General features: G+C 43.7%; 2 protein-coding genes across 8 annotated transcripts; one reads left to right on the top strand and one right to left on the bottom strand.

Moving 5' to 3' along the window:
- Nucleotides 1–19,846: 19,846 nt before the first annotated feature.
- On the top strand, nucleotides 19,847–45,543 carry Sdcbp (syndecan binding protein). Of its 3 annotated transcripts, none has more exons than XM_050164193.1 (9): nucleotides 19,847–19,988; nucleotides 30,300–30,367; nucleotides 31,868–31,946; nucleotides 33,510–33,619; nucleotides 37,123–37,281; nucleotides 39,144–39,319; nucleotides 41,311–41,482; nucleotides 43,677–43,768; nucleotides 44,415–45,543. In XM_050164193.1, exons 2-9 carry the CDS (start codon nucleotides 30,317–30,319, stop codon nucleotides 44,467–44,469), a joined length of 894 nt encoding a protein of 297 aa, XP_050020150.1. In that variant the 5' UTR covers nucleotides 19,847–19,988; nucleotides 30,300–30,316; the 3' UTR covers nucleotides 44,470–45,543. The 3 variants fall into 3 exon arrangements, with proteins under 3 accessions (XP_050020150.1, XP_050020146.1, XP_050020161.1); XM_050164189.1 differs by having other exon boundaries at nucleotides 37,120–37,281; XM_050164204.1 differs by lacking the exon at nucleotides 19,847–19,988 and adding an exon at nucleotides 20,000–20,142 and having other exon boundaries at nucleotides 37,120–37,281.
- A 144-nt stretch (nucleotides 45,544–45,687) lies between these two features.
- Nucleotides 45,688–99,741, bottom strand: Nsmaf (neutral sphingomyelinase activation associated factor). 5 transcript variants are annotated; one of them, XR_007595705.1, is made up of 32 exons: nucleotides 99,261–99,715; nucleotides 86,686–86,775; nucleotides 84,216–84,294; nucleotides 84,064–84,131; nucleotides 83,938–83,974; nucleotides 81,939–81,989; nucleotides 80,202–80,273; nucleotides 79,827–79,874; nucleotides 79,679–79,731; nucleotides 74,725–74,854; nucleotides 72,825–72,896; nucleotides 71,341–71,449; nucleotides 69,157–69,333; nucleotides 67,379–67,458; nucleotides 66,837–66,927; nucleotides 66,687–66,750; nucleotides 65,322–65,373; nucleotides 65,114–65,234; nucleotides 64,584–64,715; nucleotides 63,982–64,024; nucleotides 63,209–63,372; nucleotides 61,798–61,906; nucleotides 59,760–59,818; nucleotides 56,323–56,390; nucleotides 55,532–55,599; nucleotides 55,011–55,134; nucleotides 53,201–53,284; nucleotides 48,826–48,976; nucleotides 47,805–47,907; nucleotides 47,581–47,690; nucleotides 46,274–46,806; nucleotides 45,688–46,174 (listed from the first exon to the last, which is right to left on the bottom strand). XR_007595705.1 is itself a non-coding variant. In XM_050164151.1 (31 exons), the coding sequence occupies exons 1-31, from the start codon at nucleotides 99,320–99,322 to the stop codon at nucleotides 46,712–46,714; spliced, it is 2,766 nt and encodes a 921-aa protein (XP_050020108.1). In that variant the 5' UTR covers nucleotides 99,323–99,715; the 3' UTR covers nucleotides 46,202–46,711. The 5 variants fall into 5 exon arrangements, 3 of the variants coding, with proteins under 3 accessions (XP_050020108.1, XP_050020136.1, XP_050020127.1); XR_007595706.1 differs by having other exon boundaries at nucleotides 46,279–46,806; XM_050164151.1 differs by lacking the exon at nucleotides 45,688–46,174 and having other exon boundaries at nucleotides 46,202–46,806.
- Nucleotides 99,742–124,639: the final 24,898 nt, after the last annotated feature.

The raw sequence follows: 124,639 nt of genomic DNA, 5'->3' as shown, positions 1-124,639 counted from the left end.
TCTCTCTCTCTCTCTCTCTCTCTCTCTCTCTCTCTCTCTCTCTCTCTGTCACACACACACACACACAGTGTTCTTTCAAGGGAAGTAATACAATACCTTTTATCTACCCAGAAGGCTGAGTGAGGGTTGCTGTCATGGGTAGCAATAATGTTACCTATATAAAAGTGGACAATATCCATTCACAGCCTTCAGGGCAAGCAAACAGATGTTTTATCTCCTTCATTGAAAATAGCCCAGTTTGTGCTTAACATTTCTGGTTCCCTAGTGCTTTGTGGGCCAAATACCCCCAACACTCTGTTTTTCTAGGAGATTTCTGTAAGCTTGCCTGCGAATGCAGTATTGAGTTAATTATCACCAGAACAGTTTTTAACAAATTGTGCTGTGCTTAAATATGCCTAAAATAAACCGTTCAGAGTTAGTCTACCGATATTTGAAGCAGTACTGCTACTGAGCTGTACTGAACCAATCTCTCTCTCTCTCTCTCTCTCTCTCTCTCTCTCTCTCTCTCCCTCCCTCCCTCCCTCCCCCCCTCCCTCCCTCTCTCTCTCTCTCTCTCTCTCTCTCTCTCTCTCTCTCTCTCACACACACACACACACCGTGGCTCCTCTCTCTTCTTTCTGTGAAGGTCACAGAGACCCACACACTCCTGGTTTCTAATATTTTGCTTTTAAGGCTCCATTTTCTTTTGAATCTCATTTAGCCCTGATTTTGACTTATTTTTGGCTGAAGATTGGGGATTAGTTTCATAATAAACAAATCAATTATTTTCATAATGCAATGAGATTCAGAACGCTAAAATGCAGGCAGAAAGAATTCTTCAAGTTACTTCCTTTCACGTTTCTACTTTAAGCTAGGGTAAGTCGTGAGCTATTTCTGCTCTGATGTCTCAACCAGCTTGTGTTTAGACATCACATAGTGTCGGAACGCCAAAGCTCTGGAAAATGGAGGTGCCTTTGTGGTTTATGCTTTTCTTCTTTCCTCAAATGAAACTTTACAATGTGGCGAGTTGGCGAGAAGCTTCAGCTTGGAAGACACGCTGTCTATAAACTTCTACACATACTCCAGGTTTTCACGTGTTTTAGCCACATCCCACGACTCTGCACTTGTGGACTAGGGCATGACACATCTCTTGTATTTAGCCATTATTCAGGGCAAAATGACAAAAGAGAAATGTTGTATGTTCCTGCTGAAACATAATATTAATTTGATAATGACATTCAAAGGCAAGGCTGTCACCCCCAATGACTCCAACCAGTTGTCTAGAGAACACCATCGGTGAGTTTTGAATTGTTTCCTAACTTGGGCAATGGGTCCACCCAGTTCTTAGGCTTGTTCAATGACTAGCTCTAAACAACAATAAGTTCCCTCCTCATCCCTTTTTTCTTTTGAGACAGTCTCCCTATGTCGCCCAGGCAGGCCTCAAACTTTCAAGTGCTATGATTAAAACAAATGCCCAACATCCATGGCTTCTTTAGTGCCTATCAGTCTTTTATAGAGTGAGATCATACTGTTTTATTTTGACTTTAAACTGCTATAGATTTTCTGACATTTAATATTATTCACCCGATGATGTTATTCTAGCAGTCATGAGTTTTGATCCGAACATCAAATGCACCTTCTCAGCCCCTCCTTTATTGTTTAGTCTGTGATGACGTCATCCCAGTACGCACAACGACAGTCTTTAGTTTCATGATCTGATAGTCAAGTGGGGGGGAACGCTATAGAACCTTCAGCAGCTGTGGGGCTATGGTTGCTGTTGCCGGCTGGGCGTCAAGGAAAGATGTGTTTTCCAGAAGCTGTAGAGACTGATTGCTAGTGTTTTCCCAGTGAACCGTAAGGTCCTGTAGAACTATGGGCACAGGAAGGGAGGATATGGATCATCTAAAGAAGTTAAAAATTGAAAATTGGGAGAGAAATGGAAAATGGATACTTGAGCAGAGGTGGAAACTACCTGGACAGATGCCATGTCTTAGATACCACAGCTCTTGATAGCCCCCGCCAGAACTGAGGCATGCTTTTTGGTCTCTCGTCAAATATTCTGCACTTGCTGGTGCCGTTTCTTTTGTGACATATGTATTTAGCATACCATCCCTTGTTACAAATACCACTTTTCAATAGTGTGAAGACATCTCAGCATTCCACTGCTTGCCTCTGCTTAATTTGTGGTATCAATTGGTTGGACTTAGGTGCTAGTGTGAGAAGCTGAACCCATAACAGTAGCTAAGAGCTGCTGATGGTCCCAGAGCCCTGCACTGGGGGCAGTGCACAGTGGCAATATGCCCAGAGCTCTCTACTGCCCATTTTCCCTATCCTGAATACATGCCCCAGACATGTCAAAGCATGTATTTTCTAACCTACTTATTTCTTCTCTGAATGTTTCACTGGTCCATAGACGTTTTTAAAAATAACTTTCTTTTATTTTTATTTTATATGCATATTTTATATAGATGTTTTGGCTGCAGGTTTGTCTAGTTTCCGTATGCATGCAGTACCCACGGTGGTCAGAAGAGGGTGTCAGGCTCCCCAAAGACAGGTGTTACAGATGTCATCCACCATGTAGGCACTACAAGTTGAACCCCAGCCCCCTGAAAGAGCAGCTAGAGCTTCTAACCACTGGGCCACTTCTCCAGTCCTGGCCACTAAATTTATCATGGTTGTTTGGCCATGATTAAATGCCCCTATATGGTTTTCTTTTCATGAGCACAACTGTAAACTTGAAACGAACTTTGTTAAGGAGTCCATCAATGGAAATTCTGTCACTAAATAATTAGTTTTCCTTGATAGTAGGAATAATTTATACTTGAACATTATTGAATGTTTTCTCAATTCTTTCTCTCTCGGGCCGCACAGCAGCCAGCTAGACATTACTTAAAAGTCTAATGAGTAGATGCCAGTTGTCACGATTGTTTGTTTCATCACGCTGAGTATCCGCATTAAACTATTTCAACAATATATGATCACATCTGTAATGGGGTTTGCTCTTACGTAGTTCAGTTTTTCCTTCATATACTTCCCAGTGTCCCTCTATCATCTATCTATCATTTGTCTATCTCGTGCAGGCATGCCTTTGTGTGTGTGCTGAAATTGAACCCGTTCTTATATATGCTAAGTATGCACCTTACCACTGAGCTACACTCTGGGTGTTGTTTTAATCTAGAGTTTTGAGGTGCTTTCCACCATCTAGGCTAATGTGTAGAGAAGGAATACGCACAGTAAGACTGTCCCAAATGTGAGGATTTATCACACACTTAGCAGAGAAAAGAGAGTATCATTCCAAATCCTATTTTGGAGTTTACAGTTTTTGAAGCATAGATACTGTCCGGTGGAGGAATAAGCATATATAAGAAGCAAAATTCAGTTAAAGGATCAACTCAGTGAGCACAGGATCTTAGACTAGGCCCACCATATGGTCTTCCTCTGGCGTCTGATTACTCTGCATAGAGGGTTCCTGATTTATGCCCTTAAAGTCAGTTTTCTTTCTTTGTTGAGCTGAATCTTTTAGGCACACAGAAAAGCCATGACTTCTGACCCTGGCTTACTCAGTAGACAGTTATCAAAGTGTTCCCCCAACTTGTAAAATAGAAACAAAAGACAAAGTGAACAAATAAGAAGCTTGATTCTAGGGGCTGGAGAGATGGCTCAGTGGTTAAGAGCACTGCCTGCTCTTCCAAAGGTCCTGAGTTCATTTCCCAGCTACCACACGGTGGCTCACAACCATCTGTAATGAGGTCTGGTGCCCTCTTCTGGCCTGCAGACATACACACAGACAGAATATTGTATACATAATAAATAAATAAATAAATACTTGATTCTAACCTAAGTGCTAGAAGATAGAAGTCCAATCCGCCTGTTAGATGGTGCGAATGTCCCTCTATTTGGTATGTTTTGCTTTTATATATTATGTAGTATAGGAATAGCCAGAGCCACACAGTAAGACCTTGTCCTGAAAAACAAAAAAAGAAAAGAAAAAAAAAGTTTTTATTGTCATGCTCTATTGGGTTGTCACGGATGTTCATCCAACTTTTTGGTTTGTTTCCTAATAACTTCTGTGTTTTGTTTCTTCCTGCCTGTGTTGGACTGGGAACCCCTCACTCGTAATTCGTTTTTTATCTGTGACATGGGTGTTGAATTGGGAATGTCTCCCAAAGTCTTGGGGGGCTGACTTGTGATCTCTGTGTAGTGTGGGGAGGTGTAGGCAGAGTTCCCAGGCCGTGCTATTAAGGAAGGAAGGAGACAAATGTCTGCGAGATAATTGGCTTCTCTGCTTTATATTGCTATTCAAAGTATAAATATCCTAGATCATAAAATCTATGAAGTGGTGTTGTGGATATTCCTTTACACTGTGTGAATATGTGTCACTCTAATTGGGTTAGTTAAGAATCTGACTAACCTGTGGCTAGGCAGGATAAGGTCAGGCAGGAGAACCAGACTAAGAGGCTACTGGGAAGAAAGGGAGAGGCATCTCAGAAGTTGAAAGGAGACACAGAGAGAAGCAAGATGAACTTGCTGTGTTTGAAAAAAAAAAAAAAGGTACAGCCACGTGGCAGAACATAGATTAGAATTATGGGTTAATGGGCTGGAGAGATGGCTCAGAGGTTGAGAACACTGACTGCTCTTCCAGAGGTCCTGAGTTCAATTCCCGGCAACCACACAGTGGCTCACAACCATCTGTAATGAGGTCTGGCGCCCTCTTCTGGCCTGCAGGTGTACATGGAGACAGAACACTGTATACATAATAAATAAATTTTAAAAAAAGAAATATGGGTTAATTTAAAATGTAAGAGTTAGCTAGTAACAAGCCTGAGCTACTGGCTGAGCATTTGTAATTAATGATAAGTCTTCGTGTGGTTATTTGGGAGTGGCTGACGGGACACAGAAAAGCTCCGCCTACATGGTGGGAATTCGAACTTGGCTCCTCCCATTATAGACACATACACTGTGATATAAAAGTTCATGGGTGGTACTGGGAGGATAACTTAGTTAGTAAAGGGCTTCCTGAGCTCTATTCCATATCCCACAAATAACCACAGCATGCTGGCCAGTCAGCCTTGCCTACATGAGGAGCAGGTGCGTTTGGGACCTGGGGCCTGGGTTTGGACCTAACTCAGGTTGGAAAATATGGTTCAATTACGAATTATGAGATGGCGGGATGATACCTGGGGCCTGAGAGTGTGTGGGATGACAAAAGCAGAGTTTAGTCTGAAGAAAAGTAAGGGATCATTTTTATTTAAAACAGAAATATATCACTTTTTCCCTTCCCTTTTCTCCCTTCAACCCCTCCTAGGTTCCCCTCTAATTTCTCTTCCCAAGGCCTTCCAAAATTTATAGCCTCTTTTTCTATGTTATCCATATATATGTATATGTATATATATGCATGTTTATATAATGCATGTATATATAACATATTCACAAATATATAAATATAACCCGCTGATTCATTTTTTTTGTTGCTTGTGTATATGTAGTTTTAGGGTTGACCACTTTTATTGAGCAACCAATAAGAGAGTTGATCTCTAGGAGAGGCTAAATCCCCCTCTCCCAACTACCAACCCTCATCAAAGAGACTTTTCTTCACAGCAAATGAAGACCATCCAGCAAACCATGTGTTTAGATCATGTGAATTAGCTCCCAAGAAATTAATCAATGGGGAAACAATTCACTGTAATAATATCAAAGCAGTTTGAGTCATATGCACGGGACGCTCCTGGTGTGCCATCCCCATGCAATCGGTGGCAACCTTTCTCCACGCTTAAAAAACGAACCTCAACGAAACACAAGCCCATATGGAAAACTTTAGAAGGGGTGCCTTCCTTTAGTGGATCAAAGGGAAAGTTAGTAGTTTCGGGAGTTGCTTTGAATTTCTTGACTTTTAAAGGATTTGTAAAGTGTGGTGACCTGGAAGGAAGCCCAAAGACAAAGAAAGATTAGAGGAAGAGAGGAAGAGAAGGAAGGAGGGAGGTAGAAGGAAGAGAAAAGACTGCCTCTTGGTTTCAAAAAATGATGCTGGCCTATTACTCAAACTTTTAATTTTTATAAAGATGGGCTGTTAAAAACTAACAATTTGAAAGAGAGGAGCCAGAAAGAAAGAAAGAAAGAAAGAAAGAAAGAAAGAAAGAAAGAAAGAAAGAAAGAAAGAAAGAAAGAAAGAAAGAAAGAAAGAGAGGAGCAAAGCCATTGCCTTCAGACCAACCAAGAGTTAGCTGCTCACAGCAGGTGGAACAGGGGCTTGCTTTTAAATCTCTGCCTTGCTCTCTGCTTGACTCTCCCCTTTGAATGCTCAGCACTGTGACCTTTCAGCCTGTGTGTTCCATCCACCGTACTGTGACCTTTCAGCCTGTGTGTTCCATCCACCGTACTGTGTACAGTATGTGTCTTCATAGAAAGCTTTATGCGAGGCCTGTGAGGTTTATAAGAAAATGAAAGTAAGAAAACAAGGAACACTAGAGCAGAAACATTGTTCCCTTTTCCCATCTTGCTGGGAACCATGGAGTTGTCCTGGCCTAGGTGCCTTCAAAGACATGTATCATAGGTTTTCCAGGTTAGAGTCTGTGGCTCCTGGGGCACAAGATGCCTTCCTGAGAGACTGATGCCCTCCCTCAGGCAGTGAAGCATTCAGGTCACTTTCGGTTTCTCTCTATGTTCCCTTCCTAGTAAAGGAAGCAGGAAGTTTAGCAGGCAATTGGTCTCCCACAGTAATCTTGTGTACCCTGTATAGCTTGCAAACTTCCTTGTATCCTGGCAAATACAGTCGTATTGATCCTGGCAACTGGCGTTATACTCTGTTTCTGGTAAAGGCATAAGAAGCCAGATTGCTCTTGGTAAAATTGTCACAGCCTCAGTCTCGCTCTGGGCCCTGGTTTCATTTCTCTGGGTCACATCAGGTGAGCACGGCTCAGGAAGTGAGCGTGGGCACTCACAGCATCTCAGCACCATGCAGACAAAGTTGATTTTCTAGCCTGCCTTGCTCCTGCTTCCCTCTATGACTTCATTTACATCTAGAATCGATTCTTGTAGACAGAGGCACACTGGTTTCCAGGCCACACAAAACTATATTCATTATAACACTGTTGGGCCAATTTAGGGCAGCACTAACCTCTCTTTAGACTATGTCTTTTCTATCCATGTAAGCTTTTTTTTTTTTTTAACATGAATTAGTTTATAAAGTAGACATAGTGAGTGTAAGATGCTAACAGTAACTAGCAATAGCATAGAACAATCCCAACAGGCTGGAGGAGCTATTACAGGATCTCTTCTTTTCCCTTTAACTTCTCCCTGTGACAACGGGGATAAGACAATGCCAACAGGTCCATTTGAGGGACAGGGATGGAGGTGTGTGAGAAGCCAGGTGATTGAACATGGTGTGTGCAGCTGTTGGGGAATGTGACATAATTTATACAAGGCTGGGTCATGCGCCCTTGGTCCCACACACATGTATTTCATAGAGAATCACAAATGTGTCTTCTTTCCAGAATGGGTTAACGTACAGAGTTACACACCAGTCACACTCATTGCGTGTTCATGGTTCCACAGACATCCGGTAGCAACTATCTTAACTAAGTCATTCTGGATGTCCACACAGGAGCCATGTCTGTTTGCTTCATTCCGCCTTCCCCAGGCACTTTATTAGAATGGCCCCTGGGACACTTCTTGGGCCCGTGGTCCACAGCACCACTCTAGAGGAGAACTCCGTGTGTCCAATAAGTAGACTCTGTGTGCTCAGGCCAGGGTGGTCCACTTTAGACTAGAGGAGATGCTATCTTAGCATCGCTCCCAGGCCTCTCCAGTTAACCACTGTATTGTCTGGACCTCACTATCTAGTGCCCATAGGACAGGTGCTACATTTATTCGGTCATCTGGAACATCCATACACTGGCATGTGCACTAGGAAAGGGGGACTGATTCAGCTGGCTCCACGGGGCTAACAGCACCTGCTTATCCATTCCTGCTAAAATGAACTCTGTCCACATCTGCGCTCCTGACTTCTTCCTGAAGGGTGACCTAGCCTATGCTTTTTTTCCTTCTTGGGGCACGTGATCGACCACAGTGCTCCACCCCCTTTGCTAGCTTCTATGTTGCGCAGGACTGTGGTTACCTCCTGTATATGCTGGCCCACATAGTACTGCAGCCAAAGACCCAAATGTGCTTCCAAAGCCGTGGCAGCAGTCAAACCCCTCATTCTGGTGGTAAAATACTACATATCAGGGCCACAGAGGCACACCTCAAACATAGCGCCTACTATCTGAATAAAGACAGCATACAATGTCCTTTTAGTCATAGGCCCTGGCAGCTTGCCAGCACCGGCCCATATCAGATAAGTTCCAGCTGCTATCCAGTTCACTATCAAGTGCTCTCCCAGACTCTGTGGCCTCAGGACAAGCAAGCATTTCCTTAAGAGGGGCGAGTAGTGACAGAGGCCAATTTCTCCACCCTCTCTGCAGTCCACTGCCTGCATGTTCACTGCAGAGTTGCAGCCATCAGGCAGGGACTGGCTCCCCTGGACTCTGCCCTGCTTTTCCAGCTGCCGCTCTGTGAGATTACAGGGAATGCAGGGCCTGTGGCTGTGGCTGTTATCTGCCTTGGAGCTGACCACACTGGCCCAGGGGCTGCTCTACCTGTATCTTCTGCTTGATTGTCGGTAGAGCTTGCAACAGAAGGTGGGACATTTTCTCATAGCCTTGGAGAGTGTCCCTAGGGAGCTAGAGCTACTAGAATCACATTCCCAGGACTGCAATTCCTCCACAATTCTCTGCCTCCCTCACTGGTGTCCCACTGCAGGGCTTCTGTGTGACCTTGACCTCACTCACTGGTGTCCCCGTAGGGCATCAGTGTGAACATGACCTCACTCACTGACGATCTCACTGTAGGGCAGGGCATCTGTGTGACCTTGACCACGGCCTTTACGACCAACAGCGTGTCTTTTCTGCTGCCATCTCTTCCTTTCCTGTCAGGGCATCCACCGGGACACCCGAGAGCCTTTCCCCCTGGATGAGGACTCTCTGTGCACCTCCTGCAGTTCTCTACTGGGGGCTCAGTAGGCATGAAAGGACACCCCATTCCTTTGTGCCTCCTTCAGCCATGGTGAAAGATGGTTCATGTATTTCTGGGGTCCCATCCTACACTGCTGCCTATGCCAAGTGATGATGCTAAGTTCAGGTGTCAGGGGTAGAAGGTCATGAAGAGCTGAGAGACTTAAAAAGATGCCTGGATCCATTGTAAGATGTGAGCATGCGCCTTTAGTCCCATTTTATAAAGACATTTTATGAAGAATCACACAAAGGTGGCATCTTGCCAGAGCTGGTTACATAAAGAGTTATATAACAATCACATCTATTGCTTACTCATGTTTGCCTGGATATCCGGCAGCCGCCACCCGGATACCCACACCATCGCCATGTTGTTCATGCTGAGAATATAAGTGAGCAGCGAGGTAGATGCTGTAGGCATTGCCGTCTTGTTGGACTGGAGTGGAAGAGTAACTGAAGCACACACTTTACAGTATCTCACAGTCAGTCAGGTAAGCCACATGGCTACAGAGGATTAGCGGGTAATTGCTGTATTCGGCACAGATACGCTGGAACAGGGGTGACGCCTGTCTTGGATGGGACACAACAGAATGGAGCAGATGGTCTGAGATTTCTTCTCATACGCGAAAGAACAATTTAAAATTTGCTTCTAAAAATTTCAGTTAATATTTTTACTGTTAGTATCAGTAATTGAAATTTAAAAAAAAACATAGCTAGGTGTTGGTGGTGGTGCATGCCATTAATCCCAGTGCTCAGGAGGCAGAGGCAGGCGGATCTCTGTGAGTTCGAGGCCAGCCTGGTTTACAGAGTGAGTGCCAGGACAGACTCCAAAGCTGCACAAAGAGAAACCCTGTCTCAAAAAAACAAAAAGGGGGGGGGGAGAAGGAGGGAGAGAGGGAGGGAGGGAGGGAGGAAGGAAGACTAAAACATCAATAAAGCAGGGCATACTGCGTCCAGGTAGTTTTGAGTCTAAGAAAAGTGACGTCTAACTTTGGGTAGACACTGGGATAATACGTAAGGACCTGAACATCTAGTTCTAGCTTGATTTGCAAAGGAAGACAGTTGAGGGTACTTGCATCTCCTCACTATGTAGAATGGACTATTGTTCCTGGGATTACGCTGGGGATTTAAATCCTAGAATAATGCTTTGTGTATGTATGTGAGGAGGGCATCGGTATGCATGTGCCCATATGCACACATGTCTGTGCAGGCCAGAAGACAGAAGACATTCTTAGGAGCCATCACCTTGTGATTTTGTTGTTGTTTGCTTCTTTTTTTGAACTGGGTTTTTTCACTGGTTGACCTAGAGGCTAAAGTAGCTGATGGGTGAACAGCAGAGGTCCTCCTGTTTTCTACCAGTGCTGGGGGACAAGGAAGGTGGGGGGTCAGCCCTTCACATGTCACAGCCCCTCCACTCCAGCTCCCAGTCTTACACTTAGAACAGGTTTATTTATGCTAAACACATGGAATACAAGCTCAGTTTTATGAAAGCTACCAAGTTCAGAGGGTCTACTGTTCCCAAATATGCTCAGGACCCTATCTCTGCGTTCCCTTGTATCAAGCACTGTGACATCTCTGACTGTGTTTTGTCCATGTTGCTCCTACTGAGAATGATCATGGAGATGTCTGATTTCAATGCCAGCAGGACTCTTCTGTCCCCCAGTTCCCGGAGTCCCACAGAGCTCTTGCTCCCAAGATTCACTTGTTGATGCTCTAGGAGTCTTACATAGATGTCCTGTGTATCAGGCCAATTATGTGCACGGAGACGTAGGCCTCCTTCACAGGGCCAGTTATTGGGGGAAAGTTCAAAACCCTTCAAGAGGAACCAGGTCGTAATAAAAAGTCAGCAGCACAGGGCTCTCTGGCTTCCGTTGGTAGCCTTTGGTGGTCTTGAGTCACCTCGCTACATAATCTTTTGAAAAAGCATCTTTATTGACAAAAGGAATTCCAACTTAAGTTAAAGATTTAACAGATGATGTAACTGCAAATGTTGCAAGGGACGTGAGAGTCACGGGACAACTACAGCTCGTGACTAAACTGGAACAGGCAGACAAAAGTATTTTTTTGCCACACACCATGATCACAGAAACCTGAAGGTCTAAAGTTTTATGATGTAAAGAAATTCTAAAGGCTTTAGAAAAAGGAAAACACAGTTACTGTAGACAGGAAACTATTCAATTCCTCAGACATTGCTCCGGTATCAAAGAAAAACGAAAGCCAAGTCGGCTCGGCTCTCAGGGAGGTGAATGGATGATGAATACTCACGAGACAGCAAGGAAGAAAAACCCACTCCCAGTAAAGTGTAAAACTGTACAGAGGTGATAGCGAGAACAGAAGGCTAAGGGCTAAGACGCAGTGGTTGCTTTAGTGTAGTTGCTCAATTATCCATGCGTGGGAAAATTAATGAATAAAAGAGCTATATAATTTTCTACAGACATATGATCAGAAATCATGCTGCTCCTCCCCTGGATGTGTAAACAGCTGTATGGCTGAGGCTGAGCATCTGGGGAGCTCTGCCCCAAGTAACGTGGAAATGAGCCTTTGGCACCTTCCCTAAGGCGATTGTATTCACAGCTTAGAGTGGAGTCCCAGAGAGAAGTCCGCAGTTGAAAGCAAAAAGGTTAGCACACTGAAGGAGTTCTGGCCACGACCTAGAAAGGGACAGTGTCCACATGGCACACGAGTGGCAAAGGACATACGTGTTCGGGTTTGTTAATGACTTTATTCGGTTGTTTTTAAATAGTCCAGATACCATTAAAATTTAAGCTGACCGTAAGTGGACACACAATATTGTAGTGTTCCTGTGATAATTGCCCTGAACAACTATACAGTATGTCCTCCTCACTAACGTGGCAATATCAAAGCGTCTAGACTACGTCCTTGACCATTTTTGATTATTTCTTTTTATTTTCTGTTATGGGAATCTTCTTTCAAATGGGCCGATACATTTTTAAATTTCTCTCCTTATAAGTATTGGCAGAGGCCAACTCAGGAAGACAGAGTCGGAAACACAATGAGTGCCTGACTCACTAACATCTTTGAAACAATGGAAACTCCCTTTTTTAGAAAAAGCCACAAGTCACTTTAGTACTGTCTTAAACTGCTTTATATATGAAAAAATGTATTTTGTAGACGGGAGGTATTTCAAAACTAAGAAAATTGTATTTTGATTTCTTAGGGAAGAGGAAGCCAGACTAGAGGTATAGCTCAGTGGTAACGTTTTTGCCTAGCATGCCTAGGTACGGGTGGGCAGCTACAGGGGAGGCGACAGAAGCCAATACATTACTTCTGAAAGAGAGTTCAGTGAAAAGGTCTGAAAATCCAAGCACTGTGTAAATTAACTTAGAGTGTACAAATTGTGTTTAACATGTCTCGCATTGATTAACAATGTTTTTCCCACCAACCTATAAAAGGCATGGGTCTTATCATTCTATACCTGTGCTTTACAATGAAAAAAACATGCTATGCTAGAACTGATTTAAAAATAGCCTTGTAACATGTTCAGTTTAGCAGCAGGGACCTTATAACTTACATGGGTATCTTCTCTGCTAAATCCTTGTGTAAATGATACTAAGAAATAATTTTCCTCCTTCATAAATACTTAAGTGTTACACAACGGTTTAGTCTGCTGTTCTTTGCGTTGTTTATTTGTTGAACCCTGGGCTTCTCACATGGTAGGCAGGCACTCTGTCACTGAGCCGCCCTGCCGGTCTTCAGTGTTCATTTTAAATATGGAGCTATCCCTGCGCATTCAGGGCGCCCTTCAATAGACAACTTTCTTCTCCACGAGACTCTCTAGGATATGTAGCAGCTGTGGTTGCTGTGCAAAGGACTTGTACAAGATGTAGTCACAATTCCAGGACGAATGGGGGAGGGGCTCACAAGACCCTAGTTCCTTCTAGCTGAGGGAAACTGAGAGTCAAGTTTTCTTAATAGTGTGACCCTGGTGAGCTGTCCCTGCTCAGGTTGGTGGCCCTAGATCCACGTACTTAAGGGGAGCTCTGATTGGACTCCTTGGGTTCATAAAAAGCAGAAAAGAGGGCATTAAGTTAGGAGGGGGATGGATGGGAGGAGTTAGAGGGAGATATAATCAAAACACATTGTATACGTGTATGGCCTTCTCAGAAAAAGTATGTATTATAGAAAAAACAGCATCTAGAGCTCCCCCACCCCACCCCACCCCCACTGTGGAAAGTGACCAGGGAGTGTTTTTAGGGGGTATTACTGTTTAGCAAAAGGTTCACAATCCTGCTGCAGTAACTAGCGCTCTGCGGGGGCGGGGCGGGGGCGGGGCGTTCTGGAACAAAGGCTGACGTGAGGATTTCGGGAGCTGCTTGTCAGGTGGCTGAGACTCTTTTGAAAGAGGAAGTTACATCACTCAGCAGAGCAAGTGACCAGCCACTGGTCAGCTCTTGTGGGCTCTGTGGTGAAGCAGCAGCGATGCTAAAGTTAGTGGCTCCAGGCGGTTTGCAAACAAGGAAAGGCTCAGTTCTGAAGATTAGGTTTTTATGATAATTACTTCCAGTTTTACTCGGTTCAAATAAATAGCAATTCCCTTTAGGCCCAGCGTGAGGTGGGTGCTGAGGAGGTTTTTATAAGCAGTTGCTCTACCTTTGGTTGGTCATGCCCTACCAGGGTAACTGCTAAGGCATATGCACATTTATGAACTTTGCTTTACAGCGAGCTATTGAAAATACCAAGTAAAAACATCTTCTGGAAAACAAATTAGTATCTGGAGCCAAACTGTGACTGTTCCTGGGTTTTGGGGGATCCCTTTGGGTCAGCAGATGACACCAGGGAAGTCAGTCTCACCTCTTAATTCCATTGGTAAGAGGATTTTCGAAAAAAAAAAAACAGGGGAAAAAAAGAATTTTAAGAGGGAATCAAACAGAAGCTTAAAAGAATTTTATTAGGGTTTAAAAGAAAACTAACACAGGCTAGGAGAACTCTAAACCTCAAGAGCTACTGAGAGGAGGAGCGTGGAGGAGAAAAGGCCACTGCTCTGCGGCTTGAGGGTCAGCTGTCTGGGGCCAGGCAGACACAGGATGGAGATGACGCACTTTAGAGAAAGAAGAAAGTTGAAAGTGCTAGGGAAGCCTGCTTAGAAAAGCGATCGAATGAAGAAAAGAAAGTTATGCTCGTCTGAGTAATTCACAAACGCATGCAGACTTCAGGAGCATGGCTGTGCTCGGTGAGAATCTCTGTTGGGGTCTGAAATGAGAGAGAGAGAGAGAGAGAGAGAGAGAGAGAGAGAGAGAGAGAGAGAGAGAGAGAGAGAGAGAGAGAATATAAAATGAGAGAAGGTGTCACTTTTTGCTGCCATCAGTCAAGCCCTTTCTCCGCCTATGAATTCCACACGCCCAGGGCTTCCTCGGAAAACTGATTCGCACTGTCCACGGCAGGATAGGCAGAGCAGCAGGACAATGTGGCCGTGGTAAAGAGGAGCAGACACCTAAGAATTCTGACCGTTCCCCAGATGTCAGAAACGACCCTGCCGTCCACCCACATTATCCCTGGATATGCTAGGAAGGCTCTGGAGACTGGCTAAGATGTTTGATAAAAGAAAGAGAGGAAGACTTCCTCTAGAAAAGGGGCCATAGCATTTAAGACAATGTGTTAAGACATGGTAATGAAGTAGAAGTAGGTGAAAAGTACCCTCAGTACCAAAATGAGGTTGAAGAGGTTTGGAGAGAGCCAGCAAGTGGTCGAGATGCCACAGGTCGAGGCAAGGAGAGAGCGCTGGTGTGTGGGAAGCCAGTGGGGAGTGCTCACACGCGGGTGTACGCAAGGAAAAGCAACAGGGTGTGACGTCACTGCGAAGGGATCCTCACCACCAGAAAAGGGGTGGATGCACCACTGATGGTGAGCGCAAGGGCTCTGCATCCTGGAGTGTTCTATCTAAAAACCAAGACCTCAGGCGGGCCTGGAAACACAGGTCTGTAATTCCAGCTACTCGGGAGTCTGAAGTCAGAGGACTCAAGGGCCAAGTTTTGACTCAGCTACAGAAGTTCCAAAATTAAAAAAAAAAAAAAGTTGGGGATATATTTAGTATAGGTATATATTAGGAGGTGTGGCTTTGTTGGAGTAGGTGTGACCTTGTTGAAAAAAGTGGTCACTGTGGGGATGGGCTTTGAGGTTCCCTATGCTCAGGATACTGCCCAGTGCTGCAGTTGACTTCCTGTTGGCTAAAAAATGTAGGACTCTCAGTTACTCCTCCAGCTCCAAGTATGCCTGCATGCCGCCAAGCTCCCTGCCATGATGATAATGGACCAAACCTCTGAAACTGAAAGCCACCCCAATTAAGTGTTTTCCTTTTTAAGAATTACTGTGGCCATGGTGTCTCTTCACAGCAATAGAAACCCTAACTAAGACACACAGAGAACGGGTGTTCCTCAGATACCATTCTCCTCCTTTTTTGAGATAGGGTCTCTCACTGTCTGGAGCTCACTGCCTAGGATTAAACTGACTGCCCAGTGATCCACAAGAGTCCACCCGTCTCTGCCTCCCTGGTGTTGAGGATACAAGTGTGCAAGCCTACAGCAGCACTCAGGTCTTTGGGTTTACAAGGCAAACTTTATTGCTGCAGCCATTTCTCTTGCCCAATAGCTCATTGTTTGGAATCTGGCGCTAGGGGCCCTGTTCCAAACCCCGCCCTCAAGGTGCCAAGTGGTGGCCCGCCCTTGCAGTTGCCTCATTCCAGACTCCTCCCTGAGCATCTGAGCGTGGGTGTCTCCACCCTGAGGGCATTTAAAAGTGTGTGTGTGTGTGTGTGTGTGTGTGTGTGTGTGTGTGTGTGTGTGCTCTCCCATGGTTTTGCCCTTGGTGGTTTTTCTCTTCTTCCCCTGGGATCACTTAGGAATGCCTTGCTCCGATTAAACCTGGATTTATTAATTTGGTTAATTGGTTTATTACATCTGCAGTGGCAGATATCCAATAACCAGGGATTCAAAACTTATCATAAGTTTGATGGCTAAAACTCCATTTGTTTCTCTATTCACCTATTGGTGACAAATTTGGTAAACTCTGATATAAACATCCATGCACAGTTGTTTTGTGGACATAACTTTTCAACTAATTTAAGTGGTCAGAAGTATGTCTAATGATACTTATGACAAAATTACAGTTAGATTTGTAAGAAAGTTCTAGATTGCTGTTCAGTGGCTATGTTCCGGAGTTTCTCCATTCTAGTTGGCATTCAGTGTTACCAGTGTTTTGGATTTAAGCATTCTGCTAGAGGTGTGTTGTGATCTCATTTTAAAATTTGCAGTCTCCTAGTGTTATAGGAGTCTGAATTTATTTTTATAAATTGTCTCCATCTATATCTTCTTTGCTGAGCTGTTTGTTTAGAACTTTTGCCAAGTTTCTAATGACTCACCTTTATTTGTTTGTTTGTTTGTTTGTTTGTTTGTTTGTTTAGAGACAGGGTTTCTCTGGGTAGCCCTTGGTTGTCCTGGAACTAACTCTGTAGACCAGGCTGGCCTTAGAACTCAGAGATCTGCCTGCCTCTGCTTCCTCAGTGCTTGGATCAGAGGTGTGTGCCTCTGCCACTGCCAACACCTGGCTTGCTCATTGATTATTTTGGGGGATATTTAAGTGTTATTGGTGTATTGGAAAGATAAGTCCTTTCTCAGATGTGTTTTCTTATCTCCCCTCCTTGGTCTGTACCCCATTTTCTCTGGACTGTCTTTTACAGCTACAGGGCTTTTTCTTTCTACTGAAGGCCAGCTTGGCACATATTCCCTCTACAGAATGTGCCTCTGCTGTTGCATTTAAAAGCTTTTTCCTCAGATTCCTATAGATTTTATCCTATATTATTTTCTAGAAGTTTTAGGGTTTTGCATTTTAAATTTAGGGTCATAATCCATCTCAACGTGGTTTTTATGAAGGTTCTAAAGTCCACGTTAGGTTTACCTGAGGAAACCCACTTGTTAAGGAACCTCCCATCTTCCATCTCCTTCCCACTCTTCCTCCTCTCCAAACAGCCAAGGTAAAATGGCTGCTGTCAGATTCCCCTCTTCTTCATTTTTCTCTTTTATGATACTTTTATGGTATGCTGTGTGAATTCTAAGTAGGTGCTCTACCACTGAGCAGATTTAAAATTTTTCCTCTGAAAGACTTTGCTTCTTTGTCAAAGGTCTTCCGTGTATTTGTTGATTCTGCGTCTATGCCTCATTTGCCTGTCAAATCTGCTCTCTGGATTATTACTACATGAAAGGCAGTTTTGTGTTGAGTACCGCTAGGAACAGGATGTGTGAGCCTCTGACTCCATGTTTCTACACAGAAGCCTGTTCTGCAGTGTGATTCATGAACTCTCTTCCCTTTCTCTTCCCCTCTTCCCCCACTTCTCTCTTCTCTTTCAGATGCAACCAGAAGATGGCTGTCTGCAAATTAGAAAGTGGGTCCTTATTAGACCCAAGATCTTCATCGGGTATCCCCTGTCTCCAGAGTTCAGAGGGAACCAGCAAGATCTTCATCGGGTATCCCCTGTCTCCAGAGTTCAGAGGGGACCAGCTAGCCTTTGATAATTTGTTTTTGTAGCCAAAGGAAAACACTGTCAAGCTACATATTCTGATTTCTTCTGTATCTGAAGGGACCAGGGTCAGCAGAAGACATCCCAAGACCAAGTGCTCAGACCAATTGCTTAGCACAAAGGAGTTTTATTTTCCCCAGATGAACAAAGGGCAGGGACCAGAAGACAAAGACAGTTGATAGAGGATGAGGGAGAAGGGTAAGGGACAGGGAGAAAGGATATTTGTCCTGAAGATGCAAAGGATTGCCTCTGGATAGAGAAGAGACAGCCATGGACCATAGACAAAAGGTCCAAAGGTAAAAGGGGAAACCCTGTGTTAGGATCAGTTGATTAATTGTGACTAGGTACGTTAATTAGGGCAGCCAAAGTGGGGTTTTGGTTGCTAGACTCCAATATTTAATAACTGAACCTTGGCAGGCAGCCCCAGGAGGAGGAAGTGGCCAAATAAGGGAATAGATCAAAAGTGGCTAGCTTTTGGAATGTAATCTAACGGATTTTAGGAAGAGGGAATGGCAGAAGGGCAAGTTCTACCAAAGCTATGTTTGCCATGCTCCGTCTACTAGGGTCTCTTCAGCATCCTTTAAGAGATTTTATTTATTGTTCGTGTGTGCCCATGTGCGTGTGTGAGTGTGTGTGTGTGTGTATCCAGGTGCTCTCGTACCACACAGCACAAGTGTGGCGTCAGAGGCTAGCACTGGGAGCTGACGCTCTCCTTCCAGATGGACAGGGTTCTGCAGCAACAACTCCTATCCCACTGAGCCATCTTGGTCCTTGATTTTTCTGTATGCTGTGGAATCATTTTGCTGGTATGTCTGGCTCGATGCGACTGTGACTGAGATTGTAGGATATCTGTAGATGAAGGTGCAAAGGATTGGATGGCTCAAAAATGACTCTTCCTACTTATAAACATGCCGTCTTTCAATTTACTTAGATCTTTAATTTCTTTTGTGCTCCACTGTCAGCACGAAAACGCGGCTCTCATCTTAAGATGATAAGAGTTATTCTGGAGCCATTTTGAGTGACTGTGGCCTGGAAACACAGATTTAGGTTACTCCAAACACCATGTTCCAACGTGGAAAAGCAGTTCCATGTAGATTTTATGGTTTTACAGAAGAGAGAAAATCATAAATCAAGGCAAGTTTAAAACACATAAGTGGATACATCAGAGAAGCAGGTACACGGAGTCTGGATACATAGGAGGGTAATATCAGAGAGGCCGGTATGTGAAGACTGGGAATAGGAACATCAGAGAGCTGGGCACATGGAGACTGGGAATAGGAACATCAGAGAGGCTGGTACACAGAGACTGGGAAGCTTTGTTATAGGCCAACATGCACTCTGAAGGCATTCTGAGCTTTTGGATTGGTAGAAGCTAGTTGTCTGGTAATTCAATGAATTCTAAAAGGCTTTTCTCTATTGTCACCTGATGCTAGTCTGGACTCAGGGGGGGCAAGGAACGGTTGTTCTGGAGGGCCAGTTCAGCCCGCTTCCTTACTTGCAACTTCCCAACCCCTCCACAGTGTGAAATTCTTTCCAGACTATTGCTATCTACAAGCACAGATTCCTTCGGGAGTTTTCCTTCACACCCGCACCCTTCATAGAGGCAGACGATGAACTAGATTTGCAGCTAGGTATTTTGTTTTGATGTATTTTTAATTTCCAATTCCAATTACTCATTTGGGGCAGATAGGAAGGTAATTGATTTCTGTAATAGTAACCCTTTTATCCCGGCAACCTTGCTGTAACTGCTTATTTTGTTTACTTAGATAACCACGCCATCTGTGAACAGAGCTGTATTTCTTCCTTTATAATTGTGTGTTTTTGCAAGGTTTTGATTCATTAATCCACAAGCTCCCCGAGGATTAAATTCTCGTTCTATTTGTCCTGTGTTTAATACTTATTGTTTTGCTAGTTACAAAAAGAAAATTTCAAGGTACTGTGACGCTAAATAATTTACATAGACAATTGCTTGCCTGCTAACGCATTCCTAGGAAACGCTCAGGTTATGGCTTCTGTCATGGAATGTTGCGCTACTTTCGCAGATTCATGTCGACGAAAAACATAGCTGAGTTCTCGTATCAGCATCATCAACTCTCAGAAATCAGTCTGTGTTTTTAGATTAGGACGTGGCTTTCATTTTTTGTGCGACACCGAGAGTAGCCGTCGGCAGCCAATGAGCATTCGCTCTGGGAACAAAGGGTAGTAAAAGGCGGAGGGGGCTATCCCGGAAACGCGGCGGGAACCGGGGTCTCGGCTCCGGGCGGAGGTGGCCGCGCAAGCTGCGCCGCGTTGTCATGGGGACGGCGCGTGCGCCTGCGCCTGCGCGGCGGAAGGCGGGGGCAGCGATGACGCGCAGGGCGGGCCGGGAGGTTCGCTAGTCGGTGCCGGAGCGAGCTGGCGAGCGAGCGGCCGGAGCAGCGTTGTCCTCGGTGCAGGTGAGCGACCGCGCGAGCCCTGAACCCCGGGCCCCGGCAGGTCCTGGAAGCTGCTCGGGACACCGCCCGGCCTCCCACCTGCCGTCGGCCGTCCTGGGTCGCGTCCTCGGCGGCGTCAGGACGGCCCGGGCGGGACCGACCGGAGGCGACAACGGTTAGCAGCTGAGCCGCGGCTCTCGGAGGGGGCGGGGAGGGACGGGGCTTGGAGCGGGTGTTTGCACAGGAACTGTCCCCTGGAGGTCTGGTGACTCAGCTCTCCTTTGAGGATTTTCTTCTAATTCTGGGCGGAGGGAGGCTGTGGACGTGGAAAGTTTCCAGTTCCCGAAGTGCAGTTATGGAGCCGTGGAGTGTGTGGGATCCTCTGTTGTGTTCGTCCCGTCTTCAGACACGTAGCGGTGTTTTTTTTCCCTTAGGTAAATTACTTAGAAAGTGTAGGGTTTGATTCTTAACATGCACGCATTACACCAAGAACAATGTTTAAAAAACGAAAGTTACTTTAAAATAGCGGTTGGCCTGGTAAATGGCCATGCTTCTGAAATGTAAAGGTCATAAACAGATTTGTGCGTTCATTTTCTCGTTTTAAGGCTGAGGACAGACTGAAAACGTTTCTTTCAATCCTGTTAACAGCTTAGTTCCTTGAACTTCTATGTTTTACGTGGTACTTAGCATTGCTGACCCAATGGTGTCTGCCAGGAAATAAGGAAGTGGAATGACTAAAGGTTTCGGTAAACAATCGCTCCATTATAACTGAAGTTCTTTAACTTTGGAGGCAGGTTTTAGCTGTTTGCTAAACAGCTTTAATGAAACCATTAAAGAGGATTTAAAACTCCTGAACAAGAAGGGACTGATGAACAGTTAAATGCACGTTTTAATTAAGCAGTCCCTTAAAATAGGCCTGACACCATTTTCCTAGTGTTCTTCCCAGATCTGATGATAATTGCTCATTAACTAGGAAGCATGGCCTTGTCTTTTAACCATTGCGAAGATTTCAACTATATCTCTGTTGTAGCACAGCATTGCTTTCGGGTTTTTCTGCTCTTGGCTCACCAAAGCACAGATTCCAGACCTCTATTAGATAGGTTCTGTCAGTACTGTTGGTTAATTTGTTTCCCTGGTCAAATATAGTATCTGTAGTAACTTGAGTGGTTTCAAATGAGTGTGAGAGAGTATCCATTTCTGTTCCTTGCTAAAAGAGAATTTTTTTTGTTTAGGTTTATAAGCACTAATAGAATAATGATTGGAGTGGATTTTGAAAAGTGCCTACATTACTAGTTCCTTCTGGTCACCTTTCTTATGCGTTTGTCCTGGTTGGCCTCTACACAAGATGCACAGTCAATCTGGAATACAGATAAAACTGGGAAGGAAAACTAACACCCCCCTTAGTGTGATGGGGTGGGAGGGCGATCTAACACTGCAAACCAAGTTTCTCCTGTGAAAGAAAACCATAACACCCCTTTAGTGAGATGGGGTGGGGGTGGGGGAAGGCCTAACACTGCAGGACTGAGTCTTTCCTGCCCCGTGGAGAATCTTGTTTCTCCTGCTCAATAGAAATATCATCTACAATGTCACAGCATATATGATCAGGGCTCTCACTCTGAGCCTGGAATACATCAGCCCGGTCTTACATCATCACCTTTCTCCTCTCGTCTCCTCTCTGGAACTGTGGCTGAAAGATGAAAACTCTAGATTTTTATTACACTCAGCAACAACGACAACAGCAAACTAGTTTTCCCAAAATATCACTTCCCTCGTTTGAGTGGGTCAAAGGCCCAAGGAAACAGCACTGTATTGCTCTGGGAGTGTTGAGGGACAGAGAGGAGAGTCTTAGCAATCTAGAACTTACGTCACCACTCACTAATGTTTCTAAATGATGCTGAAAGCAAACAGAAACCCTAAGATGCCTGCAGGAATGGTAGGATTGCTCAGACCAACAGTGCGGTAGTGAAATGGAGCATTACTCTCAGCCCTTCCCAAAGTAACTGACCTTTCTAAAAGGCACCAGACCTACAGCTAACATTATTGTAGTCCTTTTTGCTGTTGTCTTTATGTTTTGAAGAGATTCTGGTGTTACCCAAATCATTAGAGAAAAGTATTCGCAACAGAGGATATTTTCTAAAGCCTCCCTTGCATTAGGTTCAGGACTTTCATAAGACAGTAACTAGTATTCCGGTCTCAGCCAGTTCGGGATAGGCCACACCTGCTTGAGGGGCTGCTTGTTGAAAGCCTTGGTTCCTTGGCTTGGTTCAGCTGCTCTGAAGGCTTCAGTAACTCCGCAGGTGGAGAGGACTTTGGGTGCTGATTGACTCGGGGAGCCTTCAGGAGCCGTCACTCCTGGATGGGAGACCTAGAAGCAGAATTCTGTGGCGTAGTCGGCACATGATGGTTTAATAGGACTTGTAAAGGATTAAAACGAGAGCATGCCACTGCTGTGATCTTTTCAGAATTCTCTTTATTCACAGTGGTCATTGTGAAATTCCAGTCTAGGGTAGCTTAACGGATCTGCAGGAAGAGCTCAATCCTTTGGACACTTGGAATCAGATCAGAGACTCAGCCCCTGTGACTAGGGGTGGAGGAAAGTGTAAGAAACCTGGGAACGGCTTCTGGCAAACTGTTCTGTATCCTGGAATTTGACTGCCAGATTCAGTCTCACTTTAGGGGATATGGTACAGGTCGCATAGGTAGAGTAATAATTGGCCTTGCTGTGGAAATAATTAAATGACTCACTTCTTGCTTGAAAGGGATCAATTTGTTCTTCCAGTTGTGGTATGGAAGATAAATGCCTGATTTCATCCCCAGTAATGAGTAACACTTAGCTTGAGTGATTTGTTTTTTGTTTGTTTGTTTTGTTTTTTTTCGAGACAGGGTTTTTCTGTGGTTTGGGAGCCTGTCCTGGAACTAGCTCTTGTAGACCAGGCTGGTCTTGAACTCACAGACATCCGCCTGCCTCTGCCTCCCGAGTGCTGAGATTAAAGGCGTGCGCCACCACTGCCCGCCTAACTTGAGTGATTTTGTTGGATATTTGGGGGCACTGTTGCTTATGTAAAACTAAAGTGAGGGGACGCAAAGCAGCTGGAGCCAGTCGTGATCCTGCAAAAGGAGGTCGTTGAAGGCCCAGTTCTGCCTTAGCAGCTTCTCCTGCTAGGACTTCTTCCTGTTCGTGTCAGCTGTGGGAGTTTTATGTGGGGCTGCATGGGGAGGCGCATGGGTGGATGTGCAGGAGGGTGGGATCGCTGAGGGAGGTGGAAGGGTTGCGGTGGCTGTCCTATGCTGCCTTCTGCACTGTCCTTGATTCCAGTAAGAAGGGACTTCATTCTGAAGGAGAATTGTGAGAGCAGAAAGTGCTATGCTTGATATCTGTAAACATCTCATTTAGTGTAGCAGGAAAAGGTTGGCTGGCTGTATCAAGGAGAAGCAGGGCGAGAATGCAGAGGGGGCCAGCGGGAGGTAGGGTGGCAAATCAAACCCTAGTCCGAGAAGCCAGCCTCATCTTGGAGGGAGGGGCCAGAAGGGATATCCTTTGGCTCCAGCTCAAAGTAGATTCAAGTTCAGAGGCCTGAAGGAAAGAGAAGTTTAAGCAAAGGTTGTTCACCAAGAAAAAGCTATTGAGTTAATTGTTAATATGGAGAAAAGAAAGAAAACACTGCTGGGGGCAGTGATTGGCCAAGGGCGAGAGAGCATCCCATCATCATGCAGGGGCAGTGAGGGTGGATGGAGACCAGCCAGGCACCGCATCCTGCCCTGCGTGCACTCAGCCATCCATCGGGTGCATCTCTATAATAAACTGCGAAGTTGAGTAGCATTTTCCTGAGGTTTGAAATTACACAACTTGAGAAGGTTACAGGAACACTTGGTGTATAGCCATCATGCTGAAACAGAACTTGTTAATCCCACCAGGTAAGTGGTAGTGTAAGACCACTACCACAATTATTGGGTCAACTTTGAAGCAAGCTTTATTATAAATACTGGCCAGGACAATGGACACTGGCCATGTCCTTACCTGGGATTCCCAGAGAATGACTATAAATCAGTAGTTAGGTGCCTATAAAGGCAAAGCCCACAAACCCACAGGGCTATGGTATACTTCCACCTTCATCCACTGGGGTGAACATCATTCTGCCTGTGCACTTCCCGCCTATGTGTGAACGAGCACAGCCTGTGCACTGGGAAACCGATGTTGTTTACACAGTGAAAACAAGTGGCTTGTTACCTTCCATGTGCAGACGCTGCCAGCATTCCAGGGGGTTATCTGTTTTTGAGCAAGTGAGGCTCACAAGTTAGAAGCATTTTTGTTTTATAGATCTCTAAAGCACAGTAGATTGAACTTATAACTTTAGCCTTCAGAAACTTTCAGAGGCAAGAAGGGACTGAAAGTTTGCTTTAAGAATATGCCTAAAATCCCAAATCTGGGAATAAGAAGTGACTCAAGTCAAGAAACCCTGTACATAGCAAATCAGAAGTGTCAGATGAGCAAGTGAGACTTGTGAGAGCCACAAGAGAAGGACAGCGCATCATGTGCACGGGCCTGGGGGCTGGCGGCAGACTGCCGGGCCAGGGAGAGTGCTGTGCTGGAGTGTGCAAAGTGTTGAGAAGCCTTCTGCACAGCCTTGTAAGCCGCAGAACTACTCTTCATAGACAAAGCAGCCGTAGTGCCCTGGAGAAAACCGTGAAGAGACTTTCCTACCAGGTCTGCCCTTTAACAGGTGCTAAAGGGAGTCCACCAAATGGCCTCTGATAGAGGATGTTCACCATCTGTGAGCGCACGGGGCCTGGGAGGTGACTCAGCTGGCACAGGCTTTTGCCTCACAATCCTGACAACCTGAGTTTGATTCCTGTAACCCATGGTGGAAGGAGAGGTACCAATCCTGGAAATGGTTACCTCCTCACACAGGTGGTCAGCTGTTTAAACCCTTGTGGTAACCACAGAGAGGGTTGTAAAAGGAAATGGAACAGATCAGAAGTGCATAGCTAGACACACACACAAATGAGAGACCGGTGAGAAGAAAGATAGCAAACAGCAAAGTGTGGTCAGGAAGTTACCGGTATGGAAAGACAACTGCTAAACAAACCAAAAAAAAAAAAAAAAAAAAAAAAGACCAAGTGGAAAAAGTCACCTGTCTGTGCTGTACAGGAGATACTATGGAGACATGGGCTGGTCCAGGTGCAATGGTAAACAGAATGAACCATTAACTGGATCATTTTTCTCCTCAATGAATAAAAAATGCACTCACTGATCAACCTCTGCTTAAGCTTCTCTTTCTGCTAGGCCAGTGGTTCTCAGCCTTCCTCATGTGGTGACCCCAACCATAAATTTATTTTCTTGCTACTTCATAACTGTCATTTTGCTACTGTTATGAATTGTGATGTAGATATATGATATGTAGGCTGTCTGATGTGTGACCCCATGAAAGGGTCTTTTGAATCCAAAGAGGTTGCAACCCATAGGTTGAGAACCACTGGTCCAGGTCTTTTGTCTCTCAGAATGAGCCAGGTATGGCCCTTCTTTCTGACCTCTCCCCTCTAAGTTCAGTAATTTGACAGAAGTACTCAAACCTCAGCAAAACACTGCTTGTCCTTCCCAGTTTGCTATAGATACTATTGCTTTTCTTCCTTTGTTTTTTGTTTTTTTTTTTTTTTTTTTTGAGACAGTGTTTCACTGTGTAGCCTTACTGTCAGAGTAGACCAGTTTGAGTAGACCAGGCTGCTCTTAAATTCACAGCCTGAGTTCTGGGATTAGATATTTATTTTTATATGGTGGGTTGAGCATGTTTTGTGTGCTGTGGTAAGCATAGGACCAGTGGCTCTCAGCCTGTAATTTATGACCCCTTTGGAGGTCAAAAGACTCTTCCACAGGCATCATTACGATTCATAACAGTAGGAAAATTAGCTATGAAGTAACAGTGAAAATAATTTTATGATTGGGGTCACCAGACCATGAGGAGCTAGCTAACTATTAAAGGGTTGCAACATTAGGAAGGTTGAGAACCACTGGCATAGGACATTCCAGAAACAAAGGCGTGGTGGTGAATGCAGAAGGCACCCACTCAGGAAGCAGTTGATGCACACACTACCTCAGAGTCTTCAAATACATAAAGCAAATAGGGCCACAGGAGGAACAGATAGCAGTGTAATGGCTCCGCTAGTGAAAAGAACATGCAGATGGAGCATTAGCAAGACAGCAGGGGACTCGGCAATATTGTATTACCAAATGGACCCGAAGGTATCAGCAGGACACTCCATCCATTTCATAGAAGACACTTTCAAGTGCATGTACAGCATACGCCTGAGAAAGATCCTACGAGGTCATCACGTCTTAACAATTTTAAGAATATATTAAGCATCTTTTTGACAGAGAAAGTAGATATCAAAATATACTCTGAAACACCTTTTAGAATAAAAGAAGAAATTGAAGGGGAAGCTAAAGAATAACCCTGACGAGCGAAAATAAAATACAGTGGCTCCAAACTGAAGCAGAAGTTACAGGCGGTTGTAAACCGTCAGCATTGGTGCTGGGAACCAGTTTTCTGCAGAAGTAGCATTGCTCATAGCCACCCAGCTCTCTCCAGCCCCCAGATCTGTCTATATGCTTATAAATGCCAACTCCACATTTAAAACTTGTGTTAAAGGGTGAAGAGTAGCGACAGTAACCAGAATGCACTGTGTGAAGTTATCAGAGATCAAAGTTTAATAAAAAAAAAAGATTCTAAAGTTCATGCTAAATTTAAATGGATTTAGGATAACCAGAAGATTTTTTAATTTTTTTTTAGAAAAAAAGAATAGTATGGGAAAATTTATACTCAAAACAGTGCAAAGGTACAGTAATTAAAGCTGGTATTGGTAAAAAGTAAGCCAGTAGTAAAGAGGCCAGGAAGGATGATATACTTAGCCAATAATTGATTTTGAACTAGACTGCCAAGGCGATTCAATAAGAAAACAATCTATCCTTCTTAAAAGATGGTGCTGGAATCAACTTCTTGATGTCCAGGTAGGAAAGAATTAAATTGCGTCTGTATACAAAAACTATTCAAAATATAACAAAAATCCAAATATAATAGCAAATCTATTAAATTCTTAGATAAAAGCAGTGTTTTAGTGACCACGAGTTAGTTTTTTTTTTTAATGTTGCATTTAATGTACAAATAGCCAGGAAGAAACACATTAACTTTATCAAAACAAAATACTTATGTGCTACAAAGGGCACTCAAAATCAAAGAGACGCTAAAGATTACAAGGAAAGTATTGGAAATCATATCTGACAGGAGTGTGTGATATGTCTGAATGTATCCACTCCTCCCAAATTCGTTGTTTAAACCTCTGAGCCCCAAGATGAAAGTCTTTGGGACTGAGATTTTTGAATGCTCTGCTCTTAGGAGTGGAGCTGCCACCCTTATAGACGAGACTCCATATCTCTGTCTGTGCCTTCTCCATGTGAGGACAACGAAGAGTTGCTGGTGTGGCACAGGACATGATGTTTGGCCTTGTTCTTGAACTTTCCAATGTGCAGAACTTTGAAAAATAAGTTTGTATTTATAAGCCAGCCTGCTCCATTGATTTTGTAACCTGAATGGATTAAGAACCTAATATCTAGACTGTAAGCAGAGCTATTACCATTAAAAAAATAATAATCCAGTAAACAGACAATGGATTTGAATGGGCATTTCCTCTTAAACAGAAGATGTAGATGTTACAAGGTCCGCAAGTGGCCAGGCACATGAAAGGACGCCAGCATCATTAGTTGTCAGGGAAGTGGATTCCAACCACATGAGATGCTGGTTCACTCCTGGAGTGGCTTTCTCAGAACCACAGACTAGCAGTGGAGAAATTAGAATTCTGAGACTATAAAAGTAATGCAATTCTTTTAGAAACCAGTTTGATAGTTTATAAAAAAGTTAAAGGTTCGGTGAGTTACCATATTGATTTAGAAGTTATGTTCTTAGCTATAAATATCGAAAGAATTAAAGGCATATCTTTATGCAGACACACACACACACACACACACACACACACACACACACACACAGCAGTAAGGCAAGAGTGCTAGCATTATTCATTATGGCCCCAAGGTACAGATCTGAATGAGTGAACAGAAAGTGGCATATAAAAGATGTAATGTATTCGGTCATAAAAGGATAAAAGCTCTGATAGATGCTATAACATTGATGAACCATTAAAGTATCATTTGCAATGGAAGAAGGCAGACAAAAGGCTATGCTTATACTATGCTAGGCTTAACTTAAAAGCTTAGTGTTATCGTGCCTTAGAGGTTGTTGTGGGTCATAGATATCATAGCTGGATGGGACTGTTGGTTGCCTTCCTCCTTTGGTATCTTCTGGTACCATGAAGGCTAGTCTTTGGGAGGGAGGCTTTCAGGTAAGTTCCAGTTCAGGAGTTTCTAGGCCCTGTTTCTGGAATGCATGGTATCTTCAGCAATAGGGACATTTTTTCTGTCTATAGATGGGCAGTGGCAATCGGCTGTATGCTTTGGGAGTCTCTTAGACAGTTGCCTTAGTTAGGATTTCTGTTGCTGTGAAGAGACACCGTGACCACATCGGCTCTCAGAAAGGAAAATATTTAATTGGGTTGGCTTACAGTTCAGAGGTTTAGTCTTTGATCAGCATGGTTGGACGTGGCGGCATGCAGGCAGACATGGTGCTGGAGAGCAACGGAGAGCTGTACATCTTGAGGCGCAGGAAACAGGAGTGAATGCTCTCATTGACGTAGCTTGAGCACAGGAGACCCCAAAGCCCACACCCATGGTGACACACTTCCTCTAACAAAGCCTCACCTCCTAATGGTGCCACTCTGTGTGGAAGCCATTTTCTCTCAAACCATCAGAGCAGCCCTGGCCAGTAACTCAAATGAGGGCTTCTCATGTCTGTTTTGGGGGTTTTTGTTTTGAAAAGGAGCTGCTGCTAGGACTGAGCAAGTGCAGCACAGAAGCAGACTGCCTGCTGAGCCTGGTGTTCTGTGCCTGCGGAGGTGCTGTTGTAGACTTGTAGGAAAAGCATTCTCAGAGGGTGCTGGCCCCAGCATGGCTGAGAGGCTCTGTATGCCTCCCTTACTGAGCACACAGCTTCCTGCCTTCTGCCAGCAGGGCAGTACTTAAAAGGTTCAGCTGCAGAGCAGATATAAGGAATAGATTTGGAAGTGGGAGGTTGATGGACTGGCTTAGTAATTTGCCAAAACCTTTTAACAATTAGGATACATTCTGTTTTATTTGGTTAAGTGGAAAGTCTTGATATTTATCTCAGAATATCTGAACAAAATGTAAACTATGTGTCAGTGTAATATTTCAGAGAATTTTATTTAAAATTGTTGCAAAAAGCAGTTTATGGTATCTTAAAAACATTGAACAACATAGAAATGTTAAAAATAAAAGGTAATAATTTCTTTTTTGTATCTGTTTCCTCAAGATAAAGCCATTGCTATTAAACAAAAAACCAAACAGATGGCCTATGTTAGTTTTTCCATCATGTTGACAGTGCATACTCTTTGCTCGTGTTGTTAGAAGGTAATGTATCTTGTGAAAAGTCATTTCCCGACCTGTTTTGCTGGGGGCACTGTTCAGCCAAGCAGAAGCCACGTGCCTTTCTGTGATTGTCACAACTTGGGAAGGAGGCAGCTTTCCCTGTAAATCTAAAATCCTTGATGAAGTAGTTTGGTCGCTATGGGAACAGAGAGAGTTTGGTAGCAACTGTTGAATGCTAACAACTATGATATGCTTTAACTAGCCCGTCGTTTTGGCTTGAACACATATGTTGATGGTGTTATGTCGATTGCGTTGGATGGGTTACTCAGTCTAGGGGTTTGTAACCCACCCTGCAATCAGTTCTTCCAGGGTCTCGGAGGGGCCCTACCTGGAAGGGAATGAGCTAGGACAGAAGAAGGAGGCCAAGCAGATTTGTCAAAGCCTCCGTTTATTAGGATCATGGTTGCTGCTTATATAGCCCCTGAAGGGTAGGGAAACTGGACTCTTGTGGCTTGTTCCAGGTCACGTAGGCCAGGTTATGTTCGGACAGGTAGGCCAAGAAGTCACAAGTTGTCACACCTAGTTCCCTGGATAGCTGGAATGTGAGGCGGGTTCCGCTAACAGATAGCTCTCCATCAACAGCTTAATTGGGTGTGGGGCAGGTTCTCAATAGAACATAATTATGGGTGTGGGGTTCTCTGCAGACTCCCCAGGGTGATGGTTCCTGTAATGATTTTTAGGGGGGAAATGGCTCTTGACAGTGTTACGGTTGTCCATGTTTATGTGCTTAGTGCTGTGCGTGTACTCTGTGCATTTCTATGACAGTTGATTTTTTTTTTCTTTAGAAAAAAACCCTGCAAAAATGTCTCTTTACCCATCTCTTGAAGATTTGAAGGTAGACAAAGTAATTCAGGTATGTGTGCTTTTAATTTTAAATTATTTCATGACGTGTCCACTTGTGAAATGAAGCGGGAAGCGTGTACTTGTTGGTCCCCCCCCCCCCCCCCCCCGCATCTGCATAGGTCTGTTGTAGACCGCAATGTTAGAAGAAGGCTAGAGATTCTTTTTTATTTCTCTATATCTATTAGCCCTGGCATGAACAAAAGTGTGTGTGTGTGCCTGTGTGAGTGTATGTGCACGTGTGCATGTGTGTGCCACAGACATGTGAGTGCAAGCTCTTGTGAGACCAGACGAGGTCTCTGCTGGGGCTGGAGTAACAGTTGGTTGTGAGCTGCCAGGCTCCAGTCCTGGGAACTGAACTTGGGTCTGCTTCAAGAAACTATACTCTTTTCATCTTAACCTCTGAGCCATCTCTCCTGCCAGATAGTAGTTCTTTAAAATTTGTTCTACAATCTTGACAGTGCTTAATTTTCTTAGCACAGCTTCACTTGCATATAACTCATGTAAGTCAGAGGGTATAACGTAAGCAGTAGTGTTGTGTAAAGTTGGTGCTGTTGTCTTGACACCATACTTGGGCGGAAGGAGAATGAACAGAATAATAATAGCAGCTCAGGTGTCCTAGGGACTGACCTAGTGGCACTGGCTGGGGAAATTGCTCTGTGGACAGTTCCTTTTCCAACATCAGTCTAAGAAGGATATTAAAGTGTGGCTTTTAGCACCTGTGTGTGCAGCTGAGCTGCTGAAGAGGGATGCTTCTCAGCTGCAAGTGGCGTGCTCTGTCGTTGTAAATGTCTGTCATTTCTTTCTGTAGTGTTGAGTTTGCCCACTGCTGTGGTCATTCTCACAAAGTTCTCACAAAGCTGTTATCTGAGTTATTCCATCTCTACGTTAAGGACTAGCCACACAGACTACAAAGAATGATCTTTGTCCATATTCTTCTTAATCGCTGTGTCTAGAACTGAACTTAAGTTAACCACAGTTGGCTTTCAGCAGGGGTTGTTCTCTTAGAAAATGCACAAAGCAGGTGATGTTGACAGATGTTCAGTGTTCAGAGCAGAGAGCTAGCGGCAGGGAGATGGCACAGGCCTGGGTAGAGGTCGCATATGGCTTTTCTTTCTGTTCCTTTTAGATTTCAAAACATTCCTAGTCCAGCTTCTTGGGCTACTTGTTCTGCTTTGCATCTAGTGTGGGTGATTCATGTTTGTTTGTTTGTTTTTCATCTTAAAACTTCTTGTCATCTGGCCCTTTGCACTGCAGCCGTGACCTGGCGGTTCACATTTGTGAAGTATTTAGTAGCACATGGTTCTAGAACCCTCCTTTTCAGTTCAGACTTGTTTTTTATTTATTTATAGATTTCCTTTGGAAAATAAATGGTTGCTGAAGTATTTAAAATGAAACTTTGAGTAAGACTTCAATTGTTCATTTCTTTTGGGCAGTTCTAGATGTAGCTCGTAAATCATATATAAGAAAAATAAGAAAATATTTTTGGTTTTAATAGGATTTTCTTTTCCAGGCTCAGAACGCCTACTCTGCTGGCCCTGCCACCCAGGCAGTTCTGGTGGATGTCTCTGCTTCTTTCCCTCCAGATGGAAGTAGGTTCACACTTTGGGCTCCTGGTCTTTGGACAGAAGCACATATAAAGCCCCTCTTTCCCCCTGAAATGAAGAACCTAGGATTTTGACATGCTGTATGAATTTGTGATTAGCGATCTAGTAGCAATAAGGAAGAATAGTTTACTAAAGAACTAACCCGCATTTACTCAAGAGAGTGGTCTTTGAGTATGAAAATGTGTTTTAGGGCATCCTAGAATTTTACCTTAGTTTATCCATAGTCCTTAACATAGTCTGTTCTTTAACGGGAAGCCCTGTTCCCTGGGAGCTATAGCTTTCCTGGCTTGTATAGCTGCTTGCAGACATTCCGAGCTGCTCTGCTCTCAGCTCTGCCAGGAGCGTGGGAAGCTTCCAGCTGTCCCCCTTTGCGTCTTACGTCAGACTTCCATAAGCCACAACCTGCCCCCTTCTGATTCAGGGGCCTCAGGACAGCCTCTGAAAGACATCGAGGTACCTAGTAAACGGTGAATTCTAATTCTGTTGTCTTTTATCTTCTGTGTGACCATTCAATATTATTCTTTGGAGTGAATCTACTCTTAAGTCAAAATAGATTATAGGAAAAGATTTTAAAAATAGCACACTTCCAAAAATGTTAAATATTGTTCATGTTTAAAAATTTTGTTTGCCTGATTCCATTGTGATTCTGAAAGTGGTAGGGAACAGTCAATTTACAGGCTTTGACTTTTCCCCTCTTAGCTGAGAAGTAACCATCACATGCCATAGCTGTTTATGGAGTGAGTTCAGCAGTTGTGACAGAAATACTTCGGTTGTTCTCAACAGAAGAATTCGTGCCATAGTCCCCAGATTTCTAATCCATAGATGATTAACATAATTATATTAAGAAACAGAAAGGGCAAGATCATTTATTTAGAAAAATGATTTTTACCTCTCTGCATCCTCTATTTTTGTCTCTGGATTTTATATCTGTACTGTGAACATACACAATGTTTTCTTATTAGAGAAATGCCACAGCCATTAGCGTTGGGTGGTATTGTGTGTGAGTATCTAGCAGGGGTCAGAAGCAGACAGGAGGATTTGCACAGGTCTGCTGATGGCTCGCAGGCCTTATTCTGTATCTACGTACTTATTTCAACTTTAAAGTCCTGCTCTCTAGCCCTGTCTGGTCCCAGACTTGGGTCAGCCCTGCTTCTGCCACACGGGTGGAGCTCTGGCTTGTAGCCACGCACCCCACAGCCAGCTCTAGACCATGGTAAATGAGGGACTTGGACACCTGTGGGCGTGGTCTGAGGGCATCCTGAAGCCAGTGCCCTCCTGAAGCCAGTGCCCTCCTGAAGCCAGTGCCCCATGGCCACAGAGGGTGACTGCACAGGAAAGCTCAGGCTGTCTCAGGACTTTCATGTGAAAAATTTATGGATTCTTTTCATTCAAATTATGGCAGAGATGGGAAGATGTCGTTCCATATTATGGATCCTTTAAATGTGTCTAAATCTTTGTACCTTAAATGTGTTTTTTTAAATAAAACACAGTCCACAGTTATTATTTTGAATATTCTACCAATGCCTTTTCTTCATTTGTTTATATTAGATCTCTACCCTAAACTGTATCCAGAGCTTTCTCAGTACATGGGACTGACTTTAAATGAAGAAGAAATATGTACAAATATGCCTATGGTTTCTGGAGCACCAACCCAAGGGGTATGTATGTAGAGTATAATTCTGAATTATATAAAATGCTCTTTATGTGTACATGTACGCTCTCATTCACAGCAAACTTATTTATAAATTTAGAGCTGACTTCTCAGATTTTAGCTTTTCTCTCTCTTTTTCCTTTTTTTCCCCCCTCGGGTTTTGAGATATGGTTTCTCTGTGTATCCTCGGCTATCCTGGAACTCACTCTGTAGACCAAACTGGCCTTGCAGAGATCCAGCTGCCTCTGCCTCCCAAATGATGAGATTAAAGGCATGTACCACCATGCCCAGCCTGATTTTAGATTTCTTTATAGATGTATTTCTTAACATTGTCGTCCACTGTTGAATTTATTGGGTCCTTGTCTGTTTTTTGCCTTTTGCATTTTGTCCTTTCCTAAGACATTGTAATTGGGCCTCTGCCATGTTTCCATTAATTTATCCTTTCTAGCTGTGGTTCTGCACTGAATTTTCTACTTCCGACATCGACTGTCCCGTTACTCTCCATGTCTCAGCAAGTCCCTTTCCAAACAGCATTGCATTGCTGATGGATACGTCATCAGAAGTATATATTTGCTGTGTTACTTTGCTCATAGTTTTAATATTTTTCTTACAATTAGAAAGCAAGTTTCTTGCAATTAGACTGAGGTGCTAGGCTTACATATAACATATAGCACTTGATGTGATTGTAGTTACATACTTCATGGCTGAACCCACTTTTGTCTTCCTGCCATAATGTCATTGTTAGTACAGTACCTGACATTTATTTGTTGAAATTTCAATATTTTTTGAAAACCTACTTGTGTTAGTCAGGTTTCAGCTGAAAACATAGTATTTGAACTGTGGTAATTTAAGGAATTAGGTAACTAGATTTCCAGAGGAAAAAGTAGCACCCAGGTGGAACTGCAGAAAGCCAGCTGCCATCCTGGGGTGGAGTGGACGAGATGCTGGAACCTAGAAAAGCTTAGGCTGGCCTTGGGAAGCGTTTCTGGCAGCTGCAGCCCCCGAGGGGGTGGGCCCGTTGGCAAGAGATGGCTCAGTGGCTGCAGGGTTTGCGGAGGAGCTTCAGAGCATGTGAGGACTTCTGGCACATACTCAGAGATACCCGTGTAGACGCATTATATAAAAGTGAATCTTAGAAACAGGTATGGAGAAGCATAAAGGTTAATTGCTATATTTATAGAAGATTTATCTTCTAACAGAAATAAAGCCAATTATAGCTATTACTTTAGTGACTGGCTCCAAGGCTCCAGTTAGTATATCTGACCTTCGCTGTCAGGTCTGCATTCTTTGTTCCTTTAATTTGATCCAGTGTCCCTGCCCTTTGGTCCATTTCTTGCCAATAAGGTGATCTTACTTCCTTTAGAAGTGGCTGTGTTTATACGACGCTTTGGTGTGCTCTTTTCTTTCTCTATCATTTTGCTGTGTTTAATTTGTTCTGGAGCTTTCTGTTAACTCTTCACATAGTGACTCTTTCATTTCACATACCATATAGTTCTTTTTGTGTTCCATCTAGTTCTCTCCCCCAGCTTTATTAAAATTACATACATTGAAGGTGTACAACATATATGTATCAATTTGTGTACATTGTAAAATGTTCCCACAGTCAAGCCAATGACTGTACTGTGTCTGTCCCCTCCTAGATGTGTGTAACACCTTAGTGTGTAGCTGTAACACTAGCAAATTTCAGTTACACAGGTTAACACATGGCTACTGTGCCCTTCATTAGAGCCTGAGACTTGTTTTTATCAAACTTTGTCCATCTCCCCGTTTCACCTCTGCCCACTGCTTACCCCCCAAGTGCCTTCTGGTCTCTGCTTCTGACACTCTATTTCTTGTTTTCATAGCAGGACCAGACTGTACTATCATTGTATCTCTGACATATTTCCTTCAGTGTGATGTCCTTCAGGGTCATCATACTCTCCAGCTGCCCATGTATTCATGGCTTGAGTCATAAGCCATTGTGTATTTACGGACAGACAGCATTTTCTCTAGTCATGTATCTGTTGACAGAGACTTGTTTCTAAGCTTTGGTCACTGAACAATGCTGCAGTGGACATGGGATGCAGGCATCGTTGGGATACACTGATTTTGTTTTCCTTTTGATATTTGTCCAGAAGGGGCTTGTTTGACCTATGGCAAATTTGCTTTCATTTTATGAGGATCCTCCATATGGGTTTTCATAATGGCTATAGTAATATAATATATAATGATATATAGTAGTATATTCAGTGTATGACAATGCACAAAGTTTCCCAACACTTTGGTAGACACACTGATATGTGAAGAGACAATGTAATTTTCTGGCTTTGATTTGCATCTTCTAATGATCAGTGATCCCTTTCCCATACCCATGAGCCATTTGTCCTCTTTGGGAAAATGTCTTATGTAGGCAGGTTGCCCATTTCTAAGTTGAGTTACTTGCTCTTTTGCTGTTGGGTTTTGAGTTCTTTCTACATCTGTATGCTTGCTCCTTAGTACATGACTTGCTGATAGTGTCTCCATTTCCATGGCTTGCTCACTGTTCCGTGAATGCCTCTTTAGCTGTGAACTTTCTTGTTTGTTTTGAGGCAGGGTCTCTCTATGTAGACCATGCTGGTCTTGAACTTACAGAGATCCACCCACCTCTGTTGACACCATGCCTTGCCCCAGCTGTGAAGAACCTTTTTAAATTTGATATAGTTCTAGTTAACCTATTTTTGCTTATAGTTCTGGTTTGAAAATTAAAAAAAAATACATTGTGAAGATAAGTATCAAAGAAATTTGTGTTTTCTCCTAGCCTTATGTTTTCAGCACACCTTAACACGGTTTTTTAATCCATTTGGAGCTGGTTTGTATGTTTGGTAGATCAGCCCCAGTTCCTTTGCACCGCTCTTGATGCTTCAGTTTGTCCAATCCCGTTGTAGACACATGACCACTTTGTTAAGAGTAGCTTAATATAAAGTTCTCATGTCATCCATTCCATTCCTGACTTAAGTCCTTGTTCTTACTAAGCTTATTTTAATTTGATAATTTTATGATTGTACCACAGAAATTCTCTGGAAAATGCTTGTTGCCAAAATCCTGTGTGATCTCTTAGTTGTAGGAAAGTACGTTGGAAATGAAGGCAAACAAGCATAGTTGTTGGTGAGGAATATCTTCTGAGAAATGATCATGTATGCTTTCAGTGCTGTGCCAACTTAGTATGTACTTACAGTCTGCGATCGTATGACCTCACTGGACAATGCAGCCTTTAGAGACCGCTGCTACTTATGTGTTCTCTGGTTGAGGCGGTCGGCAGCAGATGGCATTCATGTGCAGAGCACCAGTTGAGCTAAAGTAACAAGCTGGAGCAAAGCCAGCGTCTTATCAGTCAAGAATAATGGAGTCAATTACTAGAGGAAAGAAGAAATGAAAACCCACGGTGTCGTTATTGTAGAGAACCTACTTTCCCTGACGGAACTTGTTTGTGGAGTCGTGTTTGTCAACACTAGGGTTTCTAAATACTGACAAATTGGGTATTTTTCCCAGCAGTTGGTAGCAAGACCATCCAGCGTGAACTATATGGTAGCACCTGTGACAGGTAACGATGCTGGGATTCGGAGAGCAGAAATAAAGCAAGGGATTCGTGAAGTCATTTTGTGCAAGGATCAAGATGGAAAAATTGGGCTCAGACTTAAGTCAATAGATAATGTAAGTATATTCCTTAATTTATTGAAATAGGCTATGAAATACTAACATTAAACAATTAGAGATGAAAATAGTTTGGCTAGCTGTAATAACACATCTGCAGTGAAGAATATTGTGAATCTACTGACTTAATTTTCCATTTGGAGACGGCCTGTTGTGAAGAAGCCGTGTTGGAGCTTGTAAACAGGTCACTGGATTTACACAAGCCATATGACAGAGTTTGCGTGATAGAATTCTGGGCTTGACATAGGACAGCATAGTAAAAGTAAGGAAAATTGACGAGTGAGGATTGGGTATGCATTTTTAAACCAGTGTTTTAGGGCTTACTATAGCTGTGAAGAGACACCTTTACAAAGGAAACATTTAACATTTAAACCAGTGTCTTCAGGTTTACTATAGCTGTGAAGAGACACCCTTACCAAGGCAACCTTTGATTCAGTCCGTCCTGGCAGGAAGCATGGTGGCAGCAGGCAGGCATGGTGCTGGGGAAACAGCCAGACGTCCTAGTCAGCTGTCACACTGAGTGCAGCTTGAAGAAAAGACCTCAAAGCCCGCCCCACAGTGACACATTTCCAACAGGAGGTGTGGCCCAGATTAAAGTGTGCCCTCCAGCCTCAATGTCTGGATTAAAGGGGTGTGTTAGCCATCCTCCTCCAACAAGGCCCCACCTCCCAATAGTGGCATAAACCCTAAGGGTTTATGGGGCCAAATACATTCATACTGCCACACTAAGTGACAATTAATTTGTGGGATAGTTTTGCAGTCTTACTGCGCTTTAGTTCAGTGAGTCTAACTTTGCACAGACAAAACACGTGTGGCATGCCCTCTAGCTGACTGAGGCCAGTGGTGGCAGGAAATGGCAGCACCACCTTTGCACTTGAGGGGCTGGGGGCGTGATTGTGTGCAGCCCTCAGCTCATGTTCAGGACACGTCACTGTGCTGTTGTAAAGCCCTGGCCTCACCGAGGTCCTTCCTCCTCCGTGTGTGCAGTCCACTGCAGCAGAGATGCTCAGGGCCTCTGGCACCATCCTTGTCTGCTCAGCAGGTGCCTGTTCATTCCACCTCATGGAAGGATCGTGTCTGCCCTCCTTAGATTGTAGGGAAGATCTGACCGTGCAGATGTGTCCACATGTCCCTAGCCCTGCTCTTTTATGTTTGTATTTGGTTCAACATCTGATTGAATTTCCATAAGTATGATATGAATATGAGACTTAGTTGTTAGAGGTACTTTCCTGAATTTATTCATAAGCGTCCATGTTATAGTTAACATGCTTATCATTTTAGCCTTATTGATACTTTAAGATATAGTAAAATGGTCTTTGAGCTAAAAACATGGAATTATTACCCCAAACTATCATTCATTTTTAAAATTTATTTAATTTTATGTTTTGAGTGTTGGTTGTACGTATGTGTGTACACCACATGTATGCCTGGTACTGAAGTTAGACAGTGACACCAGCTCCCTAGGAACTGGAGCCACACACATGGTTGTGAGCCACCATATTGGTACTAGGAACTGAACCTGAGTTCTCTGTAGCAAGTGCTTTTAACTGCTGAGCCATCTGCCCAGGCCCGACTTTTTCTTTAAGCAGTAAAATAACTCACCAGACATGCGGTGCTTGGTGTGACCAGTTCCTGTATGTAGAGGTTTGCACCGGGTAAGGTCTAGGGAGGGTGATGTGGCCGAGGTTGCTCAGATAGGACTGAGGTCTATTTTTTGTTTTGTTTTTCAGATGTTATTGCTTTAATAAAGTTTTGTTTCTTTTTAAGGAATGACCTGACACACCACACAATACTAGGAATATTTCTGATCAGCTACCTTTCTAGCCATAGCAGTGGTAAAGGATATTTATTTTCTTATCTAGGGTATATTTGTTCAGCTAGTCCAGGCTAATTCTCCAGCCTCCTTGGTTGGACTGAGATTTGGGGACCAGGTATTGCAGATCAACGGCGACAACTGTGCGGGGTGGAGCTCTGATAAGGCTCACAAGGTGCTCAAGCAGGCATTTGGAGAGAAGATTACCATGACCATTCGTGACAGGTGAGCTTTCACCAACAGTGAAAGTGCAGATTCAAGCCTGCACTTTTTAGGGTTCTGTAAGTACAGTTTTCTACTTCTGCTTTTTTTTTTTTTTTAAAGAAAATGTTGATTCGTTACAGTCTTGCAGTTGTGGGCTGCAGATTTTTCTTACATAGTTCGATTCTGGATTTTGCATAGATCCTTTACCACACCTTACCAGTTGGTCTGTCTTTAGGAAGGATGTGGGCTAGGAGTGCTGACACAGTAAAGCAGTGCAGGCTCCCTCTGCAGCCCACTGTTTAACATCCCATGCCAGGGCCCTTTGTTGTGAGGACTGAAATGGTCACAGAATTCCCAAGAACTCAATTTTTGAACCAAATCTGGTCTCTGGCATGTTTGTGCAATTTAAGTAAAAGAGGATGATAGTCTATTTTTATCTTAAAATAAAAATGACATTCGTCTAAAAATTTTTTTACTGAATTCCTAAATATATGAGAAATTTGAAAATGGACGTTTGTAATTTTTTTTAATTTCATAGAGTCGGACCAGGGCTAGCAGGGTCTCTGGTTAAGTTCACATTGTTCTTCCGGAGGAAGGACCCCAGCTGGGAAGGGTCCAGTTGCCGGTAACTCCAGGGGCTCCAACACCTGCTTTCTTTATAGGCACCTGCACTCATGCACAGAGCCACCTGCGTCATTTTTAAAAATGTTAACGTTGTAAATAAAAAAAAAAATCACATGTTGAAATTAGCCAGTCCCAGAGTCTCAGTGAATCTCTATACAGAGTAGCTGCTTGGAACAGAAACTATGGACCTTCTCACTTGATTTTATGTTTTCACTGTGGAATATACTTTTTGAGACCCAGCACCATAAACAAATTCGTGAGAGTAAGAACTAGGAAAAAAAAAAAAAAAAAACCAACCAGTTATTTCTATTTGTGTTTAACTCAGGTTCACTGCCTGAATTCAGTCCTTCCTCGTGCCCTCATATTTACTCTTCTTGTTCTTTTTTACGTGTGTGTTATGTACCTTTGCATATGTGTGTATGTTTATATACACACAATATATGTTTTATTACAATATATAAACACACACATGTATATTATTGGCTAGGTTCTGCTTATAAAGAATGTATTTCCTAAGATTTTGTTACTTTGAATAGTAAACATTCTAAGGCCATTTTTCTTACAAATTTTATACATATGCACGCACACACTTAGAATAAGTAGCAATAAGTATAGATATCTGCAGTAAGGTATGGAGCCTCTGGGTGCCTGCCCAGGGGTGTTCTATTTTTAATTTCTTGAGAAACTTCCATACTTATTTCCACAGTTGCGTCCCTCCCCCCCATTTTTTGATAATAGAACTTTTGAACTTTTTTTTTTTCAAGACAGGGTTTCTCTGTGTAGCCCTGGCTGGAACTCACTCTGTAGACCAGGCTGGCCTCAAATTCACCTGTCTCTGCCTCTCAAGTGCTGGCTGAGACTAAAGGTGTGCACCATCACTGCCTGGCTGAACTTTTTAAAATAGCTACTAGACGTAGTTCTACATTTTTTTAAAAAAATGTTTATTGAGTTCAGTTGTCCATTTGTTGATTGGTGGGTTTATTTCCTTGGTATTTATGTCTGGAGATGTGGCTGGTAGGCGTCATGCTGTGGACAGTCTGCTCTGCAGGACAAAAATACTTCCGTGTCAGCTGGTCCCATCTGTTGGTACTGGGTGGGTAGTTCTTTTGCTAATGGTGTTCTAGTCAGAGTTGTTGACTCCAGTATCTTGAAGAGCATCCCCTGTATTTTCTAGAAGTTGGAACGTTTTAGATTTTTACAGTAAGAGTAAGGTTTAGCACGTCAGTCAAGTGATGAGACTGAAAAAGGCTACTGAGGTGTCCTATGGCATAATAAATTATTAGAAATAGCACTTAATATAACAAAATATCCATGTTGCAGGTTGTGGTATGTCATGCCTATTGAAATGTGAAATAAGTTTCAGTCTAGCCCAACCCTTGTGCTTACAGGCCCTTTGAGCGGACAATCACTATGCATAAGGACAGCAGCGGGCATGTTGGCTTTATCTTTAAAAGTGGAAAGATCACATCCATAGTGAAAGACAGTTCTGCTGCCAGAAATGGCCTCCTCACCGATCATCACATCTGTGAGATCAACGGGCAGAACGTTATTGGCTTGAAGGTAAGGAACGCACTGGACCCTGGTTTCAAAACAAAACATCATTTAGGTGGCATGACTTTTGTGATGATCCTCAAACATTGAAACTTGGTCAGAGTTAAGTGTAGGAGCTGGGGCTCTGGCTAGCCGTGGTCTTGGACCATCACAGAAATAATTCTGAGATGTTACCTGAAATTTTCTTTCCCATACCAAGGTAGCTAAACTGTGACTTGGTATTCCTTCAGGCTAAAATTCTGTGGAGACATGGGCAGAGACATTTTTAGACATTCTGAATGGATGAATGTCCAACTTTTCCACTCTAGGAATAAGTCTTGGTATATATATTAATACTTTGTTTTTATAGTTTTTTTTTCTTAGTTGGGTTTTTATCGCTGTGAAGAGACACCATGCCATGGTAACACTTACAAATTGGGGGTGGGTCGCTTAACAGTTTCAGAGGTCCGGTCCATTGTGATCATGAAGGGGAGTATGGTGACATACAGGCAGATGTGGAGCTGGCTACATCTTGACAAAAAGGCATCAGGAAGTTGACTCACACACTGGGTGATGTCCAGAGACACACTTCCTCCAGCTAGATCACACACTCCCTTCGGGGCCTATTTTCTTCCAAACCAACACATTCTACTCCCTGGCCCCCAAAAGCTTTTATGCAGTCTCTTAACTATAATCCCCTATACAATCAAAAAGCAGATCACATACGTCCAACATAGACACAGGATATACGTCACCATTCCAGAATGTAGGGAAAGGACCACAGTGAAGAAATACTCAAAGCAAGACTGAAAACCAGCTGGGCAGACTCCATGTCTGATGTCAGAAGACTCATCTCCAGTAACCCCATCCAGCTTTGTTGACTGCAGCACCTCTTCCTCTTGGTCTGTTTCCACTCCTGTTAGCAGCTCTCCTCAGCAGGTGTCCCATGACTGATGGTATCTCTGGGCCTCCATACAGGGACAACCCTGACATGTGCCTGGCCTCAGCGGCTTTATTCCAAAACTCCTTTATTTTATCCTTAGCTCTTAAAGCCAGAATCTTGTTCTGAACTGCCAAGTTCTGCTGCTTACTGGGGCTGGAACATGCCCTGTTCCCCTTTCAGTTACATGATCTGCCTGCTTCTGCCTCTCAAGTGCTGGGATTAAAGGTGTGCCCCGCCATACCTGACTCTAAGCTGGAGACTTCGCTGGGTGGGACCTTACCCCGAGGTCACTACTGTCTGGATTCCATTTAATTCATTCAGCTCCTTTCCACTTCCTGGTTCCCTTTTCTCCTCAAAATTTACATTTTGTAATTTATCCTGCTCAGCTTGCACTTTTTCATTATAAGCCTTCATTAGACTTACCACTAAAAACCACACAACAGTGTCTATACTAGGCTGTTTTGACATTTCTTCTGTCATGGGAATTAATCCAAAACTTCACTTTAGTCTCAGGCAGACTCTTCAGAGAAGGATAAAAGGTAGTCACTGTCTTCACCAAAATATCACAAGAGCGATTTCAAGGCAACAGACTAAAATTCTACACTGAAACCTTTTGAGCCAGCTCCCAACATTTCAGATCTCCAGCACCACTGTCTTCCATGCTCCACAGTCCGCCTCATTAAGCAGGGCTTAAAGCATTCCACTGCTCCCAAAGCACCACGGTCCAAATTCTCCAGACACACACAGCGATACCTCAGTCCCTGGGACCAGCTTCTGTGAAGAGACTTAGTTCAGTCCTTTATAGTCACGAAGGGAGCATGGCAGCATGCAGGCAGATGTGAAGCTGGCTCGATCTTGACCAGGAAGTTGACTCTGTTTTGATCTATAAAGTTTTTCTGGGATTTTTTTTTTTTTTTTTTTTTGGAGACAGGGACTCTCTACATAGCCCTGGCTATCCTGCCTCTGCAGTGCTGGCTCAGAGGCATGTGAAAGCATGCTCGGCTTATAAATTCTTGAATTAAGACTCTTATCTTAAGATCTTAAGGTTTTAAGTAAGACCTTAATTCATAAATTCTAGAGTATGGTTGACTGTATGTGGGGCGAGCTCTCCATTCTCGAGTATGGAATTTGTTCAGTACCCTCAACTTTAAAAAACATGGGTGTAAGATTAAATTTAAAATTCAGACTACAGAGATATTAGCAAGACATCAGCAAATACAGTATGATTTTTACCTAACAATTACAGTTTTATCTTTATTAAATTCTGTTATGTTCCATTAGGACTCTCAGATTGCAGACATCCTCTCAACAGCTGGGACTGTAGTTACCATTACAATCATGCCTGCTTTTATCTTTGAACATATTATTAAACGGTAAGTGGACAGCTCTATTTTACACTTGTGGTCACCTGACATAAATGTAAATGCTACTTTCAGTCTGCAGTTCTGCTTACCAGAAATATAGTCATATTATAGTTACATATATTGTATAGTCCCGTGTCTCTCAGGAGGCAGAGAGGTGCATGGTGTCCTCTGGGACTGAGAGTTGTTAAGGGCAAGCAAGGGTGAGTCTGTCCAGAGCTTTCCGACTCTCTGTATAGTTACCACGATGTCTCGGAAACCTTTCATTCAGAGTCCTTATATAGCATGTGAAAGAGATTTGGAAGATATATAAGCATAACCATTGTAATGAAATCTTGATCTATTCGGGAAGAATGCAGCTAGCTACTCTTGAAACAGACTTGTCTTTTTAACTATTGGTAGGTCCCTTCTCCCCCTTTTCTTCTGACTCATCATAGCCTTTTTTGCTATTTTATTTTGATTAAACTGCCAGTCTTAACATAAAGGACTCGCACCTTCTCTAGCATGTCTGCCCTGGTACGGACAGTCTCCGACAACTCAGTTATCAGTTCCTTAGCTCTGAGCTCATTTAAGGACCTTTTCCCTCTCCCCCAGACTCATTGATAACCCATGGCATTCTTGACATAAGTCATGTGTTACATGATTGGCTCTCTTGTAGGATGGCACCAAGCATTATGAAAAGCCTGATGGATCACACCATTCCCGAAGTTTAATAACCCTGTACAACACATCACAGCTGAATGTTTCTAGTTTTCTTCTTCGGCAACTTCTAGATTTTGCATATGAAGCTTTCCTGAAGCCAGGGAGAATATGCTGCATGGGGACCTGTCTATCTTCCATCATGGCTGGGAACCTCACGCTATCTGACGTCTTCTTCAGAGTTAAGATAGGTGTAGCCTTATCCTGGTTTTACAGATGTGAAACTTCCTGACTTTCCTAGAATCGTTTCTTTGCTGGAAACCTGATGTTTTTATAAGCCATCGTGGTTAGGATGACTGGTGTAGACTTAGCTGTGGGAACTGGTCACCTTTGTCCTAGATAAAGCACAGTGCTAGTCGTGTGTTCAGTTCTGTGGCGCACTTGGACTTCAGAACATCAGCATATAGTACATGGAGGATGACTGCCTTTGATCGTTACTTTTTCTTCTCTGTATGAGTGTGTAAAATTCCAGTTAATCAACACTGGTTTCATTCCACAAAAGCATTATACAGTGTGTGCAGTTTGCAGAGACTTTATGATTGTCACTAAATTTTAACTACCTTCACTTAATGCGCTTCAACTGCCGCCTTAACTACAGTAAGCATTTAGAATAAAAGCCAAAATAGAATTCTTGCTGCCTTCTGAGACCTGAGATGTTAGCTCTCTATTAAGCTGGTATCCGCCAGCCCCGAGCAGCTTACGGCAAAGCAGAGCTGCCTAGTTGTGGAAGATTTTTCTAGTCGCTGCATAAAGGAAACGCCTACAAGTTGCCGTATTGCTTTCTGAAAAACAGACCGCTATATATTTCATGTAAAAGTTGTTATATAAACAGAACAAATTTTGGAGTCTCCTTTTCACTTGTGGATTAAGTGGGCAATACTTAGTTTGAATCCTAACATTATGTAACTTAGCTACTTTGGGTAGTCTTAGACTGCTTCCCTAGCCATTTTAATTTGTTCTGTCTTCTGACTCCGTCCTCTAAACAGAAATGGCAATGACACTTTATCTTGATTTTTTTCTTTTTTGCCTATCCTAGTATTTTATCTGATTATTATCCTATTAAATGTATAAATGTATAAAAATGCTAAGTCTGTGTTATTTCTTCAGTCCTCTCACATCCAGTCTGAGAGCAGTCCTAGAGCTAAGTCTGTGTCTGGAAATACACTTGCTCGAGACCCCTAGATGGCCAGGCCTGTGGCCCCCGTTCACCCTGTACCCTAGTTGTGGGTGATGAGGGAACCTGGTGAGGCTTCTGCATCGCCAGTAAAACCAGACCACCAACATGTATTCAGTGATGCTTAAAACTGACTAAGTCTCTAGACTATAACAGTACTCTCAACAGTTTAGAAAGTTTGTGATCATATGTTCGCTGTTCAGAGATGAAATATAAAAAGAAAATCATTGTTATTGCTATATAACTTACCTTGTTGGACATTGACATTCCCCAGTTTATCAACCTTGTGTTCTGGACTCAGTCCTGATGGTAAGCCCAAAAGAAATGAAACAAATTATATTTGTTACTAAGTACAGTTTTGTAGGAGTAATACTTACGACTTATTTGTTTTTTGAGACAGGGTTTCTGTGTGGCTTTGTAGCCTGTCCTGGAACTAGCTCTTGTAGACCAGGCTGGTCTCGAACTCACAGAGAGCCACCTTTCTCTGCCTCCTGAGTGCTGGGATTAAAGGCGTGAGCCACCACCGCTTGGCTGTGATTCTTAAACTGTTTAAATAAGAAAAGGAAGAGTGCTTTCATTACAGAAAAAAATTTAATGTAGAAAAGATGAACATTTAGTAGCGTAATGAAATATAAACCATTTACTATACACAGTATATTCCTCCCCCAGATTCTTAGAATCTGGGCACACAGCACTGCAGAGGGCAGCAATCCATGAAAACACACTGAAGACCCTGGTGACAACTGGGCACTTGGGTCAGAGGCTTCTTCCTCTCGGAGAACTGGGCTGGCCAGTGCTGCCTGCGGTCTCCTCGGTTGGATGGGTAGTTCTTATCCTCTGCCACCGGGTACAGTCTTGTAACCTTCATCACAGGTGACAGTCCTGTCTTCAAAAGAATGTTCTTGCCCCTAACACCGCCATATATTTATCTGCCTTAATGGATGACAACAAGTGGCTTTGAATGAAGTCATCATGATTTAGGAAGCTGAAACCACAAATTCTTCATGTAGTTAAAGTACTGTCTTTGCACATTCGCCAGTTCACATTCAATAGACGTGAACTCAACAGCGAGGAAAAGGCACTTAATACTGCAGTTTCCAGAACATAATCTGCCTGTCTTCCCCTCCCGTGATGATGCTGCTGCACTGCTCGTTCATCCATATGCATGTCACGGCACCTGCAAGACATCAGTGAGGGTGCATGTGGCCCAGGGCAGACACCGTACCTGTCTTTCTATAATAAAAACTATCTATGAGTTTAAAACACGCACTTCTGCAGAGAACTTGAGAGAAATGAAACCATTTCAGTATGAGTCTAAAAGCAGAATGACTGCTGCCAACACACGCCCTGCAAATGCTGTAAGAACAGTCAAGAGACCTCTGGGAAGGGAAATGGCAGCCAATCTGCAGACTTATGCCTATTCCACTGAAAACATAGCTACATAAGATACATATCAGCATATGAAATGAGAAGAAAAGAGAGTGAAGGTAGGCAGGTCCATCTCACAGAGGGAATGTAATGGTGAAAACAGCCCTGCAAATGTAAGCAGCCTACACTGAGTCTCCCAGAGTCTGCAGCTGAAAAGGGAGAGAGCAGAGAGCTCTACATGATTGTGTGTGTTGTGCAATTCTCTCCACATAATCAATGAGCATGCCCGTGCCTGGTGAACATCCCCCGAGACTGGAAGGTAGGAATTGTAGCCTGACAGCAGGAGGCAAGAAGATGCCTCAGTTTCCACGGCAGTTTATTTTTCCATTGTCTTGGTATCAGTTGTAGAGCTTTGCCATGGTTTTTATTCTCTAAATGGTAGTAAAGATTTTTTTCAGAGGCTAAAATAAATATAAATCTTAAGGAACCTGAAAGGCAACCACTGGCCAGTCAGAACGTACAAGGGGATGTTCTCCCAGAGCGCACATGGGGTCTGCCTGAGTCAGACAGTCGAGCTCCTCACCTGTGTGGCCCTGTATCCGCTCACTGATTTTTGCTCCAAGGAGGTCCCAGACAAGCAGCTCACCAGACCGACTTCCAGATAAGACAGAATTTCCATCCCAGACGAAGCACCTGCAAGCATGATCAGGAGACAGTCCACCATAAAGCAAGCACGTGACCCTGGTCAGACATGACCAGATGGATGATCACGAACATACTGCAAATGCCAGCGCTCAACAGCTGTACCTCTGTGGCTCCTCCGAGGCCATGGACGAGATGAGCATGCCCGTCTGCACATCAATCACGTTTAGACAGCCGTCTACTCCCGTGCTGAGGATGTGGCGACTATCTGTCAAAGACACAAGGAGCTGCTTCAGAAAGCAGGTCTGATCACTCAGGCTTGGCTTCTGAATCTGCTGCCTACTTCATTTCCTTGAAGTCTGTCTTTGTCTATACAGTTTCAATGGTTTATATGAATAGTTTCAGTCTTTCTTTCTTCCTAAGTTTCTAAAAATGGTTACAATAATTATGTTTGTTCCTTCTTTCCCCTTCTGTCTCCCAACTCTCCCACTGGAAGCCATTGCCTTTTTGATGTGTATCTCTACTCTCAGAAGCATAACAGTTTTGCAAGCTACAGAGGTACTTTTCTGCCTAGGCACACCTACAGGTAGAATAGTGTGCCCAGCTGGCAGCGTATGCGGTTACAGGGTCATGCAAAGCTAGACAGTTTTGTCTCTTGTGACTAGTGTTTACACATGGTAGGGTCTGGGTTCTCACCAGCTCACCAGCTGAACACTACCCCATTTCTGGGGCTAGACCAGGCATTCCATTTATCCCATAGGCAACAGAACTTGGAAACTTACTCTTAATAGTTGGCTCTGTTTATCCCTCGTCCTTAGAAATGAGGTAAGTGTGAGTTCTGCTTCATTCCTTGTCTTAGACTCTTCCCATTAACTAATGTATCATCTATTTAGTAACATTTCTCAAAGACTTTTGTGGTTAAAACCATTCTTTCCACTAAGCACAACAGTTATGCAAATACTGTTAAGCTTCAGGACTCCTTCGGCGCAGCTGTATGGTGGCATGGTGAACACCAGGAGAGCAGGTAGCAGACATGCTTCCGGTGTCATGCCTGGAATTACGCAGGGCCCTGTCCACAGGTCTTTGACAGACTCTCTTGTTAGTAAGGAATGTTTTACTTGTGAAGTTTTAATTTCAGCGTGCTAGCTGAGCTGATGTGTTGTGTACTGAAAAGGATACCACTTACCTGGGCTAAAAGCAGCATCACACACTGTCCCTGAATGGCATGAAATCTGGTGTAACAAGGTGGCCGTAGTGAGGTCCCAAATATTCACCACACCTTCTTTGGTGCCAGAAACTAACAGTGTGCTTGCAGTATTTAAATTGATGGTATTGACCTAAGAAGAAACAGTGATAAATAGGTGGCTCAGATTCCTCATTAACTGCCTTTTCCAGGCTTCTTAAAATATGCACTACAAGTATTAAAAATTAAACTACCGTGCAGTGAATAGTTGTGCTGGCACAACTACTATGATTGTATTATATTCTAGTAGTGTCTCATCAAATGACCTTTTATTTTAAAGTGAAGTAAAATTCTAAGTATGCTAGGAAAACACAAGTATATGAAATAATATAGGGAGTCGTAGTAAGGCTGTTTTCAAATGGTCTAAGTCTACTGAAAGACTACTGTATCCAGCAAGGGTCTGCCGCAGTTGAAAGAAAAATACTTTCCATGGTTCAAACAGCCTGAAAAAAAAATCCAAAAAGAAACAAAACAAAAAGTACGCTAAACAGATTACTGGGAGCAATACTCTATCTGAGGAGAGGAATAAATGCAGCCAAGTGACTAGAAAGAAAATCAATGAATCCTAATTTAATGATAACTGAGAACACAAACTAGAAAAACAAAATCAAACTGACTATAGTCTACACATCCAAATATTAATGGATTAAAAAAACATTGTTTATTGTCTACAAAAACCCAGTTTGAAAGATAGGCACCATTTCCTTAAAATGAAAGGATGGAAAAAGTTTCAAGTGATGGGATAAAGAAGCACATGGCTTGCCATCCTTAATCTGTGACAAAATAGATTTCACATTAAAACTAGTCACGAGACAATAAAGGCAATTCATTCTAATCAAGGGATCAAGTAGCCAGGAAACTATCAATACTAGACATATATACACCAAACTCTGATGTGCCCCCATTTTATTAGAAGCGTACTAACAAGATTAAAGACACAGACTAATGCAGTAACAATCACAGTCGACAATTCTAGCAACCCACCTTCTCGATAAGATAGGTCATTTGGACAAAAAACGAAAAAGAGAAACCCCAGAATTAAATATTAGTTTCCCTAACATGGTCCTAACATATCTACAGAATATTTTGCCAAAATATCAAATAACTTTCTCTTAATCACACATGGGATCTACTCTAAAAACAGACATGATGCTGGGACACAGAGCAAACCTTTGAAATAATCCCATGTTTCCTATGTAACCATTATAGTATGCACTCACTCATAAGTGGCTTTTTAGACATAAAGCAAAGAAAAACCGGTCTACAGTCCACAGCCCCAGAGAACCTAAATAACAAAGAAGACCCTAAGAGAGACATACATTGAACTCTATAGGAGGAGAAAAAGGACGAGGGGGCTCCAGCTGGGGAGGGGGGCAATACAGAAGAGACGAGGCACAGATAACAACAGCTGTTTGATAATGCCTCAAGGAATCATATTACCTATATTGACATTAAACTGTATGCAGCACATAAGTGTATGTGCACATACACATGAAGTTAAGCCACCTGGACTGGCAATGCTCCCCACAGGAATCATATACTAATGAATGCTCAAGTACCAAGCATGAGAAATTGCCTACTGCATGGTCATGGTAGTCCAAATGACTCCCCAAACAATACAGACTCTGGATGGAGTTCTTGGTGTCTCTCACGGGTTGAAGGTAGGGTAGGCCCTTCTTCCTGAAGACATTATACTTGCGGACACAGAACTCGGAGAACTTGAGCTGGATCTGACCTGAAAGCCTCTTTCCTGCTGTCTAGCTTCCTTGGGTCCAGAAATTACTACGCAAGTTGCTAAGGGAAGGAAGCAATTAAAGTCTTTTTTTTTTTTTTTTTTTTTAGCAATTAAAGTCTTAACAAGCTGTAACACCTAGGAACCAAGCCAGTTACCAGCGCGGTATGATAGGCACAATAAATGGCCCTCATATCAGCAGCAACCAACAGCTGTCTAATTGGATTTAAGGCCATTTAACAGGAGGAAAAGCATCCACGGTACATTCCCAAATTAGCCAGCTTCTTGGGACTAGTGAGGTCATGGACTTCAGAAAGTGGTCTTCACTACCACTTTGATATCCACAGATAAGCATAATTCCACTCCTCATGAAAGAAGCCCGTCTTTACAGCAAATAGAGACCAGCACAGAAAACCACAACTGTATCTCACAATGATTCTGAGATTAACAGATTGTAGGAACCCAGCCCCTCTGGTCACATCTGCATTACAGTTCCTGAGTCCATGGCTCCAGGACCCCGGAGGAAGAGAGGACAGCAAGAGTGTAAGTGTCAGACTACCAGGGAGGCAGCTGTGAAATGGTCTCTCTCAGAAACAGCTACATAGACCAGACTGCATCAGGGGACATGCTAACGCAGAGAAGGGACGACCTGACAGGCTCTCACAACGAGACGGCTCGGAGGAGGAGAATGAACACATACACATACATATGTGTGTAGATAATAAAACCTGTATTAGCAATAAAAAAGAAAAAGGCCACTACCTGGAGAGTGGAGGCACTTGGTAGGGGCTCAAGGGATGTTAGGGATGAAATGTAGGCAAGAAGGTGATATAATTCTATTGTAATTAAAAAGTTAACTCTGAATAATCTATCATACTGAGGTGGCAAACTACTTGAAGCAGGCTGAGCCATGGCTGTATATGGATGCTTTGTGGAATGAAGGATCTCTCCATTTGAATACCATCTTGAATTGCATACTAAAAGTCTTCAACCTCATATCTGAAAACCATGAAAACGCAGCATCCATTCACAGCTTCTGGAAAATGCAGGGCTGGAAACTATAGCCCAAGACATAGCAGCATGACTCAATAAACCACCAGTAACAAGTTCTAGTTTGGTTCTGCTGCTAGGCAGTGCGTTCTTGGCCATCCCAGATACCTCTCAGTTTTCTCAGCTTTGGGATAGTTATCTCCAGAACAGATGGTTCCTTCCACCTTCTAGGTCAGAAAGCATGAGGATAATGGGTCCTACCTCAGAACTGACATTTTGAAAATTAATTGGGACAGAATTCTGCTAATTCTCTCAGGTAAATGTGCCAAGGAACCAACTAGAGGGGTGCTGTGTAGTGACAAAATGCCTCTGCGCTGGCTTTTGCCTGCTAAAGGATTGGGGTTAAAGCTTCCTGGAGCAAAGCCCCAGATGGTCCCCCTGACAATCAGTGGTCAAGATAGGACCTAATGCCATAGGCAAATCTCGTATCTAAAAATGGCCCTAAGAGCAAGCCCTCCTAACACCTTGCCTAATCTTTCTCTGTATTTCTTATCCTTCCTGTTTACAGCTGACTGCTTACCAAAAAATCAAAGTACGTCCTTGGCTCGGCTCCACCGTTCATTAAAACAGTCCTTAAAAAAATAAAATATGCCCCACGCCACATGAGCCTAAAAAACTTTATTAATAATAAAACAAAAACAACTAAAGTTAAAATATTACAAAAAAATCGTCATAATAAATCAGATTTAAAAAAAATTTAAAAAAATTCCCCAATACACTCTTCCCGAAAAATATAATTCACTTCCTTATACAAGAGCCTATGATGAGTTTAAAAATAGATGGGTTAATGTTGATGGACAAAGACTGTTATATTATACTTTCAACTTTATAAATAGGCTTGCTAGATCCCAACCCCCATGATGTCTGCCACATAAAAAGGTACTAAAAAATATAGTTCAACAGATACAAAAAACTTATTAGGTATATTTGGTCACTAGATAAAATAAAGGGTTAAAAAAAAAAGGGCCATGATAACAATAATAAAACAAAAACTTTCTGTTCATAAGATGTAACCACTTGCCTGAGGTTTACAGTCCCAAGGACAAGAGTTCCTCTTCTAAGATTTACAGTCCCAAGGACAAAAGTTCCTCTTCTGAGGACACTTTGTGTCTAACACCTGTTCCTGATAATATACTTTTCTTAAACATTGCTAATGTGACTAAAAAAAGCCTTCATACTGTGCCAGCTAATGATACATAACCTTCTGATTTGTTCTTTGTTTAAATACTATATAATAAAAACATAAATTCAGTAAAATCACAACAGATTCTCACTACACAATGTGTCTGTCATTCCCTTGCGTCGTATCCTGGCTATCCTATCCTTCAACTCTGTCCTCCCATGGATAACAGTCTCACAGAAGGACGGTCCGTGGCAGAGGGGGGAAGGGAAGCGGAATCAAATACCTAACAGGATCACCCAAAGAGCTAGCCTATCATCTCTAATGTGCAAACGAAAGCAAAGGAGAAAACACACAAATCCAGGTACTTACTGCCCACCCACCCTCTGGACCTAGAGCTTTGCTGTGGGACTCACACTGACATCATGTTCCAGCTCGGCCAGCAAGTCAAACTGGTGTCTTTTAGTGCCTGGCATTTCTGCAGGAACACCGGACCACACCTAGGACAGAGCACACCACACGAGGTATTTTTAAACTTGGATACACAGTCCTCCACACATTTGCAGGATACTCCCATCCAGCATGCCTGCCCATGGAGCCCGTGGGCTTCTTCCCTGCAGGTCGACACATGCCTCTGTCACACCCATCCCTTGAACACGGCACTCTGTGTTGTGTAAGCACTGGGAATCAAGGGAAGGCTGAATGCACAGGTGCTTCAGGAAGTGGGTGGCCAAACCCCTAATGATATTATGTACAGGAAACTTATCTATAAGGCTGGAGAAAAAATTATAAAATTCAGACAAACACTGTAAGAAACAATGGTTTTGTTTCTTTCCTGTACACAGAATCGATCTGGACACCTAAGGTACAGAAAGAGCACTGGAGCGGCTTGTATGGGAAAAGCACAAGGGAATCTGAAGAGAAAGCTGGTGACCCTGCAATACAGAGACAGCGAGAACACACGGATGCATGTTCCACACTGAAATACACTGATCTTTCAATGATTTCTCAACTTAACTTGCACTGTTAGAATTAACTGATCAACTAGGAGGGCTCCATTCTGTGTCAATCAAACAAGGGCTCCAATTCTGTTTCTGAAGACCTAGAAACGTCTGTGTGAACACACTGCAGCAGCACACAGTGGGATGCTATTATTGAAGACACACACGTGTATTGAAGAACATAAGAAACCAAGCTGGAACTTAGCTGAAAATTTCTTCCCTGGTGGCTAGCTTTCAGGGCCAGCCACTGGGGTAGGGTGGATCATGAATGGATTTGTCCAACAGTGGACCCTGCGTGTTGTTAGACTGATGTGCCTGCTGTGTACAATAATGGCTTCCCAACCGGATCTGAAGCCTACTCCACAGGAAGGGATTCATGGCTTGTCCTATAAACCTGGTCAAAGGTCCACGGCTGGGGAAGTCCTGGGCCTTAGGTGAAAGCCGATTACTGCTGTTTTCTGAACAGTCACATTGACAGTCTGCTGCCCACCTCTTTATGTTTAGACCCATAGATGGGTGCTGCTCTCAGCCTTGGTCAGGGAATCTGCTTCCTGCAGTCAGAAACATTAAGTGCAGACACTTCTAACTGGTGAAAGTGCTGAGTATAAGTGACTACTGATTGCTCGGTCCTTCACGGGCATTCACACAGCACCCAGTGCCGAGTCTGCAGAACGGGAGGAGCGCTCTGAGCTGTCTTCTGGGTAGGACATGGCTGCTGCACTCAGGAACTCCCATCTGCTGTGCCTACCTGCGTGAGACGTCCACAACCTTCTGAAAATGGTGGACAGGAGATGCCTCACGAGGCTCTGTCCCTGCTAAGCAGTTAGTGACAACTTTCTGGGGTAGGGGTGTCATTTTCCTTTAGGAGTGTGGCATCTGATAGGCTACCCAAGCTCTGTGGATGACCCACACCCATTCTGCCTGCAGGTAACACTAACTGGAATCTAGGTTTAAAAAAGGAGGAGGAGTTGAAGGTGGGAGGGGAAGCATTGCGAGAGTGAAAAGGAGCAGATGTTTGTGCTGGATATGATCAAGACACATTATATGCATATGTAAAAGTATCAGAGAATAAAAAAGATATTTGGAAGAAATGCACAGTATACAGGCTTTAAGAAAATGCAATAATAATGTATCCTTGTATATCAATTACATACTGTCTGAACATATTGAAGGGAAGCTGAATATTTCATGATCAAACATTTTCAGTTAAAAAGTATATGCAAACCTTTACGGTAGAGTCCCACGATGCAGAATACAGCCTGTCGTTATGCCAACAGATCTTGCTGACAGCATCATCATGTCCCATCAATGTGTCCTGACGTCTTCCGAATGCTATGGAATAAAAATAGCTAAAAGATAACAACAACTATTAAAATAATAGCCAGGCTTAATTTTAAGACTTTTAAACATACATTGAAGAAACAAATATTATTTCTAAACTGCTAATGTTTACTTGAATTACAAATTGCTTGTTCTTATATTAGTAAGGGAAAACATTCAACATTTGAATTTGAAATTAGATTACTTCCAAATCTGTCTTAGCTACATTTCACCTGAGTTTAAAAGTCAGAAAAAATAGGTCCTAACTGGAGAAATTATTATGTTAAAATAATGGCATTTGAACCCAGCGACAGTCCTCATGTCTAATGTTTCCTCTAGTAGAGCCTTCTTATCCCTCACATCCACACGGGAGGCAGCCGCTAGGCATGCGGCATTAATTACGAAGACGCAGGCAAAGATACATACACGTTGTTATCCCAGGAAGAACTTATGACAGTGGTGTCTCCTGGCAAAAGTAAACAAGATGATAGAGCCTGAAATACAAAAGATTGGATATTAATGACTTGCAATAATTAGTAAACTCTTTACTGGTATACCTCTCTTATGGATGCCTGCCAAACCAATGTCAGACTCTTTCTACAGTGGCTTTCCTCATAGCTACCAGGGCTCAGCGTGGCCAAATCCAGATGTATGGTTTTCTCCTAAACGCTCAGATTTGTCAGGAATACTGTGGCCCAGCCTGATGCTTCCTGGGCTCCCACAGGGCTGGAGGGATGTTGCTGATCTGGAGTGGATCATGGTAGGTGGATGGTCCTTAAGGATGAAATGCTCTCTGTGTAGTGCAGAGATGCGACTACGGAAAACATAACGTTCTTAAGGAAATTTCAAAATCTCTTGGAGTGTTGACATTAGAAATAAGGCCCAATTCTTTAATAACTGGTTTTATTTTCCCTAAGTAATCAGAAGTGCCTAAATTATTTAAGTAGCACAGAAATATTTCTTTTCTGATAGCTAAAAGGAAGGATAAACTTTTTAAGGAGAATTTTTCTGGGTATTCAAGATTGTACCTTAAAATGAAATCACACCAGTATGAGAAAGAAACAGGCAGAAACTGGACCTCCTTTATTCCTTCCTGCCAGCCTCCCTCTCTCCCACCCCCAGACCCAGGACCTTGCATGCACTAGGCAAATGCTCAAACACAGAACTACATCCTAGACTCCATGTGTTTTAGTGTAACTCTAGTAAAATAAACTTACCATATTTGAAAATGATATGCTTCTTTGTAGCATTTTGGATTCCTTAGAAAACATCTTCAGAGTGGAATCTAAGAATTAGAACAGAGATGGAACATTTCCTAAGCATTACAGATGCCAAAGGAGAGCCACCCTACTTACTCTTGAAGGGCAGAAGTCAGTGTCATGCCATGGAAGACTAAGTGTATGCGAGCATCTTGTCAACATTAAGATCCTATGACCTATAACTTCTGAAAGACAGTTGAAACCGTACAATCCCAGCACAGACTTGGTTTGCCACTGACATTTCTAAAGGCCTGCATGCACAGTGCAGTCCACACCCCAAGTGTGCGGGGAATTACGGTGGAGGGACGCAGAGATCTTAATAGTGAAACCAAAGTGTACAGGTGTGCGAGCCTGTATATGTTTGCTTTTTGAATGCATTTACGTGTACCACATGCACGCCTGCAGCCTGTGCAGACCAGCAGAGGGCACTGAATTCCCTGGAACTGGAGTGCTAAATGGTTGTAAACGAGCATGTGTGTGCTGGGAACCAAACCCCTGTTCTCTAAAGAGCAATACTTTTTACACACTGAGCCATTTCTCCAGGCCTAATTTTATTTTAAGAAAACAAAGACTTTGGCAATAGAAGTAATTTTTTAAAATGAATGGCCTAATTAAAGAGTGACATTCTTTTTCTGAATTATTTATAGATGAGAAGTACTTTTATTTTTGTTATTTTTCCTTTTTACCGAGGAAGGAAAATGTTTTGTATATACTCAAATTCCTGACCTCCGCCCCACACAGTCCTGTTCGACTGTTGGACAGAGCAAAGCTGGCATTGAAAAGAAAGGCGGGGTGGAAGATAAACCAAAAGGGAGCGGGCATGGAGCAATGACAGGAGCCGCAGATGTGCCAGCTGAACATTGGAGTCTGCGGCGGAGCAGATGCCAATCAAGTGTGTACACTGGCTGGGAGAACCACTTGCTTGTACAATAACAGCAGTGCAGGGACGAAAACACCCAAATGACTAATTTCCCTGACTAACAGACACTGTGCAAGTTCACCAACAAGACTGTTAAAAAGCCAGAACAGAGGCTCAGTGAAAGAGCACTCCATAGCAGCAAAGACCTGGATGCCATCTCCAGCACCAAAACCAGCCCTCAATACTCACAGCTTAATGTTCCTACAGATATTCTATCATGCAGTAAGCTACTTCCTAAATACCCAACATGGTAGCCCGTCAGAATGAGCTTTTAATATATTTCTTCTCTACAGTGAAACTTTCTTGGCAACAGAATTCATGAAAATTTATAAACAGGAGCCTCAGTAAGTCTTTCCTTATCGCTAGCTTGTGAACAAACACAACAGCACTTAACTGTTCTTTGCAGGGTGTCATTAATCTTGGAACAGCCTCCCAATTTGCTTTTGATCCCGTTAGGCAGTGCTCTGTGCTCACCACAAAGTCTACCAAAGACATTTTGACCATTTTACAGAGGCATAAAGTAGCCAAGACACTTTTCTCCAAACCAAAGGTTCTCCCTGGCACTAGAAGCTGTCAGGTAAAGACAGCAGCGAGCGCTGATGCCCCAGGTGGTAGCCACGAAACCGACGTGCACTGTGCATCTGAGGGGAATTTAACTGTGAGGCCAATATTAGACTGCATATAAACCAGTAACACCGATCATGAAAATCTAATCTGGAGAAATTTAAATTAAACAAAAATACAAGTGTTTGAGTTTAACAAAAATCCTTCCTTTTTACTTGGCAAATTCACAAAGCAGTGGTACGAAGCTTAGTAAGCTGGGGGAGAGACCTGCAACCTTGATGGTCATAACATAAAACACATGGTTTACACGGTCACATGAGTACAGAGATTTGAAGATTTGACAAGCCATGTTGGACAAACCATGCTACGAACCACTAGCCCAGTAGTTCTCAACCTTCCCAATGCTGTGGCCTTTAATACAGTTCCTCGTGTTGTGGTAACCCCCAACCATAAAATTATTTTGTTGTTACTTCATAACTGATTTTGCTACTGAATCATAACAAATATCTGAAAGCGGCTGCCGTGAAGGGTCATCCACCCTAAAGGCGCCACGCCCACTGGTTGAGAACTACTGCACCAGGAGCTCTGTTAAAAGACACAAGTGTTTGGTGGTTGTTTACTGGGTCAACATAGTGGCTAGAAATCTTGGCAGAACACAGATGGCTTCCTTCTTCCCGAGCAGCACAGTAGGTGCCCTGACATTTCTGTGTAGGGTCCTGCATATAACCTTTCCTATACAATCGTTTTGTAGACTTTGTGGAAAATTCTATTTTATGAAATCCAAGGTGGTATATAACAGGGAAAATGAAATGCTACAGCTCACAGGCCACTGTAACAGAATGTGGGAGCAGCGACTCATCTCCCTGGATGTGGGTAGCTGCATAGCATCATTTATAAACATGACTAATGGAAACTACAGTCTCCTGTGCTCATCTAAGACTAAGAAGAGTAGCTTCATGAAAACAATCACTAGCTTTGTCAGACTGGCTGTCCTGACACTGAAACACACTTCTATTAATGATAGAGATAGACATCTAGGAAAACATGTGTGCAGCAAGAGACGAATTTTGCTGTTCTTATAGATCAGCACAGCCAAATTCTAATGGATCATTAAGATATAATTCTAAGTCTTACCAAAAGGCACAGTACATTATCAATATATGAATTCAATGTCATGTTATATCCTACAAAAAAAAAATCGAGAGTCATAAGCTAACAGCAAATCTGCCTTCCACAGCTAATGTGTACCACCACCCTGGCAGGTCAGGTTTGGCTCAGCCCTGGCTACGCCTCCATGCCATTCTGAGTTCTGCACGCCACAGAACCTCTTGCAGTAAGTTAGCCTGGAGTAAGCAAGGCCATGGCCAATGGACTCTTCCTGACTTGTGTCTTCATTCAGGAAACCTTGTCAGCATCAAGAAGCCTTTCCTTTTTTGCAACCTACAACAAAACTTTTCTAAGCCTATTTTATGTGGAAGCAGCACGTGCCAATGCGTAAAGCTCAGACACTGATTCTACCTAAACAGCTTTTTGTAAACTAAGACTACTTTTGTTTCCGGCTGCTCAGACCCGAATAATCACACAGAAACTATAGTATTTACAATACTGTTTGGCCAATGGCTCAGGCATATTCCTAGCTGGCTCGTATATCTTAAATTTGCCCATTTCTATTAATCTGTGTACCGCCATGAGGGTGTTGCTTACCAGTAAGATTCTGGCATCTTTCTCCTTTGACAGCAACATGGTGTCTCCTTGACTTCACCTATTCTCTCTATACATTTGGATTTCCTGCCTTGTTATATTCTGCCCTGCCATAGGCCAAAGCAGCTTCCTTATCAACCATTGGCAATGAAACACATTCACAGCATACAGAGGGGAATCCCACATCAGTTTTTCAGGCAGGAAAACATACCTTGTGATGTGGTAAAGACTGAAGACCCATTGCAAGACACTGCTATCCCTGTAACTGCCCTGTTGAAAATCGAAGTTTTATAGATTATCATTAGCCATGTGCTGGGGCACCTGCTTTATTTTTCCTAAGCTCCCTTCATTTTGTCTTCATGGCTCTTTCACTTGGATTGTTCTCTGCGTGTCCCTGCCATTGCATGCCATTGCTTGTTAATGCCCACTTTGCTCAGGCAGACAACACCCTGCTGCTAGCAAACATTCCTGCTCTTTGCTCCCCAAAACTACTGCAGACGATGCTGAACCCTACCATCCCACCTTATCTGACTGTACCCAAAATAACGGCACTTACTCTTCACAACCGCTTAGCTAGCTTTATTCAGAATACACTGTCCCTAATGTCTGCCAATGGTGGGCACATGGTTCTAGTGGGCCCTTTCAAACAATATCCAAGGCTCAGCCACTTTACTTGTAGAAATACAGTTTATTCACACCTTCACCATCTTTTCGGGGACCACATGGCCTCTTCCTAGGTGCCTTTCTGGAAGTTGAGGGAAGACAAGCTAATCTAAAAGATAAGGTAGAACTGGCTCTCTATGTTCAAGATGCTGTACTCTACTGTGATCCACACCTCAGGCATTCACACACCCCAATCTACTCAGGACCAGCAGAACATATAGCAACCACTTGTGCAGGACTGCTGACAGCCATGGGTGTACCAGTGCCAGAGCTAGGCTAGGTTCTTTATGAAGCAGGCTAGCCCATTAGAGCAGCCTCTTAGCTTCCCCACCATGGTACACGAGCATCCTCATCAGAGGAGACACGGGAGGCTTCCATCCACAAACCCAATATTCTTGACATCACAGGTGTCATTTTAACAATTATGTAGGTTTTACAATGCACGTACTTGGTTCTCTCCCTCCCTCTCTCCCCGCCTGTCTTTCCATCGTTCTGCACAGCCCCTTCCCTCACCCTGTGTGACTTTATATCTTACAATGCCTCTTTCTCCACCCATGAGTTATCATATCTTATAAAAGATCTGTCAATTTTCCACTCATCCATACATCCACTCACCCACCCACATTTGTTATAAATTTTTGCATGTAAATATATGTGTGCTATACATGTATATTTACATTTCCATGTCTATAGGAGCACATGTCTGCATGTGTATGTCTGTGTGTGCATGTGGAGTCCCAAAGTTGACCTTGGATGTCTTCCTTGATGTCTCTCCATGCACTTTACTGAGGAAGGACCTCTCGCTGAATCTCTGGCTAGCCAGCTTGCCCAAGGATTGTCTCTGTCTCCTGAGTTCCAGGATTACAAATGGCCAAGATACCTGCCTGGCTTTTACGTGGGTCCTGAGATTACAGATGGCCACTGTACATGCGCAGCTTTTATAGTGCTTTATCCTGTGAGCTACCTGTTAGTCCCATTATTTTTTTAAAGGTGTACTTTTTACTACACTATCAGTAAATCCAAAGCTTAATGACAGACATGCTTGTCTCACAATCCCCCACTTTTTAAGATTTGAGGGGTGGTATATATAGTCTAGAAATACAAAACTACAGCCTATTCTAGAACAGTGGTTCTCAACCTGTGGGTCGCAGATTTGGGGTCAAATGACCCTTTCTCAGGGGTCACATATCAGATATACTGCATATCAGTTATATACATTACTATTCATAATAGTGGCTAAATTATAGTGATGAAGTAGCAACAAAATAATTTTATGGTTTGGGGGTCACACAAGATGAGGAATCATATTAAAGGGTCCCAAAATTCGGAAGGTCGAGAGCCACTGTTCTAGAACAACATATGACAGAAAGGACAGTAGGAAAGAGCATGGGAACAAAACTACCCGTTTCATGCCAAATTTTCCTTTGCTACAATGGCTCACATCACAGATCACTGCAGACATTTTCCAGGCTGGACACCAATGACGGCAACACTGAGTGGACACTTCCCATATGACTTAGGCTTCTACAGCTCCCCCACACCCAGACCCCAGTTTTACAGAGACCAGAAGCATGAGGCCCTCTTACTCTTTGTGGATTTTGTACTGTTCATGCAGCTGCAACTTGGTGATGTTATTCCAGGCCAGGCTTCTACTTTCCTCGGTCAGGTCTTCGAATGACTCCTCTGCTGGAGAGACTGCATGAAACCAGGGCTCAGTGAGTCAGTAAGTCATGGAAAAGCAACTGCATCAGACTCGCTGTGTTTTCTATTACAGTAAAAGAAAGGAAAACAAGCTGCCCTCCAAAATAGGCATTCAAAGGTACTTATGGTATAACCCAAGGTTAGCCAAGAACAAATCAAAAAGTTTAGTTGAAAGCCCCAGGCTTTCAAAGTCCTGACTAGTTGCTTAGGCATCATGGGAAATTAAGGTCTGAGTGGCCATTTCTCCTTCTCAGCCTTTCCCTTTGTAGAGCCCGACAGTTGCCTACGAACGCTGAAGTATTATTTGGGTTTTGAGAAGGAGAAATAAAATAAGAAATCAAGTAAGACTTCTGGTTCTTCAAAGCGTTTCTGGGCAGAAGTAATGTGTAATGTTCTCGCTTCTGCAGAAGAAAAGCTGGAGTAATTACCCTGGTTTAAAGGTCACGATGGTGGTTAAGGTTGAGTAAGGGAGGAATACAGCATTGCTGACTTAACCCTGTATGCCTTCAAGGAATATTTCCAGCTGCTCCAGGTCAAGTCCTCACAGCAAAGTGCTGGAAAGTGAGCTTAGCTCCTGCTGCAGCAACCCTGAAAGCCTCAGCACGCATGGGTGTCATGAGACAAAACTGAAGAAAAGGAAACGCTTTGTTCATGTGTGCTGTGTGCTGTCACATGGCTCCTCACAGGAGGCTCTGTGACTATGGAATGTGCCTACGTGGATGAAGGTGCGGGATCGTGCATCTTAGCAGCCGCCATGGCCCGGGTGGACGAGATACTCTACATGCATCTGCCACATGTTAATGAGAAAAATAAATGAGAGAGAGAGAAAAAAAAACAAGTTTAGCAGCAAAGTAGTTTGAACTGAATTCAAGTTTTGTATGTGGGTTTGGTGGAGTCCAGGCCAGGGGAAGTCCTCTCTAGGACAGTATGGAGCAGGTGGTTGTTGAAGCAGGCATGGCAGGGAATGTGTGTCAGACAGACACTGAGTGTCAACTTCAAAATCACAGCATCGGAGGCTGTGACAATCACGGTCACAGCCAATGACCATTTCTCAAAGTTTACAGTTACAGACAACCGTCAACAAAAACAGGAGGAGAAGAAATATGTTTGTTTTGTGGTGCTCAAGGCTGAGCCCAAGGCCCCCCCGCACATCCTAGGAAGGTGGAGCTCTGCGACCGATGCAGACATCTTCGGCAACTCGGCAGTTTGTTTCATCTCAGCCTTGTCAGGAACTCGCTAACCACGGGGGACACAAAGGCCCTTGCTAAGCTTACACCTACTCTTCACAGGACTCACCTGGGGAATCTGTCACAGACACATTATAGCTGGAGGCTTGGGACACACTTTTGAACTTGGTGGTGATCCTTCGAGGATGCGGTGTCACAAACAACTGTTTTGGTGTCTGCCCAAATTCCAAAATTTGGGTCAGCATGGCTACTTTCTCATCAGGATCCTCGATGCTTTAGGAAGAAACACAAAAGACACAGTAAATCACTAAGTCCCTAAAGCGTGAGCGTTAAATGGTGCAGATCAGCTGGGAGACAGAACCTCAAGTAAAAAGTCACCACAGGCGAGGACTAACCCTCTTCATATACCTTTACATAATATTTTGTTTGTTTTGTTTTGAGACAGGGTTTCTCTGTGTAACCTTGGCTGTCTGTCCTGGAACTCACTCTGTAGACCAGGCTGGCCTTAAACTCAGAGATCCACTGTGCCTGCCTTCTGAGTGCTTGGATTACTATTGCCGGGCGGTGGTGGTGAATGTCACATGTGTAAGGGTGGCAGAGAAAGGCGTTAGATTCCTCAGAGCTGCAGTTCCAGGGAGCTCTGAGCTGCCCAACGTGAGTGCAAGGAATCAAATTTAAGTCCTTTCTGAGAGCAGCAAGAGCTCTTAATGCTGAACCATCTCTCTGTTCCCTGTTTTCTGTGTCTTAGCAACTAACAATATTGAAAACAGGATACAAATCATTTCAAAATTTCTATACCTTAAATTCTCAAATAAGTGCATTAATGATTCAGATAGCAGTGTTTCATAATGAAGCAGAGACACCTTACAGACTCACACATACCTGTTTAAGTCTACACCACCTTCATAGGTCAGGGGATGAAATACTGAAGGAGAGATAGAAACACTATTGAAAAAGCTTACATTTAATTATAAATACCCTGTCCAGAATCTGAACAACTCAGAACTGTATTCAGAGAAATTCACTTTGGTGTGTGAAGCACTGATATGCACACAGTGAAGATGAACTTGCACTCTATCTTTTGGTGAACAGCGATGACAGTGGCAGCTGGGGTGGGCTGTTGTCTTCCTTGGCTAGCATTACTTTCTCCCGAGCTCGGGGAAGCATTAGTCATAGCACCGGCGTGACTGCACTTCACGTGAGTCACTTCTGGATTTCAGTGCGAGTTCCTCACTACTGACAGAAAGACTCAGAAACCCGAGGCAGAAGAGGCGGACAGCGGCCACCTTTCTTCACACTTAAAGCAAAATCGGCCCTTTGTAGCCATCAAAGTCACTGCTGTGTAACAGATTCGTTTGGTTTGTAGAGCCCAGACCTGCAACCCAGACTCGTCTTGAGCTCCCTGAGCACTAGGTCTCCAGCTTGTTGTCTGCCTTCCTGCATCTCACCACACACCGAGGGAAACGCCAGCCAGTGTCACGTACCGTTGTGGGCTCCTACAGCCTCACTCCCTTTTTGCTTATAGCCAAATATGAGATCAATCCACTCGTGAAGGTGCTCGGAGACATAACTGCTTTCCAAGGCGGCCTTGTTCTTCTGGAGGAAGTCCTGGGGACCTAGTGGGGTAGACTGCATCAGAATGTTATGTCATCGCTGTTTAATTGTCTTTCATTTCTTGCACCCATCTATTTGTGCATAAAACTTCTAGAGATAAGAGATATGTGTTTCTATATTTTTCTTTTAAAGACATACATATCTCTAATGAGTTTTATTATTCATCTTACATACTTTTACCTAGAAAAAGTAGCAGAAGCATTTTTATGACATTTGGGTCTATCAAACATATAGATGTCTTTACAGTGTAGACACAGCATACTTTTGATTGGGATAAACAGATTCCAGCTCAGTTAAGTAGGTATTCTTAGAAGCCACAAGCAATCCAACACAATGAATGACATCATAACTTGGGAGAGCACGCAACAAGATGCACCGCCATGCCGCAGGAGGCACTCACTTGAGGCCCATGCTGGAAGCTCCACGTCATCAACCATCTGTCCTCCTTGTCTCTTTCCCAGGTCCAGCTTCAGACTATTGACTAAAAAGCTGACTTCGTCGTCATAAAATTCCGGGATCAACTGCAGGTTGGGAGGTGGGGGTAGAACATGTTTTTACAGCGTTGAGAAAGCGAAGCCCGTGGGTCACCAGCTCCCTGAACTGCTCACCTCTTTAAAATCCGTTGCGCCATCCAAACAGTTTTTCCAGGTTTCTGCAATACTAGATATGAAAGAGTGATGCGCTCATGAGCAGCCTGAGCTACGGCAGCAGCAGCTTTGCTTGCTCAGTGTCCTCCCAGTAACACCCTCTGTCTAGGCTCCTGCGCTCAAGCTTTCTCACTGACTAGGATTTTAACACGCATGTGAGGCCCCGCCCCTTGACCTCAAAAGAAAAGTGTGGCCAGGGGCTGGCAGAACTTCACTAGAATCACAGGAGAGTGAAGCAAGCCCGCACTACCACATGCACGATGCCCCATGGAAGGGCATACCACACCGCCCCAACCAATACATGTACACCACACATGCACACCAGCTTATCCAAGGGGCACATCCTCGACTAGTGCAACTCTCTGTGGCTCCAGAAAAGTGTATGGTGAAACAGAAAGGGACTTTGCTTCCTTTTTTTATTCTGGGAAGCAAATGCTAATCATTCAAATGTGTAAGCCAATTTTAATGCTTTCACCATAGCAGAATTATCAAGAAGAATAAAATTTGGGTAGACAAATTTAATTGCCCAATAGAGAATAAGAGTTTAAGTAAATTGTGGTATATTCTAAAGCATGACACAATAATTTTTTAAAGTCATTGTTTCAAAATATTCTTCTGAGTATGAAAAAGAACTGCTCAGGCTACACAGGTCAGGAGAAAAATCTATATTTAAAAATCTGTCCCTAAACCAGGTGTGGTAACATACACCCTTAATCCCAGCACTTGGGTAGCAGAAGCAGGCAGATCTCAGAGTTCAAGGCCATCCTGGTCTATAGACTAAGTTCTAGACCAGCATGGGCTATACAGAGAAGTCTTGTCTTTAAACAAAAATCTGTTCCTAGGGCTGGAGAGATGGCTCAGTGGACCTGAGATCGATTCCCAGCACCCGCATGGTAGATCACAACTATCTGTGACCCCAATACCAGGACATCTTCTGGTTCCTGTAGGCAGGGCACACACATGGTACACACACACACACACACACATATGTAGTCAAATGCTCAGACATAAAAAATAAATTAAAAATAATATAAAAACATGTTTCCCTATATACACATTATTAAAGCTTGAAAGAAAGGACTTGTTTATGAGACAGGGTCTCACTACAACTTGGCCATCCTGGAATCTCTGTAAAGACCAGGCTGGCCTGGAACTCACAAAGATCCACCTGTTTCTGTCTCTTGAGTGTTGGGGTGAAAGGTGTATGTCTTCAGGCCTGGTTAGGCTTTATATTTCTGCATTTTTGTTATATCTAGTATTTTAAACCAAGCATACTGTACATATATGATCAGAAAGTGTTCAAAATGATGAGGTGTTTTATCAAACCTGTTGAACATCCTATCTGCATTATCAAATCTTCCATTCTGTAGACACAGCATATACTCCGGTGCTAGACGGGGGGAAAACCAGGGTTAGATCTGACTGTGGAATTGTCTGAGAATCCAAGTGAAACGGTGGGTGACGCCGGAGCCTTACCGATCCTGACGAGGTAGAAGAGCACATAGCCCGGCGAAGAGTAGTGGCTCCCATACATGAACTTCGGCTCGGGCATTTCCTGGTATCGCGTCTGCAACGTAAGAACAAAGAGCTACGTGTTTGTTACCCTTGAGACAGTAACTGAGGTGAGGTGTCAACCCTGAGTGGAGCTCCTGACACGCTGTTCCTCATCCCTTCTCCTAGTAGTAGCAGAGGGCCAGCGAGCAAGCATCCAGGACGAGCAGATAAGCATTCTCGTTCTCTAGGCTTTCGCTGCCGATGGCGCCGACATCCAACAAAACAGAATTGTGTGCACCTCTTTTGCAGTTTATCAAAGATTTTCTTCATAAAAATAATTGAAGCTTCCCAAATTAAAGACAAAGACAAACACACAGAAACAGTGAGCTGCTGGTTACGGCAGGAAAGGGCTGAGGACTTCCTGCCACAGCACACCTAAGTCTAGGGGCGGAGCTTCAGTCACTGAGCAGGCATAGGCAATGATCTGTGAGGTTGCTTAGAATCCACGAGCCCCACATACACACCAGCAGTCTCTCCAGCCGTTCCTGATTTAAGGCGCCCACTGGCTTACTAAGATCTCGGAAGGTTTCAGGATTCGACAAATCTGTAAACATAAACACAATGACACGAGCCAAGTTCACACTTGTTCTATGAAGTCATTTTAGGAACGGAGATGAATCCACAAAAGTCAGAACCTATGTTATCTATACAGCTGCAAAACAAACAAATAGACCCTCACTCAAAAGTAACGTCTGCAGTGTGAGATGCCCAGAACAGACTTTCTGTAGCAGACCAGATGGATCTGTGGGTAAATACACCTGCCATGGAAGCCAACAACCTGAGTTCAGGCCCTGGGAAGGAAAGCACTGACTCCTACAGGTTGTCTGACTTCCACACAGGTGTACCTTGGCACATGTGCACCCACACACCCAAACCCCCATACACATACAAATAAATAAATCATGTCATTTTAAAGTACTTTCCAATAAAGAACAAAGGAAGCCCAATTCCAAGGACAACTACAAACACAAACTTTTAATCTATCTTCTTCCATTAAGGTTTACTTTCTATGTCTAAACTACAGTGACATTAGCAAATACACATTATTTTTTTATTTTTTTTTTTTTAGACAAGGTTTCTCTGTATAGTCCTGGCTGTCCTGGAACTCACTCTGTAGACCAGGCTGGTCTCGAACTCACGAAGATCCACCTGCCCTGACTCCCAAGTGCTGGGATTAATGGTGTGTGCCACCACCACTCAGCTACATACATAAAATTTAAAAACCCAGGATTTGGAAATCATCAATGAATTACATTCTTATATCTGTAGACAATTTGTTATCACTTTCAATGACAAAGACTCAACTCACCAAACTGTCAAAAAGAACAACTTGATCATAATATATAATTTTAAAGAGTTATGATATAAAATTACAATACTATCAAATTTTAGAAGCATTATTTAGGGAACAAGAAAGAAGTTCTGATGTCATAAAAAAAAGAAAGTGTTGACAGTCCTGAGTGTCGGTGTGAGGGGACCGAGAAATGCCTACATTAGTAAGATGTTTCTGAGCGTGTCTTCACGTGCATCTCCCGAGCCAATCAGACGAGAAGGGCTCTTACCTGATGGACAGATTGATCCTTTAGCTGGTTTACTATACAATGTCAGTACTAGCAAGCGTGAGAAAGGGAGGAGGAAGGCCCCAGAGGCATGTCTTCCAGCTTACATCCTGTCCTAGCCCTTGGCGCTATTCTCTGCCTTCTGCTACCCTGCTTCCAGGTGCTGCCTGATGTCCTTGCCTTTGAGATCATAGCTAAGACCAATCTTCCCACCTATACTGTGGCAGTCTTGGGTATTCTGTCATGGTGACAACACAGAAGCCTGCTGAGTACCGCTACATCTCAGAATCCTACTGGGGATGACTTCCATTTCCTCCTGTGGTTAGTGGACAGCTGATTCTTTCATTAAAAGTTTCAATGTGAATTTAAAATAACAAACTAACTTAAAAATTTCAGTGAGAAATTTTAATATTTCAAAACTTGGCAGTTACACACAATAATAGGAAGATTGAGTTAAAATTATGCACACATTTCCTATGTATAACCTTCACGAAGTGGTGAACACACATAAAACACTATTTATACCACATCTGCCCGATATTTTGAAATGGAATTGGCGACCTTTAGTGAGAAAGCTGAAGTGAGCTCTATTTTGTTCCTCTAATCTGACATGCTATAAAATAAAGCGCACCCTCCCGCTGGGAAGCAGGTCCTCACCAGGGCCCACGCAGGACAGTGCTCACCTAACTCCGGGCTGGAGTAGTCATTTATTATCCACGGAAACACAGGGTACTGGGAGAGGTCATTGCAGCTGCGGTCGGCCAGGTTGTTGAGGTGGAGCAGGTACTGGTAGTTGGAAAGGTGCCCTCGCTGCCACTGCAGCATGTAGCTCTCTGCGGTGTGCTCCGTGGCGTGGTTCTCTGCGGGACAGGGGTGGGGCCGTCACAGTACTACAAGGATCACCAGCGAGCTTCTACTCAGTGTGAAGAGCTAGCTTCTATCTACTTAGTGTGAAGAGCTAGCTTCTATCTACTTAGTGTGAAGAGCGAGCTTCTGCTCAGTGTGAAGAGCTAGCTTCTGCTCAGTGTGAAGAGCTAGCTTCTGCTGAATGTGAAGAGCTAGCTTCTGCTCAGTGTGAAGAGCTAGCTTCTGCTGAGTGTGAAGAGCTAGCTTCTGCTCAGTGTGAAGAGCTAGCTTCTGCTCAGTGTGAAGAGCGAGCTTCTGCTGAGTGTGAAGAGCAAGCTTCTGCTGAGTGTGAAGAGTGAGCTTCTTTAGTGTTTTTAAAGTGTCTGTGGATGTGTTTTCACAAAGATCCAGATAAAGAGGTTATTAAGTCTACTGAACTACTATCAAATTCACTCCCAAAAACTATATAAAAAGCTATTAGACTATGGAGTGGACATATAAGTATTGTGTTGCAATGGCTGGCAATTACACAATAATAGATTCTATCAAATGTGCCAAGTTTTGGTGACTTTTTACAAACCATGGCATATGTAAACACTTCCCCTCATTTTTTTTTGAAGCCAGAACAAAATATTGAACTTAATTTTTCCTAGGTTCTGAAGAGGTGGACTATTGCCAATGTATCAGTAGCTACATATCATCTATAAAATGATATGTAAAAAAAACCCCACAAAACTGCCAAAGAAAAAGGGGGATTTTGTAGGGCTAATTGGTAAACCAGAACCACCAGGAAGGCCCTTGGGAGAAACGGCCTCTCAGTGAGAACTGTGGTTTTAGAAGGGCCGGGATGGAAGGATTTGTCATTTTGTTTAGAAAATTCTGCTTTTCTGAAGCTAAAATCTCTACTGGACGTACTAGCATCTTCACTCCAGTGCTGTTTACTAGGTATGTCTGTATTCTAATTTTACTTCTCACCGAGCTTCTCATTAGCTACCAGGAAAGACTTCAAAACAACGAAGCTTTTCTTTTTAATTCCTAGCTCTTGGAAGCCTTGGGAAAGGCTTGGGCCAAGTTAGGAATGAGCTCAGACAGGAGGAGTGGCAGCTGGGATGCAGACAGAGGGTGTGGCTTTGACTGCAGCTTTAATATTCCCTAAAAGAGTGAGCTTTCTACTGTTGTCTTATCATTTTATAAAAATAAAAGACACCTGGACTCAGAAGAAAAAAACAAACACATACTAAATCTCTGCTCATTCACTATGTTAAAGTCAAGAGCTGATAAACTACTCCAGGCTAAAATGTAAGTCTGCTGGAATAAAATCCTTCCCTAGAGCAAGGAAAGACATCCTTCACCACACATCTGGAGAAGATCTCACTGCACACCAGAGAGAAAGAAACTAGGATGTATAACAAAATCTCAACGTCCATGTAAAAGTCAGTCCTTCCTAGTGACAGGGCGACCATGTAAATCATGAATTTAGTCATATAGCTTAATAAAGAGTCACAGCTGATGAAAATGTGGGGGATTTTTCTGATAAAGGTGGGGAACTGCACATTCTCCAGCAGGACTGAGGCTCCCTTCCTAAAAAAAAAAATAGATTCCAGTAGAAGGGTGTGGGGCCAGGCATGGAGGACTCACCTGCTCCACCCAGTGTGCTGGCTCTGTGGTGAAGAACTAACTAGTGATCACAAACATATCCTCATGTCTTACAAAAACCTCAGTTTTCGTTTTCATAAATTAAATCATGCCATGAAAAAAAAAACCCTTGGGTCCTCTCTGTAACCCACTCAAGTTGGAAGTCATTAAACTAAGGAAGCATTTAAACATATTCATTAAGTGCTTTCAAAACACACAAATGAGCATTAACAAAATGAATTCACATTTCTCTCGTTTGTAGGCTATCATATCTGAGAACAAAGCAAGTACAACTATGGCAAGTAATGCTTCTCTTATTTGCTGCCCAGCCTCTTAGGAGCTGAGCTACCTTCACAGGCACGGACAATAAAGGGAGGCCAGCCAACCTAGGTATGTGGCGATGTAGAAATAGAGGTCGTCTCGGTCTTGAGGTTCATAGAACTTTAGGTATATGTCGGAACACAGGTCGTCTTCCGTGCAAAACACTTCCAAGCCCTAAAAATTCAGAAAGAATAAAACAAATAGCTCCATGTCCATCCTCCAATCACAGAAGTACACGACCTTAAGTCAGCTCAGCATTTATGTGCTTGAGCCTTAGGCCGTGCTTACGTTTACACTCTGACTCAGGACACAGGCCACTATATTCCTGTGTGTTTTCTTATCAACACCTTGAGAACGAGAGATGCACACCAGGAGAACAGTGTGATTCTCTTTAGTACCAAATATGATTACTGACAATAGCTTTTTATTCTGAAATTTAAAATTAGATTGCTAATGAAGCCACATTTCGTTTTGCACATAAATATTTAGCTTTATTGTATAAACTGAATAACTATGAAACAAATTAATAATCAAATAACTCACTCAATGATGGCTATTTTAAAGGACACTATAAGCTGAATGTTCTGGGCCATCTGGGCTGCAGTAGGCCGTCTCAAGAGAAAAGAAAAGAGTCAGCCTCCTGGACATTGTGGTGGCAAAGGAAGACAGGTGACAACCACAAGGAGGGCTAGGGGGTCCTGGGGTCAGGCTCAGGCTGCTGGAACTCAGCAGCTGGGGGAGTTAGGGAGTGAAGTCCTGGGCTGTACTGTACAGAGCTGCAGTGGAAACGGGTAGGGCTAACCAACGTCAATCTCTCCACTTTTTCTCATGGCTCTTCTGTAGTGAGAGCACAAGATTTTTAATAGTATTTGTTTTCTGTGGTTTTCTACTATCATTAGAAATGGACATAAAATACGTAACAAAGTGCTTGAATTTCACAAATTAAAAGTACAAAAATGAGCTAGTTACGATCTGCAAAAGGAAACGAATCTAGATTGGTATCAGTTTAGAACACGTTGGAACCATCTCCTCAGCAGTGATAACTTCTAAGGTGCATTTCTGAGATAAGCTGAGGGAGTGGCGGGAAGAGCCAACCCTTTAATGGCTGTCTCCTCTATCTCCTCCTCCCTGAGCTCAGAGGCGAACTGCTGTGGCTGCTCTGAAGTGCTCTCCTGCCATCCTAAAGAGTTACAGAAGGCTCTTCCCAGGATTACCCTGAGAGCCGGCTGGGCGGCAGCTAGCATGCGCTGGAGGAACAGTGGACTGCTCTCCAGCACTGGTCTAGCCTTAGTCTAGAAGCTCTGGACATTCAGGAAGGAGAAACTCAAGGACTCTCTAGCCCTTTAGCTCTTGAACAAGAAGGTATTTCTGCAACAGAAGCTGTTACTTCCCGAGTTATCTTCTATCAGTTGCCAGCTTCCACATGCCCACATACAGCACACCTGGGTCTTCAGGCCTGCCGCGGGGGCCTGGATGTCGATCAGCCGCCACACTGCAGGTCTGGCAACCTCCCACAGGGAGCTGCCCTGCATCAGTGACCTGAACTCACCAAAGGCATGAGGCCGTGCCTCCTTTTGTAAATGCGCCGGATGTCTTGGAGTGTTATCTGGACCACAGGTTTCTTTAAAAAGGACAAAGGTAGTGTCAAGAGTCACCATTCAAACACAATTAGAAGTTGTTCTTTTGTATCTTACAGCAGGGAGGGAGAGAGCTACACATCCCTGCCTTCCCAGTGTGCTGCAGCTGAACACCTAGGAGAGATCTCGGAACAAATGGTACCCAAGTCACAGTTTACTCTGACATAGCTCTTAGCCCTTCTCAGTAAACTCAGATGATAACAGCACCCTCATCTTTCAGATTAGTGCAAGGGTTAGTGTGTGGTATGGGGCACTCAAAAATGAGTATAAATAACTATTCAATAAGTTTGCTCCTTTAAAACATGTATTTATTTGTGTGTGTGTGTGTGTGTGTGTATCTGAGTGTATGCATGCACCTGTGTGTGAGGGGCTACATGTACCTATTTGTCTGTGTGTGTGTCTGTGTGTGTGTGTATGTCTAGGTGTACGCATGCACCTGTGTGAGGGGGGCTACATGTGCTCTCATGTGTGGAGGTCGGAGAAGGCATCAGGTACCTTCTGCTATTGCTCTTCACCTATTCTTTGGGGCAGGGTCTCTCCTTAACCTTTCTCTACCTGGCTCAGAGCTGAGGTTACAGGTGTGTGGGGGACACCGTGGGCTCTGGGGGTGCTAGGATTCTAGATCTGGTCCCGATACCTGAGGTCACATGCTCTTGAATGCTAAACCATCCCTCCAGCCCTGAGTCTTGATCTAGGATTTACTTTGCACTAAGATCCTTTTTTTTTTAAAAAAAAAATGTTTTTAATTTCCTTTATTACAAAATTTTAAATCTCATAAATTACAATATAAGGCAAAACTTTTTTTTAAAGGAAAATGTTTTCAGTTCTCTAAAACTTGAAAAGAATAGTAAGAGAGAATCAAAATTAGAAGATAGTGTGTGCTCAGCTAAAAGGCAAAGCTTCTATATCCGGGTTCCCAAGTGACAGGAAAACTGGGTTCTGCAACAGTCAGAAAGGCCTTAAAGACCCCAACACAATCCAAGAAGCCTGTCCAGGGATTTGGGAAAAATACACTGTGTCCCCTGAAGCTGTACTGCCAGACATTTTTTCTACAAATTTTTAAACAAAAATAGTAGTAGTAGTAGCCAATATCAGAGAACACCCCAGTCATGTGGCTGACCAGTATGTGCTGCCACCTAGTGGACAGAATCGCTATAACACTTGTCTGTCCAGTTTGAGGCCAATGACTAGCCTGGAGAAGTCCACAGAAAACACTATCTGTGGGTTAAAATGCCCGGTCAAATGGCCCAACCCTGTGACCTAGGGGTCACACAGATCCAGGAGATGTAGCATCTCTCTCTACAGGAGCACAGGCTGGCTGTGAGAAGCTCACATGAGCACTGGAGGAAGACAGTGTCTGTAATGAAGGAGAAGCAGGGACCCGTTTCTCATTCACTCATTCACTGCCACGCTTTCTTGGTGTTTTCCCGGTGCTTCCTAGAAGGATAAATCTCCCTTGATGGGACCAGAATCAGAGTGGTGGCGTTTCTCTACACACTACCAGGAATGAGTCCTTCAGAATGACTGTATGCAGATCAGAGGACACCGCATTCACGTGAGTGTGCACCCAACCCCAGATGGACTGGGAAGCCACACTGCTACACAGGGCTACCAAATGACTGTGACCGCCCCCAGGAAGTGAGGGAAGTAACTCAAGACAGTAATTTTGATGTCAGGTCCTGAAAAATTGAGCTGAAAGACAGAAGCAAGTATATACAGGACCCCATGACCTATGGACTCAGCCTGTGACCTATGCTGTCTTACACAAAAGGTCCTGTGACCTACACACTCAGCGGCCCGTGACCTACATACCGGGTGTCCATTGAGAGGCTGGAAGTACAGGTTGGTGTCTGTGATGCACACGTGTCCCGGATTCGTCACCAGAGGCGTCACCATCTCAGCTTTGCACTCCATATGCAGCTTCTCAGAAACATTTTGGAACCTGCAAAGATGTTTTGTAGAAAAAGTCAGGAAAGTCGAAACCACTGTGTAAATTTGCCTGCTATGCATCTAAACACTACAACTAATAGAAAAAGGTGGGGATATAAACCGGCTGCTTAACTAAGGTTGACAGTCTTTTAGACGGAATAATGGAAGCATGACGTTTTATTAACAGAAGAAGAGTACATCTCACATAAACAAAATCTCTCCCAAAATGAACAGTCCTGAAGCTAGTCCTACATCCATGTAACATCCTGCTTTTACAGTTAAGACCTTGCAGAGCACAGATACCCTCCTGCTACCCCAGCACTGTGAGGCTGACCCAGGAGCACCCGGAGTTTCAGAGCAGCCTAGGCTACTGAGCAAGACCCTGTCCACATTTACTGTATCAGGTTTTGAACACATAATTACAATTACTTGAAGGTCAGTTTGATACAAACATACAACTCAGAGATGCATTCTCTTCTCTTCAAATGTGTAACTTAAAAAAATAAAACATTTCTGATTTGTTAATTTAGAAAGTAGTGCAGAAACAATTAAATTAGCAATATTCTAGGGCAATTACTGAGTGAAATAACTGGATTAAAAGTAAATCTCATGTGCTTGGGAGTGCGGCTCAACTCTAGTATGCTATCACTCAGGAGCCCTGGTTCAATCCTGAAAGAAATACAGGACACGACACTAGGCCAGTCTTCTCTAGAGAAAATGCTGAACTGTTGAGACCTTGAGGCTCTGGCCCAACGATCACAACCAACTGGGGAGTTCAACAAGACTCATGAGTTCTTAGAACCGACAGAAAACCAACAGAGGGTGCAGAGACAGTTGAATGACCTTGACTGCAGGAAGGAAAAGAAGAGACCAGCAGGCTGTGGCAGGAGGAGGGTGGTCTCACGGGAGGAATGAGGTCTGTAGGCCAGGACAGTGCCAGACATAGGGAACCAATTCCATAACCATTGCTGTCAGCCCTTTAGCGTCTCTCCAGCAAACGATGGGCACACCAGCAACGCAGTTACTATGGTGTGGACACTGGGAACCACCGTCAGCTGAGCGCTATACAAATGCCGACTCAAGAGCTACCAGAAACGGGAAATATTCACCAAGATCCAGCATACACTGGCTATAAAACAAATTCAAATAAACGCCAAAAAACTGAAGCATAGAACAGAGTTTCTGATCAAATAATAATAATCAGCAACTGTATGACAGCTATCCAATCCTCGACTGTGTGAAGAGTAACCAACATGCTTCTAATCTCCTATCGCTTAAGACAAATGGCCAAGTTATTACAGAACAACAAAGAAACCTGGGTGGGAGCACTTCTGAGGGAGGCAGAGAGCGCTATTGTGACAAGCCAAAGGGATGCCCACTGCTGCAGCCTCGCACACTCACACACACTCACACACTCTCTCACACACATACACACACTCACTCACACACATGCACACACTCACACTTATTCACACACACATACACTCACACACATGCACACTCACTCACACACATATACACACACGCACACTCACACACATGCACACACTCACACTTATTCACACACATATACACTCACACACACCCTCACACACACACATTACAAAGAAGACAAACTGGGTGTGTGTTTCCTTCACAATGCTGAGGAGACTGAAGCAAAATGACTGCAAGTTCAAGGCCAGTTTGAGCCGGATAGCAAGACCCTCTCTCAAAATAACAGTAATGATGTTGGTAATAGTAATTAATAATAATAAACTACATTAAGTACAATCCCTAAGAATACTTTATATTTATCTACCTTTTCCTGTAAGTTAAACAAAAAAAATATAAAAAAAGAATATCACCAAGCCTTGTTCTTCTGGTAAACACAGGACCACAGAACACATCCCAATCCATTCTATGAGGTCAGCAGAACCTTGCACCAAAACTGCCAGAGAATGACAGAAAATGTCCTGCGTGTGGACAGATGCAAGAGCTTCTGATAAAATGTCCATGAGGCAAGAGAGAGGGCCACACACTGTGATCTTAAATAATATTTTTACATGAATATAAAGTTCACTTAACACTAAAAATCCATAATATATAATATTAACAACAAATGAGAAAAATGATGTCCATAAATATATTAAAAAATATTTTGACAAAATTCTGTATCTTTTACTTAAAAAAATTCAACAAACTAAACTTAAAACAAGCTTCCTCACTGTGACAATGACTGTCTAAGAAAAACCGACAGCCAGCACCATTCCTTAGTGGTAACAGGAAACCATCTTCCCTCAGCATAAAGAAGAAGGCAGGGAGTCTGCCCCAAGCTCTTCCTTAACAAAACAGTGTGAGGAGACAGCAAGAAAACAAACAGAAGTCTCAGGAAACCGCCTTTTCCAGGAAGGACCGCAAACATGAAAACAGTAGAAATTCTGCTAAAAACCCATGCATGAACTTAGAAGAGGCAGGATAGAAGGCCAATATTAAAAAGAAAAAGAATGTATTATGTTTCTATACCAGTAACAAACATTTGGAAAAGGAATTTCAGTGGCATCAAGCAAATACCTGGAAATGTACCAAGAAGAGAAAGATGGCAACATCTACACACCAAACCCCCGATCCTCGGGAGAGCTCAGCGCAAATGAAGGAATTTTATAGACTCCTTCATTTTAAAAACCTAAAGCAATTTTAAAATAAAGAATTCTTAGAAAACCTTTGGGTGAACATGAATTTGGAGCTATGTGTCAGAAGATATGACAAGGATGGCAAGGACGTCCTTATTCACACACACCTGAGTACCGGCGGGACACAGATGTGATGTCCTGCAACTCAGTGTCAACAATCCGAACAACCACACTCAAACATGCAAACACATACATACGTAATACACAGCGATGTGCCGTGCATGCGTGCACCCCCCATCCCCTCTCCAAATTAGTCCCCCAAGTTTCTTATCTACGAGGACACGGTATTTGCACCAGCTGTAGCCCCTCCTCCGCCTGTGGAACTGGCATGACCAGATGACTTAGGATAGCACGGAAGCTGCCTCACTGCACGGCTGTGGAGAGTGACGAGAGAGAAGTCTGAATAGAACACACACGCATGCCAGAGCAGTGACGTGGATACGGGCATGGCAACATCTAAAGCAAGCTGGAAAAGACGTCAACAAACACACGTCATAGGATGTCTGCGCTCCTTATAGTATTCTTCCAACCTGACAGAATTCGGACCCTTTCAACACAAAAAGTAGGGAAATATCCTATTTCCTCAATAAGAGGAGAATCTTCAAATACGTGATAAAAGCTATGCTTACAAGTTTGTGTTCCCTCTTTTAGAAACGGTGCTCATGACCGGAATATTTCATCTCACACTGCAAAGACGCTTCCCTAAATCCTCAGCATGACATTTCGGGTTCTAGAAAAACAAATTAAAACTTTCAAAGTGAACCACTCTCTAATTTTCTTAATATTTATTTATTTCATTTTAGATGTATGAGTTTTGCCCATTTGTATGCCTGTGTACGTATGTGCCTGGTGCCCTAGGAGGTTAGATCTCCTCAAACTGGCATTATAGATGGTTGAGTACCACAAAGTTTTCAATAGTTACAGTGAAGATAAAGGAATACAGATGAATATTGTTCTAATCTGCTGGCCTGGTCTGTCACCAGAGAACCCTGTTCCCTTGAAGAGACAAGCTCCACCTACTTCCGACCTCCCCTTGTACCCTCTCCTTCTCCTCTTCCCTTTCCCCTCCATAACCCATAAGTAAACTCTACCCCAGCTCTCTCTGCATGGCCTATCTGTCTGTCTCCCACTTGATGTGGTCTCCCACCTGCCAGGGGAACCACCAAGGCCTTGGGTGACTCGCCTGGGACAGACCTTGGGTCCTACCTCTTTATATGATTAATATGAAATGAAAACATAGGCAAATAGTCCACATCTAAGGCAAGAAAAAAATAAGAAACCAGAATAAAAATAAATAGCAGCATTATTTTCAGAAACTGACTTCATAAAGGCAAGAAAATCAATGGAAAAAACCATTAGAACAATAAGTATACTCTCTTGGTCCTTGTGGGGAATGACAGGCAAGTAATCAATGTAATTTGAGGTGCCTAAGAAAGATTTGCTCGAACTGACAGCTAAGCTAAAAATCAGAAAGCCCAGTTAGCCAGAACCAAAAGTAAGGAGGGTCCATGTTCCAAGCATGAAAAACAAGGGGCTAAGATGAAGGAAGAGCGGAAAGAGAACGAGGGTACAATAGACAAAGGCCTAGAGGGCAGAGAGTAGGTGACCATCAGGACCTTGCTCCCTCTGCAAGTAGCCAGAGCCCAGAACTCATGAGAGCCAACAGCCCCCTGGAACAGTGAGCAAGACCCGCCCCAGAAGGAGGCTGTGGCAGCGGGTCCCTGTAACTGCCATTGGCCAAGTGACAGATGTCCTCTACACAGACACAGTTTAGTGGGTCATTAGGTGGGGGCGGAGCAGAGCTGAGGCAGGAGACTAGCATCGAGAAGATGGACTCAAGGTTGCTATGGCGCACTGCGGCAAGCCCAGTGGGTAAGACACGTGTGCGGGCTGAAGAGATGGCAGTTGGGGGACGGACAGGTTTTCTAAGTGGCAGACATCAGGAAGGAGGAGGGCAGCGGAAGCTCTGAGAGTTATTGTTCCTAGGCTGGCTAAGATGAGCAGGTCTGGAATAAGATGATGAAAGTCATGCTGGGGCCAGAACCAAAGTCTCACATAGGTTAGGCAAGAGTTCCCCACACGCCAGCCCACATCCGTTCTGAACAGGCTGAGAGAGGCCTACAGATGGAGCCGTTCACTGCATTCTAGTCAGAAAACAAAAATCTTACCTGTTTTTGTCAAATGATGTCCTAGCCAAACGTGACTGCAAGATAGCTGTTATCTACGAGGAGAAGCGTTTAAAATTACGGGCATGAGTATAAGTGAGCTCAATAGAAGCTGACTTCCAGTCAGACAGCAGTTGTCCAGCACACTCACCATGGCCGTTTGGTCACCAAGTTTATCAAGACAGGATGCTCTGTGCAGCTACAATGTGATAAACACACAATTAGTTTCCCTGTAGACAGTCCCAGGTATCTCTTTAGAGGCCATGATTGTCTGTCTGTTAGTAACAGCAGGGATCAATTCTGATGTCTCCTATTTAAGTTTCCAAATTCAAGTCAAGAGCATATTTACAAGTGACAGCTGTCTGGGTAAGATGAAATCCCTGTTCCAGGAAGGGAGAGGCATGAGGGAGGCCAGTCTGGGCTACATGAGCCCCTGCCTCAAAACAAAAGTGAAACCAACATGGAGGCTTCCAGCTCAGTCTGCTCTATGCTCTGTGCGTGTGAGACCACCGAATGGCTGGCTTACCTGAAGCAGCGTCTCCACAACATCCTCCACCTTCCCAGAAACCTCCAGTTCAAAGGCATACTCCATCTTTCCCTGGGGGGGGGGGGGGCAGAAGCAGCAGTAAGCATCTGCAGGGTGGCTGCCAGCTGTGCGTTGTGACTGTCTTCCCACTGGAATGCTGGGCTTCCCTTCCTTCAAACAAAGGCTCACCTTACACTGTGGGCTCTTCAGAGGTTGAAGTCTCAGTCCTTATCATCCCCCACATCGATTCCTCGTAATAAACTCCTTATATCTAACACTATCTGTCTCAATCTCCCCATGTTCTATGTATAATCAGGCCGCGCGCGCACATGCATACACACACACACACACACACACACACACACACACACACACACACACAATCCTGACAGTCTATGTCTCCAGAGAACCCTCACATACATTGATAGCTACATGCCTGGCACTTGAAATACAGGTCTGTCCTTCAGACGGTCTCAGCAGGCTCCCCAAGGAAGGGCACCCAGGAGTGCTCTCAACTTGAGAGAAGGGTAGTCTATTGACCATGGGAGTTTTTGCCAAGATGTAGAGGCAATACCACAACAAGAGAAAAGTCACAAGGCCAGAAGCATTTAGCAGAGAGGAAGGCACACTCACACACAGTGGCCAAGCCCCTGGGCCACTGCACATGTGAGTTTTCCTGACTCTAACACTGTCTAAGCAGTTTCTGTTTCATAAGTTGCTGGATAAGATACTGCAGGCAAGGGGCTGGAGGGATAGCTCAGTGGTTAAGAGCATTGCCTGCTCTTCCAAAGGTTCTGAGTTCAATTCCCAGCAACCACATGGTGGCTCACAACCATCTGTAATGAGGTCTGGTGCCCTCTTCTGGACAGCAGACATACACACAGACAGAATATTGTATACATAATAAATAAATAAATATTTTAAAAAAAAAGATACTGCAGGCTGCCTGCACCTTGAGCTAAGCATGCAGCCTGGATTAACACGAGAGTGTGGTTTCTCTCATTCACAGAAGCGTCCTCATCAGGAGCTGGCTCCACCTCCTGGTCCTATAAACACTAGGAGTGTGCCTTCCCCACACAGTATGCTGCAGTGAAGAACAGCAACAAATGTGACTTCAAAGACATGTCTATGCCTCCCTGTAAATCCTTATAACTTCCACCAAATTAAGACTTCATAAAAGTTTGTTATCAAATATGGGCTAATTTATAAGTTAAGTGTCTCTTGAATGCTCTTAAAAATAAATTTTCACTACTGTTAGGCAAAAAGTTCTCAGTGGTACATAGTAAATATGCTTATCAATTTGTACACTCTGACGGCAGTTCCTTACTTCCTTAAAAAGATGTGTTTATTTCTATGTTATATGTGTAGTTATTTTGTCTGCATACATGTCTACGTAGCATGTGTGTGCACTGCCTGCAGAGGTCAGAAGAGGGCATCAGATCCTCTAGAACCAGAGTTACAAATGTTTTTTAGTGCCATGTATATAATAAATCACAGTGCTCTCAACCCCTGAGCCATTCCTCCATTTCTTTCCCTTCTAATATGATTGCTAAGCTTTTGCTATTAGAACTAAAGGCTGTGGATCCCTTGGGTACTTTTGCAATAAGTGCTAATAAACTTTGAAGTACCCAGTGTTACTTACCATATTTGATTAAAGATGTTAATAGGACCACAAAAGTCTTACTGCTCAAAAATCGCTGCATAAATGTCCAATAATCTATGAAAAAGTTTACTTACCCGTTCTATCTTATATGGCGCCACAATGTTGTGTTCTTTAATGAAATACACCTGAGAAAGGCAAGAAATGCTGAAGGAACCAAGTTGTCAGTGTGAAGAAGTACCCAAAGATCTATGAATTCAGTGTCTACACTGCCACACAAGCTCCAGCTGGAAGGCTTTATGCATGGCTTGTCTTCAGCACACCCCGATTGTGAGGAGCTCTTGGCAGCCTGGTGCAAAGCAGCAGGGGTTCAGAACACCTCAGGGTCTCCTGGCTCCACTCTTGACCCTGCCCTGGTTTCCAGGGCACCCAAATGAGGTCACACACTCTTAGCTGCCCAGTGCTTTCCTCATTTGCCCTTTACTCTAGAGCCTTACCATGCTTCAGAGGCTGCCGTGACCCTTCGGCCCTCACCTGCTCAACTCCTACATCCCACGGTCACTGCTTTCTAACCATGCGGTCTTAAGGGGCACAGAGCACAGCAACAGTCCCTAGTGTGCCCAGGACACTTCTGTCCTGCTCTTCCTTTTCTTCATGACATTTATCACTTACTGACACAGGACGAGAGACTTTCCCCCTCACCAGCCATCTCCCCTACTGAACATATGGCTTAAAACTAATATTTGTACATACACAAACATGTTATTCCAACAACAACTAAAACTGAAAGCAAAACTTTGTACCAAAACTTTTTCTGAGACGTGGTGAAAGTACTGACATACAAAGCTTAAAATAATCCTTGAAAGAGTAGCTTGCCCTGGGTGTCCCTTGATTCTGAATTGGTTTCATCTGAGATCTCCTCCTAAAACTACTAAAAGAGGAAGGATTCTGAGCTGTATTTCTAAATCCAAGTTATTAAGTCTTTACTAAGATGAGCAGTTTTCTAAAGAAAATGGTACTTTTAACTAAAAAAAAAAAAGTATTCTTTCCTTCCAAGATACGAATGCCCTGCACTAAGCTCACGATGCCCTAAGAAGTCACCTGTGAGCACACAGGGCTAGGGATAGTAGCACGGCTCCCTCACAAAGCACAAGATGGGCTGTACCTGTTTGCATGTGAGACATTAAATATGAAGTTGAAGATAGTTCCAATTTTTTAACAATTGGAATTATAGGAGATACTAACCGAAAGTTACTTAATTCAAAATCTCCCAGATCATCAGAGACATCTCAAGGCATGCTAACCAGTGGTCTCTGAACAAAGGGTTCGGTGACTGAGACAGCAGAAGCCGCTGGTCCTCCTCCCACCCCTCCCACGCTCCAGGTGCTGTCCCGTGCCAGTCTCTGCACCAAGTGCTCAGTGCAGCCACTCTGCCCACAGCTCCTGCACTCCTCACAGAGCGTCCCTGGACCTTGACAGTGCACAGAACCAGAGAGCTGCAGGGAGTCCAGGAACCCCGATAAACACATCCTGAGACGGATGACGAATACGAAGCCAAAAACCAAAAGAACAGAGAAATCCCTCTGCTCTTATTTTTTTTTTAATCTACAAACTAATCAATGACACGCCAGCATTAAAGCTGCATTTTAATTTGTTATGTGATGCCGATACGAACTTGAGTACCACAGTGTGTGCATAAGTGAGGTCAGTGTGCATCTGGATGAACACTCCTCCCAGGAGGAACTGCCCTTCCGGAGCATTGCTGGGCTGTCACACAGAAGCCTGAGGTGGCTTCGGTGACCTTTAGCGGGGAGGACGGGGGCACAGAAAGAACTGCTACACTCAGTTTCTTTCCAGCTTCCCACTGACCCTGAGTACAAAACTGCAATTCTCAGACTTAGTAAACCCGGAGGGTCCAATGGGAGACTGTTATCCTTTAAAATGTCTGTTTCTCAATGACTAAATTCTCAAGTCATTTAAACATCGATTCCCATGTGTCTCCAGCTGAGATCTATGTAAGTGAATGATTTCATCATGCAAAGGAAATCACGCACATTCATGCACAGAAGCCTTCCCCTAAGTCTGGACACGTACGCACTAACATTTTTAGTAAACATGTTTACTAGATGCTCTCACCTGTCTGAAAATGAGTGAAATACCTGAAGATTTTGCCCTGGAATGCAGAAAAAAAAAACATCAGACATGTAAAATTTTTGTTAAAGTAAAATTAAAAGTGAAAACAATGTACTTAAAACAACATACTTTGCAAGGTGTCTGTTGGCTCCATTTTCTCCACGTTTTCCTATTTTCAAACAGTCTCTCAAAGGGATCTGGGTAAAATGGAGAGAGAATATTACGAAAAGTAGCGAAGATGAAGCACGCGCCCACGCCATTAGGAATGCAAACACCTTTACCTTAATGATGGGCTGGGAGATAGCATCTGGTTCAAAAATCACTGATTTTGAACATATTTTTAAGGAGCCTCTGGTTTTCCTAGGAGCCAAAAGAAAAAGGATTATTTGATGGACACCAGGGAAATCAAAAAAGTAAAATGTGGTTGGCCAGGGTGTCAGCGAATAAAAGCCCGGCAACTACAGGGAGTAAGCACAATGGAGAACAGCCGCGCCCCTTCAGCTCCTCTCGGGGGCTGGGGAACCCATACAGGCTGAGGCTTCATTTGTTAACTGCGGCCCCACGACCTCATTAATTATTATTATTATTAGAGTTTTCACAATTGCTCTCCAGAGAAACCGAAGCACAAAAACACTGACAATGCAAAATCTGTGATGTTTCCAGCAAATTTCATTGGCTCTTCATCTTCTGAATCTGGAAGAATTACTCAGAAAACACCAATAAATTGGAACAATTAAAGATTTTTTTGCTTTTTAAAATCATGGAAAATTTAAGTTTGAATTTTACATACAAAATACCATAAACAATGATTTTGAAGCATTCATGGAAAAACTCCATTTCATGAAAATAAGCACATTTATATACAAGTATAATTTGTATGATTTCACATTCTTTTTCTCCCATTTTTTATGAATATGTCTATGTGTGTTCACGCCTGCTGATGTGGGATGTCCTTCTGCATATGTGTTGCTTTATTGGTTGATGAATAAAGCTATTTTGGCCAATGGCTTAGCAGAGTAAAGCCAGGCAGGAAATCCAAACATATATATGTGTGTGTGTGTGTGTATATATATATATATATATGTTTTTATATAACTTAGAAATCCAAAGTGTCAAAATCAACAACAGCAATAAAAAAAACACCTCACACTGAGATATACAGTCGAAAAGTTGAGAATGGCCTCCCAGTCCCAGAGGAAAGTCTCCTCTTTGTGGGAGGAAGTGATTGCTGGAGCTTTCTGGTCATCATTACTACTCAATACATGCACCCACTGTACGGAAGGTCAGAATTCAGTTCGCAGCTCTCCTTTCTCAAAGGGTTTTGAAAATGTACATTTTTTCGTGCTGCTAAGTGCATTTACTTTTAATATCCAAAGTTACCAACAGCTAGATTTTTTTAATAGAATGAAACTTCTAAGTATTAGCAACTAGAATAGAAAGTGCCATATGCCCATCACTCAGCTTTAGCACTGGTCATTTTTGCTTCCACTGCTTCTCATATAAGCCCCTCCTAAACCCAGCTGGTCCACGTCAGGAGCGCTGAAGAAGCACTCGTTTAATAACGGCTCTACCCTTACCACACTTAAAGAACTCCTTAAGTTCTCAAGTACACTGTGTTCAAAAACTTTCCAGTTCATAAATGTATTTTCACAGTTTACTCAAATCAAAACCCAAAGAGTCCACATAACACCTGATTCATATAATGTACTCCTCATCCTTGCTAATCTACAATTATTTTCCCACATGACTTTTTTGTTTTTCCTTTTCCAATACTTGGCTAGAACTCATGTTCTCTTGGACATTCCAGACAAGAGCCCGACCTCCCAGCCTATAAATGCCGCTTACTGCATCTGTGTGACAGGCACCCCTCTACCATGTCCTCCTTTGTATCAACCACGAGATTAGATCAGATTTTCTGGCACCCTCTGACAGTACTTCAGGGGAGGCGCAGGGAGTGCTCACTCCAGTGGGAACCGTGGGGGACTGAAGGTGGTATTAATCTTCACATGCCCATCACAAACCTTCTCAGTACCCCTCACCTGAGGGCTTTAGCAGCCCTTGAAGATTACGACACACATATAATTATGGTGAATAGTCTCTATGAAGAGCCAGACAGATGTGTGTTTGCAGATCACGCACTCTCTGTCACAACTATCAAAGGGTGATCAAACAAGAGACACAGATGGTGGTGGCTGCTCCCAAACAAGGGGTCATACCAGTAAAGCAGGTGGCCACTCAAAGGGTCCAAAGGCTGTGTAGTTGCTGACCCCTTATACAGAGCCATTGCTCCATCATGGGTTTAAATTCTGTTACTCCATTATACATACAAGCTAGAATTTTTCAACTAAGAATAACTTCACATTAATCAGCACTTTAATGGCACTGAAGCACAACCTGTACAAGGAAAACAAAAATTCAAAGACAAATTATGCTTTGATTTGTAGCTTTCAAAAAAAAAAAAAATCGACCCAAGCAGCTGGATCTGTTTTCAAAGAAGTGAGTAGTTACGGAGGAAGCAGATTTTGCCCTGGTTCCCACTGCATTATTCATTACTTCATCCTCGCTGCTCCATGGCTTCCAATCATGACTTCACTGCATCACCCTGCAGTGACCGGGAGCAGGGAACACTGTGTGACACAAGGCATGCCACCATCTCGTTACCTAACTACAGAGTGGGAAGAGGGACGCCTACGCAGTCCTATGTGGACTCTGAGAGCCCACTAGTGCCCAGCACTGTGCGAGCTGACTCACCTCTCCTCGTGGCTGTCCTGGCTCTGGACGTGGAAAGCCGTGTGCTGCTCGAAGTAGTATTCCTCCAAATTGAGCAGCAGCAAGGAGAACCTGAACGGGAAAAGAAGACAGCTTCGTGTTGCATCTGGTCTACAGAGGTGTTTGACGGCCTGCTCCACACCCTAGGCGGCCCTCTGGGGAGCCCACACTTCTCTCTCCCATGTCCCAAATGGAATCCTTCCCAGCACAGATGCACTGTCTGCACACACACACAACAGTATCAAACTGGGAAATTAAGTTTATGACAGCCTTGCTCTCCTCCCCATGGGAATGCTCATGTCACTGTCCCCTGATGGTGCACGCCAGGCTTCTCTGCCCCTACCCTGCCATAACCCTGAGACCCACACTGACTTCAGTTCTTGTGACTCCCACAAGCCAATGAGCTCTGGAGACAGGTGCACAGATGGCTACACCCAACCTAATGTTTAAGATCATGCATGTTTAATAAGTAAAACAAATATATTGAGTTGTATAGTCCCTTCAGTTTGAATTGCTTTGTGCTTTAAAAGTACAACGGCAGAAATACGGTGGTGAGGTGACGTGGGTAAAGGGGATTGCTGCTCAAGCCTAACGGCCTGAGTATCCCTGGAACCCTGGAGGAAGGAAAGTACTGACTCCCGCACAGACCCCCACACTTGCACCATGGAAAGTGCATGTGCACAACTAAAAAAATAAAATAATTTAGTTGCACGGCCATGGAAATCAGTAAGTATAAGGCAAAAACATGCAAAGAAGCATGTGTCTGGCTGCAGGGTAGGGCGGGGCACTGACAGCATCTGGAGTCAAGGATAAAGCTTTCAGAAGCTCTGCTGTCCTTGAGGAAGATACCTAGTTTAAACATGGATAACACAGAATATTGCTTATTTTACTTCCTCCTGGAACAAACCTAAGATGTGGATAAAATATTTTTAAATGACAAAACCCAAAGACAACGGCAAACTAGAGAGAGATCAAAGCAAGGAAGAGACGTGAGCCAGTCTGTGGGGGCAGCCTGCTAATGGGAATTAGAACAGAACTCAGCGTGCGGATGCTCCCCGAGACGATACCACTCATCCGAACACCAATGCAAGCACAGGACATGACCCGGTGTCAGCCACCGAAGTCACCCTCAGATGAGCGCCTCTACTGTGGCAGAGCAAGACCCAAGGAATACACAGGAAAGCCCAGGACTACAAACTGAAAGAGCAGGGACAGCTCAGGGTCGGAAGAAAAGGTAAAAGACTAGTGACCCGTGTAAAGACAGAACATGTCAGAGCAACACCCAAACGAGCAAGAATACACTAGAAGGACCCAGACAACACAAGGAACAGAAGGTCAAAACACTCTAACAAAACACTCATTGAGAGACACGAGAGAGTGCCACTCAAAAAACAAGCTGGCCCAAAAGACTGACTAATGAGATTAAAATGAATGATTACAGGAACTAGTTGTACCATCTAAGTTTTATTGACCTGTCCTCCATTTGAAAACATTTCTGAACAAGAATTAGTCATAAATTAGGTTTAGTGTCCAGTATATTTAAAAAAAAAATTAGTCATAAGCCGAAGTTCCAGCACAGTGCCCAGGCTCGGAGGAAGGGGCATTCATTCCTTTGATGTGTCAGGTGATGTCCAGGAAGGCACCAATCAGGAACTTACACATTAGTTACCTCCCTAAATTTTGGCTGCAACCAAATGAGCTGGGGTGCAGTCCTTCCTCTGTCCCCTGCTGTCCCCTCTGCTCCCATAGGAAGGGGGGAAAACAGAGACGTGTTCTTCAACAAGACATATGCAGGATTTTACAGCTAGGAAACACAGACCACCTTCCAGGACAGCTATTCTTCTACACAGTGAGACAGATGCTGACTCTTTATCATAGATTAATAGTGGTTTCCTTCGTTTCGCAATACTTGTATTTTAAGAGAAACATAAACTACAGAGAAGGAACCTAAACCAACCACACTCCCTTACAGTAACAGTTTAAGGAGCTGTTGGCTTGTTTTTTTGTTTTTTTGTTTTTTTTTCTTTGTTTTCTGTTTTGAGATAGGGTTTCTTTGTAGCTTTGGAGCCTGTCCTGGAACTCCCTCTGTTGACCAGGCTAGCCTCGAACTCACAGAGATCTTTCCACCTCTGCCTCCCTAGTGCTGGGATTAAAGGCGTGCACCATCACCTCCTGGGCAGGAGCTGTTTGTTTTGTTTGCATTTAAATGTTTGCTGGTACTTGATTTAAATATTTTCTATGTGAAAATTATTTCAATTAACTTTCAACAATAATTTTCAAACAATATTCTATGGGGTTAAAAAAAAAACTAATATTTTAAAAACTTTAAAAGTCAGGGCTGGAAAGGTGGCTCCGAGGTTAAGAATATGGGCTGCTCTTCCAGAGGACCCAGGTTCAGTTCCCAGCACCCACATGGCAGCTCACAACTGTCTGTGACTCCAGTTCCAGGGGATCTGACATCTTCACACAAACATACATGTAGGCAAAACACCAATGCACATGAAAATTATTTAAAAAAAAACTTTAAAGTCACTCTTTTGCGGTGCCTTTTGCACTCACGCATTAATATCACAGCTACATTAATTACTTCTTTAGGAGACTTGTGCCCATGGTTCCATAGTCTCAGTGTAACCCACCTTATAGAGTATGTATTCCTAGATATAGCTCTTCATTAGCAGATCATTCATACTAAACATATGCTATTGTAACCTTAAGTCACCATATATTCAAAGTATATGGATGTGCTTAACGCCTAGCCCACTGTTCCACTCCTGACAGCCAGAGGGGATAATTCCTGATAAGAAACTTCAGAACAAGAATTAGTCATAGATTAGGTATAGTCCACAGCCACTCCACAACTGTTCCCAAGAGTGGGTCCACAGTGTGTACTGGTCAGGCATGGATCTAAGTTACACACGTAAATCTGTTAGGAAAGCGCACTGTGTGGGATGTGTCACTGCACCCTGAACACCCAGACCACCCTCAGAGCACGTGCGACACCACTAGACAACTGGCTGAACAAACTAGCCCTTGGGATCTGAAATAAGGAAGAGATTGAGAAAACAGGCACACAAACACGCAAGATTATAGTCTGGTGACGGCACAGCTGCAACCCCCCCCCCCCACCTCCAAGCCCCACTTAAGCAGAGTCTGGAGAGAGCTGCAGGAGCGGAAAGAGCAAAACCTGCCCTTGTCCATCATGCCAGCCACGCTCCTCAGAGACAGAATTAACAAAATCAGTAAATCTTTGCAAGACAGGAGGGCTTTCCAATGGCCCGGGGGAAACTTCCCCCCTTCTCTGCTTAAGTCCCTGAGACACAAAGCAGACAGCTGTGTGGAAAAGTGAATGACAGAAGGTGCTAGATTGGAGAGTCGCTCAACAACAGTCTGCTGAGTCCTCTTGGCTTCTGAGTACAGTCAGAAGAAGCCCTCACAGTGAAGGGCTTCAAGAGAGGAAGAGAAATTGACCTCTAGTTTCTGTGGTTGGTTAAGGCAGAGGTTCTCTGGGTTCTGTGGGACAGTTGGGGGAGGAGTCATGGCTCACTTCAGGGGAGAAGGGGGGCAGGAGCAGGAGGTCAGGGACCTTACTCCTGAGACCTTTTCAGCTCTTTAGTCCAAAGCACTCCGCAGGCCAGGACCATACTCTGGAGGACTCTTTCAGACTCAACAATCACTTACACTAGAGGCCACCTAACTATAGAACATCAATCTCCCCATGTTAACTCTGTTCCCACATAAAAAAGTTAAAAACAAACAACGAAACAAACATTTCATCCTCTGGCCAAGTGAAGGGGACTAAACTCTGCTTCATTTTCTACTTTCCAATCAGATTCGGGAGCAGGGCAGGACTTTACTGTAATTCATGCTGGAGATGGTGGCAACTTCCTCCTTCTGTGGTCTCTGAACCTTCTGTCCCGCCAGCACTTACACCAGCTAGTACGCGCATGCTCCTCCAGCACTAGACAACCACAACCCCGCACACGAGCTGGCCCAGCATTTTTATGCCAGCAGACACCTGTGTCCGCTTCGTCTTCACACAGCTCGTGAAATTCTCTTCTAGATGAAGGCTGCTGTCATGAGGGGAATACACAAAAAGCGTCACTTTCTCAAGTCCATGTGGCCTTGCTAGCAGCTACATATGTCCTCATTTCAAACACAACTTCAGAAATTTTGTTTTGTTCTCTTAACCTACGGCGTTTTTCAAAGCTTCCGTTCCGTTCAAGGGAGGCTCCAATTTTCTTGAAGCCAGTTATAGCTTCTGGACTCAGTTCTGGAGAACAACGTGGAGAAACATTGCTAAACAATCATCTGTGTTTGCTTGCCCTGCCTTCTGCAACTGTGCAGGAAAAAAGGAAATTTGGACAAGAAATCTAAATTATATTTTTAATGGTAGTATTACTTCTTGCGTGAAAATGTTTTCCAGAACAGTCCAATAATAATGACTATATATTTTTTTACTTGAAAGCTTTGAAACTGCTTTCTTTAAAAATCTTGGCTTTAGGTAAGGCTACAGCCTCAATCCCTTCGGCTCTTTCTCAGTTTCTTTACTGGACTTGGTTCATGAATGTCTCTTTAATGTTCGGAATCAAATAAACGTCCCAAGCTCTCTGCATTAGGATAAATGAAAACTTTAAGAAGGGAAGTGGGGATCTGTAATTAGCTCAACTACACTTCTCTGTTGGCATTTGTCACTGTTGCCACTTCCTGTTTTCTACACCAGGTACGCATCAGTCACTTTTTCCCCTGTCCCCTGAGGGGGACCTGCAATGAAAGAATGCAAGAGTGTTATCTCTGTTCCTCTTTCCATGAGGTCCTCAGGGTGTGGGCCCCACCCACTCTGGTCCTGAATCACAAACCAATAGGAATTTTTGCATCTTCTTGGCATTTACAACTCTCTAGCAGGTAGACACTTCTGCATAAATCTGCGGCTCTCAGCAATGGATTCTGAAATCAAGCCCCACCTAAACACTAAGGCTTGTAGTAGTTCGCTTCCTTTGCTATGATAAATACCACGACCAATACCAGCTTAGGGAGGAAAGTCCTTACTTCTGCTTTTTTTTCCCAAGGGTAGCCCAAGACCATCAGAAAACACAAATATTTATATTACAGTTCTTAACTGTAGCAAAATTGCAGTTATGAAGTAGCAATGAAATTAATTTCATGGTTGGAGACACAGCAGGAGGAACTGTATTAAAAGGCCACAGAGTTAGGAAGGTCGAGGACCCCTGCCGTAGAGACACCAAGACCTGGAGGCAGGACCTGAAGAGCCCTCTGGCAGGAACTGCTTACTGGCTTGCCTCCAGTTCATGTAAAACTACCCAGAACCACCTGCTCAGGAGAGCACCTCCCACAATGTGTAGGACCCCCTCCATCAATTAGAAATCAAGAAAATGCCCTCACAGACAGCTCACAGGCCCATCTGAGGGAGGCAGTTCCTCACCTGAGGTCCCCTCTTCCCAGGTGTCTAGTTAGTATCAAGTTAGCCGTAGTCTACAAATTTGCATAGAAATATCTGAGATTGTAGCGAGCTGCGTGGTGTCACACCTGATGGAGATGTATAATCAACTCCTGAGATGGCTAAGGCCTGACCTATGCTATGATCACGCAATGATTATCAGCTGCCTGCATATGCGTGAACCTATGGGCAGTGCCCACCTGGCAGTTCGGGGTTGGCAGCCCATGCCTACTTAAGGGCTGGGAGAGGAGAGAGGGGAAGGAGAGAGAGAGAGAGAGAGAGAATGTGAATAAAGTCCTGGAATAAAACTGCAGTGAGAAGAGCTCCGGTGGTCGCGTCATCCTTGCTGGTCGAGGGTGGACGTGACAAGGGATAAAGAGTCTGTCTAGTTCCTGTACCCATTGGCTCATGTACATTACTGGTCCTTAACCTCTGCATATTTACGAAATTTCACTATTTCAGCCGACTTTTGTAGCCCGTCCCTGCCACAGCATGTCTTAGGCTCCAACACTAAGCCCAGCTTAAGAAACAATACTCTCTTCTCAGTGGGTGAGATCATTACTTATGGACCCAGCTCAGCCACCAAAACCCTTTCTGTTGGCACTACCCATAAAGCCTGGGGCTTCTAATTCCAAGTTTCCACGCTCTCCAGTGATGAAGGCAGAAACATGACTGATGCTCATAATAGTCCTTCTGCTCCCTCACTCCCTCACTCATCAAGAGTCACAGTCCAATGGGCGGGTGAGCAGCTCAGTGGTGAGGTGCTGACCCAACACATTCAGACCTTGATGGAATCTGCAGTCAACACACAAAGCCACAGCCCAGGGAGCCGTGGGGACCCGAGAGAGGCAAAGGAGTCTTTGGAAAGCAGCAGCAAAAGGACAGAAGAAAGCAGGTGGGCATCGCTGACATTCTCTTGAGTTCTCTGCCTTGCATGTGCACACAATCATCTAGGAGGCTGCGAAAACAAGCTTCTGATGTGGACCCGGGACGAGCTCCAGGCATGCTCATGCTGATGACCCGCGGGGTGCAGTCAGACTAAGATTTCAGGATCATAGAAACTAGGCTTCCTTCTGTCACGCCAGAATCATCTTAAACTTCAAGAATGTAACAGTGAGCGTTGCCCAGCCGTTCACACGCCTTGTACGGAGAACAAGATGAGTAAGTCACCGTGGACAAAGGCTGAACTTGGCCCAAGAACTCAGGGCTAGGGCTAGTTTGCGCTCAGTCACGGTGTGTTAGTTTTGTCTTGTGACTCGCAGCTTCACGGATGTCAGTCTATCCCGGCAGGAAGGCGGCAGCAGCAGCAGCAGCAGCGGCAGCAGCGGCAGCAGCAGCGGCAGCAGCAGCAGCAGCAGCAGCAGCGGCAGTAGCAGCAGCAGCAGCAGCAGCAGCATCTGAAATCAATGTCTCAGGACACAGAGAGCTGCCCGTCTTAACAGGCTCCTTCCTTTGCCCTTGTCCATCGCATTGTAGCCGTTACATTCCGATGTTTCTTGTCCTCTGTTAATCTTCTCTGGAAATGTCTTCAGACACACTTACTTAGGTGTGTCCAAAGGTGCTTCCCAATGCAACCAAGGTGACAAAATTAGCCATCACACGTGACCAAGCTATGCGATCTTGTCAAATCATTTACTTAGTTACTAAGTTCAACTACGAGATGCAGTGGAAATATTGGATAGACGACCTTGGAAAACAGACCAAAAAAAAAAAATCTGAGTGTAAAGAAATCAGCAGGGCTACCTAGTGGCAGCAACCACCACAGAGAGGAGACCTCCTTGGCTTCCAGAGAGGACATTCTGCTTATCAACAACAATTCAGTAGCAGCACTACTGGCTGGTTGTAGATGAAAAGGTGGTACCCTGTGTAGTTGCTTGGAATCTGGCTACAGAGATTTGCATTTAAGGTCATCAATCCTGGTTTTCCACAGCTCCCAAATGATGCCAGGGAACGTGGTCCCGTCTCCTAACTCTGGACAGGGATACCACAAATCCTGCCAGATCTTATAGATTTCATTAGTTCCCTGTCAAGCCAGTGGAGGAGGACAACCCTAAGCCACAAATGCTGGGCTGCCCAGGAGTAAGGAGCAGAACCTACTGTGTTTTGCCAACTGCTCATTCTACAGGCTTCAAGTTTCTCCCTATCTCAAGTGGCAAAACTGGGTAGCTGAGGGCTGTCCAAAGAACTGGACACACCTGCGACCAACCATTTCTTTACTAGTGGTATCCTGACTTACAGCAAGTTTTGGCCTATCCTCTGGTCATCTGCCTTTGTTTAGAGTCTTTAATGCTACAGGAATGATACATCCAGCAAGACTATTCTCAAAGCAAGGGCAGAATAAGGATACGTTTAGACATGCCAAAGACAGTTTACTATCATCAGACGCCACTCAGAGGAACTTTTACAGATTATTGAGAAAGAAAATTTCCATAAGGAAGACAAGACATGCAAGAAGGAAAACTCAAAGGCTTTAGCAAACATGCACATAAAACCACACAATTATTAACCGGGCAATCATAATGCCGAATGTGTATATTTAACCGGACAACAGCGGACTATAATTAAGTATGAGACAGCAGGAATAATTATTCCAGGGCCTGCACATTGATTGAGAGGAAGGTAAAGTGAATGATTAGCTTCGGATAGTAAATTAAATGTTAGAATTTCAAGCATAAGCACCAAAGCAAAGATAAAATTAGGATACAGAGTCCCATCCTCTGCAAGAACATTGAAGACAGCATTAAGGACTTCACTTAATCCAAAGGAAAAGGGGTTGGGGGAGGAGAGGAAGTCACAGGATGCAGTAAGATAGCAGAATTAAATCTGTAATAATAATAAGCAATCTGTTTCTTAAGACTAAGAGTCAAAAGAACTACTGAAAAATTCAACAAGAAGAGACCAGCAAACAAGAAGGGCAGTGTAGTGTTTGCTGCCAAGCCTGACACCCCGAGTTTGAGATCTTAGGCCCACATCATGGAAGCAGAGCTGACTCCTGCAACCTCCACAGACAGGCCCGCACACATTACACACATGCATAAAAATAAATGTAATGTTTTTAAGACTAAAGTTAGATAATATACCATTTCATAAGAAACACACAAAACACAAGGTTATAGAAAAAATAATGGAGAATTTTGTATAATGAAAATCACCTGATACAACTGTTTAAATATCAGACAAAAAAATTACTAGAAACAGTGAGGTTATTATATGTTCCTAAAAAGATTCACTTCAGGAAAAAGATAGCAATTCAAAGTTTCTCATAAAACTCAAATTGACAGTAAGTAACAGGACTGGGTAGAACATTCCTCTACCATCTGCAAGTCCCTCACTATATTAAATCCCCAGTATCCCCAGTGCTGAGGAAAAATGGAATAAGTAAATAATAATAATAAACTGAAAAAATAATTTTCAAAATCTTTCCGAGTTAAAAGTGTTAGGACAATTTCTAAATATCTGATGTTAAAATTGGGACCACAGTGGTATTTAGAAGTCAGGCCAATGACAGAACTCAGAGGTACCATGCACAAGGCCCTGTGTTGGACCACCAGTACATCAATAAGAAAGAAAAATGGCACTGCACCATGGTTAACATGGTGTGATGCATGCTTGTACCAGGGCACTTGGGAGGTGCGGGCAAAGGGTCAGGTGTTCAGGACCAGCCTCAACAAAAATACCTTTTGCCAAGGTAGAGGCATAAGGATTTAGAAATATAATAAAGAATATGAAGACGCGAATGAAAATAATAAAACTATATTTTACATTTATAGTACTGGGAGGGAATTCCGTGAGTACTGAAAATTCGCCCAAATTTCCAATTGCTTTAAATACCCTTGACCCCAAAAGGTAGGAGTAAGACAAAAACTGCATTAACATGACACAAGGAAATGAACAGGTCTCAGGCTACAGCCACAGTTAAACATCCGGTTGCTAGAACAAACAAGTCACACCCACACCCCAGACCAAAACATTCTATAGGCAAACCCTCCCTGGGTGGAATCCAGTGTTATCTCCATAAAGGAACTGGACCCTCAGTAGAAACAATCTACTTCTCTATTCCAGAAATATAAGGTCTGACTATTAGCCACACCTATTGACAATAGCCTTGACAAAACTCTCTGCTCTAAATCTAGGTGGGACCTTGGTTTGAGGTAGAAACACTATAACCTTGGAAGAAAAGAGGTGAAGTCCAATTCTCTGACCTCTGGTCAAGGTGGGAATAGGCTCAAATTCCTTCTATGGATAGAGTCTTGTTTTGGAATGCGTTAATTTGAAACAATAATAAAATAAGGAGATAGGCTACTAAGCATTTTTGATGAAGCCAACATAAATTCTAAGTTAACCAAAATATTTGCAAACACTTATTTCCTCTCTAGCTGATTTATATGTGAAAAACTGTGTCCATCTTTTAAAGGTACAATTTCTTGTGATCCATTAGAGTCCTATTGACTGAGTGCTGATTCCGCAGTCTATCTCCTTTTCCAATCCCTGGCATAACCTACAAAAGGGAAACAAGACTGGCACTCTCCACACTAGAAACGGAAGACTATACAGTAACAGTATTTTGAAAAACTATTTTTAATAGATGCTAACTCTATTGATAAACAAATATGTTAAGTAAAAAAAAAATCAATGCCAGCATAACCAAGGAATTACACATCCACGGACTCTCTAAAGCCAAGTGTAAGTCTCTGGAATGCCTGGCAAACTATTAATGTAACATACAGGCATGCAACAGAAAACTAAGAGTCGCTGACAAGTTAGCCTGAGTTGACAGCCTACGACCGGCGGCTGTTCCTTCTCTCACACCTCAGAAAGCAAACGACAGCTTTCGCTGTGAAGACATGGGTCTCAGCTTCTACACAAGTAAGACAAAAATACTTGTGAAGACAACATTTAAATAGAAGTCTTCATAAATAGAACAACAAGCGGCGTTTCGTAGAATATCCTCATTTGCTTGACCGCTTCTGCCACGCTCGACTATTTCAAAGAATGTGTGTTAACTTGTCTCTTTACCTTTTGATTGGCCTTCATCAACATCTAATCATGATATTTTTAAATATCTAGTAAGATGAATAGGACCCCTGACATAATCGTAGGAATACAAAAGCACTTCATCTGATCAGATAGAACCAATCATTTATTTGCTTTCTGGTCCTGAAAACTGCTAAAGCAGTTTTTTTTTTTTTTTCTTTCATGAACTTCAGCAAACAGCACCAGTGCGTGGTTATTCAAATCATTAGTCTCAGCTCAGGGCTATGTGGTTTAGCAAGTAGCAAGCAGGACAGAATCCCAGTTAAAGTTGAATTTTAAATAAACAATAGTCTTAGTCTGTGCTAAGTTTTGAGTATAAACATATCCCCAAATCTACATGGGACATATGCCAAAAATGACCTGAAATTAGTATTTAACTGAGTGCCTCATATTGTACCTAACAATCCCGGCTGGGCTTCTTTCTCCAGCCCTCTTGATTGCCAGATGCACGACCACCAGCAGTCACCTCGGTCCCACTGACCATCCAGAATACTTATCTACTTTGCTGCATTCTTTCTTGTCCCCGCTGATCGAAATCGCTGGCAGGGAATCTCTCAAACAAACTCTGCTTGGAGCTGAATCAGCAATCAGAGACACATACCCGCTACTCTGGGGTCATTGTTTGGGAAAGGGTAGAAATCTAAAATCCCTAACTCAGTGTATGATGGAGCCAGGGAGTGCACAGTGCAGAGGGAGGCCTCTGGTTATCTCTAAAGCTGGCCCCAAGCTCCTCAGCTGGAACCAATGGCCTTTAGCATCTTGCTCATTTGTCCTTAATGTTGCCAGGGATAGATAAGCCGCAAAACACGTGTGCAGAAATGTTAAATTTGGGTCTCGGCAAGGTTGCTTTTCCAAGCTGGTCTTTTTGGATGATTTGTAAAGAATCTCCTTGATTTAAGTTCAAATCTCACAGTCGGAGATGCTCCCCTAATTAAAATAGATATCTATGAATAACACCGAAGATTGCAAAGTCATTAGGCGGAGAAAAAAAACTTGGGGTGATCAGGAAGTAGAATTCAACTGTCCATGCTGATTGTGGGGAGCAGTTGATGCTGATAACTGACAACTGCTTGGGCTAGGGGAACCTCTCATCCTGGAGGACCGCGGGCTTAACATGTAAACAAAACAGCCTATGCTGGAAATAACAAGGGCAGCAGGTTCCCCTAACAGGGTAGGTCGATCAAAGTGAGAGTGAGAATCTAAAATTTAGATTAAAAAAAAAAGAACAAAACACCCCTCCCCCGGTTTTCCTGTTCATCGCCGAGGTCACAGGATTGTTACAAATGACTTGTAATGAAGTCTAGAGCAAGCCAACAGTTCAAGCCTTTAAAAGGTTCCCGTGAAGACTCATCGACGCAATACAGAGAGCGCCAACAAGTCTTAACAAGTCCTTGGTGCCAGACAAAGAAATCCCACGTAAACTCAGGTGAGAAATGCACTTTCGGAACGCACCCCCTGGCCAGCCCGACATGACAGATGAAAAGAGGGGTGTCCGGGTGAAGGAAGCCGGCGGGTGGAGTTAACAGCTATAGATGAAGACTGAGCAAATCCACCCAGAATTAAAAGCTGCACCTGCGTCTCCAGGTATAAACCAGTTTTTTTTTGCTGGCTCCGAGCGACAATGTTGACAGCCCGACCGCAGCTCCCACCAACAAACCCCGTGCTTGCAAAAATAAATAAATAAAAACCCCAAACGGTGTAGCCCGCATTCCTGGTGGAAGCACAGCCGGATTAGCCGCCGGCGTGTGGGTCGCCAAACCGCCCTGGGAAGGACACGCGAGGCGGAAGTGCGGTTTCCTAGCCGGGGACGGGATCTGAGGGAGGCCGTAGCTCTTCCCCCCAAATCCTTCCTGGGCCGCGGGTGACCACGACCGGGCCGCCGCACGCGCTTCTCCCACGGCCTCCCGCGCAGGCCGGCTGCGGGCCCGGGGCGCTCGCCCCCACGAGGCGCGTCCCCAGGTCCCCGGGCCCACTCGCGGCTCCGGGCTCCGGGAGGCGGCCGCGGCCTGCGGGCGAGCGCCTGCTGCGGCCCGGCCTCCCCCGCTGCCGGCCTCCCGGCCCCGCTCACCTCTCCTTGGAGGAGTAGAGCTGCAGCTGCTGCTCGCGCTGCCTCTTCCGGGTGAACGCCATGGAGGCCCGGGCGCGCAGGCCGCCGAGCGTCCGAGCAGGTCCCGAGCGGCGCCGCCGGGCGGCCGAGAACCCCACGCTGCCAGCGCCCCCAGGGCCCCGCGGCGTCCCGACCGCGCTCAGCGCAGCATCCTGGCGTGGGGACTCGGGCGACGCGGTGACTCAGGCCCGGAGGAGGGGCGCGCGCTGACCTGGGGCCGCGGGAGCCGCGTCCTACCCTGTCCCGACCAACCTCTGCAGACCGTACACGTGAGAGAGCCTGCCCGGAGCACCCCCCACCCCGCCCCCAGGGGTGGGAGCAGGACGGCTCGTTAGTCGTGCCCTGCTGTTCTAAATTCAGTGATGGGAATCAGCAAGGGTTCTTCACCTGGTCCCAACCCTGATTTAGGATAAAGGAACACCAGGGCACAAGTCCCATACCCCCTAAGATAGGCAGCGGTCGACTGCCGTTCCGCCGAGACTCGAGACGAAGTGAATATTTGGACTTAGGAGCAGTGTGGTAGTCACTAAGCGTCGTGGCGTTATTGCGATCTGCAGAATCCAGAGTTCCCACAAAGTGTGTTCCTGAGGAGTTAAAGCAGTCTGCAGCACCGAAGAGAGAGATGTGGGAGAGGGACAGGGTAGTGGTTGTCATTGACTCAGAGCAATTTGCAGGCGGCAAGATAGGAGAATCTAATAAGGCAATGAGTGGGTGAAGCCACAAATGGTGTTTGTGAGTTTGACCCAGGAGGGACACACAACCAGCATTCTTCAAAGCAGTCAGGCAAGGCATTGGTCAATAGCGGATAGGCAGAGGTTAAGGTTTGAAACAAAAGATATGACAGGGAGGTGGGATCAGTATCATCAAAAAGAGGTGATATTAGTGCTGTAAGGATCATTGAGGAGCTCTGAAGCACTTCTGCTGTGTCTATACCTAAGCACGGAGAGTGGGCTGTATACCTTCTGTATTCTGAGCGTGCCTGATGGGCAGCTGTAATAGTGCTATAGTAAAGTTTACCAGTGACCCCTGTCTTCCACCTGGAGTGCCATGGGTCTTATAAACATCCCCCATTGTGCATAAAAGACAGAGTACCTTCCTGAATGTGCATTACATCTCTTACAGGACCAATAAGAGCAGCCTCCATAAGTTTCTGGTCAGCGTCGACAGTAATCTCTAGTTTGGTTGTCGAGGACAGAATAAGGGGCAGGTGTTTTAGAATGACTTAGGTGAAGAAGAGAGGGGGAAGAAAAATGAAACATTTTCTATCAACTCTAAATCAATTTCTTAGACCTTCAGAACTTTCATTTACATAACCTGCCCTTAGACCCTCAGACTTAATCTTCCGCATCCTCAGACAACACTTTCATAGACCTTCAGAACTTAGTTACCCTCAGTGTTTTCCACCTTCAGAACTTTCGTTTATATCACATTTTCTTACACCTTCAAAACTCACCTAAGCGTTCACATCCTCAGCCAACACCGTTTAGACCTTCAGAACTCCTCCTGGGGCTTACTTTAAGCACTCACATTCTTCTTTTTTTTTTTTTTTTTAGTGAGTTTTTATTTATTTATTTATTTATTTATTTATTTATTTATTATGTATACAGTATTCTCAGTATTCTGTCTGCATGTATTCCTACAGTCCAGAAGAGGGCGCCAGATCTCACTACAGATGGTTGTGAGCCACCATGTGGTTGCCGGGAATTGAACTCAGGACCTTTGGAAGAACAGGCAGTGCTCTTAACCTCTGAGCCATCTCTCCAGCCCAAGCACTCACATTCTTATGGCACTCTCCTGGACTCTTAAACAGCAGAAATTACCCTACAGGAATAGAGAAAACAGGCATAGGAAGTAAGCCCCAGTAAAGGAGCATGGATGAAGGAGTTACAGGTAACTGAAGCAGCCTTTGTCAGCCTGAATAGAGATTTCCTGATCTTTTTAGGACAGGCTGTTGGAGGTGAGGTTCTCTTGCTGATTTTCCTGATCCCCATGTCCTTAACCTGGCAAGAGGTGTTTTTGTCAAGGCTGATCCTCAACAAAAGGTGCCACAATGTGGGGGCAACAGATGAACCCAGAAAAGCACAGAAGTGTGGACAGGCATACAGGGGAGAGCATGAGGGACCCCGCTTGAAGAAAATTACACTGCAGGTGTAGAAGTGAGCAATGAGCACTCAGGAATAAATAATAGATAATTTAAAAAAAAGGAAAGAGAAAGGCAGGACAAAAGAAAGTCAGGAGTAAAACTGTAAATATTTATAAACATTTACAAACAAGGAAATCGTATTCAACTGTCTGTACAATTTCTTGAATATATTGGATATATTTTGATAGCTGGAGGAGCTGGAATGGAGCAGAAACAAAGGCAGAGATTTTTAGAGTTTGTAAATATTATATTCCCACTCCTGTGGTGGTGGCCGTATCCCCTGTCACCTTTGGGCCACTCTGGGACTTGGAGAGGCCAAAGTATGACCTTGTCTTTGCCCCTGATTAGCTGTAGTGCTGTGGTCATCCGGTCACAGCCACTGCTGCTGCTGAGCCAGTGGGAAGAGAGAAGAGAGCTCAGGGTGCTCAGAAATGGCCTCGGTTACCGCTGAGGCTGTGGCAGTTTATGCACACGCACCGTGGCCAGCTGAGTCTCACCTGTGTGGTGGAGTCAGGAAAGTTTGAAGGGCTAGACCTCCCACAGTCAGCACCTGTAGCCGGTCAATGCAAATACCTAGAGGCTAATTGATCCATAAGCCAAGAAGCCTATATGGATAAATCTATGGCTTTTAACAGAGGAGAGGATTCAGGAATTTTCCTAATTTTAAAATAAAAAAAAAACAGAGGTAATAAAGAAATTGGCATGGCTATACCTACCTAAACTTGTGGACACAGAAGTCTCAGAGCCACTGCAAGGGCAGGCACCTGAGAACCTCAGCTAAATTTGCTGGTGTATGGCAAGACCATTAAACATAGCCTGTACCCTGCCCAAAAACAGCAGGCAATGAAGTGTTGACAGAGGTTTTTGTCCCTCCCGGACCCACAGCCATTCAGTCCCAAAGAAATATACAGATGCCTACCTACATTAATTATAAACTGATTGGCCTATTAGCTCAGGCTTCTTAGCTAATTCTTACATCTTATGTTAGCCCATAATTCTTGTCTGTGTTAGCCATATGGCTTTGTACCTTTTATCAGTGAGACAGTCTTATCTTGCTTCCTCTGTGTCTGGATAACAAACGCAAACTGAGTCTTTCCTCTTCTCCAATTCTCCTTTTCTTGTTGCCCCACTTTTACTTCCTGCCTGGTCGCCTACAACAGTATTATGGCAAGACGGTCTACTTTTATGGCTACACTTTCCTGTTCAGCCCGTTAAGGTAGTAAATCCTTATTTTGAGGCAGTAGCTTGCTTAGCACAGAAGAGCAAGATGGAATCTAGAAGATATTTTGGCAGAGAACATGCTATAATCAATGTTCCTTATACTAATGTCCTTACCCTGGAAAGAGGTGTTTTTGTTGAGGTTGGTCCCTGACACTAAGGGAGGACCTAGATAGGGGAGGCTTCCCCAGCAAAAGTATTCCAGTCCTGCTCCTGCTCTGTTCCCTCCACTTCTGACTCCTCCAGCAAAGCTGTGACAACTTGGGGCTGCTAGGAGAAGGCTCCCCCAGCAAAAGTCCAGCTCTGCTCGGGTGAAAGGAGGTCTCACCCAAACCTCCAAGAGATTTACTGGGAGGGAGGAATTCAGGAGAGTGCCCACCTCTACCAGAGTGGAAGAAGAGCCACCAACTGAACAAGCTCAGGGTTTATATAGGCTTCTTATGGGGCGGAGTTTTCCCAGGGAGAAGAGGGATTGCTAAGTTTTTCCCTGCTCAGCTTTTTGGCTCTAGTTTGGGGCCAGGTAATATTTCTTTCACTGACTCTGATTCTAGGGACAAAGTGTGTTTCTTTGGCACTGGTTTCAGAGTCAAGGTGCATTTCTTTGGGTCTGGGCTCAGGGCTAAAGCATTTCTTTCACTAGCTCAGGTCTCTAGAACCAGTGTGGGTACCTTTTCACCAGCTCTGGTTTCAGAACAAGTGTGGGTTTCTTTGGCTGGCCCTTTTACCCTACAGACTTGAAATAACAATGTTTGGAATTTTCAACCCCAAATTTCAGTTAATGAAATAATTGATGGCATTTTTTTAAATATAATTTTTTTAATATAATTTTTTATGATGGCATTTTTTTTTAAAAAATAATAGCATTNTTATGATGGCATTTTTTTAAAAAAAAATAATAGCATTAATGAAGGACAACCCAAGTGCCAAGCAGCTCGCCCATTTTTTAGTGCAGCAGTCTATGGTTCTTAATGATATTCACAGAGAGGTGCAACCGTGACCACAATGCTAAGATATTTTCATAGACTCCAAAAGAAACCTTTTAGCAGTCACTACTCCTAGCTGCCTTGGCACAAACCTTTGCCTAGAAAACACTACTTAACTTTCTTTATGAATTTGCCTAGTCTGGACATTTCAAAAAAAAATATTGGGCCATACAATATGTGGTCTCTTTGTCTGATCTCTTTCATGTAGCATAATGCTCTCAAGGTTCATGAACTGTAGCATAAGCCAACATTGCGTTTCTTGTTCTCACTGAAGAGTATTCCATTATATTCCATACTTCATTTCCATTAATATATTCAGCAAGTGCTAGGCCTGTCAGAGTTTCCACCTCTGGGCTCTTAAGGACAATGCAGTTGTAAGCATTTGCGTACTCGTTTTTGTACTCACGTGCTTTCGTTTCTGTTGAGTGAAGCTGAAATCAAGGAGTGGAGTCGCTAGACTGTCTAATAACAACACTATCTCTGAACTTTGCAAAACCACCATACTGCTTTCAAAGTAGCTGCACCATTCCACTCCCACGAGCAGTGAAGAAAGTCTCCGACCTTCAGCGATACTTATTATCTTTTGTATAAATCTATCCTACCAAGTATGACTGGTATTTCGTGGGGGTTATGATTTCTCAATAACCGGGAGAATAAGTGGCAGATTGCTTACCTTTGAGGGACTCTCGGATAACAAGCCTGCAAATTGTGTGCATGTTGAAACACACCTTCCATTGTCTTAAGGACCAGATACTGCAGGGCTAAGTTCAAAAACAAAAACAAAAAAAACAAAGAAGACCCAAAGGGAATGTGGTGGAAGTAGCAGTGCACCTCGGCTGTCTTTAGCAGGTGTCAGGGTGTGAGCAGAAGCTGAGGGTAATACATGAAAAGGCCCGAGCGCCCTGTGTTGGTGCGTCTCTTCCTTGTATCCCAGTGCTGCACAGATCCTATGAGGGGAGGCACTGGCTTCATGGGGCCCTGGCATATTTGCACAGTGAAATAAGAGTATGAGAATTGCTGAGGTACCATGTGAGAAATTTCTGTGTGAGACATATCCCAGGAGCAGATGCTATGAAGTCAGAGGAGAGAGATTAACTTGGCTAAAAGAAGGTAAGGAAAAGATAGACCAGATATAACGTTCCTTTTCAATTAAACATTGAAGAAAGGTGTGGTCCCAGGGAGCTTGAGAGTGACAGACAATCTTCTAGACTTAATAGCCAGGTTCCTGTGAGTCTCCTTAAATAGGTCTTGACCTTGGCTTACAAGATTTGTGGACTTCCGGCACTTACCCTCTGCACGTGAAAAGACTTAAACCCTGGCACCATTTCTAACTGTTCCCTCAGCTGACCCAAGCCCCTTTTAGTACCCGTTCAACGTTGTCAAGAGAACTTGCTGAAAAGACTCATGGGGCTCGGGAGAGCTGTTAGCTAAGTTTCTGCCACATAGGCGTGGAGATCTGAGTCTGTCTCCTAGCACCCGTGTGAGATAAAACAAGCAGGGCAGATGGTGTACCCCAGCACTGGGGGTCCAAGACAGTGGATTCTCAGCACTAACTGGCCAGCCACTCTAGTCAGTCAGGGAGTGGTGTGGTCAGGGAGACACTGTCCCAAAAAAGGGGAGAGAGGTGGATAGTGATAGAGGAGCTCCCCCTGTCCCCCACCCTCCCCGCTTGACATTGGCTCTGGCCTCCGTACATATGCCCCCTGCTCAGGAACACACAAATCTGAACACATGCCCAAACCTATACCACACAAACTCACCAACAAATAAGTCACTCCTTGGTCCCGTTGGGATGCATGTGTATCTCCTGCCACCCAGATGTGTCTTTTACAAGGACCTACAAGTCATTCTTCTGGTGTGCTCCTCCCGAGTGGGAAGACAGAATTCTAGCTTTTAGAGCAGACACAGCTGCCTGACCATGTTTCTATGGACTAACCCTTTATAGTTTCTCACTGTCCCAATGCTCTTGAGCCCCTGATTGTTCCCTTTCTGAGTCTTCCTTGTCCCTTGACTCCGCCTTTCCACAAATCAAAGTTCAGTTCATCTTCTGCACCTATTGCTACAGCGCATTTCTGATTAAAAGCACTCCATCCTACTTTAAGCTTTCCTAGAAAAAGCAGAAAGGAGAAATGTTTTCAAAGGGCTTTCATCAACTCTATCCCCAAGGAGAGACTTTTTAATGTGTTGGCTTGTGAGGAGCTAGAGGTTTTAAGAGAACCGAGGACGGAGCTCTCATCTTCCTCCCACCCAATCTCTACCTACCTGCTTTTCCTTTCTTGGGTTCCATCTTTGTTTATACTTTTTAAAGGTATGAATATCCTATCAAAGGCTCACTTCTTTCTTCCCGGCAAGTGAGACTCTGGAACCATGTTCTCTTCTGTCATGCTCTTAGTCCGTCTGTCTCTCCCTCACTGGTGGGCTATTTCCATCTGAGCAGCAATGTATTGTTTCATTTTATTGAAAACAGATTATTTTGCCATACAATATATCCTGATTATAGTTTCTCCTTCCTCTGCTTTTCTGAGTTTTTCCCCACCCCCTCTTCCTTTCTGTCTATGGTTACGGGCTTCTAAGAGATAACAACCAAATATGACAAAATGAAATATATGAGGCCAGAACTATCGTATCAAAGTTGGACACAGCAACCCAACCAGAGGAAAAGGAGCCCAAAGAGCAGTCACAGGAGTCAGGGACCCACCCATTCTCTCACTCAGGAGTCCCATGAAAATACTGAGCTGACGGCTGTACCACATACACAGAGGACCTGGTGCAGACCCCTGTAGGCCCCGTGCTTGCTGCTTCAGTCTCTGTGAGCTCACGCGCTGGAGTCAGAGGGCCTTGTTCTGGTCTGGTGTCTTATAACCCCTCAGGCTCTTACAATCTTTCCACCTCCCTGGGCTCAGAGGGAGGAGGGTGATGTATTTTTAAGATTAAGACAAACTTTCCCTTATCTTGCGTTCACTCACACCACCTCCTTCCTGGCATATCTGCCTGTGCACGCTGTTTCCATTTTTTTCTCATCTGTTGGGTCCATTTCAATTGAACTTCAGTTCCTACCTCTCCTCCACAAGGCTTCCTTGTCAAACCTTCACATTCATTGGCCACTTTTAGCTTCATCTTTTCTGAGCTCTCAGCAGAGCCCAGAGTAACTGAAACAGCTTTCCACAGAGTTCCTGTCTGGAGTACTTGACCCCATTACTCCAGGGGCCTTTGCCTGCCCCACCCCCATGCTTGATTTCATAGCCTTGATTCTCTGAGCCCTCTGACTAGTAGTTTAACCAGTTCTCTAACAGGAACTGAAGGGCTATTGAAGACGGAAATTTCTGCTAGCCTTAAGCTGTTTGTTCTGGCTCAGGGTAAATGTCTCAAAAGATTTGGGTAAGTCTATTTAAGAGTTAGGGTGTGTGTGCGCTGGTTAAGAAATTAAACATCTCCAAAGGCTTGGTCCCTGCTGTTGGCAATACTGGGAGGTGGTAGAACCTTCAGGCCATGGGTTCCAGACAGTGGGATGCCTTTGCAGAGATACTGGTACTCTAGCCCTTCTTCTAACAGTTGGGTGCCTTTCCACAAGACTGCAAAGCAAGGAAACTGAAACCCTAAGGAAAAGGAGCTCTTTCTCCCCTCAGGTTGATCTTCTCTTGATAGATCAAGTATAGAGATATACTTTGATAGAGAAAGTATAAAGTCCAACCTGAATCACCACAGCTTTAGAATGGCTCTTCTAGTTATAGAAGTTCATTGAGGTGTATAGATTTTGGGTCTGGTTAATTTCAGTATGTGATTTTTTTTAATTTCCCTGTTTTTTGATAATAGAATTTGAAAAACTTGCATTCATAGCTAGTATTGATCTAAAGTTTTAATTTCACTCACCGTCTCCCCTTCCTCTGTTGCTCCCTCTTGAGCTGATGGGGAGATGTCCTGCTATGTTGCCCAGGCTAGCTTCAAATCATGAGCTCAAGTGATCCTCACAACCTCAACTCCCCAACTCCCAACACCCACACCCATTTCTGTGTATACATCCAACTGCTAAAAAGGCACAGACATGCTATAAACCAGCGGTTCTCAACCTGTGGGTCACAACTCTTGGGGGCGACCAACCCTTTCACAGGGATCACGTATGATAATTATATTATGATTCATAATTGTAGCAAAATTACAATTATGAAGTAGCAATAAAAAATAATTTTTATGGTGGGGGGTTCACCACAACATGAGGAACTGTGTTAAAGGACCTCAGTGTCAGGGAGGCTGAGGACCACTGTGTTAAAGGTCTCAGTGTTAGGGAGGCTGAGGACCACTGTGTTAAAGGTCTCAGTTTTAGGGAGGCTGAGGACCACTGTGTTAAAGGGTCTCAGTGCCTGTCAGAGGTTCGCACAAATTAGATTGGAAAATAAGAGGGAAATTAAATAAAACAGTCTGGGGCTGGAAAGATGGTCAAGTAAGTGGTTAAGAGCAGTTACTACTCTTACAGAGGACCTGGGTTTGATGCCCAGTACTCATGTGGCAGCTCATAACTGTCTGTAACTCCAGTTTCAGGGATGCAACACCCTCTTCTAGTCTCTACCGGCACCAGGCACACACGTGGTGCACAGACATACATGAAAGCTAAACATCTGTAAAATAAAATTAAAATGAATGGATGGATGGATGGGTGGATGGATGGATGGACGGACGGATGGACGTATGTTTTTAAGGTATATGGTGCATTTTCCCAAATATAGACATTTAGCATCAGCTAGGTAGCTCAACCCTTGCAATGTAAACCCGAAGACCCAATGTAGATTTCCTGCGGCATGACCCAAATAACCACACAGAAACTATATTAATTACAACACTGCTTGGCCAATAGCTTAGGCATATTCCTGGCTGACTCTTAAATCCTAAATTAACACTATTCTATTAATCTGTGAATCATTATGAGAATATGGCCTACCGGTAAGGTTCTGGCTGGTGTCTGGCATATTTCTTCTTTGGCAGCTACATGGTGTCTACTTGACTCCACCTACTTTCTCTCTTTATCCCCTTTCAGATTTCCCACTTGACTTTACCGATCCATTGGCCTAAACAGCTTCCTTAATAACCAATGGTAATAAAACATATTCATAGCATACAGAGAGGAATTCCACATCAGTTCCTCCTCCTCTTCCTCCTTTTTTTCTTTTCTGTGCCCCATTGGGTTTAGTTATGGTTACTTACAGGAACATGGAGAACTTACCAGTGGCTACACTGCTAAAGAAAACGTGCCTCCCTCCCCCAACAACCACTGACACTGTAGTATAGTCTACATTCTGGGGACTAAATATTCAATATGTGGCTTTTGGGGTACATGTAAGATCTAGTTGTAACAACAACAATAATAAATCAATCATGAGTTCAACAGAGGTGGTTCTAAGGAACTACCAGGAAATAATCATTCACTTCAAGGACTAACCCTCTGAATGCAGTGTAAATCTGTTGAAAACTTCTCGGTGATAAAAAAATTTCTGTTTGACTTACCAGATCTAGTTGCTTTAGGTTTCCTAGGTTATTGATATTTCTGTATGGTAGGTGTGATGGTACTTTGAGCTATGTAACAAATAAAGTTTGCTGGGGGATCAGAGTGCAGAGCAAGCCGCTAGTTAACCTTAGAGGCCAGGCAGTGGTGGCACACAACTTTAATCCCAGCACTTGAGAGGCAGAGGCAGATGGATCTCTGTGAGTTCAAGGCCACCCTGGGCTACACAAGATCAATGCTGAAACAAATCCAGGTGGTAGAATCTCACACCTTTGATCCCAGCACTAGGGAGTGATGAACTCTGCGACCAAATAAAGCCTCCTCTCCTTAACTTGCTTTGGTCAGGCTTTTTGTCACAGGAAGCCAATACACCGAGGGGCGGGAGAAACTGACTTGGTGGGGAAAGCTCTTAGTGCCTGGTCGGCCTGCGGCCACAGACTGTTTAAATTAAATTCACAGTCTCACCGGCCAACCTATCACTGGCGCCTGCTGCTCCTTAGCAACATCGTGGCTCGTTGGCAAATGCTTAAGGTCGCTTTCTGAGATCATTGTGTTATTTCCAGTCATCAGATGATGCTAACTCAGGCTTTAATTTAGTAACAGGCACAGTTCTATTCAGTAAGTGGCAGGGACATTATTTGATCCATGACTGCCTGACCCTTCAAGGTCTACTTTTTTTACCGTTTGCCGAAAGTGAGGAGGAGCAGAATTTATTGGTTGGAGTAGAACACTCAGGTGCCTCCTGGAGGGACAATTGCTCTCCCTTTGTCTGTGCACGCAAGAGAAGCTAACATGACCTGTGGGTACGCATCTGTCCTCAACAGTCCTGTCTCACAATTCTCATTTCAAACATCTTGAAGCAGTGGCCCCAAAGAAAGAAAGAAGACGCAGTGCGGGCATCAGTCTTAGCTTTTCTTTTTCTTGAGCTTCTTTTAGTAGCCATTTAGGATAGTTTTGCATTTGCAAATCCATTTTTAAAATTTTGTTGAGTGTATGGATGTTTTATCTGCAGATGGCTGGTACCCACAGAACCAGAAGAGGGCATTGGATCCTCTGGGGCTGGAGTTTTAGAACGTTGTGAGTGCTGGGAAACTGAACTCTTGTTCTCTTCAGGAGCCACCATTGCTTTTCTGTTGAGCCATCTCCCCAGTGCCTGAAAAATCCATTTTTGTTGGGTTTATTGAGGCATAATTTGCATGTGATGAAGTTTACCAATTTTGATTGTAAGCTGGATGGGTTTTGATAAATGTATGCAGTCTCATAACCACCACGACTGTGATACAAACATCTCACCACCTTAAGTTAACAAGCTTCCTTATGCCTCACAGTAGGACTCCCCATCATTCCGGGTCTTCAGAAACAACTAATCTGCTTCCTTTCACTGTAAGATTGCTTTTTTTTTTTTTTAGATTTTTACCCACTTGGAATGTGGGACACAAATGCATTCCTTTTTATTTTGTATTTTACCACAAGGCTCGCGGTTTATGGGTACGCCTGTCTCTGGTCACAGCTACATAGCATCTCCCTGACTCTGCCTTCTTTCTCCCGGCATTCAGTTTAGCCACACCCCTTAGCTCTACTCTGCCCTATCACAGGCCTAGGAAGCTTCTTTATTCATTAACAATACATATACCGAAGGACTTCCCTCATCAGTGTCTAAAGAATGAAGCAAGAGCAATGTTTTAGGAACAGCAAAATGAAGCCAGGAAGACAGCTATCTCTTATTCTTCATGTGCTTGAGGCATGAGAATGCAGAATTATGAGGAAAGAGGAATAGAGATTTGCGAGGGAAAGGAGCTATGAGGATGGGATCCGACTGTGTAAATCAGAAGTTTGGACTCTCATGATGGCAGATGTCAATAGAAAGATATGGTGTGACGAGCTGGCAGCAGGCAAGTGTAGTATTTGGACTTGACTATATGGCTCTGTGGCTTTTGGCTACAGCTTATCTCTGCCTCTCTGACCAGATTCCTAAGGTCAAAGGGATTCTCTGCTGGAGGTGTGAACTACACCAGACGCTCTGTGGTCATTTATGAACTCAAGGTTTTGTAAAGATGCTGTGGATTTAATGATCCCTCTTCCCCACAATCTGTCATTTTCAACTCAAATCAAACTCATCTTCTACTTCAGCCATCACCAATCACCGTTTCCCCAACACTCTCACCCTGAGTAAAGCAGAATAGAGACCCAATCTCCAATGATCTTATGGTTTCCTATCATCAGCCTGCGTTTGGAACATAATATAATGCAGTTATTTGCTTATCTGCTTGTTCACCTTATTCTAGTAGGAGATATTTACGGACAGCAGTCATCTTACCTTTGATTCCTAGCAATTGTATATCTACTTGATGTATGTCTCAAGACTTCATTAGTGAATGTGACTTGAAAAAAAAAGAGACCTCCAATTCCATTAGTCTATCCCTGTTATTTATTTTACTTTGTTCAAGTTTCAGAGTATGCTATACACTGATATTTTGAGGTTGGCTAACCTCACTTAACCTTGTACAGTTGGGTTGCATGTGTGTGTTAGGTGTCTTTCTGGTCTGTACCCTGACACTCAGAAGGGTCCACATTTTTGTGGTTTAGTGTATCAATTCCATTTCTCCCTCCCCCTGTCTAGGTACTCTTTTTACCCCTTTCCCTACAAGATATTTTTTTTATAGTCTGTGGGATTCTTTTTCATTCTTCTGCATTTTTTGATGCAAAAGATTTTTAATATCCATGAGGTCCAACATATATGTCTTTTCTGTCGTTGCTTTTCATGTTATATCCAGAAATAATTTACGAATATAGCATCACAAATTTCCTCACGTTTCTTGTTTAGTATTAATTGTTCTAGAGTTATATGGTAATAGCTGCATAGCTATGTAATCATAATGCAAGCATTGTAGTACTATCACATGGGTTTCCACCACATTTTAAAGAATGATGGGCATTATACAAAATGAAAGAAGCCAGACACAGAAAGACAGTTTATGATTTGACTTACATATACTATGGAGAGTAATCAAAAGGATAGTTCAGAAGTTATACTGGAAACCGCAAAGGCCAGAGGAAGGGGGGGGGGATGAGAAGCATAAGCCCACTGCTTAGTGGGCGTGGAGTTTTCAATTTACTAGATGAATGGATGTCTAGAGATGGATGATGTTAGTGATTGTATTATGTTACAGCATGAATTGAAATTGATATATTTAAAGTGGTTAATATGGGCAGTTTTCTTATGTGTTTGACCACATCTAAATAAATGAGGGCAAAGAAGCAAAGCCTTTTCATAGGTTTCTGAGATCCATTTAGAGAGCTATCCTGAAACAGCCTTTCTTGTTGTTGCATGGATAAGAGATAATATTCTGGCTAGTGTTTGGGGCATGTTAGTTGCAGATTAAACTAGATTTTTTTTTTAAAAAAATGAGGGTACATATTCAAAATATCATTTATTTTAAAGTAATTGACCAAGAGTAGACACATCATGAAAGTAAATGATGTACTGCCTGTACCCTGGATACATCAAGGGTCTGAACAAAGGCCTAATTCATTTCTAGGACAGAAATAGGTGTATAAATCCAGTTATCACTGGTTCATGGATAAGGAGCAGTGAAGACTAGCCAGTGTAGTATGACTTCTAGAATTGCTTTCGAGCACAGTGAAGCTGTCTTTGGCGTCTGCCAGTAATTATAGAAGGCAGAATAGTAGGGCTGGAGAGATGGCTCAGCAGTTAAGAGCACTGGCTGCTCTTCCAAAGGTCCTAAGTTCAATTCCCGGCAACCACGTGATGGCTTACAGCCATCTGTAATGAGACCTGGTGCCCTCTTCTGGCCTGCAGGTATATAGACAGAAAACTGTATACAAAATAAACAAATCTTTAAAAAAAAAAAAAACAAAACCAAACAAACAAAATAAGAAGGCAGAATAATAGCTCCTCCAATGTCAAAGTCTGAATTTTCATAGCCTATGAATATCTGCTTTATGTAGACAAGGAAAATTTAGAAGATGTGCTTAAATTGAGGAGTTTAATATGGGGAAATCAACCCAAGATATTTCTGTAAATTAGTTACGTTTTTATAGCTGTAAACAGAATACTTATGAGAACAACCTAAAAGAGGAAAGAATTATTTTAACTCACACTTTGAGGAGATTTTGTCCATAATTATTTGGCATCATATCACTGGCCTGTGGTCAGGAAGAACATATGGCGGCAAGAGCATATGGCAAGGGCTGTTTGCTGCACAGCAGACAGGAAGGAGAAAGCACAAGAGAGAGGCTGGGAGAGGAGAGGAAGCGCGAGAGTGAGCGAGCGAGAGTGAGGGAGAGAGAGAGAGAGAAAGAGCAACGGGTAGGCTTTACCTCTTAAAGTCGCTAGAACATCACAAATAGCTGGGGAATAAGTGTTCAACTTATGGGCTGCTGGGAAGCGCTTAGTATTCAAACCATACCAGCTGGGTCCTCGCCTGGCTGTGGTCAGAGGGTGGCATGCTTATCAAGAGAAGCCCCAAGATGGTAGCGTTGCGATGTGTGCCACCTGAGTTGCTTTTGATGGCAGAGGGAGGAAGCCCTGAAACCAAGAGATGAAAGCAGCCTCTGTGCACTGGAGGAGAAAGCCGAGCAGAGTCTTGATACAATATAAAGAGGGAGGAAGCTCTCCCCATATGGTTTCAAAGTTCCCACTGTAACCTGATGTGGGAGGGTCTTCTGTTTTGTGTTGATTTCATTGGGCTATTTCATAACTTTTTAAAAACAGTGAACATATATCTTTTTTGTTGAAAATTATTCACTATTTTATTATGTGTATGAGTGTTTAGCCTGCTTGCATGTCTGTGCACCATGTGCATGCAGTCTCTAGGGAAGCCAAAAGAGGGCGCTGGATCCCCTGGAACTGGAGTTACAGCTGTTTGTGTGCCTCCATGTGGGTGCTGAGAACTGAACCTGGGTCCTTGGGATGAGCAACCAGTGCTCTTAACCCCTGAGCTCTCTCTCCAGTCCATGTCTATCAGTGTTATAACAGCAGACTATTTTTGCATAGAAAGAGGAATAGGGCAAAGGAGAATGATTTATCTGGAAAAACAATCTGGTTCAAAGGTAGCAACCACAGTAGGAATCAACACATAGAATAATCAGTAGGAAATTCTTCCTTAAGCACTCAGAGGTGGCCACCTCTGAATGCGTGCACACACACACACACATACACACTGATACAGACACACACCGCACACACATGTATATGCACACAAATTTAAGGAAAAATTTAAAAAAATAGAAAAATACTACCTATGCTACAACGGGCTTATCAGTACTCCCGTTTAAAAGAACACTGGAGAATTTAAACAAATGTTATTTCTGACATTATTCTAATCAAACTTGTTAACAATTAGCAGTTATACAATCATAAATGAGCTGGATGGTGGTGACACATGCCTTTAATCCCAGCACTTGGGAGGCAGAGGCAGGCAGAGCTCTGAATTTGAGGCCAGACTGGCCTACAGAGTCAGTTTGAGGACAGCCAGGGCTATATAGAGAAACCATGTCACAAAAAAATCAAAAGAAAAATAAAAAGACACAAAACACAAAAAAAGCATTCATGAAGTTGGCTAGTGGATTTTGCTGTAAAGAGGAAGGAAACTTTACAGTTTGGATTTTCCCCTTGCAACTGCTCTTTTTGAAGCTACCAGCAATTGAGCGCCAATGTGACTGAAGAGTGTGTGTGTGCGTGCATGTGCGTGTGTGAGTGTGCATGTGAAGTTTCAGAAATTTCAGCTCGTGATCTCTGGTTCTCATAGCGTTGGGCCTCTGTCAGTGCACTGCGATGGGGGTCAGCAATAGAGCAGAATGGTCACCTCAGAGCAGCTAGGAGACAGACTGTGAGAGAAGGAGCTGGCTCACTCTCTTGCACTAGGCTGGGCCTCCTAAGGGTTTGTCGGTTTGAAGGACTCTCTAACAGGCCTGAGTATGGCAAACATGGTACCAGCCGGTCTTGCCCACCCTTTTCCCTCTCCTTTGCTAAGAAGTTAGATTACATTCCTACAGCTAGCCAATAAGGTCTGTTCCCTAATTGGGACACTTCGTTATGCCTGACTGAAACTCCAAGGTCCAGCCCTCAAACATTGGAGTCCAACAATCAGAATCCATTGTTTGGCTATACTGTCTAACCCCTTTCAATCAGGACTTCCCAATTCACCCTAGCACAGACTTCCCTTTTTTCCTTCTGAAAAACCCACTTCAGTAGAGACGGCTGATATCTGTCTGTGCCCCAGCCAGAGACAGCCTCGCTCTGTTTGTTCCTCTGGGATAATAAATCTCCTTTGTGCTGAGAACTTGTTTGAGTAAGTCCTTTACTGTAGTAAGGAGGCCGCTTGTTTGTTTCCTGGCCTCCCAGACTTCTGAAATAATCACGCAGAAACTATTATTTAAACCACTGCTTGGCCCATTAGTTCTATCGTCTAATTGGCTCTTACATCTTAATTTAACCCATTTTTAGTAATCTGTGTAATGCCACGTGGCTGTGGCTTACCAAATAAAGTTCCATCTGGCCCCAGCGGGGCTTCATGGCTTCTCTCTGACGTTGCCTCCATTCTCCCAGTATTCAGTTTAGTCCCCTGCCCCCTGCCTAGCTCTGTTCCCTTATAGTTCTGCTATAGGCCCAAAGCAGTTCCTTTACTAACCAATGATATTCACAGCATACAGAGGGGAATCCCACATCACTGAACCAACTCTGAGGGCCCCTTACAGGTGATGCATTCCAAGATGCTCAGTGGACACTGGGATAATGTCATGGATAGTACTGGACACTATAAATGATATCGTTTCCCCTAATAACTATGCCTGTGACAAAGCTTAATTCATAAATCAAGTGTACTAAGCTTTTAACAACTATATATATTATTAGGGCAAGCACAGCAGTGTGATACATGCTACATGAATGAGATTCCTTAATGTAGTTAATTGTACCATTTGAGATTTACAGAGGCACTTAGAACGTGAAACCATGGATAAGGGGAGATTTCTGTAAAGTCACTGTTTGTGAATGCTGATGTTCTTGATGCTCTAGTGAAGATGACGGCTAATTCACTCTTGGGCATGGGGTACCCAGACAGCTGCTTTGAGGGTCGGCCTTGGCTGTCCACTTGACTCCATCTGGAATCAACTGGTGGTGTCCCAGATAAAAGGACACAGACCAAAGCTTTGCTGTTTGCCGGCTTGTTCCCACTCTGCCTGGCAAATTCAGCTGTCCTGTGGCTGAGATTGGTATTAAAGATAACTTCGTTGGGATCCCAAAGTAAACTGAAGACGAGCAGCTTTCAAGGAGTCCCCTAGTACTGCTGTACCCCCAGCCAAGTAGACTGAACAGCTGCTGGATTCTCAGTCTTTAACTGTGAATAGCGATTGTTGGATTACCCGGATCACATCTTGTAATCCAGTCTAATAAATCCCCTTTTAGTATCTATTCATTTCATCAGTTATCTCTTTTGTTAATTTTGGGGGAACGGAGACTACTATAACTCCATATCTTATGATAGAGCTATGTGAACTCTCATGATTATTGCTGCCCCGTTCACTGTAGCAAGGAAATGAAATTAACCTAGCGGTCCGTCAAAAAGATGAATGGATAATGAAAATCTGAAACATATGTGAAATGGAATATTATGATTAATAATTTTCTCTAAGGAAAAATGAAATCACAAAATGCATAAGAAAATGAAGGGACAGAATATACGAGTGAGGTCAGCCAATCTTCAGAAATACCTGCATTTTCTCCTTGAAACGCAGATAGATTCGGGCCTATAGTCTCCACCTGTGCATCGGTAACTAATTATGTGTGTAGGTGTAACATTGAGAAAGGAGAATCAAATGCATACTAGTGAGTTTACATATATAGTATGTGTCAAGTATGTCTTTTGATGATCTCTCAAGGTACAATACATTTTCAATGCAAAATAAGTCCTTAAATGGGCAGAGTCTACATATGTTTGATTCCACGAGGGCCTGGAAGCTTATCAAGGCCCGAATTTTGCATCATGTTTTTCATTGAATATTCCTATAAGAATAGAGTAACTTCCCAAGAATCTGAAAACACCGAGAAAAGGGCTTAAAAAAAAAAAGAATGTTAGAATTCTAAACTGTATCATTTCCTGAGTAAATGTACTCCTTTAAAAAAGATGGTGGAGTCGAGGCTGCCTCTGCATGCCCTGGTGAGGGGAAACGACAATAAGAATATGCTGTATTCCACAAAGAAAAAAGGGGAGGAGCCTGTGAACCCACATCTGAAGTGAGAGGATCAAGAACCAGTAGAGACCACACAGAGAAGGAAGCAGAACTTCAGGCCCCAGAGAACGAGGCAGTGACCACTTCCTGGAGGTAGGCTGACTGAAAGCTTTGTGTTCCTACTCTCTGAACAACCCCCACGGGCTCAGCTCCGTGGAGTTGTAGGCAGACAGTCTATGACGAGAGATTAAGATTCCTGTAGGATAGATAACCATACTCCATGACTCATGGCAGCGAGGAGCACAAACTTGAGGTCTCTTGCTAAAAGCTGAGCTACTTCAGGGAACTGAGGTCAGGGAACACACTTGGGATAGGAAGTGAATAAAGACAGCCCTGCTTTTATCCGCTGAGTTGCAGTAACAGTTCTGAGGCTGAGACCTGCAGATGTAATGGTTCAGTCTCTGGGGCCATCCACGTGCGTGCATCGCCCCCTGCGGGAGCTCCTGGCAACTCCGGACCGTCCAGGGCAGCACTGGCCGGTCTAGCAGGGTGTTTAGCACGCCCGAATGTTCGAAAGGACTACCTCAGCTCTGTGGCTGCTTCTCAGACCCTCAACGCACCCTAGGTAATCTAGCCATCCGTGGAGCGTGATCTGGGGGAGTCTGGGAAGAGAGATAGGGCCTGCCCCGCACACAGACGGCAAAGATAAGCGTGGCCAGTAGATGTGTTGCTATTATGTCCCTAATACACAAAGAAAGAAAACTACCAAGGTGAAGCCAGCTCTGGCAGACATCGCTAGTTCAACACAGACGGACTCAACAACAGCATAAACAATGGGAAGACAAGGTTCATATGCTCAAGTCGCCCTCCTCCAGCTCTGGGTGTATAACCAGCGGTTTTCAGCCTTCAAGGACCCAGCAATAAGCCCTCCAACACCTCATCTTCTTTCCCCTTGAGGTCGCTCTTCCCCGTTCTATGCTTTCAGCAGTATTTTTTACTTCATTATATTTAAATCAGCTGTTCTTGTTCTTCATACGTTCATCTGATTATTTTTTACATTTTTCATTATTGGGCAATTTTTTTTTTTACCTTGCCAGGTATCTTTTCTTTATTTCCCTGTCTCCCCTGTGCCTCCTTTCCCCTTCTCTACATTTAACACTATTTGACTTTCTACCTTGTTGTTTTATGAGAAAGTAACTTATTTTATATCTTTTCTGACACTTACTTGATTTTATTTTTAATCTCTTTCATTATCAGGAAATGCTGCTTGCTTTTAGTTTTATTTATTTATTTTTATAGTTGCTGGCTCTTTTTTCTCCCTTCTGCAGCATTCTCTTTATTCAGTGAGCAGCCTGGCCTTGTGATGCTCACCCAGCCCCACCCCTCTGGCTTTCCCACCTGCCTCCTGGACACCTCAGCACTGCCGTGTAATGCTGGAAAGGGGGCTGTAAGGGACTGGGTTGTGTCCCCAGAAAATGCACATTTGGAAGCTCCAACTCTCAGCATCACAAAACGTGACTGTGTTCCAAGATGGGCCTCTTGGGAATTGATTAGTAAAATGGGGCCATTTAGTTACGCCCTAAGCCTGTAACCTGCGCGTTTCTAGGATGGAATGATGAGAACACACACACGGAGGAAAGACCATGTGAAGACATAGGAAGAACACAGCTATTTACAGTTCAAGGCCGACTCTTGGAAGAAATAACCCTGCTAAGGACTTGATCTCAGGGTCCAGCCTCTGTGTCTCTGTGAAAATAAGTTTCTGTTGTCTGAATCACTGTGTTTGTGGCGCTTTGTTATGGCTGGAACAGTCCGAGGGCAGAGTTTACTATTATGTTTACGTTCCTGGCTGTTATTTTGTTATTTGTATCATCATTTCCCGTGTACCCACGGTGCTGACAGAGTCCCCAGCACAATATTCTGTTGGCTAGAAACTGCACTTCACACACCTGGCCTCCTGCCTGTAATCGGAAATCATTATCGTTTTAGTCCTCGGCGCTTTCCCTTCCTATTAGATCACGGTGTCTATTAAAGGATCACGCCATCTGAAGCAAATCTTGCTGATAATAGACCTTACCCACTCGAGAAGAGAGGAAGCTCTAATTACAAGCATCGGGAATCTTAGAAGAAAATTAGAGTCCTTAACGTGGGAGGCAAATCTTAAAAGCTTGAGGTATCCGAGGTGGATCAGAAGGATGCAAGGAGGAGTGTGCCAACGGAAGGAGAACTCTGGCAGATGGAAGGGTTGAGAAACTCCGTGTCAATTCTTTCTATTTAAAACCTCAGGGCTTGTTTAGCTTCTCTAATTGGATCAATATTTCTTGTGTATTTTTTTTTCTCTTCAAAACAAAAACAAAAAACACAGCACTAAGAGAATGCCTCAGGCATTTGTGTTGCGCTTTGTCGTTGGGAGAGTTCTTAGTGTTAGAATTCCCTCAGCCGCTCTGTAATTCTTCATTAAGTTTTAATGCGGTTTAAACTTTCCAGCTGTAGGCAGTATATCCTCTCTACTCTGCCAGCAGGCTAATCGGTCCCCGCAGTGCGGTTCGGAGCTCCTTCTGGTGGTGAAAAGCTCTAATGACACATCCATCCGCAGCATCTGCATCCCTTTCACGTCTAGCGAGGGCTGAGCCCTGGTCATCAAAGCAAATCAAAACAGTGTTGGCAACACAGTGACAGGGAATAGTGTTTGGCTTTACAATAAAGATCATTCCTCAGACCTTGACTGTCAGAGAAAGGATCGCATCCCTCTGCTAAGGAGAGCCTAAAAGATAAACTTCGTATTTGAATTGTGGATACATTTGGTTAATTTTAATCCAGAGTGAAGTGGATGAAAAAACTTGGTTTGCGGTTGTAGCCTGCGCATATTGTCACTCTTGAGAAGAGGGACATACATAGTTCCTTTCTAGGTTTTGTAGTACTTAGTGACAAAATGTTAGAAGGAAGAACTAAGTGACTTCAGACGGAGATTATTTCTTACCTCATGATCTCCCTATGCCTTTGTACAATGAGTGTAGAAAGTAATCTATCATCTGTCACTCTATCTATTATCTATCTATCTATCTATCTATCATCTATCTATCTATCTATCTATCTATCTATCTATCTATCTATCTATCTATCATCTATCTAATGGTAGAAAAGTCCATACCATAAAATGCACCGAAGAACCATTTTGAAGTACACAGTTTGGTGTCTGTGCCATTTGCACTGCGTCTTTGGAAGTAAATATTCTGTTGCGCTTTTCTTTTTGTTAATTCATTCACGTTGTAAAGTAGAATTTAAGCACCTGTCTCTAGTCTGAATATTTACAGTCTCTCCAGATTCAGTTAACCCCTAGCCCTACAGTGATGGTGCTGGAAGACGTTGAGGTTCCGAGACCAGAGCTCTGATGATCTAGTGCTTTCATATGAAGGTTAGAGAGACCGTTCAGTCCCTTCCTAGCAGGTAAGAGCCTAGCAAGAAGTCACCATTAGTTAGATATTAGCACCATGGTATTTCTGCTCTCTCTTAGCTCAATTTATGCTGCGCTCTCCGGATACCTGAGGCTGGGAAGTTTATAAAGAACAGAAATTCCTTAGCTCTTGGTTTTTAGAGGCTTAGATATCCTACAGTTTGAGGGCACATGCATAGTGAGGTTTTTCTTACATGGTGAAAGTCTTGGTAGAATGGCAAAGTAGGAGTGAATTCAGGAGATGAGAGGGAGGGGAAGAAAGGATAGAAAGGGAGAGGAGAGGAGAGAAGAGGAGAGGAGAGGAGAGGAGAGGAGAGGAGAGGAGAGGAGAGGAGAGGAGAGAGATCCACTTTAATCTATTACCCAAAGAGTAGCATTGATCAACAACCTCAGGCCTAGTGGCCTCTTTTTTCTACCCCCTCACCCACCCCAGGATTAGGTTTCCAGTATATGCTTCTTTTGGGAGGCCACTATCAAACCTCAGGGGTCTTTTATTTTCCTTCTTTTGTAAGTTTCGCTTTCATTTTTACATCATAAATGTGCTAAAGGTTGTTACTGCGTGTCTGTCTGTATGTGCCTGTGTCTACCCTCATGTGTCTCTTCCTAACAAAGGTTTTTCTGTCTTTATTGAATGGTAAAGAAAGCCTCACATGAGGAAGGTATGAGGGACACTTTACAGAAATCTTTCACACAATTTTACAAGGGATTAAATCCCTGAGTGCTACTGACCCAGATAACAAACAGTATTATAAACATCATTGTTTATCAAGTAACATCCATATGTTGCATTTAATATTAATGATGGATATTCATTTGTAAGAACATTTTTTGGCCTATATTTGCTGTTTCAAGATGATAATTATAAACCACATGCATTACTCTGGGTCAGAGACATGGAAATACATGATTTAGGATTACAGCTCTGTTTTAGCTTAGGTTGTAAAAGCTGATTATGTGGGATGCTCAGTGCAAGTCAGGTTTGACTTTTACATTGTTTTCTTAGAGGCAGGTGTCTTTGTTACTATTCTACTGTTGAGAAGAGACACCACGACCAAGGCTATTTATACAAGGAGGCATTGACTTGGGGTCTTGCTTACAAGGCCATCATGATGGGGAAGTTGGTGACATCAGGCAGGAAGACATGTGCTGTAGAGTAGGTAAAAGCTGACGCCTGGTCCACAAACCTAAGGCAGAGGTAGATATGGGGCCTGGAGGGGCCTTTGGAAACTGTAATGCCACCCCACTCCCCAACCACATACCTCTTCCATCATGATTGTTCTTCTTAACCTTCCTAAACAGGTCCACCAGCTGGGGACCAAACCTTCAAATATGTGAGCCTCTATGGGGGCCATTCGCGTTCAAACCACCACAGCCAGTTCAACAGACTGAATACACAGTAGGAGAACAGTCAAGTCTGCAGTGACTTGAAGGTGTATTATGAACAACACCGGCTGTGTGGTCCAGCACAATTCCAGTCTCTTAGACCATCGTCAGAACATAGTCCAAGTGATTCTTATGAGGACATTTCTGAGCGCTTGGGAGAAAACGCCAAGGAAAAAAGAGTCTTGTGACCCCAGTTTCTTCAGAATCCAGACTTGTCTTGGACTGTGTTCTTGTGCTCCTCCCGGGGTGCAGCAGACAGGCGTAAGATTCCTTCAGCTGTTGTTACTTGTCTATGCTTTTGCTGTGTGTGGCTTGTGATTGTGATTACTTGTGCGATCCTTAATCTGCCCGATGCTCAAAGTTGGCTTTGGCATGAGACTGAAGCCCCCTCATTTATCAGCTCCGTTCTCCCAGGTCCCAGCACCTCTAGAGTGACGAACAGACCATAAGTGTTCTTTTCAGAATACTGCATCACGTAATATGCCCCTGTGTTGTGTTATGGATAAACTTTGAGAGCCCCTAAACACCCACGGGGTGAAGTTCTAGAAAGGAGTGAAGAGACGATATAAGACTGTCAACCATCAGGACTGACGTTCTCATAGAAGGGGCTGGGCATGTGCACACAGAAACACGTGCCCAGTGAAGACCAAGGAAAGAGTACCCAGCATCAGCCAGCCCCGACAGCGCCTTACTCTTGGAGTGCTGGACTACAGAAAGGGAAATCAACGCCTGCTACGTTTAAATGTTTCCTGCTCTGTAGCATTTTGTTACGATGGCCAGAGCTGACTTTTCAAAAAGGATAAATTTTATGGGTGAACTGGAGCTGAGAAGGAGGTGGACTAGGGTGGCAAGCACGTGTGCAAGCCTTGCAGCTTGGATGGAAAGGTATCCTGGTCGTCGGGAGCCAAGGAATAGCGCAAAGTCACTGCAAGCTTAGCAGTCTATGGCCCTGCTCCAGGGAAAGGTTTCCCCAAAGCAAACGTTACAGCCCTGCTCCAGCAGGGGAGGGTTTCCCCAGCTAAGTTGTTATGGTTTTGCTGTGGTGAAGTATTACAGAAGAAACCCAAGTGTACAAAAGTGCTTCAGATGAAAAACTACAGCTAGCGTTAGAGAAAATAACCCCAGATGATGCTACCTGGATCCGAGATGATCGGTACACTGCTCATCTTGGATTGATTCCTGGCCAGCTCTTTGGCATATATCAAGCACCAACGGCCCATGACATGCCACTATTAAGGAAAGGAGAATGGATTGTGTCCTGTCACTTGGGAGCTTAGGCCTAGTATGTTTTTCTCTACATCAGTGAGCGGTGTAGGCCAAGCTAAATATATTCAGCTGGCTGTTCTCGTTCTGGCTTGGCATTTAGAGTATTCATTTCATGTTTGACAAGCAGTTTTTTTTTTTTTACCTCTAATAGCTGAAAAAACATATGTAAGCTAGAGTGTTGGATTGTGACAAAGTCAGACCACGACTCGGAGACGAAAATGAAAGTGTATAGTAGCTACTTCCTGTCTCTTAGGAGGGGATATAACCAGCCTCTGGGGTCTTGTTTTAGTTGCCTGCAGCCACTATTTAAAATACCCCAAGCCAAGTGACTTAAATACCTGGAACCCATTCACTCGTGGTTCTAGAGGGCAGAACTCTGAATGAAATCAGAATTACTAGGCAACAACTAGGGAGCTGACAGTATTGCATCCGATTGAATGTTCAAGGGGAGGGCATAGGTAGTGTGACTTCCTGCTTCTGTTGCTTTCTAGAGCCTGCTGGTTCACAGTTCTGTCTTCAAGGGCTTTCTTCTCTCTGTCACTTCTGAAATGCTGGTAGGATGACATTTGTGATGGTAGTTAGGAATATCTCTGCTGAAATGTGCCTCCAGTCAATCCCATGTGCAAAGACCTTGTCATGAAGGTTTAAGAAATTAGGATCTGATATGTGTTTCTGAGTCTGATCAAGCCAACAACTGAAATTATCCGTCAAAAATATACACTCAAACATACCACTGCACACCATAATATCCCACCACTGTTCTTCAAAGCCTTGTGTCCATCTCATAATGATAAATTCATTGTGGCCATTGGCCAATCATAGGTTATTAACAGTGTTCTTTAATCTGTTAATTAAGTTCTCGCCCATGCCTCCATCTTGAAGTATTTTACTTATGTTCAGTGTCTTCTTTAATTTTTTTCCCCCTCAATGTCAGAATTTTCATTGTGAAGTTCTTTCACCTCATTGGTTAGATTTATTTCTAAGTAGTATTTTCAAAGCTTTTGTGAGTTGAGCATTTCCCCCTTTTCTTTCTTCATTAGTTCAGCATTGGCATACAGAGAAGTTTCTCATTTTTGCAAGCTGGATTTCTCTCTGACTGCTTTGAAAGTATTTATTATATAATATTATTATATTTGTATTTGGTACATTCTGTAGGGTCTTTTAATTTTAGGATCATGCCATTGTTGAAATATGAGCGGCGGGGCT

Source organism: Alexandromys fortis, unplaced genomic scaffold (genome assembly GCF_014885135.2).
Source record: "Alexandromys fortis isolate MF-2015 unplaced genomic scaffold, M_Fortis_MF-2015_v1.1 scaffold_18, whole genome shotgun sequence".
In the NCBI taxonomy this organism is placed as follows: Eukaryota; Metazoa; Chordata; class Mammalia; order Rodentia; family Cricetidae; genus Alexandromys; species Alexandromys fortis.
The sequence above is the reverse complement of the archived record's forward strand: the minus strand, read 5'-3'. Positions and strand labels throughout refer to the sequence as shown.

Excerpts from the sequence above, each read along its gene's own strand:
- Nsmaf (XM_050164151.1), bottom strand. The coding sequence starts at position 99,322 with ATGGCGTTCACCCGGAAGAGGCAGCGCGAGCAGCAGCTGCAGCTCTAC. Across the intron at positions 72,897-74,724 it reads AGCCTCTCAATGGACACCCG|AAACCTGTGGTCCAGATAAC; the intron begins GTATGTAGGTCA and ends TCCTTTTTAAAG. Across the intron at positions 47,691-47,804 it reads GCCTCGGAGGAGCCACAGAG|GTGCTTCGTCTGGGATGGAA; the intron begins GTACAGCTGTTG and ends TCATGCTTGCAG.
- Sdcbp (XM_050164189.1), top strand. The coding sequence starts at position 30,317 with ATGTCTCTTTACCCATCTCTTGAAGATTTGAAGGTAGACAAAGTAATT. Across the intron at positions 31,947-33,509 it reads TTCTTTCCCTCCAGATGGAA|ATCTCTACCCTAAACTGTAT; the intron begins GTAGGTTCACAC and ends TGTTTATATTAG. Across the intron at positions 43,769-44,414 it reads TTTGAACATATTATTAAACG|GATGGCACCAAGCATTATGA; the intron begins GTAAGTGGACAG and ends GCTCTCTTGTAG.